This window comes from Saimiri boliviensis, chromosome 15 (assembly GCF_048565385.1).
Source record: "Saimiri boliviensis isolate mSaiBol1 chromosome 15, mSaiBol1.pri, whole genome shotgun sequence".
In the NCBI taxonomy this organism is placed as follows: Eukaryota; Metazoa; Chordata; class Mammalia; order Primates; family Cebidae; genus Saimiri; species Saimiri boliviensis.
The window spans coordinates 44,283,964-44,428,142 of NC_133463.1; the positions used below are offsets into that span (position 1 = coordinate 44,283,964).

General features: G+C 38.2%; 2 long non-coding RNA genes and 1 pseudogene across 3 annotated transcripts; 2 read left to right on the top strand and 1 right to left on the bottom strand.

The window, feature by feature from the left end:
* The first annotated feature begins 447 nt into the window (after window positions 1–447).
* LOC101052435 (large ribosomal subunit protein uL18-like) lies at window positions 448–1,331 on the top strand (annotated as a pseudogene).
* Window positions 1,332–11,232: 9,901 nt separating this feature from the next.
* LOC141581460 (uncharacterized) lies at window positions 11,233–78,127 on the bottom strand. Of its 2 annotated transcripts, XR_012514104.1 has the most exons (4): window positions 77,893–78,127; window positions 74,340–74,424; window positions 73,005–73,143; window positions 11,233–16,696 (listed from the first exon to the last, which is right to left on the bottom strand). It is a non-coding gene; the product is annotated as an uncharacterized LOC141581460 (long non-coding RNA). The 2 variants fall into 2 exon arrangements; XR_012514103.1 differs by lacking the exon at window positions 11,233–16,696 and having other exon boundaries at window positions 57,078–73,143.
* LOC141581461 (uncharacterized) lies at window positions 56,447–71,833 on the top strand. Its single transcript, XR_012514105.1, has 4 exons — window positions 56,447–56,926; window positions 65,968–66,126; window positions 66,399–66,460; window positions 71,731–71,833. It is a non-coding gene; the product is annotated as an uncharacterized LOC141581461 (long non-coding RNA).
* Window positions 78,128–144,179: the final 66,052 nt, after the last annotated feature.

Below are 144,179 nucleotides of genomic sequence, written 5' to 3' on the forward strand. Positions count from 1 at the left end.
AGGACAAGACACGGTTAATTGAGCCTTGGCTCTGAGCTCCTCATCTGGACTAGAATCACAGTATTTTGTGGAATGTAAGTGTAAGTATGTTCACTCTCCTCCGGAAAGAAGTAAGGGGAAAATAGCTTTTGTTTTTCGTGGAAGAAGAATATTAGAAAAAGAAATATTAGAAAAAGAAAATTCTACTTGTCCCCCCAAAAAGGAGTAGAGGATGGAAATTATTCCATGATGAACATGAAGATTAACTGCTTATTTCTTCCTTGGGGGATGCTTTTGAAAAGCATGTTCATTTTTTACCTTTGGGGGCATGACCTTTTAAAATTAATTTACAGTAATATGCTAGCATCTTCATACATTTTTTCTTACAATGGGAAAAATATGCTTATAAGTGATGTGGGGACCTGCATGTCTCTGTCGGGCTGTGGATGTAGGCCTCTGTTCCACAGAATGGGGTTTGTTAAAGTTGTTAAGAATAAGGCCTACTTTAAGAGATACCAAGTGAAATTTAGAAGATGACAAGAGGGTAAAACTGATTACTATCCTTGGAGACACTTGGTGATAAAATAAATACAATACACTCAAATACAGGATGATAGTTCATGTAACAGACATATCATTTGTCAGACTGCTTACACCCGTACAGAGGGAAATATGATAGTCTGCACAACATATGCACACAAACTGCCAAAACATGGTGTGAAGGTTGGTTTGACAAATTATGCTGCAGTGTGTTGTACTGGCCTGCTGCTGGCCCGCAGACTTCTCAATAGGTTTGGCGTGGACAAGATCTACGAAGGCCAAGTGGAGGTGACTGGCGATGAATACAATGTGGAAAGCACTGATGGTCAGCCAGGGGCCTTTACCTGCTATTTGGATGTAGCCCTTGCCAGAACTACCACTGGCAATAAACTTTTCAGTGTCCTGAAAGGGAGCTGTGGGTGGAGGCTTGTCTATCCCTCACAGTACCAAACAATTCCCTGGTTATGATTCTGAAAGCAAGGAATTTAATGCAGAAGTACGCTGGAAGCAGACCATGGGCCAGAATGTTGCAGATTACATGTGCTACTTAATGGAAGAAGATGAAGATGCTTACAAAAGACAGTTCTCTCAATGCATAAGGAACAGTGTAACTCCAGACATGACGGAGGAGATGTGTAAGAAAGCTTATACTGCTATATAAGAGAATCTGGTATATAAAAGGAAGCCCAAGAAAGAAGTTGGAAACAAGAGGTGGAACCATCCCCAAGTTGTCCCTTGCTCAGAAGAAAGATCTGGCAGCTCAAAAGAAGGCAAGCTTCCTCAGAGCTCAGGAGTGGGCTGCTGAAAGCTAAACCAAACAATTTTCTGTGAGGATTTTTCAGATAAAGACAATAAACTTAAGGACAGAAAAAAGAAAAAAGGGGCCATGGTGGGGAAAATCTGAGAAGTACGGGAAAGGCGTGAAGTCACCTGAAAACCTACTTATTTCACTTCATGGTTTTGCTGAAAATCAGCTAGGCTTGCATGCTGTTACTTCTGTTCTATTTTTAAAAATTTCTAAATCATCAACACATTAATATAAGCAAAGCTACATTCTTATTTATTTAAACAAAATTCTCAAAAGTTATTTTTCAGAACTGATTAAGATTTAACTTAGGCTTATACTTTTAAGAAACCAGCATATTGGCAGTGAGTTTCAAAGAAAGCTTAGAAATCTTCTTGGTATTTGTAAATCTCACTGAGATTATCACAGTAGGAGCCAAACCATATCTTGGAACTTTGCATGTCATTTTCTACTCAGCTAATAACGTGCAACAGTTAAGAACTAATCATCTCAGCACGGCTGTACCTGCTGTTCGAGGCTTGGTGGCAGATAATTGCAGCTCAAAGTATCAGAGGAGAGAAGGAAAGACAATGTAATAGTATTTCCTTTGTAGAGAACAGGGACAGTTATAGGAAAGAATTATATAATTGTGATTTCCGAATTACTTATCTTGTGCCCCAGAGGGCACAGGGCTTGAAGTGTAGAGTTTCATTATTTAACATGAGTAAGATGTAGGATCTAAAGGTTCTCCTAATAAAATTTAAGTCATTGACTCTCTTTTCAAGGATGGAAGATAAGAAAATTGTGATTCCAATCATGCTTGATTCCACAGAACTGAGAAGTACAGCCAGGCAGAGAACCCAAAGAAGAAAAAAATTAAGCTTTTCAAAAAAGTGGGGGCTAAGTTCCATATGGCTCGCCTGGTGAGGACCAGATGGCCGGGGCCCTGTGCTGGAAGAGCTGATGCCGGCCAGCAGGCAGCTAGTGATTGTGCCCGCTGGAGCCTTCCATGAATAAAGGGTTCTAATCAGTTAGGGCAAGGAAAAGTCATGATTTTTATGTTCATGATTCCTTGATTTACGCATTTCTAGCAGTGAAATAAAATGGCATGAGGACAGATGTGAAAAAAAGGTGGAACAGTCTCATGATAGGCTTACTGGTGCCAGAAGCCTAAGAGAACAGCTCTAGTTGCTAAACTAGAAACCCAACATCCCCAGAATAAAAGCTAATGTCTGTGTAGCGCTTTCTATCCCAGATTTTTGAACTGTCACCACCTTATTAGGTAGGTCCTAATTTTGTTCTTATTTTGTAAATGAAGAAATAAGGCCCCAAAAGAGTGACTCGGTGATATTATCCTAAGATTAGTCATGGAGCCATTTCAGATTTCCGAATTCAAGAGTTCACTCGTGGCCATTCCTTTAGACCACCTGTCTGGAAGACATGAACTTATTTAAAAGCAGGTCTTTCTTCATCATACACAGAGAGTGAAAGATAGAGTCATTCATTTACTCAACAAATCTTTACTGAGCATCTGCAACGTGCCAGGACCCACCGCCTAGGCTGTGTGGATGTCTAAGGTGTGAGGATCGAGAATGATGTGCAAACCAGTGATTCTCAATTTTAAAAAATTCTCCTCCTTCTAGAAAATTCACTTTCACACTGTTTGTAAGTTACTGTTCCAGAAAGAACAGTAATGCCCTCTTGTAATTTTTGACCGTGCCCTAGCCTCCTGCTCCTCATGACACACCTCCTGCTCCCACCAAACTGGATTATAGCTAATCAGAGGCTGAGGCAGGAGGATGGCTTAAGCCCAGGAGTTCAAGGTTGCAGTGAGCCATGATTCCACCACTGCACTCTGGCCTGAGCCACCGAGGGAGACCTTGTCTCAAAAAACAAAACAAAAAATCTGGATCATACCCTGCTCTCCCCCATATACCCAACACTTGTCATCCTTGTCTTCCTTGATGATGCTCGTCTTTCTACCTGTAATTCATCACTGTCTCACCTCAAAATCCTTCTTGTCCAACTTAAATCCAAACTTTTGCCACAAAACCATCTCTGAATTTTGCCCATATGCCACAGCTGGAAGCACTCTCCCCTGCCTCTTTTGGGATTTCTAGGATGCTTTGTCCTTGCCTCTCAGGGCATCTTGCACAATTTGAGTGTTGTGATTATTTTGTACTGGTATTATTGATCCTTCTTGATTGAGAACATTTTAAGAGAGGGTTTTTAGTCTTATCCATCTCTGTGTACTCCAGGATCTAGCAATGTATTAAATAGATGGTTGAATAATAATTTTCCTCAAACACAATTTTCATAAATTAAAGACAACCCTGTGAGTCAAAGCTAAATTATGCAGATTTTAAGAATGTCATTATCCAAGAACAATCAAAGATAGGTAACTTTCCTCAAGAACATTATGAAAGACAGTCCCCATAGGCAGGTACCACAAACGAGGATATTTTTTGTTTATTTAGTAAAATTTACCTATGTTTTCCAGAATTGCTGTGATTTTTATTTGTTTATTCATCAGAGCCCTATACCTATAGCTGATACTTCTCTCTCCTCTCAGCCTCCATTATCCCCTCCTTGGTATGGCCCTCATTATCTCTGTCCTGGACTCTTAAAATAAATTCCAAAGTTCATCTCTAACTTCTGACTCTCTCTCTCTCTACTATAAACTATCTACAGTCTCCAGAATGGTCTTTCTAAAATATGCTCCAAAGTGGCAACAGACCCAAGTGGTTAAGAGGCTGGGCTTAACAATCGCCAGTGCCCAGGATGGCATCTTTGTTAGGCCACTTACTGTCTCTGTGACCTTAGAAAAATTACTTAACTTCCGCAATCCTCAATTTCTTCTTCCATATTATTCAAGAAAATTAGTCCTTTCTCTTATAGTAATACAGTTTTGTTCTGTGTCCGGACCCAAATTTCATCTCGCATTGTAATCCCCAGGTGTCGAGGGAGAAACATGGTTGGAGCATGGGGATGGTTTCGTGCTATGCTCATGAAAATGAAGGACTTCTTACGAGAGCTGATGGTTTTAAGTATGACCCTTCCTGGCTCTTCCTCTTTCTCTCTCCTGCCACCATGAGAAGATGTGCCTTGCTTCTGCTTCATCTTCCACCTTAATTATAAGTTTCCTGAGGCCTCCCCAGTCATGCAGAACTGTGGGTCAATTAAACCTCTTTCCTTTATAAATTGCCCAGTCTCGGGCAGTTTTTTATAGCAGTGTGAAAATGGACTCGTACACATAGTATTGTTGTGAAAACTTGTCACGTAAAATGCTTAAGTAACATGCCTAGCATCAGTCTCAGTTACTGAACAGGGCTATCATGTTAGTCTCATTCTTTTGCTAAAAACAAACTATAAATAGTTTTTAATAGGTTTCCATTTAAAATATACATTTCTTAGCCTGAAATATAAAATATGAAGCCCTTGATAATCTAGCATCGTTCTATTTTTCCCATCATGAGCTCCTGTTCTTTCCCTTGTGTAAGCCCTCCCTTCGGCCACAGAGGGTTTTTCTATTTTCCCACCTCATGTTCACACCTGTGAATATGTTGATCACTCTTACTGGAATTCTCCAGTAGTCCATCTGTTAAACTCCTACCATCATACACAACTTAAATATAAGCTCCTCTGTGCCTTGGTTACCCGAGACAAAATTAATTCTCCCGTTTTGTTCCCAAAGCTGCATTGTTCCTAATTCTACTAAAGTAGGTTTCTTACAGTGTTGTCATTGCTTGTTTATTAGTTCCTCTCAGTAAGCTCTAAAATCCTTTTAAGAATGTGTTTTACCAGTCTCTGGGTAGCTAATACATATTAGAAGTGAGTGGCACAAACACCCACAAATATCTGTAAAATAAGTGAATAAATGTATAAATGAATAAATTCACGAACCAAATAACTCATTATTTGCGGAAGAAAAATACAAAGTCAGGTAACGTGTATTGGGCCTAAGTATTTCACTTTTAATATGAAATGACAAAACACACACACACATGCCAACACAAAGAAAAATCAAGGAAACAATGTAATGTCAGAGAATGGTTTTGGAAAACCGTATTCCCTGCATGCCTATTTTAACCTAATCTTCTAAAGCCTTTCTTCACATCTACAATAACTTCTGGGCAGTCACAGTTCATAATGGTGACCTGAAGCCACCACAAGTCAAAAACCATTTTCTGGTTACTTTTCAACTGACAGGATATTCCATTTATTACAATAATTTAATTCCTGGTCCATCAGGGCTTACTATAATAAGAAAGGCAGTCAGGATTATACTTCTGGGATTCATGAAAGCAAATAATTCTAGACAAAGAAAAACCTTTATGCCCGAAGATTTGCTCTGTGGCATTATATACAATAGCTGAAAAATTACAAACAAGCTAAATGCCTAAAATATAATCATGTTAAGAGCACTATGGTACATTTACTCAGTGCAATTCTGCTTTTTAGAATTATGTTCTTAATGTGCGTATAGTATAATGGGAAAATTAAGTGTTTGAAATTTAAAATCAGTGTACATAGCTGCAAATAGACAATTATTACAATCACGTAATAAAAACAATTATAGAAAAAAAATGCTGAAAAAAACACATAAACTATTAACAATGTTTGGGTAGTGAAGCCATGATTTTTTTTTCCTTTTTAGTAATTTCTAAGTATTCTTTAATGAAATAGAGTATTACTGTTATAAAATATTACCTAATTGTTTTATTTTATTTATTTCTTTAGAGACAGAGTCTCGTTCTATTGCCCAGGCTGGAGTGAAGTGGTATGATCTTGGCTCACTGCAAGCTCCGCCTCCTGGGCGCAAGCAATTCTCAGGCCTAAGCCTCCTGAGTAGCTGGGATTGCAGGCACACACCACGATCCCTGGCTATTTCTTGTATTTTTAGTAGAGATGGGTTTCTCCTTGTTGGCCAGGCTGGTCTCAAACTCCTGGCTGCAAGTGATCCACCCAGTTCAGCCTCCCAAAGTACTGAGATTAAAGGCATGAGTCACCAGACTCAAACTAGTTATTTAATTTAAAAGACTATTTTGATGGGCCCAACCTGCCCACTCAAACCACTGGGCTAATTTAGTCCAATGCATGTTAGAAGCCTCTGTGAGTCAGCCTTCCTAAAAAGTCACTGTCAGATATTTGCTAAGCTCTTATCTCAGTTCAACAAGGTTTACTGAAGCACCTATTGTGTGAGGTTTTTGTATTAGGCATCAAGGTGAGAGAGAGAGAAAAGATGCAAAGATAATACACAACATATCATGGAAGGGATTTCAGCCTCAACTTACGTGGCTGGGCTGCATGTACCCTACTTGGTCCACTTGTGTGCAGCCTGTCTGTTTCAGATGCTATAACAGAGATGTGAATAAAGGGCCACACAGGATTGAACTCCACTTGACAGCAAAGAAAGCTGACATTTGAGTTAGGAGTTAAAGATTGTGAAGTGTAAAAATGTGAGGGAGAAACTCCAGATAGATGAAGAAAGGCATTAAAATGCGCACAGAGTAATGAGTTGTCTGCTGCGATGGGAACATTCGGTATGAGGTGGGGAAAGGCTTGGAAGGAGGAAAGTATAATTGCAATAATGCATTTGTTGGCAGTGACAAGAAAAGCCTAAATAAACTTGTTCCTCTTCCAAGCTTTAAATATTATATACTTAATTTATTCTGGAATACTCATATCCATAACTTGATTTCCCATAACTTAGTCTACCTTTTTTAAGTTCTAGATCTGCATAATTATAGTTATAATTATAAATATAACAATATCAAATCTTTTTCCAGGATTTACCTGTGCCAGGCACTCTGCTAAGTGTTTTCTGTACATTATTTCAGATGAGCCTTATGAAGCCATGGGTCCTTATCCCCATTCTACAGATGAATGAACTGAGTCACAGAAATGTTAAATATTTGTCCTCAAATCACACAGGTGGTAAATAGCAGTGGAAGGATGTAAAGGCCAAAGCTAATCACATGGCATTAAATTAAAATTAATTCTCAGGGTTTGAGTCGACCAAACTAGGTAATGCCCTACCAAGGTAGTTCAATAAGAAAGCCACTAGATGGCAGAACCAGCCTAGCCTGCGTAGAGTTGTGACTGGGTGTGGTCAAATCTTGGAAGATATGAGGCTTAGCAATGGTTACAAATAGCTTCAAACACAGCAGATTGAAATAGGAATAATAGTAGTTGAGATTTAAAGGGAACCTTTTTTCTTTTTTCAAGTCGAGAATCAAATACAACTAATCAAAATAATTTCCCATATATTTAAAATGTATAATCGGCAAAATAAACAGAATATGTCTTTTCAATCCTTCCTTTACAAAGGTGAGAGGGTAGAAGGCTATAATCCTGGACTTTTAAATTGTAGCTATTTCTGGTTTCAGATACACATACGTCTATCTGCTGCAGTAAATCTAGAGCATAGACCTTGTTTTATTTGATACGTAGCAAAGTAAGAGTGTTACTTAACCTAGGAAAGGTCTGGCAATCCAAGTCTGTCTACGTGGATTGACTTACACATTTTCCTTCATTCTGCTAAATTTTCAATGATTGAACTTGGTTGAATAGGTACAAATTGTAAGCACAAATATTTATCACGTAGAAACAGTCCAAAAAAGACTAATTTTCCCGTCATCAGTCCAAAAAAGACCTAATTTTCCCATCATCTGTAATTTAGTTCAGATGAGTTGAAGCCAAAACTCAAGGAAACTTTGCTCTAAGACCTAAAATAATCATTTCTGCTAATAGCACTGACAAAATTCACAATCAGGATTTCCCTCACAACTTAAAGGTATGAATAGGTCAAAGGGGCACTCTAACAAGTCTTGGTTTAAAACACAGGCCCTACCCAAAATCAAAGTAGTGAGGATCTTTGTGTAATTGAGGGCTTCATGATGGGAGAACTCTAAATATTTAAGGGATGCATCAGGCTGAGTCACAGCAAGTTTAGGTCATAATTTAGTCACATAAACCATGGGAATCCTTCAGTATCCATTTCCTGTTTCTTAGCTGGCGCATAACCCAGAGCCCCTCACTCCCCTCTCATGCTCCTTGCCCATCTCCCAGCCCTATTTAAAAGGGAAAAAAATCCTAGCCAGAAAACATGTCATTAAAGAACACAAAGAAGAATTTGTAATTCCAAAATGTGAAATAAGAAGAACCATTCAGACCCATATTGAGTGAAACAGAAAGTATGTCACCCATTGTGATTTTGTTAGAACGTGCCCCAGAGGCTGTTCCTTTAAATGGGAACAAAAAGCCTCTCTTCTTCCTCCATCTTCCCCTGTTCTTCAAAAGGAGAAGTGCTAAATCTTTGAATAGGATCCCAGAGTATTCATAGAAGATATATGTATTTATATATGTGGACATATACATATATAATCAGCTTTCTTGATAAATACAATTAATATAAAATAAAATCCACTAGTTTTATTTTAAATCTGTGATGAGCCTGGCCAAATGTATACTGCTGTGTATACACCACTGCTATCATGAACATTTGTCATGACTTCAAAAATTGCACATTCCTCTGTGCAAACAATCTTCTAACTTTTCCCTCTCCCGGCTCCTGACAACAAATACTCTGCTTTCTGTCACTAAAGTTTGTTTTTGTGGGTTTTTTTCCCCCCTGGAATGTTTTATAAATGAAATCACACTGTAAGTAGTCTTTTTTACCTGGCTTCTTTCACTCAATATAATGCTTTTAAAGATTCATCCATGATACCGTATATTTCAATGGAGTTTTTAATTACTGAATAATATTCCATTGTATGGATATACTACAATTTACTTATCACTTCACCAGCACTATTTTTTTTTTATTTTAGTTTTTAGCTATTATGAGTAAAGCTGCTAGGAACATTCAAATACAAGTCTTCGTGAACATATGTTTTCACTTACCTTGGGTAAATTCCTACGAGTGGGTGTGTTAGGTCATCCAGTAAGTATATGTTTAACTTCTTGAGAGTCCACCCCATAGTTTATATAGAGATACACTTACTGGGTGTGATTCTTCTTTCTAAATCCCCACGTCTGGAATAGTAAAAGACCCAGGAGCCTCACCCGTATGAAAGGTCCTTGAGCCAATGCCCTATCGCTCTTCGTTTCATGCATTTACTATAATTTGTATCATGTTGTTAGCTGAAGAATAATAAGATTCCAAGATTTTACCTGAGCCTGAGAAGAGAAAGTTGCCAGATAGTGCCACCTCTCCCACACACATCTCAGGCCAGGGGCCTCGTCTTACTCTGGTGTGTTTTATCGGGAAACTTCCCTTGTGATCTCAGGTGCCATCAATGCTAATAATAAAGCTGTCCTTGGCTCTTCTTTGTCAGGATTTCTCTCCCTCTGGAATGCCAAAGTGAAAGAGATGCTGGTAGCAAGACAACATTCATTTTAATGAATCTCCTCACCAAACTGGCCAACAGCTGTGTGCAGTGTTACGGGTAGTAGTATTCCCTCACTAAATGTTACATGCTAATGTTGTGCGTTATTCTGCAGTTCCAGAAGTCAGAATTTGGAGTACCTCTGACTGAATTTGGAATCTGGAAGTCAGAATTTGTACTATTTAGGACTGAGAAGAGAAATTATCAATAAAATTAACATATAGGAAGTTTTTGCCTTGATTATATTTAGTATGTATTTCTTGAGCATTTACTAGGTATTAAGAAGTATTTTAAACAGTGGGTATACAGCTGGGAACACAACAGACAGGGTTTTCTTTTTATGGATCTTATTTTTTAATAGGGTGGGGATATACCCAATTCAGCCATGAATGGGCAAACACGTGCATATACGTGCATACATGCAAACATGCACACATACACACATACACATATACACACACACACATACACACACACACACACACACACACACACACACACACACCAAGAACAATATTAATGCTGGGCAAAGAATGAAACCAAGATTATATGTGAGCTGGAATTTAAGGAAGCCTCTCTGAAGAAGTCAGCTAAATAAAAATCTGGGGCCAGGTGCCATGGCTTATGCCTGTAATCCCAGCAGAGGGGAGGAGGAGGCTGAGGCAGGAGCATTGCTTGAGCCCAGAAGTTTGAGGCCATCCTGGACAACAGCAAGACCTGATCTCTACTAAAAATAAAAAAAAAATTAAAAATTAGTCAAATATGGTTGCATATGCCTGAACCATAGCTACTGGGGAGGCTGAGAAGGGAGGATCACTTGAGCCCAGGAGGTCAAAGCCGCAGTGAGCCATGATCACATAACTGCACTCCAGCCTGGATGACAGAACAAGACTCTATTGCAAAAAAAAAGATCTTGGAAAATGCATCCTGACGCCAAGGAAACAGCGGAGTCTCTGTGTTAAACTAACTCTGAAAAACAGCAAGGAAGCTGCTAAGACAGAGCTTGGGGCTGGAGAGTACTCTTAAGATTTCCTTGGCCAGAGCCAGGCCTTCAGATTAAGTGCCAAATATTCTGTCTCCAAACCCAAGGATTATATAACCTTGTCCTTGAGAAATGTAGGACCTTAGAAGAGAATTAAAGAGACTGAGTGATGCTGAGAGTGAATTAACGAAAATCTAATAAATATTTTTATGTTCAGGGAACAAAATAATGAAAGTGATCAAGACCATTTGGAAGGCAAGACCATCTTGCCTTCTAAAGACACTACCTTCCTCACTCCCTGTTTAGCAACACTTCAAAGTTTTATCCAGCCACCTCTTCATATTTGTAAAGATCTTCTTTCAGGTTTATTTATATATCTATGTATTTGCTGTAGTGATGTGGTGGCTTATGAATTTTTGTTTGTTGTGCCAATTCTATGCTAATATATGCAAATTAGTGATTATGTTTTGGAAAAGTTGTCTCTCTGAGTGGCATACAATATCAATATGTGATATTTAAGCATGAAATCACAACATAAACAGCAAAAACATCATTTATTTTCATGAGATAGCAAAAATTGTGACAGATCATGTTGAGCACAACAAACCCAAAGGCAGACAAGCAAGAGACAGAGGGCAAGGCAGGCTGCTCAGGTTGAGCTGATTTCATTTTACAACTTGGAATTCCCAACAGTGTGCCCATATTTAGTACGACATTGTCATGGCTCATATGGGCTACGTAGAAGTAATTCTGCAATCCTAAAATACTACAGTAGGGTATTTTGTGGATAGAAAGGGCTTACTTCATCGAAATTCTTAGTAAAGAAATGTTAAAATCAATGAATGTTATTTTAAAGGAATTCAAAATGAAAGAATAATTGAGTGGGTAAAATTAGGCATTCCCTATAAATTCTAAGTAATTATCATTATCATTATAGTAATTTACTATGAATTTACATGGTCAAGCAGTAAACAATGAGTGGACTGTATATCTACTATCTCGTTTAATCTTCCCACCAATATTATGCAAATGGCCTATTTTAACAAATATAGAAATTGAGGCTTAGGAGTATTAATTAACTTGTCCAATACCACACTTGTCAGTGATTCCATAGCTGGAGTTTTACTCCAAGTCTGTCTAAGTTCAGAGTCTCAGCTCTTAAGCACCACACGCACTGTCTCAGAAGGAGGATAAACCAGAAAAAGAATGGTCCTCTGGGGCAGGCAATTCCATAATGGCTATAAAAACTATTTTTAAAAATTACATCTTCAGAGTAGGCTGGAGATTCATTTTCCTATTTCCACTCACTCAGTCATTCAACAAGTATTTACATGCCAGGCAGTGTTATCTGCACTGAAACTACAATAATAAATGAAACAAAATCTCTACCCTCCAGAAGCTTAAATTATAGTAGGGGAGGTGTATTAGTTTTGTAGAGCTGATGTAACAAATTACTACACCCTGGGTGGTTTACAACAATAGAAATTTATTCTCTCACAATTCTGGAGGCCAGAAGTTCAAAATGAAGGTGTAGCTTGTAGGGCTGCAATCCCTCTAAAGGGCAGAGTCCTTCCTTCCTTCCTCCAGCTCCTGATGGCTGCAGGAGTTCCTTGGCTGTGGCTGCAGGACTCTAAGCTCCGCCTCCTGCATGTGGCCTTTCCCACTGTGTCTTCTTCCCTCCAGTCTCCTATAAGGACTTGTTCTGGATATAGGGTCCACCTTGGTAATACAAGATGATCTCATCTCAAGATCCTTAACTTAATTACCTCGGCAAAAAATATTTTTTTCTGAATAAAATTACAACCTCAGGCTCTGGGATTAGGACATGGACATATCTTTTAGGCAGCCACATTTCAACCTGCTACAGGAGAGAAACAATTTTTTAAAATAAAGAACAAATATGTAGTAGCAATAAGGGCTATGGAAAAAATTAAATAGGGGAAAGGAACAGTGAGTACAGGCATGGGGCGCTGTGGTTGCATAGTAACTGGAAGCTCTCACTCAGGTGATATTTAAGAACCAACCTAAAGAAAGTGATGGACAAATCCATGTGGTTACTACAATGCAGAGGGGGCTAGCTGCTCTCTAGAATCTTTCTACTTTCCTGGTCACACTGAGCTACACGTCCCAGCTCCCTTCCTGGGAAGTTTGGCCTTGAGACTGAGTTCTAGTTGGTTTAACATGAGTGGAGATAATGGCTACAGGACTTTTTATTTGAAGACTTTTTTTTTTTTTTGGTACGTCAAAATGGTGATGTGATCAGTTATCAAACAATGCTTAAATTCCTAATTCATTGCATTCCAACTCATGCTGGAAGCTGATGACACTTTCAGCCTGTCCAACAAAAAGCTTCCCCTCTGTACTCTTTCCGCGCCTTGTTGTAAAGGGGGACACTCCCTTTAACCTGAGTAACCACAGAAACTGAGTAACCACAGAAACCTCATGCTGAAGATGACACAATTTCCTTTAGCCTGGGTGGCTGTACGACAACATGGGGAAGGACTCCCCTTGGAGCTGTCCACCCACCCAACACTATTCATGAGAAAGATGTCCACTGTATTTGAGGCATCCTAGAATTCTGGACCTACTCACTATAGCAGTTGTCATTTCCTAAGGAATACACAGCGGGGAGAGCATTAAGGCAGCAGGTGCAAAACCCTGAGAAAGGGCATGCTGTATATGTTTACAGAGAAGCAGGAAAGACAGCCAGTATGGCTGGAATGAAGTGGACAATGAGGAGAATGCCAGAAGATGGAGTCGCAGCGGTCCAGGGGCCCATCATGTACTGCTGCAGATCACAGCAGACTAACTTGGGAAGTCACTGTAGAATTTAACCGAGGAGTGACATAATTTGAGAGGATTACTATGGCTTCCACAGGGAAAAAAGAATGTAGAAGGGCAAGTGCTTGAAGCAGGGAGATCAGTTAGGAAGCTACTGCAATCCTCAAAGCAAGACCTGAGATGTTTAGCCTAGGCTTGCAGCAGTCAAGGTGGGAGATAGTGTAGGTAAGAGAAATGTTTTAAAGGTATATACAACAAGATTTCTTGACAGATTGAGTACAAATGTGAGAGGATGACAGAACATGAGGATGACTCTGAGGTTTGGGGGCTGATCCTGAAGGATGGAGCTGCCATTTACACTGTTCCATAAAGGCAACCATGTCAGTAACCCATGAACACCTATAGTGACCATGATGCAGCCTTCACAGAGCCAAAAAAGCCTCTGGGTGAAGAATTCTTAAAGAGAAGTAGCAGGGCTAAAAAATATGTCTTGCCTCTGTTCTTTGGGATACTCTCTCAGCATGGTTTCATCCTCCCACACAAAAGACTTTTTTCTTTGCGAGTGCTGCTATCTACTCTAAATTTGACACCTGTGTGGTTTTATTGTTTTTTAAAAAAGTCTATGTTAGTAGTATTTGTCTGTCTGCAGAACAGGTTTACAAAAAGCAGGAACTATCACTATTTGAGTATCAATGCACTGTCTACTCAGATACCTTATGCAATGAATTAAGAATTTAAGCATTGTTTGATAACTGATCACATCAACATTTTGATGTAGCAAAAAAAAAAAAAAAAAAAAAAAGTCTTCAAATGAAAAGTCCTTCTGTAGGTAGCCTACCTAGTCCAGAGTGTGAGCTCTCAAGAAAGAGGATTCCACATATTATCAGGACCTCTTTAGTATGAAGAGAAGATTCTTGAAGCCATCGTAGAAGATAATTTCCCCTCTATTCTCAGAAAGTGCAAATTTCTTGGAGAAAAAAACTAAGCCCAATGTATGTTTTAGCATAGAGAGAATCCTTTTCTCCTGCTTCCTAGCCATTAAACAGATGCCATTCCAAAATAAGTGGAATAAGTGATTGCTGTGGTTTGAATGTTTGCCCCCTCCAAAACTCATATTGAAATGTAATTGTCAGTGTAATAGTATTAAGAGACAGGATTTTAAAGAGGTGATTAGGCCATAAGGGCTTTACCCTCATGGATGGGAGTAGTGCCTTAGGAAAGGGTGAATCCCTACCCACTTTTGGTCTCCTTTGGCTCTTCTGCCACAAAGAGAACAATGTTTCTTCCCTCGAGAGGATGCAGCATTTAAGGCACCATCTTGGAAGCAGAGACTAGGCACTTACTAGACAACAAACCTGCTGGCACCTTCATGTTAGACTTCCAGCTTCCAGAAATGACATAAATCAATCTCTGTTCTTTGTAAATCACCTAGTCTCAGGTATTCTGTTATAGCAACACAAAATGGACTGAGACAGTGATGACAGCCTTTTCTTGCTGCTAAATAAAAATGTCTTTTAGATTGCAACAGAAAATGTCACTCAAGCAAAATATTAACACCAAATTCATTCAGACCCCTAATCTGCAACGTTCCTTAACAATAGGTATAGACAAATGCATGACAATTTTTAAAAATATGAAACAGTTCTATTTCTTTTGGGATAAAGTTCTGAGCAGGAGACAGGTTCTTAGCTTGTCATCCTTTGGGCTGACTCAGGATGAGGAGTAGGACCTGGATAGCAGCACCAAATTCACTTATCTTCAGCAAAGGTTTATAAACCTCCTAATAAAACAAGGCATCCAATATTCAAATATGAAAACTTGGTCCTGCTCCCCAATGAAGGGTAGGCATCAAAACTAGATTGCTTTCCTACTTTCCACCTGTGCTGCATAAAGTAGGCTTACTGCATTACAAACAAATCCAAAATGTGTATTCAGTTTTCTCTAACATTGCAGTCCAATGTTGAGTTTCCTTTTGGAGGCTTTCTGCCACATGGACTGAGGCTTCTTCCATTGTGGTTCCTCCCTTCTCCTGATCTTCTTGTCCTCTCCAGTCACAAGAGGAAAAAGGGCACGTGTAGACTTGTGAGCAAGTTTTTTATGAGACAGTCTTAGAAAAGGAACACATTTCTTCCCACATTCCATGAGCTAACTCAGTCACATGACCACAGTGAACAGAATGGAGGGTGGAAAAAGTCAACAGTTGAGTGCCTAGGAAGAAAAGGAAATGAGTCATAGAGAACACATCACAGATTGGACACTGATTTGTTATGTTAAGACATGGAAATCTGCCAGGCACAGTTGCTCACACCTGTAATCCCAGCACTTTGGGAAGCCGAGGCAGGAGACTTGCTTGAGCCCAGGAATTTGTGACTACCCTAGGCAACACTGTCAGCCCCTGACTCTACAAAAAATAACAATAAAAATATTAGTCCAGTGTAGTAGTGTGTACCGGTAGTCACAGCTACTTGGGAGGCTGCGCCCAGGAGGTCAAGGCTGCAGTGAACCATGATCATGCCACTGCACTCTAGCTGGAGTGATAGAGTGAGACCGTCTCAAAATAAAAAATCAGAAAACATGTAAATCTGTTGGTGGCAGAATCTTCATGGACTTGCCAAGATGTTACATATTACTGTTGCCTTTGTTTTAATATTTATAGGAAAACATCACCCAGCCAAAGAAAATAAATAGAAGCAGAAAACTGTCTTGAGGCATTCACAAGAATCTTTGAAATAGAATCTTCTAATTCCTTTTTTTTTTTTTTTTTTTTTTTTTTTGAGACAGAGTCTTGCTCCATTGTCAGGTGCCAGGCTGGAATGCAGCAGCAGGATCTCGGCTCACTGCAACCTCTGCCTCCCAGGTTCAAGCAATTCTCCTGCCTCAGCCTCCCGAGTAGCTGGGACTACAGGTGCGCACCAGCATGCCCAGCTAATTTTTGTATTTTTAGTAGAGACGGGGTTTCACCATGTTGGCCAGGATGGTCTCGATCTCTTGACCTCATGATCTGACTGCCTCAGCCTCCCAAAGTGCTGGGATTACAGGTGTGAGCCACCGTGCCTGGCCAGAATCTTCTAATTCTTTTGTCAGTTCCTCATCATTTATTATGTTAAGGAAAAAACAACCATTCCTTATTTCTTATTTTTAAAATATTAATTTTCTGGAGCCTTTCATTTCTGGATTCTGTTTAAGTCCGTTATCTTCAGTTTTTCCTGGCTCTCTACTCTTCACAGGGAGTCAGTCATCCTGGAAGACAAAAACAGAAGTACCTATACATGTTGTGTGTTGAAGGAGGAGATTCATCAGCCAGATGATCTTAAGTGGCTCAAGGCAAGAAAGGAAGACGGTACATAGGAGATAAGGCTAATGTGCACCTCCCACTCGTATGGACAGAACAGCATGTAGAGACTCACACCGTGAACTTTTGCTCAAAGAACCACCATAGGAATGTACCAGAAAATGCAAACAACTTCACAGATCCTTTGAAAGAAGTGGTATGCCGCAGCAAATTCCATGAGACAGGCAAAAACTATGAGTTCCCAAAGTGTGAGAAGGGAAAATCTGCCTCTGAACACACATCCTTACTGGGGAACCTGAAAATCCAGATCGCAGGTGGAAGAGTTAACCTTATCTAGAGCTAAAGAGGATTTAGGGAGCCACATGAAACATAAAAGAAGCAGCAGCAGAAAGAGCCTTGTAGGCAGTCAAGCCCAGAGAAGCCATCCCTGACTATATCTCACAGGGGCCCTTGGAGAAGGCCAACAGAATTGTGGAGGAGTCACAGGGCAAAAGAAGCTCCCAACTGAGCTTTGTAACAATTTTCAAATGGGCACAGATTTTCTTGAGCAGGGTATGAACAAGAACTGCTACAGATACAAGCACAGGAGCTCCCACTGACATCATGGGCAGACAAGGAGGGGCAAGGCCCAAAAGCCATGCTTGCTTCCTCAGCAAGGAAGCATATAGCCTGGAGCAAGGTCTGAGTCCCATGTGCAGGCTGTCTGGATCTAAACTTCTTGCTGTTAGTGGGACACTTAGGAAGTGAGACCGGCTTCATCAGCTGTGTGGGAGCTGGGTGAGGTCTATTGCTATCAGCTTTCCCCCACTTCCCTTGTGAACTATATGGCCCAGCAGAGACAGCCATAAACCCTTCTGGAGCATAAACCTATTGGCCTGAAAACCACCTTCCCATCCTCCACAATGGTTGCAGCAAGCCCTGCACAAAGACAGTCTAAGCTCAGACCCACCTACTCCTGCCCCTAACTGATGATATTTCCCTATCCACCTGGTAGCCAAACACAAAATACATAAACTCTTAGGAGCATTATGACCCTGCCCATTGCCTAAGAAACCTGAATATTTACCCTGCCCAACTTAGGGCAAGCTTACATTCCCCTTCTACTACCACAGCTGGTGCTTGAAAGTGCTACCTCCAGGCTGGAGGCCAACCAAATCAGGGCATTATATCAACTAATGACAGAATAACCCTGCTCCCAGAAAGGAGAAAACAACAGCTAATTCTACTGCCTGCAGCATCCTGGCTCACCAGAGGTCCTGAGTCTGTCCACATGACAACTTCGCTGCTGGCATAATCAGCATTTAGGAGATCCAGCACACTAAACATATCTACAACCAAAGACTCACACAGAGTTTACTTCACTTCCCTGCCACCTCCTCCAGAGCAAGTGCTGGTATCCAGGGCTGGTAGACCTGAAGGCAGATCACATTACAAGACTCTTTGCAGACATTGTCCAGCACTAGCCCAGAGCCTGGTAACCCTGTTAGGTGGCTACACCCAGAAGAGCAATAATAATCACTGCAGCCCGGCTCTCAGGAAGCCCCATTCCTAGGGGAAGTGGGAGAGCAACACATCAAAGGATCAACCCATGGGACGTAGAAATCTGAACAGCAGCCCTTGAATTCCAGATCTTTCCACTGAAATAGTCTACCCAAAAGAGAAGAAACCAGAAAAGTAATTCTGGTAATGTGACAAAACAAGGTTCTATAACATCCCCCAAAAGATCACACCAGCTCCCAAGCAATGAATCCAAACCAAAAAGAAATCTCTGAGTTGCCAGATAAAGAATTCAGAGGTTGATTATTAAACTACTCAAGAAGATACCAGAGAAAAGTGAAAAACAACTTAAAGATATTTTAAAACAATACAGTATATGGATGAAAAATTCTCCAGAGAATGAAATATCACAAGGAAAAAATAATCACAACTTCTGGAAATGAAAAACACATTTAGAGATATATGAAATGCACTGAAAAGTTTCAGCAATAGTCTAAAACAAATGGAAGAAAGAACTTCAGAGCTTGAAGACAAGGCTTTCAAACTAACCTCATCCAACAAAGAAAGAAAATAAAGAATTTTTTAAAAATGAACAAAGCTTCCAAGAAACTTGGGGTTACATTAAATGACTAAACCTAAAAATATTTGGTGTTCCTGAGGAAAAAGAGAAATCTAAAAATTTGAAAAACTGATTTGAGGATATAATTGAGGAAAACTTCCTGGCCTTGTTAGAGACCTAGACATCCAAATAAAAGAAGCTCAAAGAACACCTGGGAAATTCATCACAAAAAGACCGTCACCTAGCCAGAGTCATCAGGTTAACTAAAGTCAAGTCAAATGAAAGAATATGAAAAGCTATGAGGCAAAAGCATTCAGACAATCTATAAAGGAAAACCTATCAGATTAGCAGCAGACTTCTTAGTAGAAACCACATAAGCCAGAAGGGATTGGGGTCCTATCTTTGCCTACTCAAACAAGATAATCATTAGCCAAGAATTTGGCATCCAGCAAAACTAAGCTTCATAAATGAAGGAGAAAAAAAGTCTTTTTCAGACAAACAAATGTTGAGAGAATTCACCACTATCAAGCCATGCTAAAAAAGAATTCTAAATCTTGAGGAAAACAAACAAACAAACAAACAAACAAACCTTGAAACACACCAAAATAGCTTGGTTTTGTTTTTTGGTTTTTGGGTTTTTTTAGTTTTTTTTTTTTTTTTTTTTTTTTTTTTTTTTTTTTTGAGAGTCTTGCTCTATCACCCCGGCTGGAGTGCAGTGGTGTGATCTCAGCTCACTGCAACCTCTACCTCCTGGGATCAAGCAATTCTCATGCCTCAGCCTCCTGAGTAGCTGGAACTATAGGAGCTTGCCATAACACCCAGCTGATTTTTTGTGTTTCTAGTAGAGACAGGGTTTCACCATGTTCACCAAGCTGGTCTCAAACTCCTGACCTCAATTGATCTGCCTGCCTTGGTCTCCCAGAGTGCTGGAATTACAGGCATGAGATACTGTACCTGGCCTAGAATCTTCTTAAAGCATAAATCTCACAGGGTCTATAAAACAATAACACAGTGAAGAAAGTTATTCAGCATAACAACTAGCATGATAAATAGAATAGCATCTCACATCTCAATACTAACATTAAATATAAATGGCCTAAATCCTCCACTTAAAAGATACAGAATGGATTAAAATCCACAAACCAAGTATCTGCTATCTTTAAGAGACTCAAGTAACACAAAAGGGCTCACATAAACTTAAGGTAAAGAGGTGGAAAAAGATATTCCATGCAAATGGATACCAAAAGCCAGCAAGAGTAGCTACTCTTATATCAAACAAAATAGACTTTAAAGCAACAGCAGTTTAAAATGACAAAGAGGGACATTACATAATAATAAAAGGACCAGTCTAACAGGAAAATATCACAATCTTAAATATATATGCACCTAAAACTGGAGCTCCCAAATTTATTAAAAGAATTACTACTGGACCTAAGATATGACATAGATGTCAACACAATAATGGGGACTTCAATTGTCCACAGACAGCACTAGACAGATCATAAAGACAGAAAGTCAACAAAGAAACAATAAAGTTAAATTATATCCTATAACAAATGGACTTAACAGATAATTACAGAATATTCTGCTCAATAACTGCAGAGTATACATATTTTTCATCAGCACATGAAACATTCTTCAAGACAGACCATATGACAGACCACAAAACAAGTCTCAATAAGTTTAAGAAAATCAAAATATATTAAGTACCCTCTCTGACCACAGTGGATTAAAACTGAAAATTAACTCCAAAAGGAATCTTCAAAGTATACAAATACATGGAAATTAAATAATCTGCTCTTGAAATATCTTCAGGTCAACAATGAAATCAAGACAAAAATTTAAAAATTCTTTGAACTGAATGATAGTAGTAACATAACTTTTCAAAACCTCTGGGATACAGCAAAAGTGATGTTAAGAGGAAAGTTCATTACATTAAATGAATACATCAAAAAATCTAATAAAGCACAAATAGACAATCTAAGGTCACACCTTAGTTCTCAATACTCAGGAGGCTGAGGAGGGAGAATCATTTGAGCCTGGGAGGCCGAGGCTGCAGTGAGCTGAGATCGTGCCACTGCACTCCAGCCTGGGCGACAGAGTGAAACCGGGTCTCCAAAAAAAAAAAAAAAAAAAAAAAGCAGGTCCTCATATTCAAGAATATTGCAAATGACAGCTTCATTCCATGGTCTAGAGAAAAAATAAAAGTGAAAAGTCCATTGCAGTGCAATTTCACCTAAGGATGGAAGCCACACATAAGCACACACCAGCACACACACAGATATGAGCAAAGTCTGGCACCACCTCCACACCCGTGTTCCCCCAAGTAAGTCACTCTTTGTGACTATGTCCATAGTATGTTTAGGCCCATACTTTCCACTTGTCACTATCACCCAATGGTCTATTTCAGAATAAAATCAATACCAGCCATCCTGCCTAAAGTGAATAGCTGTAGTTCACGACAGTTCTATTAGATTGGTGTGAAAGTAGCAGCAAGGGACAAAGATGAGAGAAGCCAAACCAGTGTATTTGAATCCAGAAGTTACATTTTGAAACCCAGTGCATTGCTACAGGTATTTCTTCCTTTACAACAAAAAGATGCAACTCATCCTTGAGTGGTGCCGCAGAACTGTGCACTGGCCAATAGCACTGTTACAAACAGTAAACTGTGATACAACAATGGTCTGTGAACTTGCTATATGAAACATGGTTCCTCTCTCCAAACAGCTTCAGCTTTACCCGAGGGCTCGTTAGAAACGAAGAATCAATCTCAGGCCCACTGCAGAATGACTGAATTGAAATTCCAGTTTTAACAGGATCTCCGGGTGATTTTTAAGTTCATCAAATCTGGGAAGCACTGTTCTATAGGGTTCTGGGTCTTTGATGTTACCATCTCATTTCCTATTGATTTCTTAACACAATCATCATGTGAAACTCTATTGGATTTTGTTGCTATCTCTTTATTAGTCTCTCTAGGAGGAAGAAGTCAGCAGTCATGAAATACAATTTAATTAAATAGGCCTGTTAATTAGGACACAAATGCTTAATCTTGGATTAATCCAGTTGATTACTTGAGTGGAGAAAATTTACTGAGTTTACAGAGGATAATATGATGAAGTGGAGGAACAGAGCCACTAATCCTGATTTTCTTCAAAATCTACTTATACCAAATGCATACAAGTTTCTCTGTTAATTTCAATAAATAAATTTGAAAAAAAATCTATTTATAAATATTTTTAAATCTTTTACAATAATCATAGCAAAATGAAATTGTATCTTGTTGCTCAAAATTCAGTAATTAAAGTTATGAAAGCAAAATTATAAACAATTACAGCATGCGTATTTATTTATTTAATTGCCAAATCCTACAGCATGCATAGGAAATACCATTTTTAAAAGGAATTAATAGAAACTTTACCAAGTCCATATGCAATTATTCAAGCCCATTTATTAATGTCAAAGATTATCAAAATACATTTGCAATGGTTTTATTTTTTATTCTGCCATTTTATAGAGAGCATCATTCAAAAATTATTGACATACTTTAACTGGCAAAGGGTACAACTGAAACTCTTATCTTGAGAGTTCTTTCATACTCTAGAAATACAAGCTTAAGGCAATACTACAATTAATATAAGTGGACTGTGCTCTTTAAAAAATGTGAGACCAATTATTCTCATGACTGATGAAATCCCACATGACCTTAAGTATTCCCACAATATATCAAGGACATTTTTTCTGTGCAAAGTGCCAAGAACTCATTCAAGAATGCCTTATGAAAAAGAGAATTTTCCCACAGTGGAACAGAGGAAATGCATGTTGAAAGGCAAGCACTAATATGTAATAGGAAGCATGTGACATACTTAATTATGTGCCCTTGGGACATGCAATGTGTTTGCAAAGCAACGAAGGCCTTAAAGGTCATATTTGAGGAGCACAAATCAGATATAAGAAGGAAGACGAAGGAATCCTGGCTGCATGGTATCTTAATGAGATGAAGCATCCTGTCACATATTCACAGTTTATGGCTATTGATAGCGATCACGAACCCCCAAGAGAAGCAGCAGCAGAAATGCTTATTAAAAAGGTGGGAAGCATACTGCATTTACAAATGAAATATGCTGCAATTGAAGGATATTAACGAAGAATTGGATTGGGCTTTTTTTTCCTATAGATTATAAAATTTGTAAGTAAAATAAAATTACATTTTTCAAATCTAATGGTTTTCCTATTACAGTCTTCAGGCCTCTTTATAGAATCAGAGACAACGAGGATAGTTCCTTGCCAAATTATATCTTCAAAAGAGCTGTCCGCAAAGTGAAATTCTCAAAAATATCTCTCATGTAAATAATTCATAGAGAGCTGCTGAGACCCTATTTTGAAACAGAAGACATTATGCCAAGAGCTCTGGTTGGGACTAGTCCTCTCTATGCTCTCAGATGGCACTGAGTAATTTAGGCAAAGTAGCTGCCTTCTCACAACTTCAATGCCCATATCTCTGAGAGGGCATTTCCCAAAATGAGTGTGTGCTTTTAATAAATTACAAATGCACATACAAAAGATGCACTTCATGGAAGCCATCCCAGCATATTATAAATGGAACAACTATAATGACTGTCAAAGTAAGCCCAAAGCTCATGAAATAATAATAATACCCTGTACTTAGCATTTTTCTCTGAGGAGCTTAGAGCACTTTAGAGGCTTGAAAATGTTTCTCTTTCTGGTAAAAAAGTCCTTTAAAAGTCTATTCCTGAATGTTGAGTGAGATAAATTATACTCATTTCAGCACACTATTGTGTAATTCTCAATATAGTATTCACTGTGCATCAAACTGTTTATCCGAGTGCTTTTTTCCCAAGAGGATGATGTGAGAACATTTCCTGCTTTTCTTTCAGGTTGTCTTATTTCATCTCTGGGTTCTTATATTTAATTAAAATATTCTTTCTTAACTTTTACATTTATTCCACAGACCAGACAAGAAAATGTTCACTACAGCTGAATTTTAATGCATGAGCAGTAATTGTAAAGCTTTGAATGTGTATGAGTTTTCTGCCCTTAATGTATTTAAGAAGCTGTAGTTTCTTGAGAGGGATTACGTATGGAAAGTTGTTCAGTTCTTTGTTTAAACCATGTGCTCTGTTTTCTCTGTTTTCTTTTCTTTTCTTTCTTTCTTTCTTTTTTTTTTTTTCTTTGCTTGTTTTGTTTGAGATGGAGTTTCACTCTTGTCACCCAAGCTGGAGTGCAATGGTGCAATCTCAGCACACTGCAACCTCCGCCTCCCAGGTTCAAAAGATTCTCCTGCCTCAGCCTCCTGAATAGCTGGGATTACAAGCTTGTGCCGTCATGCCCAGCTGATTTTTGTATTTTTAGTAGAGATGGGGTTTCACCACGTTGGCCAGGATGGTTTCAAACTCCTGACCTCAGGTGATCCACCTGCCTCAGCCTCCCAAAGAGCTTGGATTACAGGTATGAGCCACAATGCCCAGCCCACATGGGGAGGAAGGAGTTTAAATCAAGTTTACTAAAGTGTAATTTACATACAAAAAATTTCTTCCTTTAAGTATATAGATGAATGAATATGTATAAATATATATAGTTATGTAACCACCACCACAAACAAGATATGTAATATTTTTATCCTCCCCCAAAGTTCCCTCAAGCTCCTAGCCCCAGCCCCTGTAAACCACTGGTCTACACTCCATCCCTACAGTTTGCCCTTCCTAGGATGCCTTATGGACTCATACAATAGGTGGTCATTTGTATTTAGGTTCTTTCACTTAGCAGAGTGTCTGTAAGACTCATTCATATTGTTGTGCATGCTCATAGTTTATTTCTTTTTATTTGTGAGTGATATTCCACTCTGTGTGTACCCACAGCTTGTTATCCATTTACCAGTTGATGGATTGTTTCCAGTTTGGTTGATTATGAATAAAATCGCTGTAAACATTCACATCTGGATCTCAGTTTGGACATGTATATTTATATCTCTTGAATAAATACTAAGAGGTGGATTGTTGGGCCTGTGGTAAGTGTGTCTTTAACTTGTGAGAAATTTCCAAACCGTGTCTAGAGTGTTTATACCATTTTGTGTTCCCATCAGCAACATAAGAGAATCACAGTTGCTCCACATCCTCATCTACATTTCACATTACTAATCTTTTCATTTTAGCCATTCTATGTATATAGTTTTATCTCATTGTGGTTTTATTTTGCATTTCCCTAATAACAAACGATGTTAAAAGGACATGATATTTTCATGTCCTTATTGGCCATTGGTGTCTTTTCTCTGGTGAAGTGTCTCTTCAAATATTTTCCCATTTTTAAATTATAAGAGCACATTTTCTTGTCTTTTCCTGTTTCTAGAAGCACCCCACATGCATTGGCTTATGGCCACTTCCTCCATCTTCAAAGCCATTACTGGCCTGTCCAGTTTTTCTCACATCACATCATACTGATTTTCTCATTTGCCTCCCTCTTCTACTTTTAAGGATTCTTGTGATTACATTGGACCTATCTGGATAATCCAGTAAAATCTCCCTATCTGAAAGTCAGTTGATTAATGACATTAATTCCATCTGCATCCTTAATTTTCTTTTTTCATGTGAAATAATCTATTCACAGGTTCTGGGGGTAGAACAAAAACATCTTTGGAGGTCATTTTCTGCCTACTGCAGACGAATGGTAAGAAATCAGACTAAAAGCATCTGTGCTACTATGATCTCTACCCTATCTTGTTTTTGTTTTTGTTTTGAGACAAGGTCTTGCTCTGTTGCCCAGATTTGAGTACAGGGGTGGGATCTGTATGCTCACTGTAACCTTGAACTCCTGGGCTCAAGCGATCCTCCTGCCTCAGCCTCCAGAATAGCTGAGGTGTGCACTCCACGTCACTAATTTGTTGTTGTTGTTGTAGAGTTGGAGATCTTACTCCGTTGCCCAGGCTGGTCTTGGGGGAGGAGAGTGAGACTCCCCAGATACACACTACCATACCCTGCTAATTGTTGTAGGGTTTTTTTAGTAGAGACAGGTGTCTCATTCTGTTGCCCAGCCTGGTCTTAAACTCCTGGCCTTAAGTGATCCTCCCACCTCAGCTTCTCAAGGTGCTAGGATTACAGGCGTGAACCACCACACTATGCTCAGCCTATCTCTTTATAGTATTTAAGAGATGTACTGTACTGATTCATTTGCTTGTCTGCCCCTAGCCCTTAAATTGTGAACTTTTTGAAGAAAGGGGCTGGATTTTTTCTCTCTAGCCTTTACAGCAATAGGCTTGCCATATAAAAGGTAGTCATAAATATTTGGGAGATGAATGAATGGAGATAAAATTAATGAACAAAATGTCTTCAAATCAACCTGCTTGTCTTGCTCTCGTCTATTTTCATCACAATACTCTATGCTGAGTGGGATATTTCTTGGATCCACTGCTACTTACTCCATAACTTTGAGCTTCTATATGAGTTTTCTGTTGCTGACATAACAGAATACCCCAAATTTAGCAACTTAACAGAACACTCATTTGTTATCTCACAAGTCTGTAGTTTAGAAGTCTGTTATGGTTTAACTGGGTCCTCTGCTTAGGTTCTCCCAAGCCCAAAATTCAGATATCAGCCAAGAATTCACTTTCTTATGATTGTAAGACCAAGACTCCCATTTACTCTCTGGCTATCTGCTAGGGTCCACACTCTGCTTCTAGACGCTGCCCACACTCCTGTAGTCCCTCCCTTTTCAAAGTAGCAAAAGGAAGCTTCTCACACTTTGACTCTCTCTTGATTCCTGCATCTGCCTTTCAAAGCGCTAGTGTGATTAGATCGGGCCCATTTGGATAATCTCCATGTTTTAAGGTCAACTGACTTGGGATTTTAATTACAACTGCAAACCCCCTCCCCACCAACGCTACCTAGATAAATGTCTAATTAAATAACCAGAGGAATGGAATGGGGGAAAAGTGATGAGAATCTTGAGAATTCTGCCTACCCTCACTTCTAACTTAACCTAGCTGTATCTGCCCTTAATAAAAAGTGAAAGTGGGAATTATCCAACCTCCTTATAAATTACTAAATGATAATTAAATGTCATAATTCATATAATATGCCTAGAAGAGCTCCCAGGCCTTAGGTGAAATTTAAAATATATTTTCTTTCTTACAAAAGTATAATCATTTTTAAAAAGTCTATATTCTTTTCCTATTATTCTTGGCTGCAACTTACTGCAAACTGTGTGCAAAAATAGTTGTCACTTTTTAATAAAGTTGAGTTTGCTTTCTGAAAAATTTGTATTTTATGTGAAAAAATGAAGAATTTTCCAATGTAAATATATATGTGGTGTTTTAAATATCATTTTTGACATATTTTTAATCTTTGGATAAAATGTCCTAGGTATAATTAAAAAATCAAATAATCTTATATGCTTCACCATCGGTAACAGATTTTCTAGGAAGCTTTACTGCTCCAATTAATTGTTTATACTTCCTGTTTTCATTATAGGGAAACTATAACTACTTTTGTGGTATGAACTTTCTTTATATTAGGAACTGATTTCATCTCCTTAGTACCTCCCTAATTTACAGAATCTCCCGAGTCTTTGATGTGGAAAGACAAATGACCAACAGCTGTTCTCACCAGAGAGTTCCTAACCTCTGACATGGGTTGAGTGAGTTAATCCATAAAACAGTTGACCTTCTGATGACTAGGTTGGGGGTTTCAATGGGTAAAACACTTACAAAAGAATGAATTGGATATTTCTGTCTCCAAAAATTACCTAATTTTCTCATCAGGCCTTTGATTCACTAATTACTCTATTTTTCATGTAAAAGGAAAAGACAGATCTCTAACAAGGTAACTGTGCTTTCCTGTTATTCTCAATCTTCCTCACATCCCCTTTTATGAAATAAGTTTGTAGGTCATGAGCAATTCATTTATTTATCTATTAAATCGTGACAAATTTATTTGTTAACTCTATAATTATATAAAATATTCAAGTTAATTTAAAACAAAAATACTAATAATTCACCTGGATTTTTTTTTTTGAAAAAGGACACTTAGTATGCTTACATTAGTACAGTTTTAAATAAATTTTCCATTATTTCATTTGGTCCGCACCACAACCCCTGTGAGAGGTCAGATGAATATTATTATCCACTTTTACCAGTGAGGAAACCGGCTTAGAGAGGATAATTAATGTGGTTATCTTCATGTTAGCTGGTAAAGGGCTGCCCTAGGCCCTCTAATTTCATCTTGTGTTCTTCATCCTATGCAATGCTGCAATTATGTTTCAGAGCATCTCCAAGTTGACAGGTTCCCCTTTAACTGTACATTATTTAGTCATATAATTTTAAAATTTGTTTTAATTTATTTTATGCTTTAAAATGTAGAAACCTAAAAAGAATGCACACTGCAGAAAAACTATGGCATTATGTATAAATGTAAATTTTTCAAATTCTCTTTGTGATATACACTACTATTAAAATATGTTCATTATTATCTTTTCATGGTAAGTTGCAATAGCTGTTCTTTGAATTCCCCACTATATTCTAATTCTAATTTTGACAGCCTGATTTTTCTCTCCAAGTCCAGAAGAATAGGTTCACCTTAGCTACTCTAAGCATTATCATGTTGTCATGGAGGTTAATAAGAACTAAAGTGTACATATAATTCATCATCTAAACAAGGGCACATTTGAGAGAAAAAGAAATGTTATTAATAATTGTGCTGAAAGAGCAGGCATCATCATATTATCTCTTCCCCTTTTATCTTGAGGCTGTTGGGCATTGCTGAAGAAAGTCACAAAACCAAGCTTTTGTGTTTTGTGGTTTGTTTTTCAGATTCATCCCACCCATTAGCAACTGGATCCTCCCCTCTGTTTAGCAATCTTTTCATTCATCATTAATTAATGTCCTTTCTTTCACACTCTTCAGAAATCAATCAAACATTATTTCTGCCTTCAAGAGGAATACGACCAGTAGAACAGATAGATCTGGGTACAAAAAGTATAATTAAGAATTATAGCTATAAAGATAGTGATATCTTGGGGCATGGTGGGGCCATAAATAAAGATAAAGCATCGGATGACTTGAGAAGGATAAAAGCAGCCAGAGAAGATTGCATGATGGTTCCTACTTGAAGTCTTGAATGAATAGGCATTTGTTAAGTGGCAAGGCAGTGGGATAAAAGAATATTCCAGGCAGAAGGAGCATCATGATCAAAGGCATAGAGATGTGGAGTAGCCTGATGAGGACCGCAAGCATTTATGAGTGGCTGGATTGTGGGTTTCACATAAGGCAAATTCAGATAAGGCTTGTGCAAATTTTTAGTCTGCTTTTCAGGGAACTCAACCTACAGCAGTTATTTAGGTTGACAGAGTTGGAAATGTGCTGCAGCCTTTAAGCCCCAAATAGATGACTGAGTTGGGGTGAAGATGTTAACTGAGACCATTGGACTGAATGAGCTCCCTTACAGAGGGCGTATGAAGTGAAAAACAGAAGTTAGAGAACCTTTGGGCATTATTGACATTTAAATGACTTGTCAGGAGAAGACTAATAAAGAAGACTAAGGAACAACGTTCAGAGGGGTAATATAATCAAGAGAGGGCGCTATTTTAGAGGTCAAGGGACCAAGGAAGTGACCAACAGTTTGAGGGTGGGCACAGTGGCTCATGCCTGTAATCCCAGCACTTTGGGAGACTGAGCTGGGAGGATTGCTTGAGGCCAGGAGTTTAAGATCAGCCTGGGCAACATAACATAACATAAAGCCCATCTCTATGGTATTCACATGGTAGGTGCTCTATTCACACTTGTAAGGAAAGATTCAAAATGACTCAGTGGGGTATGTTGAGTCACTGAGGTACCCACCACTGTCATTAAGATGTTATTTTGGGGGGAAAGTTGAAAAAATAGAAAAAGGACTGTCATCTGCAGACAAAATAAGCTTATAGAACCAAAAGCCTGTCATTGAGAGCTGGGCAGACTTGACAAGAGAGCTTCTAAACTAAACTAGCCTTTTTGGTCAGGAATAAGACAGCTAATTACAGATGTCAATTAGTCTCCTTAAGGAACCAATGGATGCAACCATTTGGCATATACTGAAGTATTTCATAGTATATGCCAAATGGTATCCAACAGTATTCAGGGTTTTGAAAAAGTTTCTTTGATTAATAAATATAGTTCCTAATAAACAAACATCTGATAATTAATCTTAGTGCATACAATTTATTTGTTAAAATTTTCCTAAACCATACCAATTTTCTAGCTGAGATTTTAGTTAAAAAAAAAATTGTAGGGTGAAACTCAGAAAATAATTGTAACTTTAGCATTCACCACAGTCTTTTAATATTTCCTTTCAAAAGTAAGTTCCAAATAATTGAGAGAACATAGGAGAAAACCTATTCAGTGTCTGGAATCTTTTAAATATAAAACAAGAGTTAAGGCTGAATTAGCAGTTCCTTCGTTGCTTTACTAAAGTGTCTTTTTAATTGCTTCATCTCCAAAAAAAAAAAAAAAAAAAAAAAAAAAAAAAAAAACTCACTCTCTAGGGAAATTAAAATTGTCCATAGGTGGGTTTTCTTATTCATTTTCCTGTTAATGAGAATAAATTTAGAATAATCTTGCAAAATTTGGAGTATTTCACACTGAGTTAATTTATTAGTGGTTAAATTCCCTTCTAGACTTGATCTGTCTGAGGGAACCCAAAACTTATGAACCTTAATTAAGTGTACATTTCTCCCAGCCAAAGCGGAAAAAATTCATTTTTTCATTTTGTGATTCTCTTGTTTATATCTCTCCCTAAAGAGGGTAGCTGACATAAGAATCAAAGCAAGCATTTCCAATTGGTGAAACTAAAGAGTGATATTTGAAGTAATCAGTTGTGACAGGCCACGATGACAAATTAGGCAGTTAGGCCGTAAAAAAAATCAGTTAGATAAAACAGAATAATTAGAGATACATAATTGGTGATGCAATTTGCAGATGAAATGAACTGTTTTTCCAAATCTTTTCAGGAAATTTTAAAAGTTTCTCAAATATAAACTAGAGCCATTTTAGGAAATAACAACCTAAACCAAGATTTATAATCTTAATTTTGTTTATGATATTTAGAGAACACTAATAAAATAAAAAATGATTAATGTTTACATTTTCAGTCTTGGGGGAAATGTAACACTTTGAAATTTACTTATTTGAATTAAAATATTTATGAAGAGTATAAAACTTGGTATGCATTAAATTTAGCTGTAAGATATAGCTGCATGAAATATGTAAAAGAATTTAGTAAATTCCAGAGAGAAGATAAATTTGGGTGCTATTGCTTTACTTATGAGAAGACTCTACTAGAATAATTTAGAGGAACAACAGTTGTAATAAAGACATGTTATCAGCTTATCTCTCAAGTTATCCATTTATATGAGTTAGGTCTAAATTTAGGCTGAAGAAAGGCACCCATCACCTCTCCCTTTCCTCTCCCTAAATGTGGAGAATATCTTATGCTAGAGTCACATGGCCATCAGGAACCAGCAACCCCTGCCTTTCTGTAGAGTTCTTCAAGAGCTCAAGACCTAGCTGATTTGAGAACCAATGTCTGTCCTTATTGTTGTACTGAATCATATGGGCAACAAATGAAAACACATGACCTATTAACAAGGTGAGAGAATACGCCTTACAACTAACTGCAAAGCACAGCCTGACTTCTATGGTATTATGTGTGGGCACTCTGGATTCTTCCAAGAGGGCAGTCTCACGGTGGACTTCCTCTGAGCCCAAAAATTTCTATGCTACCTTACAGAATGAGAATCCAGAAGGAGATACTGCTCCAAAAAGTTTGAATGACAACAACTAATCCCTGGGAGTGCCAATGGGGTATATTTCTACCTCAACATGGAGAATTTTGTTTCTACTCTGGCTTTTATCCATGTTCTAGACATGATCCCATTACCACTGAAAGGGAGACCTCAGTTGTCTTCCTCTAAAACAGAAAAAGAAGCAGAGATGTAAATGAGCAGAGAAACAATAGCATTATCTGAGATTTCCATGAAGCCTTCAGAGAGCTGTTTTCCTTTTTCTCTTGACTCTGCCTTGTCTTTAATTCCCTGTCAGCTGAGATAACCCAAAATCTGAAGAAGCTCAACCAGCACAAGCATATTAGAATCAACACACTGTAACAATTTTCCCTTCCTTTTTGTTATTTCAAAGTTTTCTTGGCTTTTTCCAGTGATTTTTTTCCCTTTCTTTATGCAGAAAAATCAGTACCTATTTTAAAATAAGAGTGCCCGGGAGATCAACATTTTAACCCATTCGTGTTACCTTCATGTAAATATTTAGTTTTTATACTGTGAACCAAAATCTAGAGTGTATTATATTCCCTAAATCATATTTATTTTTTCAGTGATTCTTTAGAAATTCTACTTCTTATCCTCCCTCTTTTTATTTCCTTATAACTTGAGCATTACTGCTGGAAGCCTATAAACACCCTTCCTCTTCTGTCTCCATTCTCATTCAGTTATTTGCAAATAATCTATATACGCACACTCTCATACATGGGGTTTTTTAAATCAATTTTTGTTCCACAAAACTGGATTCTTCCATAATTCCATAAACATTGTGCTGCATCTTAACTTTATGACTGAATGATGGAAATTTAGCTTGTTGGATATGACTTTAACTTATTTCTTCTTATGGTTACATATAATCCAATGGATGGATATAACACAATATATTCAGTTATTTTTCTGTTGAAGAACAACTTGCTGACTTTCTTCTTCTACAAGCAATTCTACAGGAGGAGAGTTTCTGAGTATATATTCTAAGGCATGAAAACTTTTATTTTTACATCATAACCTCACAGGAAGAGAATTTCTGAGTTGAAGACTAGTATCTGGTAATAGATATTACCAGATTGCTTTACACTTATGCCAGAAGTCTATGAGAATACTGTTTCACTGAACTCCGTACATGCACTGGATGCTATCACCTTTAAAATTTTACTAATATGATGCATAAGAATTAGTATTTCATAGCTAAAATTGATTGTCTTTACACATATGTATTTTTGAAGTCACTTGGATTTTGGATTTCCTTTTCCATGAATTGTCCATTTATAACTTTTACCTATTTATATAATAGTTTTGTTATTATACATGCATATAAGCCCTTTGCTTGCTTATATCAGTGTTTTTTGCAAATATATCTCCATAGCTTTTATTTTTGTTTTTAATATATAATTTTCAAAACAACATTTAAAAATTTTGTGGAGTCAAAATATTTTATTCTTTTACAGCTTTGTTAGACTGCCTACTTTATTTAAATGACCTCTCCTAATTTTCCCCAAATTTTGATTGTTTTATTTTAAATATTTAACTCATACAGAATTTACTCTTCCAGATGTATCTAAAAATTCTCTATATTTCAATTGAATTAGCATGAAATATATACCAATTATTTGTTGTAATTGACAAGCTATAACATTTTGAGTCTTCTCATCCAAAATTAAACATTTTCATTTATTCAATTTAGTCGTGTTTAAGGAGAGAAATATATAGTTTTATTCATATAAGCCCTTCTTTCTGCTTTCTGGGTAGATTTTTACCAAAATGATTTCTAATTTTGTTTGTATTGCAATTGAGATTTTTTTCAATTTTTTTTTTTTTTTTTTTTTTTTTTTTTTTTTTTGTCCAACTTACCATTGCAGGTAAATAGAAAAATGGATGGCTTGGTATATTTATTTTACAATCAATTACCTTAATGAACTCTTTTACTATATCTAATAATTTTTTGTTATTGCTTTCTTGGGTTATCAAAGTAAACAGCCATAGTCTTATAAAATGACAATCTTGCCTTCTTGGATTTCATAATTGTATTTCTTACTTATTTTTCTTGCCTTGTTATATTGGCAGACTTATTAAAATGCAAATAATAATAGCTATCATTGTTTTATTGTTTACTTTACTAGCAATGATCATTGTTTAGGCATTAAGCAACCTCCATTGAGAATTTGGTTGACTATTGCTTGAGCACAGCCAGATAATTAGTTATCAAGGTTTTAAGTATAAAATTATGATGCTGCCATCCAAGATGCCATCCCAAACAGAAATAATATTACACTGTAAAATATTGTCAAGAAATGCAACAATTCTGATTTCCCAAGATGACTCTTTCAGTTAGTATTCTGCAAATACCAAATATCAAACTCTTTTGTTTTCTGTGTACATATTTAGTTGGCTTATTGGAATATCCTGCACTGAACTTGAGATAATATTCTTTGTCATATTAATAAAGAATCTTCCTATTTTAAAATAACTAAATGCCTTTGGTCAGAAATTGATGTTGAATCTTTTCAAATGACTCTCCAGCATCTATCAAGCTTATCCTTTTTTGTCTCTGATCATTGAGGTAATTAATTATGTTAATATATTTCACCAATGCTTTTATAAGCATTATTGCTTCCTCAGTAAACAATGTGTAAGCATTTAAATGAAATACTTAAATGAAGATGTAAATTTAAAATATATCTTTATATATGTTCACTTCAAAGATTCTGTTTATCAGTAACTTATTTAGGAATTTTAAATTTATATTGTTATAATAAATGACTGTTGGTTTTTGGGAAGCCCTATTTTCTGCAATCTTGCCTTAGCTTTGGTATAAATATTGCAGGAGATATTTTAAATGAACTACGTAACAAGCTTTTCATTATGTTCTATTTTCTGGAAACGTTTATATAATAAGTGAATTATCTGTTGATGTTTTGAAATAACTAATTATACATAATTTATGACCTTTCATTAAAGGTGAATTTTTTTCTAATTCTATTGCAGTAGTAATCTTTTTGACTTTTTATGTTCTTTTAAAGCAGTTTATAGTTTACTCAAAAACCAACTGTTTCATTGATATTTCTGTTGTGTTATTATCAAATACTTTTAGTATTTTTCTGTATTAGGGCTAAATAAGTACTAGCCTTATTTTATTTTTAGGAAGCCATATCATAAATGTATTAATTTTAACAATTTGTGGTCTACATTTATTAACTTTTATTTTTATTTTTTATTTTTATTTTTATTTTTATTTTGAGGAAGAGGAGGAGTTTCTCTCTTGCTACCCAGGCTGGAGTGCAATGGCACGATCTCGGCTCACCGCAACCTCCGCCTCCCGGGTTCAGGCAATTCTCCTGCCTCAGCCTCCTGAGTAGCTGGGATTACAGGCACACGCCAACATGCCCAGCTAGTTTTTGCATTTTTAGTAGAGACGGGGTTTCACCATGTTGACCAGGATGATCTCGATCTCTTGACCTCATGATCCACCCTCCTCGGCCTCCCAAAGTGCTGGGATTACAGGCTTGAGCCACCGCGCCCGGCCTATTTGAATACTCTTCTTAAGTGTCTAACTTAAGAAGCACCTTTAGAAACTTAAGAAGCATCTTAAGTTCAGTTTAGAAACTATTTGGAACAACATTGCTCTAAGATGTTTATATATATGTACTATTAAAAATAATTTTATCTGATCAAATAGTTTAGGAAATACTGAGTATCATATTCCCTCTTACATCTTCACAATGCTCATTATCATGTTACAGATATTGAGTAGTTCTCAATGTCTTAGCTTTTTTAACACAGCATGTTCAAATAATTTTTTCCCCAGGAACATTTTCTATGGTATAATAATAACATCTTGTGAGCATGGAGTCATACAGGACACCAGTTTAGAAAATTCTGGCCTCAAGTCATTTGCATTCCTTTTTGTTTCTTTATTAATGATTTCAACAAAAAGAGTCAAACTCTAAAATATTTTAAGATATTAATTCTAGGACAAATATGAGTGACCGTGGCCTGTGACACAGCCCTCGGAAGGTCCTGAGAACATATGCCCAAGGTGGTTGGGGCGCAGCTTGATTTTATACATTTTAGGAAGACATGAGATATCAATCAAATACATTTAAGAAATACATTGGTTTGGACCAGAAGGGTAGGACTATTCCAAAAAAGGAGGTAGGGGGAGTCCAGGCTATAGGTAAATTTAAACATTTTCTGGTTGACAGTTGGTTGAGTTTGTCTAAAGACCTGGGATCCACAGAAAGGAAATGTCTAGGTTAAGATAAGAGATTGTGGAGAACAAAATTTTATCATACAGATGAAGCTTCCAGTTAGCACGCTTCAGAGAGAATCAGCTGTAAAATGTTTCTTATTGGACTTAAAAGTCTGTGTTGATGTTAAGTTAATGCCAGAAAAATATAATGAGGCATGTTCAACCCCTACTTCCCATCATGGCCTAAAACAGTCTCTCAGGTTAAATACTAAGAGCCCTGGCTGAGGAGGAAGAGCATTCAGATGATTGTGTTATAGGAAAAGGGTCCCCATCCAGACCCCAAGGGAGGGTTCTTGGATCTCACACAAGAAAGAATTCAGGGCAAGTCCACAGTACAAAGTGAAAGCAAGTTTATTAAGAAAGTAAATATACTTACTTCCATGCCTTCCTTTTTAGATCATATAGGGTAACTGCCTGACATTGCCATGGTATTTGTAAACTGTCATGGCACTGGTGTGAGTGTAGCAGGGAAGATGACCAGAAGTCACTCTCTTCACCATTTTGGTTTTGGTGATTTTGGCTGGCTCCTTTACTGCAAACTGTTTTATCAGCAAGGTCTTCACAACTTGTATTTTGTGCTAACCTCCTATCTCATCCTGTGACTTAGAATGCCTTAACCATCTGGGAATGCAGCCCAGTAGGTTTCAGTCTCATTTTACCCAGCTCCTATTCAAGATGGAGTTGCTCTGGTGCACATGCCTCTGACAGTTGCAGGGGCCTCAGAATTTTATTTTTGGTTTACAATCAAGGCATTTAATGGTACGAATTTGTCTCTGTGTACTTCTATGACTGCAGTTTGATATGTTTTAATATGCAATGCTTTCCATTGCCAGCTTCTTGAACTCTTTCATTAAAGAATTATATAAGAGAATTTTTAATGTTCATACAGTTAGCTCTTACTTTATACTTTTGTTATAATAAATAGTTTTATTGCATATATAGTCTATATAACTTTTGCTTTAGAGAACTTACTGTGTTGTTTTGTGTGTGTGACCTAATAGGTGATCAGTTTTTTTAATATTCACGGATTCTGGGAAAAATGTATTTATGAAGAGAAAATACACAGCCTGATTTGGTGCAAGCTTCTTGGCATAATATACACAGATTGTATACATTATACACATGTGCATCAATAAGTTAACATTATTAATTGCAAATTATTAAAATTCTCTTTATTACTTTTTAGATTCGCCTGTTTGAATTGTCAAAGAATTAGTGAAATGTATTAAAAATATAATAGAATTGTATTTCTGATTATTTCTCCTTATATTTCTATCAGTGCCTTTTAAAATATGTTTAAATACGTTACATTTTAGGCAAAGTAATTATTTAATCTTATTAAGTTTGCTTTATGACCTGATAATAATTTGTGATAAAGCCTAAAAAACCTAACCCAGACCTGGCATACAGAAAGCACTCTTCAAGAGATAGTATTGCCTGACTTTCTAGAATCTTTGAAAGGCTAGAGAATTAATGGTTAAAATTTTGTGTCAATCTTACCTTTTGTGAAACTGAGTTTTCCCTGAAATTTATGATCTAGCAAAACTCCAGTCTTGCTCCACAGAAGTATGATTACCCATCAGGCTTTATTAGAAGCTTGCACCAAATCAGGCTATTAGAGCCAAATGGAGCCTTGATGAGGCATTTCCATACCCCCTGCCACTCTCCTCTTGACATCATGTCAATACAAATCTTCCTGTATTCTTTCCTTAACTCAGTTAGGCCCTGGGTTGACATTAGCATAATTGACCTGAAAATTACAGATAATAGCAACAAGAAGAAGTTTTAACAGGCTGGACAGCATTATTTAGTCTTTTACCAGAAAGTCCTTTTTATTACCATTATGTCACTCTCCTTATTCTATTTACCACCCATTGTCAAAGCACTGAGGCATGTAAGATGCTATGAAGCTTTCTTTCCCCCAAAAGACAAGACTTCATGTCTTGTCAATGTCATCACCGCTTACGATAACCTTCAAGGCCAGTGACTTAATGACCTTATGTTCCAGGGGGAAATGAAGACTCTGCATAAGCGCCCTTCCCAGGACAAATCAGATACACAGCTAGAATCAGAATCCTGCACTTTTGGCTTCTGGTTTATTGGACTGGAAAATAGTGCATCATCCTGCTTTTAATTGTGGCCAGGACCATGCAGAAGGTAAAATGTAGTGCTGTGGTTATGGGCCTGAATTTCAACTTTAATAAATAGGCATGCTTATCATATATAGGTGGCCCCTCATTGGCCTTTGATCTTTCAACTTAGCTACTCACTGAAGCTTACATCTGGAGAGAGTCCAGGGCACTGCATGGGATTACAATAATTATAGACTTTTTGTCTGGAAGCTTTAAAATTCAGCAATAATGGGGAAAATGCAAAAAGTACACTTCTTGCCATATGTAGAGCAGAATAACCTGGTTAATGAACATGGAGCCTGTCCAGTGGCACGTAAGCACCTTGGGCTATAGTCCAAACACATCTTAGTGACTATCCAAGGTCAAGTTTTGTCAACACTTGGGTGGAAATCATCCAGAGATAACCCCAGGTGTGGCAAGAGGTATGTTGGTGATTCATTAGTTGGCTTTCTCCCTTCTGAGTCAATGATTAATCCCAGCATGCTATTATTGGCATTCTGGCATTCTGAAGACTCTGTACTTTGTATGGCTTTTAAACTAAACTTAATCTAAAGTATTGGTCATAAAAGTAGTAAAGAGAAACAATGAATCTGGTTGGAATAAAATTCAGAATTAATTGGCTACATAACTTCCATTAAATTTTTTAGGACTCTCTATAGAAAACTTGTTTTCCTTAATTTCTCTATAAAATTACAATTTCCTTGAAAAATTAGTGCAGACATTACAGCTGTGAAGTAGCATCCTGACAGTGTTGTGAGAACATGCTGGAGAATTACATGAGTTTACCCCAAGAAAGAAAGCCACAAGTGAGTTGTTTGCAACAGGGCAGTAAGATTCCCACACCTCAGACTCTTGAATAGATACATAGATGCTTCTCCATAGTGAAAGGCATATTTCTGAAGAAATAGTAGCTGCCAATATGTATACCTTTTACAACAACATTTTTAGTATATATTCAGTATATTGATGCTTACGTTTCTTAATTATACCTTCCTTTTATTGAACCATGAATTCCTGAAGTTTAGGACAATGTTCTCACCACTCTGCCTCTACAGAGGTTGAACGGGACAGCCATAGTGAGTAGCAGCAGAAGCACAGCCTGGTTTTCTTCCTGATTCAGCATCCAGATGATATCTGCTTGGTTAACATGGTCATGATAGTATAATTCCAAGCAACTGATGAAAGTCACTTTCAATGAAGTTTTGTGAGGAAAAGAGACCATTAAACTAATCTGAAGGAAGGATGAGATGGGTGTAACAGATCCAGATCATTCTGGCCTTTTAAGTTATACATTTTGATGGAAGGCCACTATGATTTGGCAGAGCTGAGAAACTGCTAAATTAAAAGACCACTCAAAAGCCAAAATGGCAAATACATAAACTACTCTTATAAACTCAATAATTAAGCCATCAAAAACGATGAGTTCACGTCCTTTGTAGGGACATGGATGAACCTGGAAACCATCATTCTCAGCAAACTGACACAAGAGCAGAAAACCAAACACCGTATATTCTCACTCATAGGCGGGTGTTGAACACATGGACACAGGGAGGGGAGCACTACACACTGGGGTCCGTTGAGGGGAAATGGGGGAGGGGTGGGGGGTGGGGAGGTGGGAAGAGATAGCATGGGGAGAAATGACAGATACAGGTGAGGGGACGGAAGGCAGCAAACCACACTGCCATGTGTGTACCTATGCAACAATCTTGCATGTTCATCACATGTACCCCAAAACCTAAAAAGCAATTTAAAAAAAAAGAGAAAAAATATATATATTAACTTAAGAGCTAGAAGGGGCTTTAGAAATTACCAAGTTCAGACAACTGGGAGCTAAGCTCTGAGAATGTAAAAACATGTAGAGTGATATAATAACACTGGGACTTGCTGGAAGGCTGGGAGAGGGATGAAGGATAAAAGACTATATATTAGATACAGTGTACACTGCTTAAGTGACAGGTGCACTAAAATCTCAGAATTAACCACTATGTAACCATCCATGTAACCAAAAACCACCTGTTTCCCAAAAACTATTGAAATAAAAAAGGAAAAACATAAATATATGAAGCAAAAGTTGAACTATGAATAAGCAAATACAAGAAATTGTCAAGTTCATACTCGAAGTTTAAGGTAGGCCTATTGAAGGTTTATCTGATTGCTCTTTCCTCAAAGATACTCCCTGGGAAACCGTGAAGAGGAAATGAGGAGGGTGTATATTCCTGAGTACTCTTAAGAACAATAGCAGTGAAAAGAGATTTGCTCAGAGATCATAACCAGCTATGTGGTAGTCAGACCCTCCTACTGTGATGTCCTTCCTAGATCAAGTTTACCTGGATATTTCATGACCTACATCCCTTGAAATATGCCTACTCCATCTCCTCTCTCCATCAGTACTGAATAATAAACTAACTAATAGATTCTCTTTGGGAAATTATTTTAATCGTTAATAATAACCTAGTATGTTATTTCCTTAATGAAATAACATTAAGCTTTTTAAATTAACTTCTTTAAATGAAAACAAATAAAAATTTAAAAAGATGTTTACCTGACTCACATCCCCTTTCCTTCAGCACTAGGTGTTAGACAAGAAAAAGTTTGAACACAGAGCTACAATTTACATTTTTAAAAATTCCTGGTTGCTGATTTTCTATCTTAACTGGAATCGTTTTTTATGATTCTCTAAATAATAGTCACCTTTTCTTAAATGATGCACGTGATGCTCTCTTGCTTTTCTAATTCTTCTAGGTTATCTGTGATTTCATTTGATTTCTTATTTGTAATGCTATTTCCTTGTGTTGACTGTCCATTTTTTCTTGATTTGACTTACCAAGGGTTTATGCTTCTATTCACTTCATTCCATAAATATTTTGGAACCTATTTTACTATAAGTGGTTGATGCTACACTTTTGTCCGTTTTCTAATTTAATGTCTACCTTTACCTTTATTAGTTTTACTTGCTGTTTTCCTTGAACTTGGTATTTTATTGATGAATTTTGGTTTATATATCATTTCATTTGACTGTCAATCTTTTTGCCTCTCTAACGAAAATGTTCAGTTCATATATTTCCTCTTTTTTAAACAATAACAGGATTTAACTTTATAAATTGATTTCTGACTCCAGCTCCATACTATACGTTCAGATAGGTAATTGACATATTAGCCACTTGTCTCATCCTGCACATTCTCCTTTTCTGCTGGTGTGCTTGCACAGCCTCTAAGAAGGAGAGACTTGTACACTATAGTCCCATGATTGGTCACATGAGATCTAATTAGTCTTAACTGCTTAGACCAGTCTGGGCGTCTGATTCAACTGGACAAATCAGATTTTTCTCTACTTGAAGACAAGACTTAGAAAACAGTGACTTCAGTCAGTGTCTGATGAACTCCAAATGAGATATAAGAAAAAGTCGGGGCCGGGCACGGTGCCTCATGCCTGTAATCCCAGCACTTTGGGAGGCCGAGGCAGGTAAATCACAAGGTCAGAAGTTCAAGTTCAAGACCAACCTGGCCAAGATGGTGAAACCCAACCTCTACTAAAAATACAAAAAAAAAAAAAAAAAAAAGCCTGATTTGATGGTGTGTGCTGTAATCTCAGCTACTTGGGAGGCTGAGGCAGAGAATCACTTGAATCCAGGATGCGGAGCTTACAGTGAGCCAAGATCACGCCACTGCACTCCAGCCTGGGCGACATAGTGGGACTCCATCTCAAAAACAAAATGAAACAAAACTCAGAATTTGAGCAGCCATGCTCAACCCAAGACAAACGGAAATGAAAAAAGCTAGGCTACAGAGAAACTTGTGTATGAAAAGAGGAAAAACCAAGAGACTATGCAAAAAGAGAAGACAGAAAAGGTAGTCACCTTGATTTTTGCAAAGTTTCCTGTTTTTTTCCCTGCAGTTTTGCTTTCTCTAACCTCTAGTTTCTATTTTACTTAAGCCAGCCAAATTTAGTTGTCTCACAACAAAATGATCTCTGACACAGTTATTTTATTCCACTAAAAATTATTATTATTATTATTATTTGAGACAGAGTCTCACTCTGTCACCCAAGCTGGAGTGTGGTGGCATAATCTCGGCTCACTGCAACCTCCACCTCCTGGGTTCTTGTAATTCTCCTGTCTCAGCCTCCCGAGAAGCTGGGACTACAGGCACATGCCGCCACACCCAGCTAATTTTTTTTGTAATTTAATAGAAATGGGGTTTCATTATGTTGCTCAGGCTGGTCTCGAACTCCTGAGCTCATGCAACCCATCTGCCTCAGCCTCCCAAAGTGCATGAGCCACTGTGCCCGGCCTCATTTAAACATTTTTAAATAGCATTTTTGACATTATTTTAAACTTAGTGGGTTTTCAAAGCTTTTAAAAAGTGAGTTTAGTACATATGCTATCCTGTGAGAGAACTAGCCAGTGGGTTCATAAACTTATATCACAGTTTATCTGTAACAGCAACTTGACTTTTCAGTATAGTTCCTGGATTTCTCTGCTGCTTTCAATAACTTTCGTGATTCTTTTCAAGAAAGGAAGTAAGCTTGTAAACGGAGATGGCATGTATTAGTTTCCTATTGCTGCTATAACAAATTAGCATGAACCTGGTAGCTGAAAATAACACAAATGTATTAACTTATGTTTCTAGTAGTCAGAAACCCAAAATAAGATTTATGGACTAAAATCAGTGTTGGCAGGGTGTTGTTCCTTCTGGAGGATTCTCAGAAGAGAATCTGCTTCTTGGCCTTTTCCAGCTTCTCAAGGCTACCTGTATTCCTTGGCTGTGGTCCGTTCCTCATCCTTGAAACACATCGCTGAGCTCTGTTTCCATCATCACATCTTCTCTCTGTTCTGATCCTTCTGTCTTTCTCTTATCAAGATCATTTTAATTATACTGGGCCCCAGATAAACCATCTTGAACTGAATTACACATGCAAAATCCCTTTTACCAGTTAAGGTAACATATTCACACATATTCACATTTAGGCATGACAATGTAGACATCTTTGAGTGGGCATTGTTCAGCCTGCCATAAGCATTAGAGTAGGGGCTATTTATTCACATGCTAGTTCTGTAATCAATAGCTCATTTAAAAAAAAAATTCTCCATACCTCAGTTTCTAAAACTGTGAAATGAGGGACTGATACTAAATGAACTTTTTAAAAAATCTCTCTTCCAAGGCCAAAATTCTGTTTCTAGGTTACCATAAATCACGCATAAAATAACACCAAATTGTCAGCATAATTTTGGAAGTGGTTATTTTTTTCTGAAGAATACTTTACTAATTTTAACTACTAGGTCTCTTAGTTTCATGCAAGTATTTAAATGTTCCCTCTCATTTGACAAGAACAGCATTCTGCTTCCCACTACATATAATTATTTTGTTCTTTCTTAATGGCATTGTTCCTCCTTCCTATTCAATGTTTTCTTTCCTTTCTAATGCTTCTCCACACTCCTTCCTGCTCATACGAACTGACTTCCTAAATCTCTTGCTTAAAAAAAAGAAATTGTAAGACTCACTAATATGCTGTGACTTTTAAGAAAGCTTATTTTAAGTGAATACGCATTTTTTCCATTCATTTTTCAAAAAATGTAAAAGTAAAATATGAGGCTTTTTATCTATTCCCTCTTCACCCACTCCCATCCCACAAAATAAAAAAACTCTACTTAGTCAATAATTTAAGCCTTTTAATAAAATGCTGTTTCATAAAACAACTGTCGGAAATGTTAGGATTCACATCTACATTTCTGCTTTCCTTGAAGTTATTGCTCATCTGAAATCAGATGAGGTCCTCTGGTATCTCAATAACATTGAAAATTGGACTGGATAGAAACCCTTGATCAAACAGAAGGAAGCTGAAGGAAGGCTGGGCACAGTGGCTCATGCCTGTAATCCCAACACTTTGGGAGGTTGAGGCAGACAGGTCACTTGAGGTCAGAACTTGGAGACTAGCCTGGTCAACATGGTGAAGCCCCGTCTCTACTAAAAATACAAAAAATTAGCTGGGCATGATGGTGTGTGCCTGTAATCTCAGCTACTCAGGAGGCTGAGGCAGGAGAATTGTTTGAACCTGGGAGATGGAGGTTGCAGTGAGCCAAGATCATTTTACTGCACTACAGCCTGAGCAACAGAGCTAGACTCCATCTCAAAAAGACAAAAAAAGAAAGAAAGAAGGAAAGAAAGAAAGAAAGAAAGAAAAGAAAGAAAGAAAGAAAGAAAGAAAGAAAGAAAGAAAGAAAGAAAGAAAGAGAAAGAAAGAAAGAGAAAGAAAGAAAGAGAAAAAAAAGCTTAAAGAAATTCATCTGATTACAAGATTAACCTTTGCAAAGTCAGTAAGAAAGGCAAGCACCCAGTGCCTGAAGGAACTCGTGATCTCAGATGTGACATGCACATCACATTGAGTGGGTCCCCTGGGTGAAGCCTGCTATCCAGCTGCTAGAGAGCAGGCAGAAGATGAGGTCAGGCATAAAGCACGCACTGTCCTCACATGTCATGTATGGCGAAAAGTATAGAAGCGGGGAATGCTATCCAGGGGTAGATTACAGCCAAGGCACAAGGTCGCTATTGCCCTGTGCTGTCCATTCCTAGCAATAATCACATCTGTGTGTCGAGTAGAAGAAATAAGGTCTAGCTCTTTTGTCCTTTCCTCACATTGACCCTCACATTGAAACTATTTATGTATTTCCCACTTTTCAGGATTGATTTGGGAAGAGAAAGGAAACAACAGGAAAGCAAAGACGAACTTTCAGGACTAGCCGTTCTTTTCAGAAAGTGAGCTCCTACCCTCTCAGATATTCCTTTTAATTCCAAACCCCACTCACATCACAGTATCCGGAGAAACCAAGAGTACTTAGAGGAATTGTCAGAGATTAAATAAAGGATATAAGTGGCAATCTCATGCAGGAAAGAGAATACGCTTAAGTGAATATTTTTACAATTCAGTTTATTGTTTTAGCCCTGTTGTCAATTCCATTCCCGTCAACAGAAATTAATACAACTGTGTATTTCAAAATTTGCAAGAGCCAAAATGAGCAACTTCATCTTTTGCAACCTATTTTCAATACTTTCATTATCCTAGCTCTGAATTTGCCCTGAAAATGCATTCCAATTAATGTCTAACACCAGGCAACTTACGACGTGGTTATAGACTCCTTAGGGAACAGAATTAAACCATTAAATCCATTTTCTAAGTCGAGGTTGAAAGGTTAATGGATTGACTAAAATGCTAAACAAATTCAAAGTAGTATCCCTCGGAGGAAGAGAAGAGGAAAAACATCAAGTGCTTGTCTTGCCAAGTTTTTTCTCTATTCTTAAATGTTCTAAATAATATCAAAAGAACTGCAGAAAAACTATGGAGGCTAAAAAATTAAATAATGATGAGTCCTTTGTAACTGGCTTCCACCGAGAAATTTTTAGCAAATTTGAGTTTTTACCTTGTTTCCTTGAAGACATAGAATAGTAAGTCAACAGGAAATGTTATTTACATTTAGCAGTTGGCAGAGAGGAGAGCGCAAGAAAAATTGATTTATGCAGCTTCTCACATCAATGACAAAAAAGAATAATATTCAGAACCTAAGAATCCAGCTACATTACTTATTACCTGTCCTATCCCTTCTTTCTGAGAATTAAAAACATGATATCAAAGTTGAATACATAAAAATTATTTTCCGTCTGAAAATCTCAACTACATATGATGTGACAGATTATATGATTGCTTAAAATTATTCTTTCTTTCTACCTACCTCTGTAGAAAGAGTGGTCTACTCTGTCTTTAAACTTTGGGCTTGCCACTGCAACTTGCTTTGACCAATGGCCCGTTGACAGATATGACATCAGCAAGAGCTTGAAATGTGCTTGCACAGTCGTCTTCTTGTGCCTCTGCCATTGCCATGAAAAAAGATTCCTTTGCATACCTGTTTGCCCCAGGATGAAGACCACAGCCAAACCTGTAGCTCAAAGTTAAGTTACTTCTCTGAGACTAGCCCAGATGAGCTAACTCCTACCAACCAGCAAGCTCATGAGAAATAAGCACTGATTGTTGTTATGGCACTGAGATGTTACGGTTGTGCAGTAATAACCGACCAAACGATGAGAATTGTGTGGTCTACCGTCTAGGGTCTGAAGATAGTAGATTTCCTTTTAGCTCTGTCTCTGAGCTGCTTTTCCTATTTTCAACTCCTGAGCCCTAATTCTCCCAGGTTAAGGTGATTTGCCCCAGATCCCAGCCATTATTACAATTTTGCAACTGCATTTTGTTTAGTTTTCCTTGCTACAGCTGCAATATTTACAACTTAAATTACCATAACCTTTGTGTACCATGTTGCTTGGTTTTTATGTTGAAGGAGTTCAGGAAATGCCATCCTGAAATATGCCACTTTGGACCTCAAACTGAGGCCACTTGGGGAACAGCAAATGTGAAGCAGGGCTTTCTCTGAACATCCGTTATCTACCTAAAGACAAATCCTCCATATGAAATGCAAATGTCGTGAATCCCCTGCCCAGAAATCTCATCAACCAGAGAAGCTCAAACCTGAGTTGCAGGTGAGTAAACTGGGTATCAATCCCATGCCCAGACAGATTTTGTCACCTTTTCTTCTGAGGGCCGATTTATCTTGTCCTCAAATCATTTACTGTTTCCTATGTTGTCTACATCCCTCTTCCCCTTTCCCCAATGAAGAGAGTATATGAGCTTCTATATAGGGGATTTCAGGGTATTTACTTTTCCTTCGTGTGTTACCCCCATGCACGTAATAAATTTGAATACCTCTTCTCCTGCTAAGCTGGCTACTGTCAGTTTATTTTATAGACTCAATTATCAAACCCTCAGAGAGTAAAGGGAAAGTCTTTCCTCTCCCACACTGCTATTGCCCAGGGCAATCTGTGGAATCCCTGAGAATGTAAATGGGCTTAAGGTATTTACAGATTTCGTTTCTGCATATTTTTGCTCTTTTGCTGTATTTGGAGGAGGACAGCACTGAGTATAGGTTTTATCACTGTAAAAATCTTACTTGCATGTAACATTCGGAGAGCAACATTTCCTATCATTAGCTTAGAAATGTAATGTGTACCATTGTGAACATAAAATTGTCACTCCTATTTCACGGAATTGTTTCCTAGGGTGGCCACGGAACCTTGGTCTAACAGTGTCAAATCAGATGAATGTCTGCCAGACTCTGACATTTGAATAGGGATATTGTACATGGAAATGTTAGAACTGCAGGGGTCGGAATTTTATCCACTTTCATGTAGACAGTAAAGATAAAGAGAATCTAAACATCATCAGCTATCTTCATTCAAGGAAGAGACAACTTCCTCAGCCTGCAGTAGAATGATCCAAGTGAACTGATTTAATGAACACCCTCTCCTGGAAAGGCAATAAAAAAAAAAAAAAAAAAAAAAAAAACCTTAGGTGCATTTTTAAGTTGTCATAAAAATAAGGGAAATCTTCATTGTTCAAAAGAATAAAAGCAGTAATCCAAAGAGATTAAAAAAAAGGTGGTCGGTGTTTTCAAAATTTAACCTACCTTAAGTTTCATTTCTTTACTTTGTTAGCTATTTCTTCTTTCAATATTTAAAGAAATTTTAAAATTTTAACTGATACATTATATTTGTACATATTTATGTGGTACATGTGATATTTTCTTAAATGAATAGAATGTGCAATGATCAAGTCAGTGTATTTAGGACAATCATCACCATGAGCATTTATCATTTCAGTTCTTTTTTCTCTCTCTTTTTTGAGATGGAGTCTTTCTCTGGAGTGCAATGGCATGATCTCGGATCACTGCAACCTCTGCCTCCCAGGTTCAAGCAATTCCCCTGCCTCAGCCTCTCGAGTAGCTGGCTCTTTCAAACGTACAATACATTGTTGATAACTTTAGTCACCCTAATCTACTACTGAATATTAGAACTTATTTCTTCTAGTTGTATGCCGTTAACCAGTCTCTCTTCATCTCCCCCTCTACACTCATATCCTTCCCTGCCTCTGGTAACTATAATTCTACTCTGTCTCCATGAGATCAAGTTTTTAGCTCCCACAATGAGTGGGAATGCATCTTTACAATGATAGAATTTGGGTAGAATTCCATAAGAAATAAAGCTGATGGGATCTATATAACAATTGCTCTATTACAATTGAAGTTTCATAGATATCTATTGATAAAATGCACATAATGGGATGTAGTTCAGACTCTCGAGTTGCAGGGTTCTCAGGCTTGGCACTATTGACATTTTTTCTTTCTTTCTTTCTTTTTTGAGAAAGAGTCTTGCTCTATCACCCAGGCTGGTGTTCAATAGCATGATCTCGCTGCAACATTCCCAGGTTCAAGCAATCCTCCTGCCTCAGCCTCCCAAGTAGCTGGGAGTACAGGCACTGGCCACCACGCCCAGCTAATTTTTGTATTTTTAGTAGAGACAGGGTTTTACCATGTTGGCCAGGCTGGTCTCTAACTCCTGACCTCAGGTGATCCGCCCACCCTTGGCCTCCCAAAGTACTGGGATTACAAGCATGAGCCACCATGCCCGACCAAAACAATTCTTTTTGTGGGGACTGTCCTGTGCGTTGTAGGATGTCTGGCAGCATCCCCTGCCTCTACTCAACAGATGTCAGTAGCACCATAGTTGTGACAAGTAAAAATATCTCTAGGTATTTCCAAATGCTTGAGACAAAAGTAGTCCAGTTGACAGCCACTGAGTTAGAGGAGGTTGTACTTCTAATTTATCAACTAAAGATACCAATTTTCCCTTCTTCTTCTCCATGATTTTGCCAATCCACTTGATCTTCCTTCTCTCTCTCCTCTCCCTACAAAGGTATGATTCTTTATGCAAACCTCTCATGTTTTATAGAAATGTCCCATTACATTAAAGTCCAGGTATAATACAATGGTAAATGTCACAGCAACATTTATGGAGACAAACCCTTAAATAGACAGGGACTGGTGAATATAGCATCAGTTACACTAACTTTTTGGTTCCAATATTGTACATTGATACCAGTCTGTATCTGCACTCGTTTATTACATAATTCTAGACATCATAACCATATTCATTAAAGAGATATTTTACCTGTATCTCATTATTCTCAATTGCATAGTCAAGAGTAGAACATTTTTCTACTGATTTGAAGAAACTTTGTATGCAACAGTGACAACTAGTCTAGTTCTTATAATTAGACAGTATAAGATTTCTTGCATGCAAACACCATAATCATATTTTGTTTTCAACAAAGGACCATCTGTTTGCTAAAGGATGTGCTCCCAGGCATGCAATATTTCATTTAGATATTACAGCGCTGCTGTATTATCCTTGCTTTGTGAGTCATGTTGCAGTAAGGTTATCTCCTTCTCTAATTTTAGTTTTGAGGCAACACGTCAATAGTTTATGCATACAGTGACACAGAAAACCTGGGGAGTAAATAAAAGAGTTCATGGTAGAGGCAGATGGTGAATGCCCTTTGACAGTGTTCAAGCACAGGCTACATAGTAAGGCTGTTTGCTTGGAGTGGGCAATAGGCCTATTTAATGTCCGTGTTCCCTCCAAGTCGACTATTTTTTATTCTTATTTTTTAAACTTCAACTTCAATCAATTAATTAACACTTAAACTATTTTTAGCAAGTAAATGCTGTGAGAAGTAATGCCTAAATCCTATAAAATGGGTATTGTCATCTCCATTTCACAGATTGGAAAAATAAGGTGTAAAAAGACAAAAGCAACCCCTTCTAACTCTATGTCAAGCAGAGATTCAAGCCCAGATCCAGCTGACTACAGTGACTACCCTAAAGTAGGGGACTAGGAGTCAGAGCATATAATGGGTTTTTGGCCAAGTCATAATTTACAAGCCAGAGATTTTCACCACACACAAAAAAATTCTTCATCTTTCTTAAAATTCTGCATCTTGTATCACTTATGATGAGATCCTATATTAAACAAAAAACTAATTAAGCAATGAAAAAACTCTATTAATAAAAGTGTTCTGCTACAAGTGATGCTTTGTTCTCCAGTTAAGTAATTGTATTGGTTCAAAATATAATTAAGTTTTCTACACACACAAAAATTCCATTAGAAAGGAACCATAAAGCCATATCACCTTAATTCTGTTATTTTACAACTGCATATACCAATTCAGTGAAACGATTTATGTGTGTATGCCTGTGTGCATAGAATTTTTAAGAAGTAAGCTTTAAGTCCTAGGTTTCATATTTGCAACATTTTCCCCTAGACCATCAAAAATATTTGTAGAGAAACACAATTGAAAATAGGTTAAGAATTTTGTTTATGGTACAACTATTTTCCTGATAGAAATCAGAAAATTATAAAACAAGATGAGGAAACAAAATGCTAAAAACATACACCAGAAATGCTATTTCTGTATAAAAATAATGAAATGTCAGGATCAAGAGGAATCCCATAAATCAGTGTTATTAGCTTCTGTTTTAGTTTATTACATGCAGCTATGGATCTGAGACCTTTTCCCCTATTAAATCTTCAATTGACTAAATTGACACAATTTCACTCTCATAAAAAAGGAGAATCCTATCTAAATTACATGATTTAGTTTTACCCATTATTTGACCTTTCCTTTGCTCATATTTCCTATTTACGGTTTCAAGCTTTTGAAAGCTGGCTTGACATACAAAGTATTTTTCTGTGGCAAACAAAATAAACCAATCCCTTCAGAACACTTTATTGTATTTATATTCCATCTCGTTCAAAAAGATAGAGAGGATTTACAAAATCAGGTATAATAATATGACAATATTTAAGGAGATAAAAGGTTAGAAATGAAGAAAACAATGAGGGGAAGCTTTATAATGTTATTTACTTTAAAAGAAAAGTTGATTAACCACTTGGTTGCTACTGCTCAAGATTGTAAACAAAATAACCAATACCAGATGAACATGCTCTACTAGTTTTACTTTGCTGGGCCATTTCTCTTCCCTCTCACTTGTTTCATGTGAGGTCTTTCTGGAAGAACACCAAGTTAGTATAGTATTAAAGTGACAGTGGATACCATTTATTGAGCGTCTCCTCTGTACCACCCAAATCATCACTCATTAAATTTGGTCATATTCTAAGCTAAATTCAACTCCACCATTAGACATCTGTGTTCTGTTATTTCATGTTTTCCCACACATGTATTTTTTATGTGCCCTCTGTGTATAAGCCCCTCAAGGGCAAGAACACGATATTTCACCCCTTTATATTGCTCACAATCCCAATTTGACCATACTCCCTCAACATAAAAAAGTTTTATTATGATAGAGTTCTATGGGAAGAGCGATCTTTGCCCATCTTGCCTCCGTGTGTGTGTGTGTGTGTGTGTCTTATATTCTAAACTACTTATTGCAGGTTCTGAATCCCAATCCCAAAGTCTATAAATAAAATGTGACTTTGCAAAGAGAGTTGAAAGAGGTTCTTACGAGTTGGAGCATGTTTCTCCCCAAATTCACATGTTGAAGTCCTAATCCCTGTTACTTCAGACCTTATTTAGGGGTAGGATATTTACAGAGGTAATCCAGTTAAAATTGAAGTCATTAGGGTGCACTCTAAGCTAATATGACCAGAGTCCTTATAAGAAGAGGATATTAGAATTCAAACAGGAATAGAGGGAAGACAATGTGAGGCTAGAAGGAGAAGACGGTCTTTAGCAAGCCAAAGGGAGACCTAGAACAGGGGTCTCCTTCATGGCTTTCAGAAAGAACATAGCCTGCTGACACCTTGATCTCAAATTTCTAGCCTCCCGAATTGTGAGAAAATTAAATTCTGTTGCGTATGCAACTCTGTTTGTAGGTACTTTGTGACAGCAGCACCAGGAAACTAACACAGAAGGTTTCTGGGGGGTTTTGTTTGTTTGTTTGTGCTTTTTAACTTGCAGCAGCTAGGTATTATTTGACACTGTCTGAACTCATTGAGATAAGAATCATATACATTTTAGTCCTTGTTTTTATATATAGCAAACGACTAAGACTATATACACAGTGGGATCAGATATCAATATTTAGTTCTATTCATTAATTGACTATGGTAAACTTTCACCAGTTTTTCAAACGAATAGTATGTGTTCTGGTCCAGTCTAAATGGTATAATTTACAGTATCCTCATAATCAACAACCTCATATTAAGCTTATACCCTGTGCCTATTACAGCCATGTTAAATCTCTTAACCCTCACAAGAGGAAGGAAATGCTATTATTATCTCTGTACCTTACTGTTTTGTATACTACCTCTTCTTTCTTAAGGTCTTTACTGCTAACCACAGAAAGTTTAGCCTTAGCTTATTTACCTTAAATTCTTTTAGTAACTAATGTTTGATAACTCCTTTTCTCAGAAGCCTTTCATTCTATCAATTTATTCTGCAAGATGTTGGTTATGAACAGTACAAGTTAATGAAAATTTTGCATAATAACCCAGCTCCCTGTCATCCTGTAGCTCACCTACTTCAGAATCATCTTGACTACTTGTTTAAAATTCTCATTCTAAGGTCCAATTTCAGACCTAATGAATTAGTTTCTGAAGGTGGGGTCTGACAATTATATTTGTAAATAAAGTTTTTGGACGATTTCTCTACACATTCAAATTTGAGAACCAAGGCCTATTTTGAACGCCTTGGCCAGGTGCAGTGGCTCACACCTCTAATCCCAACACTTCAGGGAGACCGGGGTGGGCAAATCATGAGATCAGGAGTTCAAGACCAGCCTGGCCAACACGGTGAAACCTCGTCTCTACTAAAAATATAAAAAATTAGCTGGGCATAGTGGTGAGCACCTGTAATCCCAGCTACTCTGGAGGCTGAGGCAAGAGAATCACTTGAACCTGGTAGGCAGAGGTTGCAGTGAGCACTGCACTCTAGCCAGGGTGAGAGTGAGACTGCATCTCATAAAAAAAAAAAAGAGGAAGAAGAAAAGACAATGCCACCTGTGTTTTCACTAAATATTAGTTCAAGTATTTCATTAACTCATTAATGGAGACCTTATCTACTAATCATATGGGAAGAAACTTTAAAAATTATGAAAGGTTAAATATAAAATTATAATAAAATTTTAAAAATCAATGCAAATTTAAAGCAGATTACATGCATACTGTTAGGAAGAAAAGGAAAGCTAGCCTTAATACCCAACAAATGAGCCTGAAAACATCACTAATCCATCTGCTTTACATTCAATGTCTAATTAAGAAGGACAATTTCAGCATATGGTTACTGACTCTGTGGATTTCACCAATTATTCATAATACTGTAATCCAAGTTACAAGTTCCAGCATATGTATTGACAATGAAATCTAAAGGACTGGAAAAAAGAAAAGAATTCTTTATAAAATATATATTATTCTCATTATTTTCAGAAATCTTCCATCAATTTGATTTGCTAAAAGTCAATAGCTTTATAGAAAAGTCTAAATATTTCTAAGTTCCTGATTGGTAGCAGAAAGAGGCATATTATTGCATAGCCAGCCTCCAAGACGGCACCCGTTAAGCCTGACCTCCTGGTTTTCATATCCTTGTGTAGTCCCCTCCCATACTGAATAGGCCTGACTAAACTCATTGAGATAAGAATCATATATGTTTTACTCTTTGTTTTTATACATAGCAAACTACTAAGACTATATATGCAGTGGGGTCAGATATCAACATCTAGTTCTACTCCTTAATTAATGATGGCAACCTTTTACCAGTTTTCCAAGAGAGTAATATGTGTTCTGGTCCAGTCTCAATGATAAAATTTATATTATCCTCATAATCAACAACATTTTATTGAGGTTATACCCTGTGCCTATCTATCCAGTAGGATATTGCAAACATGATTGAGTGGGATTTCTGAGGCTAGATCATAAAAGATACTGTTGGTTTTCTCCTGTTTTCTGTCTCCTATTACTCTGAAAGACTCCTACTGTCATGCTGCAGGGACACTTAAGTAGCCTATGGAAAGACACCTATGAAGAGAAACTGCCTTCTGCCAATGGCTGGCACGAACTTTCTACTCATGTGAGTGAGCCATATCAGAAGCAAAACCTCCAGTCTTGGACAATCCTTCAAATAACTGCAGCTTCAGCCACCATCTTGGTTGCAAACTCGTAAGATACCCTAAACCAAAACCACGCAGCTAAGCCACTCCTGAATTACTAATCCACAGAAACTGTAATACAGCAAATGTTTATTTTTGCTTTTAAATATTTTGTTATGTAGCAATAAATATAAATTAACACAGATGTAAATATAATAATTCCAAAAATGCTTAAATGCTGTAATAGCATTTGATATTATTAATCTACCTCTCTTCAGCCCTTCAGGTCCAGGTTTTATTTTCACTCTTCCACTATCTTTTCAGATAGGTCTTTCTCAATCTCTTCTGCTTTTTTCTCCTTTTATCTCTTATGCTTGGTCATTTCCAAAAGATCTAGTTTTTATCCTCTTGTTTCACTCATCCCATATCAAAAAATTCTTCTCTACAAGGATGGTTTTCAAATCTTTTTTGTTTTCCAGCCCTGAATGTCTCTCCTAAGCTACAATATACAAATGGAAATGTCACTTGAACGTTTTCACATGGATGCTCAGTCAACACAGCTGCAACTGGATTTGTCTTCTTGTCTTTAAAATTGATTGTCCTCTTCTGATTTCATATCTGTTAGTGGAACCATTCTTCTCCCCACTGATAAACCATCAAACTAGTTCTTCAACTCTTCACTCATTTTCCCTTGGCTTCCACATCCTATCATTAAATTCTGTGAATTTATGCTTCACAATGTCTTTAAAATTCTCTGCTTCCTTTCATTTCTGTTACCTCACTCAAAACCACTTCCTTGTGATGTGATCATTACAATAACCCCAGGAGGTGATAATTATAGTAACCACTGGATCTATTCTTCTTGACCTCCAGCACATCTTTTCTTCCATCTGTCATGCACACAACTGTCAAATTTGTCCTTCTAGACATTACATTTTTCTTTCATTGAGAAACTTTCAATGGCAATTCTTTATTCTTAATTTTACCTTTCCCAACCCCTTCTCCACCACTAAATTATTTTAATCCTTCTTAACTGAGCTGGAATTTTACTGCCATCCTAACATGTCAAACATAGTTCCACCTCCATACTCCTTGTCCAGTTCATTCTCCACTAGTCTCTCTACATATTCATAATATTTAAATCCTTGCCATGCTTTAAACGCAACTCAAGTCTCACCTCTCTAATAGATTTTCTTTGTTCTCTCTGGTTCACAAAATATTGTCAGTATATGTATTCACAAGTATAATAAATATAAAAGAAATATTAATATGAAATTAAGATACTATCTATACAAGCTCTCTAATCACTATGATACTTGCTTCTTCTTGTATTCATTTAGCAGTAAACAGTGTATACCTTTGTACTTTCAACAAATGAAGACCTACCTCAACAAGAATCAGCTGAAATAGAATGGCATTTCTGAAAATCTCTAGAACTCCCATAATTTCATTTGGAATTATGAATGCATGCTGGTCATTAATAAGCCAGTTCTACCTAAATAGTGCTATAATTTCATCTGGAATTATGAATGCATGCTGGTCATTAATAAGCCAATTCTACTCAAATAGTGCTATAATTTCATCTGGAATTACGAATGCATGCTGGTCATTAATAAGCCAGTTCTACCCAAACAGTGCTATAATTTCATCTGGAATTATGAATGCATGCTGGTCATTAATAAGCCAGTTCTACCCAAATAGTGCTATAATTTCAACTGGAATTATGAATGCATGCTGGTCGTTAATAAGGCAGTTCTACCTAAATAGTGCCTACATGATTACATCAGCATAAATCTGTAGTGATTTAGAATAGAAAGCGGCACAACCTGCATTATTTTCCTTGCCACTGTTCCACATTGTGATAATGCTTAACTGATTAAATTATACTTTCTATACAGCATTTTATTAGTAAGAGTGGGAATTGCTGTATTTCTCTTAAAACTGAACTTATTTTATATGTCCCAGAAATATCTTAAATGCTGTTCCTAAGGGCCAAGTACACAATGGTGCTTCTCTAACAGCACCAACATAGCATGTCTGTCCAAAGAGCACTACATTTAGCCATTATGATTTATCTGACTCTAAAATACTGACAATATTACGAATTTTTTTTATTTTTATGAGTGTCTCCTCCCTCCATAAGTTGCTCACCACTGGAAGTCAGAAAGCAAGCTCAATGCTTCATTCAAAAATGTTTTCTGAATATCAGTTCATGAAGGATCTGTTAAAAATTTTGAAGCAAGAATGCATGGGGCAGAGTTCTGAGTTGCAAACAGCAGAAATGCTCTCTGGTCAAATTAAAAAGGAAAGGAAAACAATATATTGAAAAGCTATTGGGTGGCACACAGATTTATCTGCAAGTCAGAGATCCAGGCTCAGAAAATAGCCAGGAACAAAGGGCAGCTGGATCATGATATAAAACTGGTTGGGCAAGAGACTGAAGCTCTACATCTGACCTCTGGACACTGGAACTACCACCACGGCTACCTCCAGCACAGTGCTCTGGAGGCCACTCCTGACACTATTACCTTGGAGACTGGATATTGCTGCCACTTTTTGCTTTGGATTCTAATTCTGTAGCAGGCATATCTGATTGGGCTATCACAGGTTGTGCACCTCAGCTGCAAGAGGCTGAGAAAACAGTGGCAATTCTTTTTTACCTTCAAAAACAAGAGGCAAAATAGGTCAATCAGGGAATGAAGTTGAGATGCTAGACAACAAAAATAGTTTTCTAAAAATATATATATATTCACTACAATGTATTATGATCATTTTGCAGGTTAGAAAGATCACTATAACACCAATATTGAGAATAATTAGAGAAAAAATTGGAGTTTCAGTTTGAAGTGGCATGCAAGACATTATGAAGCAAAGGGGATGGAGAGGAAACAATGGATTCGAGAGTGCATGTAATGACAGAATTGACAGAATCCGGAGACCATTTGCCGTTGGTAAGTAAAGGAGGGCTGTCAATAATTGCTGTTAGATTTCTGGCCTGGGAGACCATGTGAATTTAAACAGAAAATTCCGCAAAAAAAGTTAGCGTCATGTCGAGTATAAAGTGTCTGCGGCTGTTTAAATGTAGCCATAAAATCTTTGCAGTTTTTCAAAGAAAAACTGCAAAAAAAAAAAAAAAAAAAAAAAAAAAAAAAAAAAAAGGCCGGGCGCGGTGGCTCAAGCCTGTAATCCCAGCACTTTGGGAGGCCGAGGCGGGTGGATCACGAGGTCAAGAGATCGAGACCATCCTGGTCAACATGGTGAAACCCCGTCTCTACTAAAAATACAAAAAATTAGCTAGGCGTGGTGGCGCGTGCCTGTAATCCCAGCTACGCAGGAGGCTGAGGCAGGAGAATTGCTTGAACCCAGGAGGCGGAGGTTGCGGTGAGCAGAGATCGCGCCATTGCACTCCAGCCTGGGTAACAAGAGCGAAACTCCGTCTCAAAAAAAAAAAAAAAAAAAGATTCTTGATATAATTTGGATATTTATCCCTGCTCAAATCCAGTGTTGGAGGTGGGACCTAGTGGGAAGTGTTTAAGTCTTAGGGGATGATGCCTCATGACTTGGTGCTGTCCTCACAATATTGAGTGAGTTCTTATAAGACTTGGTTGTTTAAAAGTGTCACCTCCCACCCCATCTCACTCCTGCTTTGGTCATGTGATGTACCTGCTTCCACTTTACACTCCGCCATGAGTAAAATCTCCCTGAGGCCTTCCCAGAAGCTGAGCAGATGCTGGCACCATGCTTGTATAGCCTGAAAAACCACAAACCAAGAAAACCTCTTTCCTTTATAAATTACCTAGCCTCAGGAATTCCTTTATAGCAATGAAATAATGGCCTAAAACAGAAAATTTGTACTGAGGAGTGGGCCATTACTATAAAGATGCCTGAAAATGTGGAAGCAACTTTGTAACTGGGTAACAGGGAAAGGTTGAAAGAGTTTAGAAGACTCCGAAGAAGACAAGAGGTGAGAGAAAGTTTAGAATTTCTTAGAGACTGGCTAAATGGTTATGACCAAAATTCTGATAGTGACAAAGACAATAAAGGCCAGGCTACCAAGGTCTCAGATGAAAAAGAGGAATTTATTGGGAACAGGAGCAAAGATCACCCATGCTATATGTTAGTAAAGAGCGTGGCTGTATTCTGCCCATGTGCATGAGAGCTGTGGAAGTTGAAACTTAAGAGTGATGATTTAGGGTACCTGATGGAAAAAATGTCTAAGTGAAAGTGTTCAAGATTTAGCCTGGCTGCTTCCAACAACCTATGCTCACATATGGAAGAAAAGAAATGACTTAAAGTTGGCATTTATATTTAAACAGGAAACAGAGCATAAAAGTTTGGAAAATTTGTAGCCTTATAGGATCTGGTTGCTTTAAAGTGTATCACCTCCCCACCACCTTGCTCCTGCTCTGGCCATGTGAGATGCCTGCATCCCTCCTTCTGCTTCACCTTCTGCCATGAGTAAAAGCTCTCTGAGTCATCCCCAGAAGCTGAGCAGATGCCAGCATCATACTTGTAAAGCCTACAAAACCATGACCAATTAAACCTCTTTCCTTTATAAATTACACAGCCTCAGATATCCCTTTATAGCAAAGCAAGAATGGCCCAAAACTAATCTGCTTCCCCACTCCATGAAATGTAGCAGGTCTCATGGTAGAAGTGATCTGTGTTTGGCAAGTCTCAGCCACAAGTGGTCTTGCAGGTTCCACTCTTATCCTCTTTGAACATTGTGATCACCAAATGAAGAATTTCAAAATAGCCTGGACAAGGACCACATAGACAGAAAGAGGTTCAGCCATTCCAACCTTCAGAGCTGAGGACTAAGATATGAAACCTACTAACTTCCTATAGCCTCCTGAGTGAACCAAGGTGAAGCAAGCAGAAGAACCACCCAACTGAGCCCCACCAAATTGCAGAGCAAATAAATAATTGAAATTATTTATTTCAAATTCAAGAGCAAAGAAATAATTGTTTAAAATATTGCATTTTGAAATTGCTTATTGTACGGCAATAGAGAAATTATATATTGCTGATAGAATGTCCTGGAGGAGATGTCCATTTGAGAGTTAGAAATGAGTCTGGAGCAAATGAGAGATAATATGACCATCACAATGTCATGCACTGCATGAGAGTATCCCACATAAGGTCATATTGTTTCAGTCATAGGCAAAGGTGATAATTTAAACCAGCACCTAAGACATGAAAAAGAAATTAGTGAAGGAAATTGCAAAGGAGCTTCCATTGATGAATTAAGCAAGTCTATTAAATAACTAGGAAGTCATGGATGACCATGGTCAAAATTATTAGTGTTTTTTAAAGAACTGGTGTAAATGCCAGATAATATGAATGGAGATGGGTTTAGAAAGTAAAGAAAAATAAACAGTAAGTCATTATATCTGTTTGAAAATAGTTTTATATGACAAAAAGCAAAATATAGGGTAGAAGTTGGGATTTTTTTCAAAAGATGAAAAACATATCAGCATGTTGACAAAGTGACATGAAACTTAAAAGAGATGATGTAATGTCCCTGAAAAAAACAGTAGGGGAAGAAATTAGGCATCCTCATGTAAAAGGATCAGCATTTTTCAGGAGGAAGAGCTGTACCTTTACGGACCCTGGAATAATGAATAGAAGGACAAGTACCAGAAAAGTTGATTTGCCGAAGATGGGCCAATATTTGGGAATGGGAAGGTTCAATCTACAGTAAACTCATTGCCAGGTAGGAGCAGGAGAGGGAAGTAATTTTTGCCTAAGCTCATCCATTTTCTCTGAAAAGTTAGAGATCGTTTACCTTCCAACCATAGGAATATATGAAAAGCTAGGAGATCCGAGGAGAGTGGCAAATATTGAAAAAAATAGGACAGAGTGTCTGTAATACAATATGGCCACAAATTCTGTCAGTCCTTCTTAGCAAACAGACTTCTGAAGTTATTTCCCCAACTCTTGAAATCAAGTTTGTTTTATGTGTGCTTTGACCAATAGCACGTGGCAGATATAAATGTGACTGGCTAGCCAAATGTTCTGGATTCAGAGTCTTCCTCTGACATTTTATTAGTTTTATGACCTTTTAAAAGTACGTGTGTTCCTCCACTCATTCAGCATCCACTTGTTGAATAGCAAACTCTCCTTTGAGCCAGGGAGCATGCAAAGTATTAGATACATACAGTAAAAGGAAAAACATAGCAATACGATCACCACTTTTATGAAGTTTATAGTCCTTAGAAATCACATATGCAGTGTCTCAATTGTCATGTTTGAAAAATATGACTAAAAATTGTAACAATTATACTGACAATAGCTAACACTTGCTGAGTATAAACTATATGTGTGACACCATTCTTAGCCCTTACCTGTATTATGTCATTCCATTTTCCAAACAGCAGTAAGAGGTAGGTACTATTATTTTTCCAATTTTAGAGATGGGAAAACTAATATCAAGAGGTTAAGAGGCTAGAAATAAATACCTTAGTCTGGCTTTTTGGAAAGCAGAGTCTTCTCTAAAGGCTTTTGTGCAAATATTAATACTTTATTGGAAAGTGTGACATAGAGAAGGAGGATGAGGGATAGAAAAAAGAAAACAGAGGAGAGAGAGTCAACACAAAATGCCTTATCAAGTTATACATGGCTACAGGCACCACCAATTGACACATAATTGTTCAATGAAAATGATACTGTCACCCTACGGATTTGAGGTGACATCTTTCTTCTATGCTAAATTCCCTTTTTAATGTTAGACCTATTTATGACCTATTTAATCCCATTGATGTCTTTTTATTCAGGTATCACATTATTTTTATTTATCCTTTTTATTTATTTTTTTATTTATTATAGTTTAAGTTCTGGGATACATGTGCAGAACATGCAGGTTTGTTATGAAAGTATGTATGTGCCATGGTGATTTGCTGCACCCATCAACCCGTCATCTACATCAGATATTTCTCCTAACTCTAAAGCTACCCTAGCCTCTATCCCCTGACAGGAACTGGTGTGTGATGTTCCCCTCCCTGTGTCCATGTGTTCTCATTGTTCAACCCCTACTTATGAGTGAGAACATGTGGTGAGAACATTGGTTTTCTGTTCCTGTGTTAGTTTGCTGAGAATGATGATTTCCAGCTCCATCCATATCCCTGCAAAGGACATGAACTAATTCTTTTTATGGCTGCATAGTATTCCATGTTGTATATGTGCCACATTTTTTTGTACCTAGTCTATCATTGATGGGCATTTGGGTTGGTTCCAAGTCTATTGCTATTGTGAATAGTGCGGCAGTAAACATACATGTACATGTGTCTTTATTGTAGAGTGATTTATACTTCTTTAGATATATACCCAGTAATGGGATTGCTGGGTCAAATGGTATCTCTGGCTCTAGATCCTTGAGGAATCACCACACTGTCTTTTACAATGGTTGACTAATTTAGACTCCCACCAACAGTGCAAAAGCATTCCTATTTCCCAATATCCTCACCAGTATCTGTTGTTTCCTGACATTTTCATGATTGCCATTCTAACTGGCATGAGATGGTATCTCACTGTAGTTTTGATTTGCATTTCTCCAATGACCAGTGATGATGAGCTTTTTTCATGTTTTTGTTGGCCACATAAATGTCTTCTTTTAAGAAGTGTCTGTTCATATCCTTTGCTCACTTTTTTATCGAGTTTTTTTTTTCTTGTAAATTTGTTCAAATTCCCTATAGATTCTGGATATTAGCCCTTTGTCAGATGGATAGATTGCAAAAATTTTCTCCCATTCTGTTGGTTGCCTGTTCACTCCGATGACAGGTTTTTTTGTTTGTTTGTTTGCTTTCTAGATGCTCTTTAGTTTAATTAGTTCCACTTGTCAATTTGAGCTTTTGTTGCCATTGTTTTTGGTGTTTTAGTCATTATGTCTTTGCCCATGCCTACGTCCTGAATGGTATTGCCAATGTTTTCATCTAGGATTTTTATGAGTTTTGGTCTTGCATTTAAGACTTTAATCCATTTTGAGTTAATTTTTGTATAGGGTGTGAGGAAGGGGTCCAGTTTCAGTTTTCTGCTTATAGCTAGCCAGTTTTCCCAACACCACTTATTAAATAGGGAATTCTTTCCCAATTGCTTGTTTTCTTCAAGTCTGTCAAAGATTAGATGATTGTAGATGTGTGGTGTTATTTCTGAGGCCTCTGTTCGGTTCCATTGGTCCATACATCTGTTTTTGTATCAGTATCATGCTGTTTTAGTTACTATGGCCTTGTAGTATAGTTTGAAGTCAGGTAGCGTGATGCCTTCAGCTTTGTTCTTTTTGCTTAGGATTGTCTTGGCTATGCTGGCTTTTTCTGATTCCAAATGAAATTTAAAGTAGCTTATTCTAATTCTGTGAAGAAAGTCAATGGTAGCTTGACGGGAATAGCCTTGAATCTACAAATTACTTTGGGCAATATGGCCATTTTCACAATATTGATTCTTCCTATCCATGATCATGGAATGTTTTTCCATTTGTTTGTGTCTTATTTCCTTATTGGTAGTTTGTAGTTCTCTTTGAAGAGGTCCTCCATATCCCTTGTAAGTTGTATTTCTAAGTATTTTAGTCTTTTTGTAGCAATTGTTAATAAGAGTTCACACATGATTTGGCTCTCTGTCTTTTTTTGATGTATAGGAATGCTTGTGATTTTTGCATATTGATTTCGTATCCTGAGACTTTGCTGAAATTGCTTATCAACTTAAGGAGTTTTTGGGCTGAGACGATGGGGTTTTCTAAATATACAATTATGTCATCTGCAAACAGAGACAATTTGACTTCCTCTCCTCCTATTTGAATACCTTTTATTTCTTTCTCTTGCCGGATTGCCCTGGCCAGAACTTCCAATACTATGTTGAATAGGAGTGGTGAGAGAGGGCATCCTTGTCTTGTGCCTGTTTTCAAATGGAATACTTCCCGCTTTTGCCCATTCACTTTGATACTGGCTGTGGGTTTGTCATAAATAGCTCTTATTATTTTGAGATATGCTTGATTAATACCTAGTTTATTGAGTGTTTTTAGCATAAAGGGTGTTGAATTTTATCAAAGGCCTTTTCTGCATCTATTGAGATAATCATGTGATTTTGTCATTGGTTTTGTTTATGTAATGAATTACATTTATTGATTTGCATATGTTGAACCAGACTTGCATCCCAGAGATAAAGCCAACTTGATCATGGTGGATAAGCTTTTCGATGTGCTGCTGGATTCAGTTTGCCAGTATTTTATTGAGGATTTTCACATCGATATTTATTAAGGATATTGGCCTGAAATTTCCTTTTTTTTGTTGTGTCTCTGTCAGGTTTTGGTATCAGGATGATGCTGGCCTAATAAAATAAGTTGGAGAGGAGTCCCTCTTTTTCTATTGTTTGGAATAGTTTCAGAAAGGATAGTACTAGATTCTCTTTGTACCTCTGGTAGAATTTGGCTGTGAATGTGTCTGGGCCTGAGCTTTTTTGGTTGTTAGGCTATTAATTACTGCCTCAATTTCAAAACTTATTGGTCTATTCAGAACTCTTCCTGGTTTAGTCTTGGGAGGGTGTATGTGTCCAGGAATTTATCCATTTCTTCTAGATTTTCTGTTTTATTTATAGTATTGTCTGATGGCAGTTTGTATTTCTGTGGGATCAGTGGTGATCACCCCTTTATCATTTTTTTATTGTCTTCTGATTCTTCTCTTTTTTCTTCTTTAATAGTCTGGCCAGCAATCTATCTATTTTGTTAATCTTTTCAAAAAACCAGCTTCTGGATTCATTGATCTTTTTTGAAGGGTTTTTTTTTTTTTTAATGTCTCTATTGCCTTCAGTTCTGTTCCGATCTTAGTTATTTCTTGTCTTCTGCTAGCTTTTGAATTTGTTTGCTCTTGCTTCTCTAGTTCCTCTAATTTTGATGTTAGGGTGTTAATTTTAGATCTTTCCCACTTTCTTATGTGAGTATTCAGTGCCATAAATTTCCCTCTAAACTGCTTTGGCTGCTTCCCAGAGATTCTGGTACACTGTGTCTTTGTCCTCATTGGAGTTAAAGAACATCATTATTTCTGCCTTAATTTTGTTATTTACCCAGTAGTCATTCAAGAGCAGGTTGTTCAGTTTCCATGTAGCTGTGTGGTTTTGAGTGAGTTTCTTAATCCTGAGTTCTAATTTGATTGCACTGTGGTCTGAGAGACCATTATGATTTCTGTTCTTTTGCATCTGCTGAGGAGTACATTACTTCCAATTATGTGGTCAATTTTATAATAAGCGCTATACAGTGCTGAGAAAAATATATATTCTGTTGATTTGGGGTGGAGAGTCCTGTAGATGTGTGTTAGGTACGCTTGGTCCAGAGCTGAGTCCAAGTCCTGAATATCCTTGTTAATTTTCTGTCTCATTGATCTAAGATTAACAGTGGGGTGTTAAAGTCTCCCACTATTATTGTGTGGGAGTCTCTCGCTGTACGTCCCTAAGAACTTGCTTGATGAATCTGGGTGCTATATTAGGTGCATATATATCTAGGATGGTTAGCTCTTTAAAGTCTGTTTTATCAGAGACTAGGATTGCAACCCTCCACCCCTTCTTTTTTTTTTTTTTCTTTCCATTTGCTTGGTAAATTTTCCTCCATCTTTTTATTTTGAGCATATATTTGTCTTTGTATGTGAGATGGGCCTCCTGGATACAGCACACTGATGGATCTTGACTCTTCATCCAACTTGACAGTCTGTGTCTTTTAATTGGAGCATTTAGCCCATTCACATTTAAGGTTAATGTTGTTATGTGTAGATTTTATCCTGTTATTATGATGATAGCTGATTATTTTGCACATTAGTTGATGAAGTTTCTTCATAGTGTCAATAATCTTTACATTTTGGTATGTTTTTGCAGTGGCTGGTACCAGTTTTTCCTTTCCATATTTAGTGCTTCCTTTAGGAGCTCTTGTAAGGCAGGCCTGGTGGTGACAAAATCCCTCAACATTTGCTGGTATGGAAAGGATGTTATTTCTCCTTTGCTTATGAAGTTTAGTTTTGCTATATATGAAAATCTGGGTTGAAAATTCTTTTCTTTAAGAATGTTGAATATTGGCCCCCACTCTCTTCTGGCTTGCAGGGTTTCTGCAGAGAGATCCACCGTTAGCTGATGGTCTTCCCTTTGGGGATTACCTTACCTTTCTCTCTGACTGCCCTTAACATTTTTTACTTTATTTCAACCTTGGTGAATCTGATGATTATGTGTCTTGGGGTTATTCTTCTCAAGGAGTATCTTAATTTTGTTCTCTGTATTTCCTGAATTTGAATGTTGGCCTGTCTTGCTATGTTGGGGAAGTTCTCCTGGATAATATTCTGAAGTGTGTTCTCCAATTTGGTTCCATTCTCTTCATCACTTTCAGAAAAAAAAAATCAAATGTAAGGTTTTTTTCTTTTCACATAGTCTCATATTTCTTGGTGGCTTTGCTCATTTCTTTTCACTCTTTACTCTTTTTCTCTAATCTTGGCTTCTTGCATTATTTCATTGAGTTGATCTTCAATCTCTGATATCCTCTCTTCTGTTTGACTGATTCACATATTGATAGTTGTGTGTGCCTCATGAAGTTCTCGTGCTGTGTTTTTCAGCTCCATAGATCATTTATGTTCTTCTCTAAACTGGCTATTCTACTTAGTAGTTCCTGGAACCTTTTATCAAGTTTCTTAGCTTCTTTGCATTGAGTTAGAACATACTCCTTTAGCTCAGAGGAGTTCATTATTACCCACCTTCTGAAGTCTACTTTTGTCAATTTGTAAAACTCATTCTTTGTCCAGTATTGTTCCCTTGCTGGCAAGGAGTTGTGATCCTTTGGAGGAGAAGCAGCATTCTTGTTTTTGGAATTTTCAGCATTTTTGCACTGGTATTTCCTCATGTTCTACCTTTGATCGTTGAGACTGATGACCTTTGGATGGGGTTTTTGTGTGGGCGGCCTTTTTGTTGATGTTGATGTTATTGCTTTCTGCTTGTTAGTTTTCCTTCTAACAGTCAGGCCTCTCTTCCGCAGGTCTGCTGGAGTTTGCTGGAGTTCCATTCTGGAAAGTTTTTGCCTGGGTATCACCAGTGGAGGCTGCAGAACAGCAAAGATTGGTGCCTACTCATTCCTCTGGAAGCTTCGTCCCAGAGAGGCACCCACCAGATGCTAGCCAGAGCTCTACTGTATGAGGTGTCTGTCAACCCCTGCTGGGAGATATCTCAGTTCTGTTTCAATCTTAGTTATTTCTTGTCTTTTGCTAGTTTTTGAATTTGTTCCATCTGAGGAAGCAGTCTGTCCCTTACCTCAAGTGCTGTGCTGGGAGATCCACTGGTCTCTTCAGAGCCCATGGGCAGGAATGTTTAAGTTTGCAGTAGCTGTACCCACAGCCGTCCCTTCCCCAAGGTGCTCTCTCCCAGGGAGATGGGAGTTTGATCTATGAGCCCATAATGTCTTTCTTTCAGAGATGCCCTGCCCAGAGAGGAGGAATCTAGAGAGGAAGTCTGACTACAGCTGCTTCGCTGAGGTGGGTTCTACCCTGCACGAACTTCCCTGAAACTTTTTTTATACTGTAAGGGGAAAATTGCCTACGCAAGCCTCAGTAATGACAGGTGCCCCTCCTCCCACCAAGCTTGAGCACCCCAGGTCAACTTCAGACTGCTGTGCTGGCAGTGAGAATTTGAAGCCAGTGAATCTTAGCTTGCTAGGCTCTGTGGTGGTGCCCACTTTGCTCCCTGACTTCAGTCTTCTTTCCAGGGGAGTGAATGGTTCTGTCTTGCTGGCCTTCCAGGCACCAGTGGGATATGAAAAAAACCTCCTGCAGCTAGCTCAGTGTCTGCCCAAACAGCTGCTCAGTTTTGTGCTTGAAACCCAGGACCCTGGAGGTATAGGCATGCAGGGGAATCTCCTGATCTGTGGGTTGCAAAGACCATGGGAAAAGCATAGTATCTAGGCCAGATAGCACCATCCCTCATGGCACAGTCCTTCACGGCTTTCCTTGGCTAGGGGAGGGAGCTCCCCAACCCTTTGCCCTTCCCAGGTGAGGTGACACCCCATCCTGCTTCTGTTTGCCCTTTGTGGACTGCATCCACTGTCTAACCAGTCCCTGTGAGATGATGAGCCAGATACCTCAGTTGTAAATGCAGAAATCACCCACCTTCCGCGTTGGTCTCACTGGGAGCTGCAGACCAGAGCTGAGATTTAAATTGTGTTTAAATGTGTAAAGAAAATACTTCTCTTTATGACTGCTTTTCCGGACTTTTCTTGGCTATGTTTTCTTTTTCTTTTTTCATTTGAACTTTAGTATTAGATTGTCTTTGATTACAAAATAAAAATGCTGTTGCTGTTTTTATTGAATCAAATCTTTATGATGTTGACTTTTCTTATTTAAGATATGATATACCTTCCTATTTATTTATCTTATTTTGTGTTTTTTGGTAGCATCTTAAAATGTTCTTTATATAAATCATGCCCATCTCTGACACTTATTCCTAAGCACTTTATCTTCCTTCTTGAATTGTTAATAGTCTTTTCTTCTCTTTTGTCATATATATGTATATAATTGACTTCTGTAGATTGCAAACCCACAAACTTACTAAGTTCTCTGATTTTGGTTGGTTTCTTTGATTTTTTATCATGAAATCTGACCTACATCTATATTGAATCAGAGCTTTGCTAGATTTAATATGCCTTGAAGTAAAGAGCTACAAAAATCCTTTGCATTTGATAAATGATGCTTTTTGAACACAGGTCACATCTTCTATAAAAGCATTATTTCATCTTGGTTTTGGGATATGAAGCAATGTTATGGTTGATGTTGATCTGTTTGCTTTTCTTCAATGTTTAAAACAATATCCAGCTGTTAGTCTTTTATTATTATCAAGTAATCCATGAAAGTCTTGTGAGAGTATTTGCTGTAATTTTGTACTTTATCAAAAGAGGAAATATGTGGTTTTTATTGCTAAAAGAAATAAGTTTCAATTATTCTGGAATATGTCTTCTCTCTTACCATGAATCATTCAATTGATTACCCACATGGGCCTCACACTAGACCAAGTACTTCTTTAGCAGCATAGTATCATAAGTACCAGCTATTGGGAGCTAAGGATATGAACACTGAAGAAAAGCTGGAAAGATCAAGGACTATCAATGATCCAAGCTAAGGCAGGTAGGCAAATTGATGTTAGCATGCATCTATATGTCATAATAGTCAGAAGCCAAGCAAGTAGACAATAACTGGTAGGTGAAGTTGGTGGTGGGGGGTGATATTTAGTAGAGCATGAAAAAAATTAATGGTAAAATACTAAATGGAAATATTATATGTAACTCATGAAAGACCAAACACAAATTGTCCAACAATAAAAGAAAAAGCTACAGTAAATATGCTAGGCTATATACAGCTATTAAAATTATGTCTGATTATTAAGTAGAAACATTGAAAAGTATTTACAAAATGATTCTAAGTGAATAAAAAATCATAATAACTACATATTCAGTATTTATTATTTCTAATTTAGAAATCAACTGTAAAGGCAAAACAATGGAGACGGCAAAAATATCAGTTGCTGCCACAGAGATCAGAAGGGAGTGAAACACAGAGAATTTTAAGAGCAGAGGCACTACTCTGTATGAGGTACCCATGCATCACTTAACAACAGAGATACATTCTGAGCAATGTGCCATTAGGCAATTTCATTGTTGTGCAAACATCACAGAATGTACTTCCACCAATCTCGATGCTGTAGCCTACACATACAGCCTATTGTTCCTCCTTTACAAACCTAGGCAGCATATTACTACTCTGAATATTATAGGCAATTGTAATACAATGGTAAATACATGTGTATCTGAACATATCTAAACATTGAAAAGATACAGTAAAGTTACAGTATTATAATCTTATGGGACCATTCTTGTATATGCAGTCTATGGTTGGCTGAGATGTTGTTTATGCAACAAATATGATTGTACCATAATGTTGGATGTATGTCAATATACATTTATCGAAACCCATAAAATGTACAGCACCAAGGGTGAACCCTAATGTAAACTATTGACTTAGGATGATAGTGATGTATCGATGAAGTTTCATTAATTGTAATGGATTGTAGCATTCTAGAAGGCAATGTTGATCATGGAGGAGGCTATACATATCTCAGGGCAGGAGGTATATGGGAAGTCTATACCTTCCACTCAATTCTTCTATGATCTTAAATCTGCTCTAAAGAATACAGATTTTATTTTTAAAAGCTTAACTACATGTGGATAAATTTTTTAAAATAATATGAAGAAATAACAGAGAGATGGCATTATGTTGTGATTTAGAAAATAGACTTTTTGTTGATTTACCAAAAAAAAAAAAATTTATTCTATTATCAAGATATGAGCTTAAGAGAATGGGAAAAGTGATGACAACAAGAATACCTGATAACTAAGGCTGGCATTTGCTTTAATCAAGCAATGGTATATACCTCCCATTGTTATCATTATAAGAGGTAATATTTGCATATTATTTCCTGTATGCCAAGTCCTTAAAACAAAAATTAGTCCTCACCTATGATTAAAATCCACTTGTATATATCTTTTTTTTCATTCCTGTCTGAAGTGAATAAAATGAAAGTATGCCACTGCATATGGAGAAAACAAGAGAATAGCAAAATAAAGGCATTTTTCTGCTGCTCACTATATAAGGATACAAGAGAAATATATGAGGTGACTCCTGCCCTCAAGGCCTTAGAACTTAGCTGAGGGAAATTGTACCTGAAATAATTGGCAATAAAGGATATTGTTTTCTGTTGCATCGAAGTGCAATACAATATTTTAAAAAGAGAACAAATACATAAAAACAACTCCACCAGTGTTCCTCAACAGAAATGTTGTTAGACTTTGTGACATTTTTTCAATTGTGCAGAACTGTCTCATGCATTGCAAGACTGCTTACATTCCTGGCCCCTATCCTTTAAATGCCAGGTGTTCCCAGCCACTGTGTCAAATAAAAATGAATTTAATTTCAAATGCCCCTCACATTTATTTACAAATTAAGACTCTTTAGACCAAGCATTTTTAAACTGTAATATTCCAAAAAACCTTAGGTGTTTGGTGCATTTTGTTCAACTTATCGATATTAAAAACCATAGTAAAAATAATAGTGATAACATATGTATCCAAAACCCTTAGACATCTTTGACTTTTCTCTTCTCTCATCTTCCACATCAGATCAATCAACACTGTCCTGAGTACGTTTAAAACCACACTCATAGTCCAACCACTTCTGTCTACCATACCACATTGTGCATACCCACATCATCTCTTACCTGGATTATTGCAGTAGCTTCTTGTTGTGGACTGAATGTCTATGTCTACCCAAAATTTATACATGAAGCCCTAACCCTCAATGTGCTGGTATTTGGAGATGAAGCCTTTGGGAGGGGATTAGAGTTAGATGAGGTCATGAGGGTAGAGCCCTGGTACCATGGATTAATGTCCTTATTACAAGACTCACAAGACAGCACTCTCTCCCAACCCCCCCTCCTCTTTCCTCCCCCCACCCATGCACACCCATCAAGGGAAGGCCATATGAACACATGGCAAGATGGTGGCTACCCACAAGCTAAGAGACGAGGCCTCCCAATGAAGCTTACCTCACTGGTACTTTCATCTTGTACTTCACAGCCTCCAAAACCATAAGAAACAAATGTCTGTTGTTCGAGACAGCCAGCCTGTAATATTTTGTTTTGGCAGCCAGAGCTAACTAGTACCCCTCCCAACTAGTTGCTAGATGTCCCCTAACCTTGTTCAGCCCACTCTCATGGGCTGATGTAATCTGATTTGCATTTTCACCAGGATCACTTTCAGCCCGGTGAGAGTGATCCTGGTGAAAATGCAAATCAGATTGCATCATTTTCTCCTCAGAACACATCCATGACTTCTTCTTTCTTCATGAGCATTACAAAAAAGGGTTTTACATAACCCTTATGACTTGAGACTTGGGCCCTGTGAACTTTTTGGCATGGCCTTTTAGCACCTTCCCCACCCACCTCATCCACGGGCTTGCTTGTCTTCCAGTGTGCCAGGTCCACTCTCTCTGCAGGGCCTTTGCACAGTCTGTTCAATCTCTGGAGAGCTCCTCCTCCCTCACTCCCTTGATCATGAAATTTTTTACTCAGATGTCCATGGTCACCTTAGCTACTACTGCCAATGCCCTTTCATGCCACACATCCACTTCCTACCTCCTTCCTTTAATTTACTTTTCCCCTTGTCTTGTGCTGCTTTTTTTTCTTTCCATAGCACATTATATATCTTACTGATTTATCTTGTTTGTTGCTAGCTCATGCCCCCATGAGAATATCACCTCCATCAGGACAGGGGTTTTCTTTTCCATGTTGTTCATTGCTGTTTTCCAGTATCTGAAAAAGTGTTCCTCACTATTTTTTTTATTATTGCTCCCCTAAGACTTTTTCAGACATCTTCTTTCCTAATCACCCCCCATGAAATTTTAATGCCACAGATAGGCTGTATATATGTTTACATTTGGAGGGCCACATACCATTTCAATATATAACATTTTTCACCCTCAATAACTAATATTTTCTCCCTTGGCATATTGAAGGTACATGATTTAGAATAAGGCCTTGGATGTAGCACATAGTAAATAACTATATGTTGAATAAATGAATGATTTAAATAATATATGTACATCAAATTTATCACTAAATACCATTGACATATTAAATTATGCACTATAAAATAATTTTATGCAAATTTCAGAAAGTTTTTCCTATTGTTTCTGTTTCACAGAAAATTCCGAGATTGAGAATGGGCATGGTGGCTCACACACGTAATCCCAACATTTTGGGAGACCGAGGCAGGAGGATCACCTGAGGTCAGGAGTTCAAGACCAGCTTGGTCGACATGGTGAAACCCCATCTCTGCAAAAAAATAAAAGTTAGCTGGATGGGCATGGTTGCCCATGTCTGTAATCCCAGCTACTCAGGAGGCTGAAGCAGAAGAATCACTTGAACCCAGGAGGTGGAGGTTGCAGTGAGCCAAGATCCAGCCTGGGCGACAGAGTGAAACTCCGTCTCAAAAAAAGAAAATTCTGAGATTAAAAGGGGAGCTGCTAAAAATTGTTAATATTTATAACTTTTTGACTCTATGAATCATAGTTTTTTTTAAATACTAAGTAACCATAATAAAATATGACATAAATTGCATGTTAAGGCTAAATATAAGACTACTATACTTATCCATACACCTTGATTTCCAACTTTTTCTTAATTGAAACATTAAGTCTCACTAGCTTGGTAGTTAAACTCTGTAAATTCAAATTTATATTTATAAGATTTTTCATGAGCACATTACTTAAAACTTTAAAAAGCATTGTATTCAATTGCCTGCTCCCAGAGACAAGAGGGACTATGATTATCTGTTTTTATAGTTCCCCTGCCTTGTTGAGTACCTGACACGTAGTGTGCACGTAATAAAGACTGTTTGAATTGACATAGGCTGACTCTATTCAGGAGAAGTTTATGAAGAAGCTAGAACTTGAATAAAAGCTAAAAACATATACTGAATTTACACAGAGGAAACATTTCTTATTTGAAAGAGCATCAAGAGGAAAGACTGTCAGTTGTACATTTGGGAACACAGAGAAGTCAACTTGGGTATATACAAGAAATTCAATTATGAAAAGCCTTGAAAACATGTCCGAGGAGTTTGGACTAAAAGCAAAAAGAAATCATTATAGGAATTTATGAAGTAGAGTTAAATCACAAAAGTTGTCTTTTAGGAAAAGTCACCCGGCAACAGTATGAAAGGTGAATAAGGAGGAGGAGAGAATGAGAGGATGTAGATCAGTTAGGAGGTCACCAGTGACTGGATATGAATTAAAGAGATGAGCCTTGTCATAGGGAAGAGTGCAGAGACTGAGGCTACTTTCAGAGGACAAGGTAGACCCTTTTTCTCATTAAGAGCCTTGGGCTGAAAGTAACGCAAATGAGATTAAACAAGAAAAAATATTGGGTCCTACTGCTGGATATCCAAAGGCAGTGTCCTTTCAGAGACAGGTTTACCCCAGTTTTCTTCCAGCTCCATTTCTCCAATATTCATTTGACTCAGTGCTTCTCCATTTGTCAGCCATTGTCAGCCTCATGCTCCAGGTAGCATGAACCTGGTGACCTCAGTTCCATCGCATCCACACATGAACATATCCTGAGAAAAAGCAAGAGAAAAGAGACGAGAGAGAATTACTCCTGAAAGCTCTTTCAGAACAGCAAGGAATAACTTCCCTAGAATCACTAACAAATCTTTTCTTGAATCTCAGGGACATTAGCTGGTTTGCATGCCAATTGCTAAACCAATGTGGCATGAGGAAAGGAGATTCTCCTTGGACCATCCAAATGCCTTCTAGGGCTTGGGAGACAGTTTGATTTCTGAGCCACATGGGCTGCCTAGGGGAGGATTTGGATATAGTACCAAAACTGGACTTTCTTTAAGAGAAGAGGAAACAGGTAAGGGATGCTGGATGTACAACCAACAATGCCATGAAAAAGAGAACAGAGTTTAAGATGAGTCCTGGTTTCTAGCTATTCGGTAGTATGACAGGTAAGAAAGACCAGTTTGAGAGTCAGAGATAAATTTAACTCCATTTTTAGAGAAAGCATATTAAACTGCAAAATGCTACTCAAAGATACTGTTGCTTCCTTGTTAGTAATTGGATAGTCAGTGGAGAATGGCCCTGAGCCCTTAGGGATATCTTCAGAGCTGGAAACAGAAATTTAGATGTTATCCATATAGAAGTGAATGAGCTCCCCAGAGAGTGGTTATAGGAAAAGGACCCATGATGAGTCTTATCCTCAGATTGGAGGAAGGAGGAAAAACAGATGTTAGGAGTTTAAGGAAAACAAAGAGCTGTCAGAGAGAGATCGAAGGAATTGTATATGTGATGTAATCATGTAAATTGAAAGGAAAAAATAATTCATGATGAAGATATCAAATGTTACCTAAATATTATAAAGAAAGAGAGCTGACAAAGCCAAGTTTGGGCTTTAAGGGAACAAGATGTATGTAAGAAAGTCATTAAAAGGTTCATGAAAGATTTCCAAACAGCAGCAGACTGAAATGAAATTCCTAGCATAAATCTGCAATAGGCCAGGTGAATTGAGTCCTTTTCACAATCCAATATGCCTCCTGCATAGAAAAAAAAAAAAAGAATGATCTGATCATTAAAGATATATAGTGGGTTTGGAAAAAGATAAAGAGAATTTAAAGTCATGATAAAGCAATATTAAATCATTGAGTATGGAATTTACACTGTAGAGGGAATCTCAGCCAAAAGATGAGAATGGACAAAAACTCAGCCTTTGGTTCTGTTTCGTTGGATTCGCAATAAAATGTAGCGGACTTACTAGCTTTGTGTCTTGGTTTGAGCTCCCTTGAAAGCACAGCTTGAACTAAGAGCTTGGGTACTGGTAGTTTATTAGAGAGGCAAGCCTAGGAAAAAGAATATGAGGAGTAAGACAGGGAAGTGATAAAAACTGATAAAGTGGCCGGGCACGGTGACTAAGACCTATAATCCCAGCACTTTGGGAGGCTGAGGCAGGTGGATCACGAGGTCAAGTGATCGAGACCATCCTAGTCAACATGGTGAAACCCCGTCTCTACTAAAAATACAAAAATTAGCTGGGCATGGTGGCGTGTGCCTGTAGTCACGGCTACTCGAGAGGCTGAGGCAGGAGAATTGCTTGAACCCAGGAGACAGAGGTTGCGGTGAGCCGAGATCGTGCCATTGTACTCCAGCCTGGGTAACAAGAGCAAAACTCCGTCTCAAAAAAAAAAAAAGAAAGAAAAAAAAAAACCGATAAAGTGTGTTACTGATTTCAGCCAACTATTGCAGACAGTTGAAAGTCTGCAATGTAGTTGCTGGAATCCCACCTCAAGCTCATGTGATGATGTCTCTGCTTCTCTGCCACAAAGCTTGCTTTAAAGCTCAGTAACAACACAGACTGAAATTGCTGAGGTGTTAACAACTCTAGGCAACCCTCAACCAGTGGGAGAAGGCATGGTGAATAAGGGTCTGCTGTACCAGCCAGTTACCACTACAGGCAACTGAGACTCAGTCCCTCTGGAGACACACAGAGCAATTGTGGAAAATGCCTACAGAGTGGTCCCATCAAATAACAGGGAGGTTGAACCTTGGTTGAAGTTTCCCCCAGCACAATCCCACGTTGCACATACACAGGTGTTTCAGAGAAAGCCCTAAGGCAGAAAAGCAAAGAGCAACTACCACATGGGCTTGAAGTGAGACACTAGTAATTGCATGTGACTGTCACCACAGCTGTCCATCACAGCTGTCCACCACAGCTGCTCAGAAATCAGTAGCCCAAGAAGTTGTGACATGGACATCACACACAGCTGCTACACCAAGGTTTCTCCACCACAACACTATCGACATTTAGGCTCAGTAATTCTTTGTTGTGGGGGCTGGCATGTGCATTGCAGGATGTTAAGCAGCACCCCTGGACTTTTCCTATTACATGCCAGCTGCCCCTTGCCCAGTTGTGGCAATGAAAAATGTTTCTAGACATTGTCCAGCGTCCCTAGGGAGGCAAAAATCATACCCAGTTCAGAACCACTGGGCAACACCGTGTAACCTCGTGCAAGTTGCTTCACTTCTCTAAATCTGTTTCTTTTTTCTTTCTTCTTCTTTTTTTTTTTTTTTTTTTTTTTTTTTTTTTTTTTTTTGACAGGGAGACTCACTCTGTTGTCCCGGCTGGAGTATGGTGGCACCATCTCAGCTCACTGTAAACTCTGCCTCCTGGGTTCAAGTGATTCTTCTGCCTCAGCTTCCTGCATATCTGGGATTACAGACTTGCACCACCACACCCAGCTAATTTTTGTATTTTTAGTAGAGACAAGATTTTGTCATGTTGGTCAGGCTGTTCTCAAACTCCTGACGTCACGTGATCTGCTCTCCTTGTCCTCCCCAAATGCTGGGATTACAGGTGCGAGCCACCGTGCCCAGTCCTCTCCATTTGTTTCTTATGATAAAATGAGGATGATAATACTACTGACCTCAAAGGTTTTGGAAGGTGATTCAATGAAGTGGTGAAGATTAAGCAGTTATCGGAGCAAATGGACACTTAGCACATAGTATGTGTTTAATAATAAGATAATAGTAATGGCAGTACTATAAAAAACAGTGATATATTTTTATGGCTAGAATGAATTCAAGGTTTAATTTCCTCTTATTTGATTAAAATAATAAAATAAGGTACTCATTAAAAATAAAAATAAGGTACTTATTCCTAATATCTATTTCAGCAAATGAATCAAAGGCAGAATCTCAATGTGGATAAATCAAAGTGAAAAAGTTTGACATCAGTCACTTTTCATCTTCTTTCATTACCAACACCAATTAATGCTCTTAAGTTAAACATGACCACGTATCATTTTGTTGTAGCTAAGTGAACTCAAAGTGTGAAGGAGATAAAAAGAACTCTACTTAAAAAGTGAATAGAAAATTTGAATGCTATGTATTTCAGAATAATATTGCAGAGTTTACACCTGAGTATTTTATAAAATACAGATTTAAAACATACTTCGGTAAAACTTTTTTTTGCATAGTCTGCAATCTCAGACTTAAAGACATGAATATTTTAGGTTTATTAGCATAAATTGAATACCAGCATGCAAACACTGAAATGAATTTAAGGAAATTGTTAATGATTCATTGCATAGAGTAATTAGATTTTTGTATGATTGGAATAAATGCATTAGCAAAAACAATTATGCACTGATATAGTGAAAAACCACTCAGGAAAAAAGTCAGTGGTGTAATAAAAAGGACATTTTTGCAGGGCTCCTCCTGTACTTTCTTGACTGAATCATGAACAGCTGTTGCCATCTGCCAGGGTGAGCCCTTGGCAGAAAGGCATGACAAACCTCTGCCAAACCCTGGTCTGTTGAGAGTGTCTAACCCAGAGCTCTCAGAGACCTAGTATTCTTAAGAGACAGTGAGTGAATCTCCAGTGAAACTGGCTTATGTCATTCTTAAGGGACTGTAGGGGAAAAGCAAACAAGATAAGCAGAAAAAGCACATTTGTGAAGAATTGCCTTTGTGGCTCTGCTTCTGTTACTTTAAATCTTTTAGCGGGTATACACTTTTGCTCACAATGGAATCACTGTTCAAACTTACTACATGGTGTTGTAACTACTGCTTAATGTGCGTTAAACTGCTAATGCAAGTGCCAAGACATTGTCATCTCTGTATCCCCAAGACCCAGCACAGAGCAGGCACTCAGTGAGTAAAGGAATGAATAAAAGAATTGGTCCAGGCTGGGTTTGGTGGCTCATGCCTGTAATCCCAGCACTTTGGGAGGCCGAGGCAGGTGGATCACCTGGGGTCAGGAGTTCAAGACCAGCCTGACCAACATGGTGAAATCCCTGTCTCTACTAAAAATACAAAAATTAGCCAGGTTCAGTGGCTCACACCTGTGTTCCCAGCTACTTGTGAGGTTGAACCAGGCAGGCGGAGGTTGCAGTGAGCCAAGACCTTGCCACTGCACTCCAGCCTGAGCGATGGAAGCAGACTCTGTCTCAAAAAATAATAAAAATAACAAAATATATATATATACATACACATACATATACATATATACACGGTATATATGTGTATTTTATATATGCGTACATATACACAAATATTTTATATATATGTTTATGTATGTGCATGTATACATGTATTAAATATACACATGTATGTGTATATGTATATATGTGTGTGTGTATATGTGTGTATATATATACATACATATATATGTCCGTATATGTATGTGTATATATATACACACACACACATACATATACGGACATATATATACATATACACACAAATACACACACACACACACACACACACACACACACACACACACACATATATATATAGGTCCAGCTCACCATGATTGCTGTACCAGGCTCCAAGATCAGTTGCAAATTTCAAATATCAATCTCAGCCTTCGCAGGGGTATCTTAAGTACTGTACTTCAGAACCACTGAAACTTCTTATCATATCTCAGCCTTCCTAGAATAGACACAGTCTGAAGTGGCAGGAAATGGGGCAATGAGAGCCATGTGACATAGGCCACATCTACATCCTTGAAGAAAATAAGTTAGGCAATCTTCTAGATCATTGAGACAGAAAAGATGTTTGCCAGGAAATGCCAGACAACTCAGGCAAAGTGCCTTTTTTTTCCTGCTTGAATTAATAGTATAATTGCCTCAGTTCTCCATTTTTCTATTTTTGTTCAGACATAGCTTCAGATCAAATAATTTGCAGCAAGAAGTCCCAGGGGAATAAAAGAAAAGGAGCCCAGAGACAAAGAAGGAACCTTCCAAACTAGTTCAACTGTGTCACAGAACAGCCTGAATGCATCCAGGTGGCAGTGTGGAAATTAGGAAGCGAAACTGGATCTACACAAATGATGAGGAAATGTTTATTTGAATTTCACAAATAAGAGCATTAGTATTTTCACAATGCAAAGCATTTGATTTTACCTTAATGTATCGTATTTCAAATGCAGGTCCTTGTAGATCAATTGCTTCTATTTTTTTTCTGTGGATGTTGACTGCAAAGAGGCTTTTCTGTAAGAATTCAATCTAGAAAAGCTTAAAAGAAATAGTGGTGAAGAAGAAATGGTTTTAAAAACTAAACTTAATAATAATACTGTCTCCTATGGAGTGATTTTTGAATAATAATTTAAAAAATCAAATTAAGCACAGTAGAGTCTCACATGGATCTCTGAAGCCCTGGCTCTGAGATCATGCTAGAGGTGGAATCATATAGGAATAAGCATGTTTTGGGGCTCTCATTATCGTGCGCTGTTATATTTCACTCAAGACAATTTATCTGCTCTTGCCCTAGCCATCTTTGTAGCTTCAAGTTTCAGACTATGAGTGATCACAACAGAGTTCTTAAGTCTAACAGAAAAGTAAGGAGGGACCTTATAAATTAAAATGCAATTAGATGTAAGAACACTTTGTAAACTGCTAAACACCATGCAAATCTGTTGTTATGGTACAGAAGGCTCATTGGAGCCTTTTGTTTTTCCTTGTAACAAAATAATGTGACTAATTGGGAAGATAAACCTCATTAAATCTTTTAACCTGATTTTCCTTTCTAATTATTAGAAGCTTATATGTTGTCTGAGAGTAAATTTCTTTTCTGAAACTAGAAAGTAGCCTCTCCCTGCTTTGACTGGATTTCACAGGGCCCACTGTGATACATCACCTCTGGAACTGTTTGATTCAAAGGAAGATAGGATTAGTCTACCTGCATTACAGGAATTCACCATGGAAACCACAGAAGAGGAAAAAATGAGGAAGAGAAAAGCAAATCAAAATCACCACGACTATTGAACACAGGTAGTTGAAATTACAGTAAGGGTTCCCCTGCTTACTTGGAATTCCATTCCTGAGCCTTGAAAAGAACTCACAGACTTTGAGTAAGACTTGGGGCATACAATGAAATTACTTTTATCTTAAGCTAAATGACCCGCCCGATAATTTTATTTCCCTTCAGAATTAATTTTTTGCAGGTATAACAGTTTAAAGGCAATTAGTAAAATTGATATAAACTTAAACATAAAATGGTAAATTCTCACACATTAAAAATATTAGCTCCAGAAGTCGTATCAATAAGACGGTTGTGAATGACTTTGTACATCTAATTGTTGATGATATTCTTTGTTTGAAGTTTCTTTTTCATTCTTTAAATTTTTTTTTCCTTCAACGTTTGCTGATTTGGGAGAGGCAAAGGTGTGCTTTTAGACATCATCAGGTTAAATAACTTTAACCTTAAACTTTTTGAACAACTGATCTCCAAACTTTTAATTGTGTCTCCCCTTAATTTAAAGAGAGATCCCCAATAGCTCTATATAAAAACATTGTAAAACAAAGATATTTTAAAGATGTTTTTGTAAATGTATTTCATCCTAAGAAGGGATAATCAACCCCATGTCTAAGATATTTTTCATCATTACCTTTGATGGACTTAACAATAACACGTGCTATGTGGCCATTGCTTTGTTATTTGTTTTCTTTTCCTTCACCGTGCCCTTGGGCTTTAATCACTTCTTAAATTGCTTCTAGATGCCTGTGTTGTCATCCTGAGTCCCACATGGGATATTCTCATACTTTGAACACATAATGATGCAGTTTGCAGCAATCTGGTCTCAGTAGAGGTCAGTTTTCCTAAGCAGGATCTAGTAAAATTCAATTTGAACAAAACTCAGTGGATTAATCAAATTCTCTTGACTACAATTTTGTAGAATTAAGTATTATATAAAATAAGTGGTCTATTATTACATACTTAAATTTCTTTATTCAGAAATTCAATATTGCTCTAGTAATGTGTACTTGATAATATCATATCATTCTTACCAGTTCCATTAAAAAAAATAAATAAGCAAAAAGATCAAAGAACCCACCATTATATTGATACTGGTGCTACAGATCTAGAGAAAGAAAATATTCTTAAATATTTTTAAAGAATATATTTTTAAGATGGATAATAAGGAGGAACAGAATTATTGTCTTTGCTATTGTTGTTGCTTTTAGACACTTTAAACCATACCTAATAAAATAAATTCACTGGAAACCATTTATACAATGTTACGTGCCATTACAATAGGAAATAGTATGGGAAAATAACATTTCAAAATGATTCTCTCTCTCTCTCTCTCTCTCTCTCTCTCTTTCTCTCTCTCTCTCTCAAACACACACACACACACACACACACAGTGTTCATGACGTTTTTCCAGATCCAAACTAAGAGGCTGTAGTAGGCTAGTGGTCCTACAATTAAGTAATCTTGGTAAGTTCAAAGGACTTGAATGAAATCTTTCATTCACATATGATTCAACCTCTAATATCTGCTGTGACAATGTATATAACATTTTTTTAATCCAGTAAAAATTATTTTTAAAGTCATGCAAACATTACAATGTTAGCTACATCTCACCTCCCTTTCCTTTCTGTGGATAACCAAGAGTTGACCATATTTCTGATAAGTTTAGTTGGTCATATTAGCCAACAGTTCAACAGAAGCTTTTCAATACTTAGCCATTTTAATTTAATAAATTGCTTTCCCTTTAAAGTTTTGGTCACAGCTGAATGAGGAGGGTGTACCAGGGGGGCTTAGGTGTCACTCTTGTAATGAGAGTGAGATCATTCTTTCAAATGTTCAAACGTGCCTATTCTTAGGTTTTATTCTAACTAATTTAATCACATTAAAAATTAATCTTCTCTACTCTTTAGAAAAGTGAAAATTTTAGACAAGTGATTGGAGAAAAGATGTATATGCATATTTAATTATTTATGTTGGTCACTGCCACTAAAGCTGCAAATCAGAGAAGATGAGGTTTGGTGCCTTGTGACGGTGGTGAGGCATTTGCATATCTGTAATGGGTGCTGTAAAACACCGGTATTACCCAACATCTTTATCATAAGCAATTTCCTAGGGCAAAGGAAAGCCATCTTGGTAAGGGTGCATGTGTATTTCACAGGCCTTTTGCCACAGCGGGTTTCATAATTTATTACACCAGCTTTGTTCATAACATGCCAAATAATCCCTCCCTCCTTGCTAACCAACCTCTGCTGACTTCCGAAGAAATAATCAAGGGAGATATCTCATTTCTTTAATTTCATCTGCTCCTCACCTTCCTTCTCCTCCAGCTCACCACCTCTTACAAGATCCTGCTGATACCTAACTACTGGCCTCCTTAGCCTAACTCAGAAAGCTGTTCTTGAGGTACAGGAAATTGTTCCCTTAGGCAGCCTACCCAAGTTCAAAAACATCCTCATCTACACAGTGGTCAGACCTGAAATTCCACAATGATCTTTGGTAGCATTTTCTCCCTCCAAAAATCTCTTGGGGACTTTAGTAAATTTCTCAGAGGGAAGAAGTCTAGATTGGAGTAACCAACCAGAGATTAAAAAGCAGAAGTAGAAAATCTGAATTAGAAAGATTACAGCTGCTCACCATCATATGACTGAATTCTCAACTGTTGCTGAGTAAATGGTGATAAGAAAGGTCATAAAGATTAATCATTTCTGACCATGAAGTAGGTGCTTTCTTTATTGGGAGCCAGATCCTTGTATCATTCTTTTCCTCCTCCCTTCCTCCACATTCCTATTTAAAAAAGAAGACATCCGAAGGGATGGACTGGGGCAGGGGCAGAGATGGGACTAGCTATAAAAAAGCTGTAAATTTAATGTTCTCATTCCCGCTGTCAGTTTTCTGTGTTTCTGTTGTCTTGCCCCAAATACTTCTCTATTTTAATGTAAGGTCGAATGAACTGGAACATCCTCTGGAGGATCTTACCTACCTCATAGGACCTCTCTATAAACAGAAAACACTTACTTCATCATCATACAAAATAAGTATCAGTAAGATGATCAGGCTGTATACCTTTAACTTAAACTTTGTGACTTTTAGGGGCTTTGTAACATCTCCTCCAGTTGCCTGCTAGATTTCGTCTGATTGTTGTAGTAGCAGCTGTTCATCAAAACAGAAGAATATCATACCTCACATTCATTATTCATAGAAAACAATCATGGGGTGCTCTATTTATAGCTCAAAATTGTTGCTCTGTAGAAGAAAAGGGAAGAGGGATCATATCATGCCAAGACCTTGAATCCAAGCAAGAGATGATTCTGTGCCCAATAATTCCAAGGATGGCATGATCGGCTGCATGGCTCCCTCTCTAATTATCTCGATTCATTTTGGCTGTCAATTCTGTCAGGAATTTTTGACAGAAAACCAACACATCAGAGATAAGACTAAATGAATTAATTCTGGTCCTTTAAGTCTGAAATATTAACATAGCAACCAATCTGATGGAGAGGACCCAGTGGAGGGGGAGGGGATGATATCACAGCTGCACAATTGCATGTTGTAATCACTGCTGTTATCTTCTGTGCTTTATATTCAATAGTTCTCTGATAGTTCTCTGTGCTGAGCACTGCATATTGATTTGGAGAAAAGTAAATGAGTTTCTGAATACATAAAGCCTTTCTGATATACTTAGAACAATTCATTTCCCTTTTTATTCTTCTCTGATTTATTTTCTAACTTCAAAGATCATATGACTCTCTTATTTTTAACTATTTTTTTACATAATTTGTTAGGCAGGATAATTGTTTGATGGAGTAAACATGCCAAAAAAATTAATTTAAATTAGAAATGAATTTCTTCCTAACAAGAATTCAGTTTAAACAGATTTAAAAGTTCTAACACGGTGTGAGAAATATTTATGAAGATCTTGCTAAGTAGACATCTGGAAGGTACAGGAAGGAAGTGATTATGTTAAAAAGACAGTGCTCTGATTCCAACACAAGACTCTTCAGTTGTGGGGAAACCTCAGTGTTCTCTGACAAGAGATTTCAGGTGTGGACATGCCTCGAGACAGTGAGGGCTCCTGCCGGCTGCTACTCACGCCCCTGACAGTTCTGCTCTGGTGCCAGACAAGAGGCTGGGTGGTGGGAAGCATTTGTCTTAATAAGGTATTGGGTGCACTGGCTCTCCATAAAGAGGGATAGAGAGCAGGGAGCACCTGTCTTGGGGAGCTCTTGTACCCAACCCTTCCAATCTGGGAGGATATGATGGATGAGTGTGTGAATATGCCCAAGCTTAAAAAGAGCAATTTAAGAGCTAAGTGCTCTCCTCTGAGATGGTAGGTAGCTCCCATATATTGAGTGCCAAATATGCCAGGCATGACATAAGAGGCCATTCAATGCTTTAACAACTCTTTGAGGCCTGTTTTATTATTATTCTCATTTTAAAGGTCAGAAGACTGAGGCTTGGGAAGGTGAAGTTACCAGCCCAAGGATGCGTTGTGCTGAGAAGGCAAACACTATCAAATGGGATGACCCCAACATTTGTAGTCAAAGGCCTTCCTTGGCCACTTTCAAGTATGTGATCAGCGTGTCAAACTGTTCCTTCACCCTCTGCTGGTAAAATGGGGAAAAGTAGACTTATTGGAAAGGATCAATATAAGAAATAAATCTGTTTTCCAAGCAGAATACTTGGTACATAATCAGTGCTCAATTAATGTTTGTTGCATCTGATTCTTGTATAATAAATATATGTATATTTGATAATAAAAATATATGTATGTTTTATATAGCTTCACATTAAATAGCAACTTGATAACATCTCATTTCATCTGTAATAGAAACTTGATAAAATCCAGGGTTGAATTTGAGAGTTTAATTCTTCACTTTGTCTTATCTTGTACATAGAAACCCATGCATTTGCTTCCAAATTTAGAGCTCAGGTTCTCAGCTGCATATGCACGCATACGTTGAGGAAGATGTGAGCACCTGGCCCGGAGACCCCAGAACAGGAAACTGATGAACAGGTGGTTGAACTGAATCTCAGGCTTGGCAGAGAACTATGCTACACCCATTTCCTGCTACAACCTCTTGTCCACACAGGGTTCCTGCTCTTGGCTGTTGGGGGTTCCTCCCACTTACAGCCCACAGCATTTTACCATACTCACCTTAAGAAGGAGAAAGTGCTGCTGGCTGTGTAGCTGCGCGGGAAGATAAGTTGTATAAGTCCACAGGGGGAAAAAAAAAAAAAAGAAGCAAGAATCGAGGAGAGAGAAGAGTTACAGTGTGGACCAGGGAAAACCTTGGCTTCCCGGATATGGTGGGTCCCTTTGGATGCAATAGGCTGAGGTATGCTTGAGTGATGCAAGACAGGAAACCCTGAGAACATCGCCAGCCTGAAAAATCTGCACACAACAGCAGGTCTCAAGACCTCTGCACATGCTCTTGCTCGGAGCTACCCAGCTGGTGTCTCCTCCTTGAGAGTCTTCTCTGACTTTTCTACTTAAAATAGTCACCATCATTCCCATGATATTGTAGCATCTTCATAGTACCTATTATGATCTGAAAGTAAATTATGTATTGAGTAACTTCTTTTCTGATTTATCTTCCTCTTCTAAAATGTGAGCTCCTGACTACTACTCCTACAATGCCCAGAATAATGACAGACTGAATGCATATTTATCAAAAGAATGAATATTACCAGTGACATTTTACCCCTTTAGGCTATTAATTTCCTCCTATTCTAGATCTCCACTCAGATATCTCATTTTTATTCAAAACCAAGCCTCAAAAAGTGGGCTAAAGGTCCTCTATTCGGTTCCCCAACAAGCCAAAATATTTTCTGTCTTGTGCTTTCGCATGCTGTGTTCTCTGCCTGGAACATCAACTACCTCCGCACTCTCTGAGCCTCCTCAAATCCTAAGAGCAGAGGCTCTTAGAATGTTCAGTTGCTTCTCATCCAAATTCAATGTCATTCTCCAGAAAGGATGTCCCTTACTGGTCAGTCATCTCTACAATTTTTTTTTTTTTTTTTAATTTTGAGATGGAGTCGCACTCTGTCACCCAGGCTGGAGTGCAGTGACACAATCTCGGCTCACTGCAACCTCTGCCTCCCAGGTTCAAGTGATTCTCCTGCCTCAGCCTCCTGAGTAGTTGGGATTATAGGTCTGTGCCATCACACCCAGCTAATTTTTTGAATTTTTAGTAGAGATGGGGTTTCACTGTGTTGGCCAGGCTGGTCTCAAACTCCTGACCTCAGGTGATCCACTTAACTCAGCCTCCAAAAGTGCTGGAATTACAGGTGTGAGCCACTGCACCCAGCCTCTGCAATATTTTACATTAGAGCAAACTAGGTTTCTTTTTTTATTTTGGTTTTGGTTTTCAATTCAGTCACCTACCTATTTACTTGTTTCTAGTCTGGCTTCCCCACTAGACTATAAGCTTCACAAGGGCAGAGACTGTGTATATTTTATTGCACAATCCATGCTCAGGGTGTAGCACAATGCCTAGAACACACTGGGTACTAAATAAATTGTCAAATAAATAAATTAATCAATTGTTTAAAGTCATTCTGTCTACATTTAGATTAGGAGGCAAATCTAACTTACAAATTTTTTAATAGTTGTAACTCTTTCCCTCTTTTAGTTTTCATTTAGATTATCTCTCTGTTAAAAGACAAGTTAAAATTTCACTTTGTCCATGAGGCTTCTCTAAACATTGCAGTCACAGTCACCTTTCCCTTCACTAGACCCTCATTCATTTCATTTACAAATGTGTCCCTAGCACTTTCTAATGCTAAAATACGTTGATATGGTCCCTGACCTCAAGGAGGTCTGAATATCTATCACACACTTTTAGATTTGACTATAATTTAAATGTGTCAAGTGAATAAATGAATGAGTTTAACTACAGCTTTGTTGACATCTCAACTCCTTCTCCTTATTGTTCATGACATTAAACACAAACGTGTAGCTTCTTCCCATAATCTTCCTGGGAAGACTCAAGAAAGGCCATTCTTCCAGAAGAATCAAAAGAGAATGATGTATTCCTGGTACAGACTGAATGCTGAGAACTAAGTCAATTCTCAGCATCTCTAAGTCTGAGTTACACTCTACTAACTCATTATAGTTAAATGGGTTTTCCAAAAAGACACATCCTCTTGTATTGCAATGGAAACATGGAAACATTTCCTAAGTCACAGGTACAAGGATTTTAATTAGCCGTCTTAAGATGTGACTTTCTCTCATTGGCTCAGATAACTCTACAGTCGATATCCATGGGGGATTGATTGCAGGACCCTCCTCAGATACCATTCTGGGATGCTGAAGTCCTTTATGTAAAGTGACATAGAAGTTGCATATAACCTGCACACATCCTCCTATATAATTTAAATCATCTCTAGATTACTTATAATACCTAATGCAATGTAAATGCCATGTAAATAGTTATTATCCTGTATTGTTTTTACTTGTATTATTTGTATTGTTGGATTGTTATTTTTGTTCTTTGGGGGGTTTTCCAGATGGTTTTTATCCAAGGTTGGTTGAATCCAGGAAAGTGGAATCCAAAGATATGGAGGGTCGCCCGTATTCATCTCTTTTCCTTTTTCTCTTCCTGGTTTCCCAGGATCATATCTGGCAGTATTGTAATGAGGCCTCACCAATTTGAAAACAAACTTGAAATCAAATTCAGGTTTTTTCACTTTGCTTCATCCATTACATCCAATCCTTTTTTTAAAAAAAGTTTTGTGTATGTAGTATAAAAGCAAGTAGTTGAAATGTGGGAAATTGTGGGAAAATGTTGGCTGCGGTATTTGCACAATGCTCCACTTAGTTTTAATGATTTTTCTCTGCGTTTGATAAATGGAACTGGTTTTTTTGGCAGTATCTTGGCACAATCTGTATGCTACCAATTTCCTTTAACATTTCTAAGCATTATTCTTTTGAAAGCTACTTTTTTCACTCTCAACTACTGGCTACTAGAACTGTTTCTCCTCCATTCTGCCCTGCTTGCCTCAGCCACAGTGATCAAATTCCAATACCCTTTTTACTGGTAACCTCTTCATCAGTCCTCTTCACTGTCGCATTGACTCAGATTTCTGAAGAACAGACTGTGGGAAGCTCATCATCCTTCCTCATGTATTATAACATTCTAGTTATTTTTCTACTTAACTAATGCAAATCTGTTCATATTTTCTATTCAACTAAAGCAAATCACCTTCTGCCATTGACTCACCAACTCAGTTATTCAATTCCCTCATTAAATCTATCATCAAGACCTATAAGTTCTACCTCCCTAATATATCTGAACTCCATGCACTTCTTGCCATGCTCATTGCTACAATCTTATTCTCATATAAGACTGTATATTTTCTATACTTTTATAACAGACTCCTTGAAGAGGCCTCTCTGACTCTTTTCTTTGAACACCTTCTGCATATTAACTGCCAGTGTGCAAAGCGCCTTCTAAAACATAATCAGATGATGGCACTTCTCTGCTTGAAATACTTTAGTGGCTTTTCTTAGAGACCACAGTAAAATCCAAGCTTTCCACCTTGTCCTGCAAGGCCTTGTGTGATGTGACACCTCCACCCTTTTCACTTCTTGCTCTGTCCATTCATTCAAGGCGCATAGACCTCTTTGGCAAAACACCAAGCTCTGAGGGCCTGTGTTTCAGTTCATTTGAATAACTATAATAAAATACCTGAGACTGTGCTATTAATAAAAAACAAAAATTTATGTCTTACAGTTCTGGAAGCTGGTTGGTCCAAGACTAAGGTGCCGGCTGGTTTGGTGTCTGATGAGGGCTGCTCTCTGCTTCCAACATGGTGCCTTGTTGCTGTATCCTCCAGAGGATGAGGAACACTGGGTCTTCACATGGTGAATGGGGGAAGGACAAGAGAGCCAAATCCTTCATAAAGCCCCTTTTATAAAGGCTTTGATCTCATTTACAGGGAGAGGAGCCCTCATGACCTAATCACTTCTGAAAGACTCCACCTCTTAATATTATCACACTGGCCATTAAGTTTCCATGCTTGAATTTTGGAGGAGCTACATTTGAACCATAACAATCTATGACTTGCTCTTTCTTTCTCTGTCTCTTCACAGGGCTTCCTCCTTCTCATGACCTGGGTTTCAGTTCCACTGTCATTTTCTCAGAGAAGCCTTTCCTGGCTCCCTTGTTAAGCAACATCCCTCTTCTCCCTATATGACCTATCCACAGTGGTTATGTTCTTCACACTCATCAGTGTGTGAAGCCATCACATTTACTTGTATATTGAATATTGTCTATCTCTCCCCTTAGAACATATGCACTGATGAGTGTGAAGGTCACTGATATGCTGCTTAAGGTCAGGTTTACTGTGGGTATTATTCGCCATTGTAGCTCCAGCACCTCATACAGTCTAACATGCATTCCTTTCATTCATTTCACAAATACTTATTTAGCAACTACTCTATGTCAACCATTGTCTTGGGCACTAGGATATAAGCTGTGAATAGAATTGAAAAGCTGCCTGTAATCCCAGCACTTTGGGAGGCTAAGACAGGAGGATTGTTTGACCCCAGGAGTTCAAGGCCTGCCTGGGTGACACAGTGAGATCCTGTCTCTACAAAGAATAAAGAAATCACAATTAGCTAGGTGTGGTGACACATGCCTACAGTTCCAGTTACTCAGGAGGCTGAGGCAGGAGGATCACTGGAGCCTGGGAGGTTGAGGCTGCAGTGAGCCTGGATTACCACACTGTACTTTAGCCTGGAGCAACAGAGCAAGACTTTTTCCAAGACAAAAAGAAAGAAAGAGAAAGAAAGAAAGAGAGAGAGAAAGAGAGAAAGAAAAGAAAGAAAGAAAGAAAGAAAGAAAGAAAGAAAGAAAGAAAGAGAGAGAAAGAAAGAAAGAAAGAAAGAAAGAAAAAGGAAGGAAGGAAGGAAGAAAAAACAGGAGGGAGGGAGGGAAGGAGGGAAGGAAAGAGGGAAAGTTTCTGTTTTTATAGGGTCCATGTTATATTTGGGTGGGGTTGTGCACACTTCGAACAAAGCAAACTTGCCAATAAATAACAAAATATATACGATATCAAGTGATAATAGGCGCTCTATAAAGTAAAGCAGGAAAGAGGAATAGGGGATGCCAGCAGCCACGTTCCCCGCCCTCCAAATAATAAACATGGTGAATTACTTTCCTTTGTTTCCATAGCACTTTAGATACATTTTTAAAATATCACATTTATCACATTTTATCATAGCAACTTGAAGAAAGTGAATTCATTTGGCTCTGAGTTCTAACTCAGTGATGGTGTTATATGTATCGGTCTTTGCATCAGGCACAGTAAGTGCAATTAAATGAAAGAATATGTGATTTAACAAATGTTTATATTTCTATTTCTATTCTTACCCTCTTGAATGTCTTCCTTGTAAAACTTCCTGAAAGAGCATTCATAGGAGACCCGCAGAAATGTTTGATCATTTAACCCTTCCTGTACACAATCAGGGCTGCATTTGGTGTCTCTGAGCATCAGTAAATAGAAGGACCAACCCATAACTGTTGTGTGTTTTTAATTTGTGAAGTGATTATCTGAACCTGGTCAGACTAAGATCTGCCCTTCTTTCCTTCAGCCCACAGCAGAGGGCTTGTGCTCAGTGGCCTTTCATGTGTCATGCACTATATTTATTCATATAAAGCAGATACATGATACACATTAATACTAATTTTGTTCCTTTGTTATGTAGAAAACAGTTACAGAGAAGATAGTGTGTATTTTGTATTTCTAACCTGGGTGCTTGGCGCCAAGCCACTCACCAAGGAAAAGTCCAATTTTTCTACAGAAATACTGTGATAAATTTGAAGTGCTTCTCTGCAATGACATTACACTACTTTCCTAGATAAGCAAACATCTTTTTTCAGTGTTTCTAGTATATTTCGATGTCAGAAGCAATAATGTACATAAGCTCATTTTTATTTGTAAAGAATTGGTTCCCAGTTTCCATCTATGATATGGGCTGAGGAAACAGTAGATAAAGAATTTAATGAAATCTGATACTATATCCATATGAGGAATATTAAAAGGAGAAGTGAGTTTTTCTCAGAGACTTTAAATGCTGGAAAAGTACACGAAGAGAGCAAATACTTGAGTATCAGCTAAGCAATTCATTTCCTGATAAAGGATACCTCATGTGCCCCTATAAGAAAGAGAAAAACAAAAGGCCTATTTCTCTACTAAAAGAATACACTGACTAGTCAGAGGATAAAGAAGAGATAATTGTGTTGCATATTATTCAGGATTACAGGATTTCAAAATGCATGTGGTTTCCTGCCAGAAACTAAATTTCCAGTCTTGCTTTCCAAACTATGTAGACTGGGCTCTCATTGACTTCCTGTGTCCCTCTCTGATAGTATACATGTAAAAATAGAAAGCAGGAAGAAAACACTTATCAGCCAAACTAAATCATTTGTGTTTCAAGTGTCAACTAGCAGGGGAAAAAAAATAATAATAAAAAAATAAAACCACTACATCATTGGTTAAATCTCTACAATGTGGTGGAAGTTTCAGTTTTTACATTCTGTCAGAGTGTGTCTCCAATCGTTCTTGGTGTAGGGTGCTGGAGGCCCTTTGGATTGAGCACCAGTTTGGGAAGTGTGATCCACATACCTGGAGAAGCTCTACCTGTTGCAAAACAGTCAGAGAAAAATCAATGCAAGCATGTCATCTACCTAGGAAGTGGTACAGAATCATTTTTGTTTAAGGCACTAAAAGGGCTACCATTTCATAAGGCCTGAAAATGTAGGTCTTTCATGCCAGTCTGACACTGGTGTGGGAACCACTGATGGATCCAATGAATCATGTTTTAGCTGGCTCATAAATGGGATTCTTTGGAATGCTTAGCAAATAAAGCTTCCATTATTTATCCATCTTTGGCCATTGTACACAGTCCACATTTGCTTGCTGTGCCTATGAAAAGAGATTCTTAATGATGAACACTATTGTCAGTAATTTTTCATGTATTTCAAGTTTTAATTAGTACAGGTGTTTGGAGAAAAAATTTCTCAGATGCAGGCAATTATTTTTCTGCTATTCTATAGGTTAGATAGGAATGCACACATGCAGAATGAAACTGCATCAAATCAGATTGGAATGTTTTGACAGCAAGCTACAGCAAATGATTAGGCTGGTATTATAAAGCAGGAGCGATTAACAAGTGATTTATGAATGGCAGCAGAGGCACAACCTTGAATTACAATGAACAGAGAGAGCTGAAATACAGTGGTTAGCAAAACTGCATTTGATCAGATGAAGATTTGGAGGATTATTTCTAATGAATCATAGATAATAGTTCTAACCCAAGTGATTTCTTAAATGTTGATTTATAATACCCACTCATTGACCGGTCCTACAGGCATCTGTATAGCAGCCCAACGGAATTCAAACAGATAAAATTGTCAAGAGAGCCCATGTCCATTTACATCAGGAAAATCCTGATTTAACAGATGTGCTTTATGTAATACCCTGAGGGACAACAGGTTTAGATTTTTCTGAATTGAAAGAAAAAACATTCCAGAGCTTTGTATTTCTTTATTAAACTCTCCTACTCTCAGTCCTTAACTAAAAAGACAATTTGAATAATACTCAATCTTAACTTAGAGTAAGACATCCTTCCTTAAGCCTTTAAGATGGTTGAATTGCAATCTGAGAAAATGGCAGGCGTGTGCTGTTTTCCCTGTGTTTAAAATGAGATGTTTTTAGAGGGACGAAAAAGAGTGCTGGTGGGTTTGATTATGTGTGAGATCAGATCCAAGAGGATGTCACTGGTAAAACAAAAGAAAATGAAAGTAATTATCATGATACGGAGTAATGATTTTTCAGAATATTTTCTTTTTTTTTTTCTTTTTAACGTTCAAGGTATTGTTCCAAAGAAAAGGAAGTTTTATTCCCACTTTACAAATTGAAAATCAGATATTTAGAGGTAAAAAGAAACTTTATAGTAAGTAAGTAGATCAAAGATTAGAAACAGTGCTTTCAGAAATGCTTTTGTTACCATTCAAGCATTGACATTTACTTCCAGTAACCTTGATCATGAAATATTTCTGGGTCAGCTATAGAAACAGTCAAAGTGCTGTCCCAATGTCCCATTCACTCTGTCCCAACCCTCCCTTCAACCGTATTCATTCTTTCCCTGCCACTCTCCATCCCTACTTCCCATATTAGGAATTATGCACATGTGTAAAATTACAGAAACACACAAAACAGTGTAATGGTTAAGGGAAAAATACATTTACGTTAATATATTTAAGAAACATTTATGGTAAAGTCAATAAAACGTGAAAAAATCTTCAATAATAACTTGAAAATGCAAAACAAATGAGATACCATTTCCCCACTATCAGACTAACCAAAAATTTGAAAATTAAAAACTAGTTTCTGCAAAGATATGAGTAAAAAGGAGCCCTCATATCATACCCTGGCATAAGTATAAATTGGTGCAACCTCTTATTGTCAAAATTTTGCCTCTCTCTCTCTCTCTCTCTCTCTCTCTCTCTCTCTATGTATATATGTGTGTGTGTGTGTGTGTGTATGTATGTATATATACACACATATATTTAAATATATATTTTTGTAGCATTATTTTCTATGGAAGAAAAATGCACAAAAATGAAAAGATCATTTTTTAAAAGATATTTATATTTTTTAATATAAAAAGTTGCAGAAAACAAACTGCTACATATATATGTAGTTGAGTACACACACTATACGTATTATATATATGTATACACATACTAAAGTGGTAATAGCAGTTATCTTTGGGGAGAGGGTTGTTGAAGGATTCCATAATATTTATTTTTTCATGGTAGAATGAAAGTTAACTTTAACTTCTGTGTGTGTGTTCATATTTTTTAAATTAACAACACAAGGACACGAACCATATTATGTCTTCAAAAAGTACATATGTCATAAATTTGGGGATCAGACAGGCATAATTTGGGTACTGGCTTTACCACTTAATCATCTTAGATTCCCTCAACTTTTGTTTTCTCCAAAATTAAAATAAGATAAAAACCTAAAATAAGTTTTTATCTTATAAAGGTGTAAGGATTAAGGAACTAATGCAGGATAATTTATGAAAATGATTACCATAGTAATGGGTGCATTAAAAGTTTCATAAATATTAAACATTATTGTTATTATTGCATTCAAATTCCGAATTCATCTGGCCTATCGGATAAATGTTAATCCCTGCCTGTTCCTAAACCAGGTAAGGTCCTTGTCTCCCTGTTCTTTTACAAGTTTGCATTGGTTCTTACATTCCATCTAGCTCTCCCCACCAGAAAGCCGCACTTTCCTTAGCTTTGCCTCTCCGCTGGAAAGCTCTTGCCTGGGTCCCTATTTTCCTAAATGTTTTCAGGTAGAGCCGCCCCCTATCAGCCTCTATTCACCCACTTTAGCTGATCTCACTGGAATTTTATCTAGGCCAGAACTCAACACCATTCCGCCCCTACTGCCTCTCTGTCCTTTGCCTCCTAACTGAATTCCAAGTCTTGCTTATTTTTTATTTTAATTTCTTGGGTCCATGTGCAGGATGTGCAGGTTTGCCGCAAAACCAAATGTGTGCCATGGTGGTTTGCTGCACCTATCAACCCATCACCTAGGTATTAAGCCCAGCATGCATTAGCTATTTTTCCTGATGCTCTCCCTCCCACCCACTGTGATCCTGTCCCCACCAACAGGCCACAGTGTGTGTTGTTCCCCTCCCTGTGTCCATGTGTTCTCATCATTCAGCTCCCACTTATAAGTGAGAACATGTGGTGTTTGGTTTTCTGTTCTGTGTTAGTCTGCTGAGGATAATGGCATCTAGCACCATCCATGTCCCTGCAAAGGACGTAATCTTTTTCATTGTTGTTGCTGCTGAAGTTTTGCTTTTTTAATGAAGAGATGGGCCCAGGCATCCCCATATTTCCAAAAAAACTTTTCCCTATGATAGCAAAAACATGGAAAAAAAATATTACTTTTCAAAAATTGCACAGAAAGCATCAAGTGACCATAGAAACATTATGCTCAGATCCCACGATGGACAAATCAGCTATTTTTGGAGGACAAAGGGAGAGATGGATTCTATTTTAGAAAATATTTGACTTTGAGTGTATTCTTTAAAATATTTAATAGGGCAGTTTCAGTGGTAACTAGAACATAAAACTAAAGTCTCCCAGTCTCTGCTGTCCGTGGCAACTTAGGTGATCACAGGAACTGCCGCTCTTCCTGACTCTGCGTGTAGACATTCTGTGCTCACGGGGAAAGAGTCAAGCGGGGATGTGAGGAAGAAGTGCTTTTTAAAATCAGCAGATTTTTATTACTTTTGTTCTTCTGGACAAAGAATATTCTCTACAACTAATAGTTTATCCAATAATTATCTCAGAAACATACGAGTTTGTTAATTTTCTTAGAGTTAGTAACTGGATGATGTACAGACAAACACGTTTGCCTCCTGACTGTAGCAAACAATAATCTCCTGATATGAAATAGTTCTTTTTGCAGCAACAAAAGGCAAGAAAAGCAGGGCAGTAAGATGATGCCGTTAGTAGTTTATGTCCTTTAAGACCTTTAAAGGTAATAATCGTTCTACCTTCCATTTCCATAGCGCCTGATGGTTTGCAAAGTACTTTCACATATATTATCTCGCTCAAGGAAAAGAAATGCATATTCTATAAGGGCCATTCCTGAGAGAAAATAAAATGTCAAGCAAATGGAAACTATTCCTAGACTGAATAATTCAGGGAGCTGCTCTATCAAAATGGTGAACCACTTCATGAGAAACAGAGGAGACAAAAAATAAAATAAAATCACCATCACTGGCATAAATATGAAATGTATGGGGTGGACTAACTTTTTTTCATTATGTTCATGATTCAGAGACTATAATTTGTTTCGTATTTGTCAAAATTGGAAATAAGATGATAAATAGGTATCCTAGCTCTTAGGCACCCTGTGGAATTTCAATGCCTTGCCACCTAAGGCAAAATACACACACACACACACACACACACACACACACACACACACACACAAATTTGGCAATGTAATAACTTTCTTTTACCCTCCGATTCCATACAAATTTCACTGCCTGACACGATACCTGCCCCACCATTCTTGTTGTGTACCTTCTGCTCCAGCCAGGCCAGGGTCTTCCTTTGACAAAAATGTGCACATTGCTGCCTCTAAGCCTCTGTTCCCCACACCATTCTTCACAGCTAAAATAATATTTCTTCCTCCAAGCACTTTGCCCAACTACTCTGAGTTCCAATCTCCATTCTTTGTCTCTAATAATTTCTGTTTTTTATTCATTCATTCAACAACTATTTGATAAGATCTGCCTATGCACAAGACATCGTGCTAGGAACTGGGAATAGAGCAACGAAAAAGACAAATGAGATCTCTTCTCTTAAGGAGCTGGGAACATTCTGGGATGGGGGACAGATAATAAACACATTTTACACATTTTAGATGCTGCTATGTGTTATGAAGCTCTAGAACAGGGTGATATAAAAAAAGGCTGGAGAGGGGACTGAGAGCTTAGGTTGGGGGGTAGTCAGGGAAAGCTTCACTGAGGAGGGACATCCGAGCTGGGGCCTGAATGACAAGAAGGAGTCAGCCCTGCAAAAATGAGGGAAACAGGAAGAAGAGTAATGTGGCAGGAGGAGAGTAAGCACAGGGAAGCACGCTGAGAGGTATGAAGAGAGGAGCTGAGAGGCAGGCAAGAGTTAGCTCCTGCATGGACCTTGCCTTTTGCTTTAAGTGCACCGTGCACCCAGAAGCATGGGAGGGTTTTTTTGCAGGAGAGTGGCGAAACAGAATTAGTGTTTTTTGAAAGATCTCTCTGGCTACTGGTCAGAGAATGGACTATGAGGGTAGAAAGTTAGAATGAGGCAGACGTGTTAAGAGTCTGTTACAGGTCCATGGGAGACAACAGAGGTGGAGACCTTGTGTGGGGAATATGGAGAAAAGCTGACAGATTTGGGGTCTCTTTTGTACATGAAGTCATTCAGACTCACGGGTAAGTTAAATGTAGCAGGGGAAAGAAACTTGATTTCATATTCTACTGTGTCATAATTAAACAATCCCATGTGTGTTTGTACATGTATTTCAACTAAATTATAATTATTTTACAATCAGAAATCAGTCATATTCTTTTTTTTTTACTCAGCTACAGAAATGTAGAAATGAACACACAATAAAGACTTGCTAACTTGAATCCAATGAATATTTCTACTTCTCTTGTGGGTCAAAAGTAGTCTAGTCCAACTGATCGTTGCAAAGCCAAGCATCTCCCTTCCATTTTCTTTTCTGCATCCTGCCATCTGTCCTTTCACCTTCTGCTACTTTTCAGTCACTGTAATTCTCCCTGCGATTCCTTGGCAATCACCCTCTGATCATCAGATTTCTGCTTCCTCGCTCACTGCACACCACAGTTCATTCTGTGCAGCTTGCTCCAGCCATTTACTCTGCACCCACTCCCTGCCAGGCCCTCAGCTGGGTCATGGGGACACAAAGGCAAACATCAGCAGACGTGAGAAACTTCACAGTATCATCTTTACACAAGAACTAGGAGGGAGAATCCTGGACCACACAGATGAGCGTAAGAAAGGGAAGACTTACGCAGGAAAACACAGATTTGATTCTCTCCTTTAGTGCTGGGCTCTCTAAGAGTTCCATAAAAGGAAAGACATCCTTGCTTCCCTGCCCCTTATCTCTCAAGCCTTCTGGCCACTCTGTGTTTCAAGTTCCAGGAAAGGGAATCTTCAGTCTCTCCTCGAGAAGCAGAGGCTTCAGTGATGATATGCACAGAAATGTCTCTGAGATTCCTTAGATGATTCCATCTTTCTTCTCGTAACTCACCTCCTCATAAACAAATGTCCTCTCCTGCATTTGAGTTATTTTCAGTAAATACTCATCAAATGGCCACCACTAAGCACAAGACTTGGCAGGCTCCTAAAAATACAGTTCTTGTCTTCTAGACCTTTGAAGGGAAGACATAAAGTAAAATGAAATTCACACCAAATAGACATCTGAACCACAGAGTGTTTGAACACAAAGGTGATGCATTGTGAATAGATGGCTCAAGAAAGACACCTACCTGGATATGGAAAGGAGGGTTGTATTTTGAGAGGCTCAGAAGAAGAATATGGAGCTACAGGAACAGAGTGGGAAAAAGCTCAGAGGCTTCACGCTGCATTGAAACTCCAGATTATGGTGGGAAGTTGTCTGTGGCTGGAAAATAGAGATTAAGGAGAAATATACTAAAAATCAAGGTGTAAGTGAAGCCAAGGTCAAGCTTTCAGAAACCTTCGATGCATGTTGGAGCACTATTCTCTGGCCAAAAAGGAGTTTCTGAAGGCTTTTGAATAGAGAAACAACATGATCTGATCCAGAAAAAGGAAGATAATGCTGATGTGGTGGCCACGGGAATGTCAGTCACGCTGGGGCCTCCTTCAGGGGAATCCTCCCTAAGAGGAGTAGAGCTGATGAACAGTCTCTCCAGTAGTTACTCCTTTGTGACCACAATGGTATTTATTTCAAAGCTATCCTTTCTGGCCAGCATAGAACTTCTTCAGTAGTAAACTTCAGTGTCTTAGGGACTTCCCATTGACTTGGCTAAGACTTTGAAAATTGCTGTGATCTGAGACTCTCTATATGCAATCCTTTCTCCTTCTCTTCTCGTAGATGTCAGATCTGTAGAGCAGTCTGAAGCCTCTCTGTGGACTCCTACTCCCTCCTTGCATTCTCTACCGACAATGCCCCAGGTATCCTCTTGCACGCTTGGCATCGGTTTCCCAGAGGGCCCAGACTGACACAGCTGGTAAAGCAGGAAGGATGGCAGCCCTGACCCTCTTTTGGAGTAATATGCAGGGCAGCACAGAGTGCTCAGTACCAGCAAGGCAGAAGTAAGGGGGACAGACAAGGGAAGGGAGAGGGAAAGGGACACTTTTAATTTAAAAAAAAAAAAAAAAAGCAGGTTTTGTTTGATCATCTCAAATATTCTTGTGAAAGAAGGGATTGTGCCAATTATTTTGAAATCATTCAGTCATCAATGGATTTTTCATATATGGTGAGGCAAGGTAATGGATAAATATTGGTGTTTTCTTCATTGCTGAGTCTTTGCCTATGATATTTTTTTCCCTTTTGTGTCCCTCTAGGTGTGATAGACCTAGTCACTCATGTCAATAAAGTTTTCTAATGGCAAGTTAGGAACATTTATGTTCTTTTTTTGCTATCAGTAACAATATTAAATAACATTTGATGTGATCAAAATGTTCTTATTAAAAAATACTAAAGCCATTTATTCATATGCTATGGGGCATAAACCTGAAGAGTAACCCAAGAATAAAGAATATAGTTCGACTCACAATCTTCCTACTAACAGTTCCACATAAGAAATTATGGCTTTACAATTGTGTTTAGTTTTTTTAAAAGAGCAAGTTTATTTATTAAAGTAGGCCTCCTCTATTATCTCGAAAGACTTTTAATGTTTAATAAGAGAATAATAATTATAAAGCCAGTTCATAATTTCCAAGCATTCTCTTGAGGTTTATGACAGGTCACTTTTGGTGTCTCACTTATATAGGCTTTACGGTAAACTTCCTATTCTGATTTTCTATGTTCCAATTTATCTCCCTGCTAAACATAAATATATCAACATATCAGAGTGAATAAATATGAATTTATAGATAAACGAAATATGGAGTATTTAGCAGTAGTTCAGAGCTACTCTGACTTAATGTGGACAAGAATTATTTTGTATTTAAGAAAAACTAGGCCAGGTATGGGGGCTCATGCCTGTAATCCCAGCACTTTGGGAGGCTGAGGCAGGCACTTGAGGTCAGGGGTTCAAGACTAACCTGACCAACATGGTGAAACCACATCTCTACTAAAAATACAAAAATTAGCCAGGCATGGTGGCACACACCTATAGTCCTAACTACTCAGGAGGCTGAGGCACGAGAATTGCTTGGGCCCGGGAGGTGGAAGTTGCAGTGAGCCCAGATCACGTCTGAAACTTTGGGTGACAAAGTGAGACTCTGTCTCAAAAAAAAGCCAAAACTGTATGCAACCATAAACATTATGGTCCATGGGAGCTGTATGATCATCTAATTAAAGATGTTTCAAAATGCAGCTTGATAGTAATTATACATGTTTCTGTGAACATGGAAATTTATTTTAACTAAAAAGGATTTGTTTTTTCATCTCTTATGATTTGTTCTGAACCATGGTATGTAAACTACTTTTATAACTTGTTTTCATCTCCACATCCTGTGAAATGATTTTGTTTATAAGATTCTTTTTGAAGTCAAGGAAAGCTTTACAGATGAAAGATAACAAATCTGGTCCTTTCATATTATAAGGGAAGTAAGGCGAGTCGTTCATTTGATCAGTAGCTGTCCCTCTGAAACAATCTTCCACCAAGTCCAGAATCTTGGAATTATCTGGGAAAGAATGGCCACTACTAACAACCCTTCTAAACCATAAAAAAAAACTTGTGTGTTTACCTTTGGTATACTAGAAAGTCCATATTCCTCAGCATGGTTTACAAGGCTCTTCCAAATGTAACTCACAAAGAGATAGCTGCAGCAGTCTCCTAGTATCTACACCCCTCTTCTTGCTTAGAAGAGCCTGGATTTTGTGTAGGAATCCGTGTGCCTACATCCCAGCAATGGTCATAGTCAGACTAAGCCAATTAGGCCATTCTGTTCTTTACACTTTTATCTTCTCTTGCAGCTAGTGGTAGCCAGTAAACAGCAACAGAAATCCATTGTTGGGGCTTCTGGGAAAGTTTTGCCTTCGTGACACAGGCGCAGATGTCCTGCCACCACTGTTTCTTCCTTCCTCTTGGCTCAAATGTAGATGTGACACCAGATACAAAGGCAGCCGTTTTGCCACCATGAGAAAAAAGCCAAGAGAACTGCAGAGACACTGGCCCTGACACATTGAGCCACTGAACCAGTCCTCAGCCTCCCACGTTTAGACCTTTCAGAAAAATAATCCCCTACTTGTTTAAGTCATCATTACCCACTTCTGTCACTTGCAGTAGAAAACATTCTTAACTGAAACAGAATGGTATCACTTGCTTTCATTTCCTGTACCCTATTTCTTAAACTACAAAAATCTATTTATCATTCTACTAATCTACTGGGCTACTTAATGACTGACACAAAAACACTCTTCCTCCAAAATCCTTTTCATCAAAATAATTCAGCTTAAATGAGAAACATCCCCCAACGAATACCCTCACCGTCACCCATGCTCCTTTAACCTCTGCACTAGCCTGCTGTTTACCAACATGGCTGAAGGAGCTTTGAGGCACTATTCCCAGTACCCAGTGCAGTACCAGAAACACCAGGACAAATATGTTATCTTTGTTAAATCTTACATTTTCTAAACTACTTGAAGAGATAGCCATGGTCTCATCTGTGACTTTTCACTAACAGGGTTTCCTTTGAGTCTAAGTGAAGCTGAATTCTCTCTCCACTGGGCACTCCCAGATAAGGTGAAACAAACATACTACAGAGGTTTTCTGAAGGACAATTTTGTAATAACAATTAAAATGTTAAAGGTGTATAATGTTTGATCTAGCAGTTCCAATATTAGAAAGTGATACCAGAGACTTATCACAAAAGTGGTCAGAGATATCTATACCTAGCTACTGCTTAGAACATTGTTTATAACAGCAAAAATTAAAAACAGGCCTTACAGCCACTAGTAAGAGACAGGTTAAATTAATTATGGCACATCCATTTAAAAATTGAATGCTATGCCACTGTTTAAAAGAACAAAAAAATCTACAAATGGTGACATACAAAGTCAGGGTACATCACTAAGGAAAATAATCCAGTTATAGAAGACTATATTTTATTCCTTTTCTGTAAAAAAAAAAAATTATATCTAATGAACAAATTAAGATAAACTCTACCTGAACATTAGTGGTTAATTCTGAGGCTGGGACTTTTATTCTCTTAGGTATCAGTTTTATAGTCTACAGATTTATGTTATCAATACATGTGCAATATTTATAATCAGAAACAAATTATGAAAAAAAAAACAGATTTTCCCTGATATTTGTTTTCAGTAATGGGAGGAGGCCAGGAGCACCTGCAGAGCTGCAGCTCCTATGCAGAAATAAAGAAATGCAGAGACAATTTGACATGCAGCATAGAAAGAGGCTAGAAGTGAGACAGTAAGACTGGAGGTTCAGGGAAGAGGAATACATGAATGGCTGAGCACCTAATTAATCCAACTGTGCAAGCAAGAGATCTAGGAGCCTTCCTTTATAGCTTTCTCTCTGTCATTTTCCTGAGATTCCTCTAACATATACACTTTTCTCCATCTCTACCAACACCATCCACATCCAGCTAACCAACCTTTCTGGCTTGAATTATCAGAATAACTTACTAATGGTATCTGCTTGAAGAATTTTGGACCCCAGACCTTTGCCCCTGATGTCACATCTGTAGATAGCTAAAGTTCTATGGAAAAAGGGACTTTGCAGATTTGGAAGAATACTAGTCAATTTAACACATTCTCAGTTCATCATTAGAATAGGGAAAGTAGCCTGGAACATCCAGGTGAGCCCAATGTAGTCAAATGAACCCTTAGAAGTGAGCTGTCTCCCAGCTGAAGGCAGAGGAGGAAGTAAGGAAGACACGACAGAAGGGGAAGTTAGAGAGATTGAAAGTGTGAGAAGGTCTTGACCTGGGTTTGCTGCCTTGAAGGTGGGAGGGGCTTCATGAAAAGCTGGAGAAGGAAATGAAGTAGGCCAACCACCAGTGAGCTCAGATGAGAACCGCAGCCCTGACTGACACCTTGATTTCTATCTTAATTAGCTCTAGACAGAGAACCCAGGTGACCTTGCTGTGATCAGATCCCTGACTTACAGAAACTGTGATGTTTTAAGCCACTGAGTTTGTCGTACTTTGTTTCAGCAGCAATAGAAAACTAACAATGCAACCCTGGCCCATCTCTCATCTAATCTTGCAACTATAATGAGAGCGATATATATTTTTTTTTTCCAAAAGACAGATCTGGTCATGATACCTGTGTTTACAGCTTCCTAATGCTCTTTGGAAACACTGCAAACTCCTTAACATAGACTTCAAATCTTGCTTTGTCTTCAGCTGCCATGAACCTCCCAGCCTCATTTTCCCCTACAGGTTCCTAACTCTGCAGTTCAGCCACTCTGACCTTCTTACATTTGCTCATACTGCTGTGCTTCCTCTTGCCTCAGAGCCTTTGCACAAGCTGTTCCCTCTGCCTAGGATGTCCTTCTCTTCCTTCTTCAGCTTCTGGACATTACCTTTCATCTTTCTATTTAAGTCCATGAACTTCCCTCTTGGAGACGTCTTTCCTGACCTCTCTGACTAAATTAAGCATGGAAATTATAGGCCTCTGTAGAATCATGTATCTTTCCTTCCAAGCAATTGTCAAGATTACAGTGGTTCATGTGATTACTTGACAATTATCTGTCTTAAGCTTCATAAAGACAAGATGATGTGTATGTCTTTCCTCACCATTATATCAACCATTTCTAGTAGAGAGTCTACAACATACTTAGTTCTCAAAAAATATTTGCTGTCTGAATAACTGAATGAATGAGTCACATTGAATTACTGAACCAATGAATTGGTACTCTAGGAAAGAGCAGATGAGAAAATACTTGTCACCAGTAGAAGGTTGAGTCAAGTGATCACAAGTTATCATACCAGTTCTCAGATTGCACGATGCTAAGTACTGTGTGCCCATGCAAAGTTTGATAACTGTATTACCCAGAGAACCCTGTTTATTCCAGTTAAAATAGCTGCCAAAACACCACTTCATCACCTATATATATGTATCTTGTCTCATGAAATAAATGTGATAAATATATATTTAATGAGTAATGACCAAGTGAAACACACTGTATTACCTATCCCAAGGGATTGAAACATTTCCTTAAATATTAATATATTTGATTTTTACATTAAACTTCATGCTTTATAAAATATACTTTTTCATGTATTTTCTACTCGAACCCTCACAGTAACTCTGTAAAGTATTTGTTTATTATTATAACTGTTCTCAATTCAGCCCAGATTAATTCAGAGATTTGTGGCTCAGAGGTTAACTGACTTGCTCAAATTCAAAACACTTGAAAGTGACAAAACTTCATCTCAGATTTTCACTCCATGTGCAGAGTGTTTTAACAGAATCCTAGGTTTTCTCTGTAGAACCAAGCCTCAAGATTCTCTTTGTACACCTCTTCTCTTCATCCCTACTCCCTGGGATGTAAGAATGACCAATCCTAGCACCTCAGTAGTGGTCTGGGCAAGTGTCCACAGCACCCTTAGGGGAATGTCTATCTAACCTGCCACTACGCTTCCCAAACATGAGAAGATGAAACAATTGGACAACCAATAAACGTTTCTTGAGTAGATAGTCTACTTTATCCTCACTCTTCACACATACACAAACCAACAATTATTCAAGTGTTAAGCTCCTCAAGTTTGAGAATATAAATCTCTGTGCGAGAAGTGTTCTATTAATTATTTATTATTATTTTATTGGCTTGAGAGTAGGCCTCTTTTTAAATAGTTGATAGCTGGAGGGGAAAGTACTGTGGAATTTCTGAGAGATGCACTTTTTTCTATGGATTTACGTCATGATGCCACAGATTAGTGTGAAGCGGGCCTTACCAAGAAGGACTGGAAATTGGTTCACACCCAGATCAGCTCAAAGATAAATGTCCACTTAATTGGAGTGGGCATAAGATTCCAACGATTTTGCTGAATACACTTGAAAATCCAGAGGAATTTCAAAAAACTATTAAATAGTCTTTACTGAAATAAGGGTATAGTCTCATCTTATAATTGCATTAAAAGAAATTAGTCTCATGTGCATCCTTTTAGTATGTTTGATTTTCAAAAAGAAACCTGAGTGAAATTAATAAATCAAAAACCACAAACAACTTCCTTACAAATTTAATTTTTTTCTGACTGTTAAATTAATCCACACTTATGTAGAAAATACATAAAAGTGTCCAGAGAGAGATATACAATTTAACCATAATGATCATTGTGCTACATTGAGGCAAATATTAACATCTTGACACTTTTATCTCCACCATTTACCTATTTATTTTTCTTAGTTGAGATGTAGTCTATTTTTTCTACTTAGCATTTTGCATTTTTTTTCACCAGTAAAGCATTTGTTTCAGTGCTTTTAGTTAAAAGTACTAGTTCTCTGTGTTACAATTCAAAAGCTGGCCCTGTTGACATAACCACTATACAAATTTGGTATAAACCTTCCTTACTTGTTCCCTATCTAAACAACCATATACAGTAGATACATAAATACCATTGCTGCTATTGTTGTTTTTACAAAAATGGAATCAGACACATAACTCATTTTTTTCCTAAAAAATCATTACATTTTCCCAAAACTTTTCTTGTAGACCTATCTCATTTTATTAAGTAACTGCATTAGTATTCCATAAAGTGAACCTACAATTATTTATTATACCATCTCCTAATAATGGACATTCAGATTTTTTCTCCTTATTTTTTCCTATTATAAGAAACACAGCAATAAAAACCATAATACATATATTTTTTAAATGGCACTTTTAGTTTTAGAAAAAAAAAATATATATATATATATATATATATATATATATATATTGCTATCGATTACTTATTTAACTGACAAATACAACTGGGTTCTTTCCCATATTCTCCGTGAAGGTAATATCTGTCTAGTGTATTGCTCTTTTACCCATATGACACAGACTGTGGCATATGGAAAGTTCAAGTCAAATTTATATTTGTTAAATTGAACTAGACAGACAGCATTTTTGTGGGAGCTCTGAATTTACAAGCAGTCAATGTGTGATTTATGTTGAGGGAAGGTATCAGCATCCGGGCTTAACTAGGACATTCACAAACCCATCATTTGCATTCAGCTTGGCTACTAATGGGTGGTGTAACTTTCATCTCTTTCCACTTCATTTTTTTTCTTATAAACTGGTTAAGTGTCATGCTCCTTATGTTGCATAGACATGTCCCATTTTAATATGCATTTTATTTTTGTCATGTGTCTGATAGTAATATAATGCAAAAAAGTTCATTTTAACATTAAAGTGATATATTAAAATTTCATGTTTGTAGTTGTGAGAGTATTTATTGACATGTTTTTATGGACTATTTCACAAACAAAGGATGAAATGATTATTAAATTAAATTCTCTCATTGACTCAGCTTTAAAATATTCAGAGTCAAAGTGGGAATTTGTTCTGTTAGCCCACAATCACCCTGAAAAATGCATGACACCATCAGGAGTAAGGAAAGAAGGCAATGCAGATGAATCAGTTTAATAAACCCATCTGTTTGGGCAGGGAAACCAGAGGCCCCTTGGGATAGTCAACAGCTTCTTGAATGTTGGAAATCAAGGATACTCAATAATTAACACCTTTTTTTCTCTCACTTGTATTACGAATAAATTAAGACAGGAGATGGAGTTAGGTAGGTAGAGGCCACAATATAACATTTATCACCAATAAAGATGTTATGGTAGAATGTGACAACACATCTATGGGCAAGCCAGCATGTCAGCACAGCACCATAGAGTTAGGCAGGCTCTTCTTCTCTGCTGCAGGGAGTGCTGCACCAAGCCATGTCTCTCTCTTCAGGAGCAGACTCAGCTCTGTAATGCAAACAGGAGAGAAGGAGCACTGTAGAAATGAGAAAAGGGGGCTGCAGGCTGTAGATGCCCTGTTTTTCCTTTCAAGCCAGCCTATTGGATTGAGTCACCCTCCCTGGGTAGGACTGAGTAGGCAGGAGAAGAGGCTCCATGCATTTTATGCTAGTCAGTACCATTTTACAAGGAAGAAGATATCAAGTATGGAAAAGAAAGGCTTCTTCTCTTTTTGCTTGCTACTGAAAAATATACTTTATTTATTTATTTTGCTCCACATGTTACTGCCTTTTACAGAAGTTTACATTTCAAGATAGCAGCCAGCTTGTAGTACAATCCTTGGACATCTTCACAAAAGACCCCACACAAACCATGCATGAGTACAAACACATCTTCCGCCAAAAGCACATGGCGAGGGCATTTCTGCAGATTGTGAGTTAAAAGGGGTCTTAATTAAAAGTTTTTGTTTGGCGTCTAGATTTTAAATCCTTAACCAGTTGACAATGCATATTGAAATCTAATATCCTTCTTAGTTATGTTGAAAATGGAGCAAGGAAATTTAGTCCATGATTCCGTATAGTTTTAAATTCTCATAGTGTTATATATTTTTCTTGCTGATATCCCTATATTCTTTCTTTTCAATCATGTATTTATTGAAAGCATTTGTTGAATACTTTTAGGAACATTTACGAGTGCCAGCAATGACCCAAATCTCATGAGGAAAGTATTATCAAGCCTATTTTACAAATGAGAAAATTAAGATTAAGATAATAATTTGTCTAAGGAGATACACAGTTAAGAAATAGAAAATGATATTTGAACCCAGGTCTTCCCAATTCACATAGGTTCCATCATGGTTACTTATCCAGTTGCCTGCCATCCTAGATAAAAATTCCTTGTGGCTGGGATCGTGGCTTCTATTTATTCATTTCTTTTTCTGTCCAGAGCAAAGAACACAATGCTCTGCACTTAGCAGGTATTCAGTAAATGTTTGTTAAGTTTAAGTAAATACACTATCCATTGTGCAACTCTAGATATGGAAAATGCACAGAAATATTCCAGTCTGAGTCTGGCATTTTATGTTAGGAAAGTAAGGCCCAAAGAAAATCTCGTTTACATAGCTAGGAGAGTACCAGAATCTAAGTAAAAATGTCACTCCATCTATGCAGACTTTTGGCCCTTCCTGACAAGTGGCTTGGCGTGAATCACAGTGGCTCACTAAGAGGAAGAGTCAGCTGCTGCTTTTCCTGGGACGAAAGACCTGAGGGAGCAGAGGTCATCGCTGTGTCACAGAGTTGAAAAAACTGACAGGAAGGAGAACAACAATAATACAATATTACGCTTACTTACTGGACAAGCAGTAGCAAATAGTGACTCAGTACATGACCTCGAGTCACATGGCCTGGTTAAAATGTGTAGAGGTAATCTACTTATTAGCTGTGTGATCTTGGACTGGCTACTTGCCTGTATGTGTCTCAGTTTCTTTATCTGTAAAATGAGAAAGGGTGCATCTCATTCTGTCTTTGTGAAAATTAAATGAGTTACAGCTATAAAGTGTACCAAAAGCACCTGGCACAGGCCAAGTACTATGTAGTGGTAGTGAATTGAGCATTTCACAGGTTCCAGAGACTATGCCAAGTGTTTAAAAACCATTAGGTCTATGATTAGCATATGTATTTCACATATTATTAAATCCTAAATAAGATAAGCCATTGATACATTTTAAAACAAGGACTCTTGAGATATAGAGAGGGTAAGCAACTTAATTAAGATACTAGCGCCTGTCAGAGGAGGCATATAAACCTAGGGCACCTTCCACCACAGCCCACATGTTGACCATTGTGCAAAGGGCTGAATTTCATTATTGGCTTGTTTTCTTAAGAAAAAAGAAAACTATGCTTTGGGGTTCTTATTGAAGCACATACGGAACTCCCTAACCAAAGCCTCCTTCAATTCTCCTGTGGCCCCAGGAGGGTGGTCCTAAAGTGGACCATACCATCCCTAATCCAGAAGAGTCCAGATTGGCTAACAAACTATTCTGGAAATCAGGAAGTTTATAATTACTATAGGTGGATCTCAAAAAAGAACTCCTCTGGACTTCACTGAAATTAAATGCCCTTGAAATAATCAAAGTCAGGCCAATCTCTGAGACCTTCTCTTGAAAAGTCAAGTCTGTCTCTCAATCAAAAGCATACATGTACCAGAACTTGTATGGAACAGTTGCATGTCAACATCTACCTGGTGAATTTTGGAGAAAAAAAGCCCCATCCAGAGATAGAAAAGAAGGACCATGACTATTTCACTTAACTGCAAAAAGGACACAAAAATCACCGCTTTGTCTCAGAGAATGCATCCTGAATATGCGTAAATTTAAGACTCTGGGAAATAATAATTTCTGTCAGTGTTTGCCATTTAGATAAAGCTTCTTGGGAAACGTGTTGCGAATCAGTCTATCAACACATATTTATATTGAACTTATTATATACTCAACACTGGGTTAAACAAACTTTGAAGTTTCCTATCACATGTTTGAGGGGGAATTTAAAGCTCTTAATGGACATGATGACATGTTGTCAAATAGAATGTTAGAGTAATGACTGTTCTCTAATACTAGTTGCTGTCATTTTTGGAGATTTGTTAGTAATAAAGTAAAAGTTTGGTATGTTAGAAAAGCAAGTAATTTCTTCCGAATGGTAAAGAGATTTCTCTGTTTTCTTGTCTGAAATAAATTGTTGGCTGTTATCCCCTATAGTCATTAAAAATGCCTCTGGTTGCAAAGTTACTATTTCAATTCTGATTTATGGAAGATTCAAAGAGTGAGTCCAGCTACAACTCAATAGGGCTAATTACATTTTAATCTGCTAGATAAGCAACATAATTATTTTTATACTCAAGATGTCGTCTTTAAATATGTTTCCTGTTGCTCTTTTTGTCAATGCTTTAAGTCTATTTTTTTGTCTTTTTAAGAGAGCATATCATAAATTAAGTAAAATTCCTAATCTTTTCTATCAGCACAAGTGATTCATTGGCTTAATTTGGCAAGAAGATACTGGGTTTAGCTGCTATTTGTGAAATAAAGAGAGAGAGAAAGAAAGATTACTAATGTCCAGAGAGTTAAGACTATTCAATAGGCATGCAATGCAAGTTGAGTATTACAATTAATAAGTAGTTATTTGCTATCGTCATATCAACCATAAAGCATTTCAGTAGTACTTAGGATTTTTGAAGACAATTGACAAGGCATATATTGAAGTAAAAAGATGTGGAATATATAGGCTTGTAGAAGCTTGTAGTTCAGTTGGAGAAAGAGGGTACATATTTTACAGTTTGTTGATTTCTACATTAACCATCAACTCACACGTGCAGATTGACTGGTATGAACATAATCACCTGATATAATTGCTCTCTTCTTCATCTAGAGATGGTGATGCTATTTCTGCTCTGTGTTAATCACACTGCAAATAGATGTCACAAAAACATGGTATATTTTTAAATGCACAAAAAATGAAATGTATTCCAACAGCAAGTCCCTCACACCAACTAGATGTCCTACAATTCAATTCTTCAACTCTGACAGTAACTACCCAGTGTGAGAGTCAGGTCCCACAAGTTAAAGGGCAAGGTTCCTGATGAGACTACTCTTAGTTCAGACACAAGTTACAAGCAGGGTCCCCAAACTACCTGCGCTTCTGTCTGACTTGGCTACAAATTTGGGGATTTTCCCACGACCCCTCTTCAGTTTCAATAATTCACTAGAAAAATTCACGGAACTCAGGAAAGCACTATACTTATGATTGCTGTTTTACTATAAATGATGCAAATTAGCAGCCAGGTGAAGTGATACAGATAGCAAGGTCTAGAAAGGTGCTGGGTGCAGGACCTTCTGTCTCTGTGGAGCCAGAAGGACACATCACCCCTCCAAGTACAGCAATATCTTCACCAGACAGGAAGCTTCCTAAATCTCCATGTCCTGAGTTTTTATCAGAATTTTATTATGTAGGTATAACTGATTAAATAATTGGCCCTGTGATTGAACTTAATCTCCAGTCTCATTCCCTTCCCAAAAGTTGGGGGCAGGGTCCAAAATTTCCAACCTTCCAATCACATGATTGGTTTTCCCCCATTTGTTAACATAAACTCAAGTACAGTACAAGGGGGTTAATTATGAATAAGAAAAGATACTCTTATCACTCTGGAAATTCTAGGAGTTTTTAAACTCTGCTAGGAACCAGAGACAAAAGCCAAATATGTTCTTTATTATATCACAAACGAATATGAATATTGCTTTATCAATCCTTAGTAATAGTCAAATTTCATTTCTAGTCATTTGTTCTATAAACATTAATTGAGCAGTATGTTAGATTTTTTTCATCTTACAAGGATCGGGCAATGAAAAGGAAAATTTACTTGAGGATATGAAGGGTCTGGAAAAGCATTACATTGGCTGGAATGTTCTGTCTCTCTTCCACTGGATCTCTGCCTCTCCCTGTGTATCTATTCCATTTCCTCCCTAGACTGTTCAATCCATTTCATATTCTCTAGTCTATATTTCAGAGGAAGCTAGTTCTATTGGTTCAGCTAATTTCCCCTACCCCCTAAGCCCTCTGCAGGTCACTCTTAGGATCAAGTGACAGCCCTGGTCCAATCAGTGGCCAATGTCAAGGCTCAGTGCAGCCTACCTTCACTTTCCTGAACAGGGAACTATAAACAGGTATAGGGGAAAAAGCGGCACAGAGATAGGCAAACACAATGACTGACAGTACACTTTTCATGTCAAGCAACCTGCTATGAAAGGCATTGTAGCAAGAAAAATGTCCTGCAAGACTTTCTGCTCTCCTATCATTTCTGTTTTCATATATGAGCACCTTTTCTCCAACAATAGACTCAGTTTTTCTCCAGGCCTTGGGTTCAAACCTGTCCCTTGTCAGTGGGAGGTGGATACTGAAGAATCCTTAGCCTGGAATTCAATATAAATTAAATCTTAATACAAATCTGGTTCACATCTCATGCTTCAATTGTAATAATTAGAATTCAGTTTTTGCTCTTCAGATCACTCCCTCACCCTATAACTCAAATGCAATAAATATTTAATATATAACTATATAAACTTTGACAATCTGCCCAATGCTGCAATCCAAATGGGATTAGGTGCTGAATCACCCTTCGGATATTAGTTATCTGTCTTCCTCCACAAATCTACACCTCTCTCTCCAGTCAACATGCTCACAATCAACATTATAAGCATGGACATGAATAGAAGTCTTATGGCCACATACAAAATAACTAGAGAGTTAAGGAGTGGGGGGAGGAGAGAAGACACAAAGAAGTGTAAAACCTAGTGCCTGCCTTCAGGAACTTGCTGTTTCATTGAACAGCAATACATATACTGATGTCCATAAGGCAAAGCAGTTTAGGAGAAGCGCCATGTGGATGCTCCAGACAGCAGGTGTTACAGATGTTCCCGGGAGGAGACGATCTTCCAGCTAGGAAGATTAAGAACAATTTCATGGATGTGGTGAGGTATAATTAGGCACTAGAATGGGTAGTATTCTGAAGGACGCACATGGGAGATGAGGACTTGAATAAAAAAACAGCAGTGAAACAAAAGCAAGAAAGGACAAAGGAAAATGAATCTTGGAATAGTAAAACAGTTTGACCAAAGAAGATTCAGGATGGTGTGTAGCGAAATATAAAAGTCGATGATAATCATTCCTATATGCCCAAAGGCTCTTTTAATCAAGAAGTCCAGTCATGTATTTTCGTAAAAAAAAATTCTAATTATTAATATGAACAAAGGAAACTGCTATGAGCTTGCCTATGATTGGGTTCGAAATGGAATAGTCTAGTATTTTCTGAAAAAAAAAATACTTTAGAATGTCACTGTGTTTGTTTGGATACTGAACATTCCTTGAATAAATTATTTGAACTAAGTGTGTCAAAGGAAAAGATAAAATATTTTAAATTGCTGTTTCTAGCTCTACAGCTCAAAATAATATCTCTTGGACTCTGTCCCCTTGTATATATAAACAAAACAACCCTTACACTTCGTTTCTTTTCTAGCCAAGAGACAGCAGGTTCCCATGGCTTCAGACAGCTGTCATGCATTTCCCTGACTGCCGCCACATGTGCGTTAGGCTCTGCAGATCATCGCCAACGCCAACATCTGGCTCTGCTTGCTTTTTTTCGAAAAAGAGTTTAATTTTCCTCTAAGTTTCCAGAAACAGGAAATACCATGTGCACTTCAGTGGAATTTGGGATTAAATATTTCTAAAAGCAACTGCTGTTTTTACAAGACCTTTTGGAGTGATAGCTTATTTTATAGCCTTTTACCTCTGCAAGTTCTTTTTTCTCTCCGAATTGCTATGAAATCTCCAAGGTCCCTTGACTTTCTATCAGGCTGCAATCGTGCTTTTATTCATCCCCCGAAGAATTTGTTTAAGTCTCTGCTGAGGGTCTGACCACCAGCCACACAAATAACATCTCAACACCAGTTTTTGTTACCTGTTCAGATCCATAGGTTTGACCACTGGCAAGTGTATGGAAACTTTAGGGAGCCTGCACACTCACTAGCCCTCACTGGTATTGACCATCGACCCACTCTAAAAGAAGGTATTCTCTTCTTTGGGAGTAGAGAACAAAAGAAGAGAGTTCAGCAGAAACTAAATGCTCTCCAGAGGGAAGCAGGAGTAGGTAAATGGCTGACTCTTTCACAAAATAATTGTATTATTTTCTGAATACTGATAGTATTTTCTGATACTACTATCCTCATTTTTCAGATAAGGAACCTTATGCAAACAGAAGAAGAAAGCCACGTAAACAATGAATAACCTTCCACTTCTCAATGGGCTCGTGGCTTAAAGAGAAAGCCACTTTCGGCTGAGTTTCCTCTTCCTGTCATCTGTTGTAGCTGTATAACAGGAGACAGCTTCCATTTTAGGGTGAGTAAAAGACTGAGAGCAGAAAAGTCTATTTGCTGAATAGGTGTTGAGAGGGTGGCACTGGTGGGTGATGTATAACGGCAAGAAATGACAGAAATTCTTCAGCCACTAGCAGTCTTTCACATCTTTCTGATGTCGGAGACGGCACAACTCACTTCTTTTGGAATTGAATTTCTCATTAACTTTATAAATCTTCCTTTCTTGATGCTGAAGTTTTGCTTGTTGGAAGGCAACTGGTTGCCTACTAAAGAAATGCACAGTTTTCTCTGATGCTTGCTTAAAATATGTTTATAAAAATTGTAGTATGTTGAAGTGATAAAGGCAGAAGAATTAAAAGTGAACTTAAGGAGTCTCTACCCAACATTCTGAGTATCTACATCAGTTTTACGGGCACAAATCTTGAGCATTAATGTCAGAATGGAACTTTAACGAATGTGCAAAGTCAGGTTAATAAAGAACAATGTCAATGTCCATTCTTTAGTCTGTAATATAAAGGCATGTCTTTATAAGACTCTGTTTTCACTTTTGTAGCTATTGTCTCTAGCCACCATAATTTCTTTCTCTCAGTAGAAAGATCTGAAAGTGGCAAGTCCTTAAGTCTTGCCTTTTCCTCCGCAGTATAGTGTGAGGCCACAGAGCTAACATTAGTAGGCTCTGCTTTGATCTCCCGTGAAAGCCTTTTCTACATGATTCTCTTGTCCTCAGAGGAGCCCTAAAGTCACTCTTATGTCTTCTTTTGGAGAAGGAAAGTACTCTTGAAAACTACAGTCCATCATGGTTTACATTAAAATGATAAAATAGACTTTAAGAGATGTCTAGTTTCAGATTTTAACTCTAGCAGAGATTTTTTTTTTTTTTGTAAAACCACCACTAATAGTTAATATATTCAGAAGCTAATATATGTTTGAAGCTTTGGTCACTGTGTTTTAGGTAATCAAAGATGGCAGCCACATGATTACAGCTGATGGATGGAGATGCTGGGAGCTGGGACCGGACAGCCTATGAGGTTCACACCGTGCAGCACGGCCTCTCCCTCAGCTGCTCTGTCCATTTGTTAGTGGGCAATTTGGTTGGGAGAGAGGAATAAGTAACTCTTAGACATTGAAATTGAGTGCATATTTTGTAGTAGTTCTTTAAAGCATCTATCATGGGTTTTAAGGAATGTATAATCTATTTCTTAACCTCTGGTCCCTCTTTCCTACAGACGAAGTCACACATGGAATCCTCAGCATTTTAAGTTCAGGTAAGCTGTGAGTTGCCAGTGGAGTCTTGACTGCTTGCTCTCTATTCTTGCTCACAGGCCATTGCCCAGCCTTCTCTCAGAAACTGCTGATACTCAGTCTCCACCAGCCTTTGCTCCTCAGCAACCAAAGGCCACTTCCTGCCTTCCCTCTTCCATCCCTAAATTCCATCCCGTCCCAGCCCCTGACCCCACGCCTACCTTAGCCCAGCATCCTTACCCATCACCTATTTCTTCTCAGGCTCAGGGTTATAAAATAACTTTTTTGTTAATAGAGGCTTAAAAAACATGGAGCTAGCCTGAAAAATCCAGATTATTTATTGTATTGACTGCTCTAAATTCTAAATGAGCTAACTTAGACATGAACATTTAAAATGCAGGCACTTCCTAAGTTTCCTGCATTAGGGCAAGAATTGGGCTTTCTAATACTTTTCCAAAGTTTCTCAGGAAAGAAGACAGGATGCTAATCTCCCCCAATGCCATCTACACCAGGAATTCAGTTATAGTTTCCAGTGAAGTTATCAGCTGCTGCATGTATTCAAACAAAGCAAACGTTGTAATAAACCATGTCCACAAGTCAAGCACAACTTATATTAATTTTTATGGCAAGCTTATTTTTCACCAAGTGGCATGTAATTCCTTTCTTCCAACTGTCTCAGTCTTGCTGGTCACCCTGGACACCCCACAGTTCTCTTATCTGGACTGTGTTTATGAAGTAAGCAAAGATTTTCATGTCAAGGAATCCCTCTGAGTGAAATGGATGAAGAAATGTAATTAATAAAGGTGAAGAATTTTTGAGCCTAAGCTTCCCAGCTCAGTGGTAAGCCTGTAATTTTTAGCAGAAAGGGTTTAATAAAAATCTATGCTAGGTACAGCTTCTGAATGAGAGAAGAATAGGTTCAGTGGAGTCATTAATATCTATATAATCGAACATTTCACCACTAGGACTTTTAGAGGCATTGAAGGAAAGAATTCTCAGCCAAAGAGTAGGCCTTGCTGACCCGTAAGGAATACAGAGCTCAGAGAAAAAGATGCAGCTGCAATTCCTCCCAGACAACAATAGCAGCTGATGTGAAACAAATTCTAAATACAGAAACAGTCAATATCAAGGCACAGTCAATAATAAGGCACAGTCAATAAAGTATCAGGGCAATATTATATATTTCATGTATTTAATGCCAATAACAATGGTTCAAAATTCAATAGCAGTAGGACACACTAGTTATTAATAACTTTTTATTTCATTAAATCTTGGATCTCTTGAAATCAATACACAAATGAATTATGTAAGTATTTTTATTGGCGTGTCAGGCACCTAAGAAAACAGTGACAATGTTGGGTTCTCCTAAAGGTCCCAACATTATTATTCTGCTACCTTCATATTTTAAAAGATATTTCTTACTAAAAAACTGAACTAAGTTTTACAACCTGTGATGTACCAGCTCCTTCAAAGAATTATCTTTTATTAGGAATTAACTTCATAATCACACCAAAGAATGGCTATAATGGAAGAGTTAGATAAGAAGTAAAGATAAAGGCAGGTAGAACATAGTTGGCAATATAGTATTCCCAGTCAAACCCCTGGATTTGAAGACTGCTTAATAGCACATACTTGCTTCCAAAATATTTCTCAGACCAGGAGGAGTATAGTCCATAGCATCTACCATAAGCACAAGAATTGATCCTGACATTTTTGCTTCTCTACCAAGGAGTGGCTTTGAAATACATTTGGGTTCCAGTTTACTGATGGCAAATCCTGGTATGAAAAACTTGAAAATGAAAAACAACCCTCAGCATGTTACTTGGTGAAAAAAGAGCAGAGGAAAAGCACAGAGGCCTGAGATCGGCTCCTGCCTGCATTAGTGAATTTGTCTAAATCACTTAGCTTCTGAGCCTGGGTAAAATGAGGATGGTAATTACACTTGTCACCAGAAAATGTGTCACCAACACACTCCTTGATGAAGCCTGAACTGTGTAACTGCAGTGTCCTAGGACTGGGTTACTCTTAGAACATTTTGCAATCCCAACTAGTGTAGCTGCAAAACTGCAATGAAGACACAAAACATATTTCCTTCTCACAAGAATGAAAGTCTTCCTAACTCCAGATTTAGGTACAGCCTCTAAAAGATGTAACTAGTCAGCACAGAAACCATTTGCTTTGTAAGATCTGAATTGTCCTCTTCTCCAGAGTTATAGAAGCCAAGTCCAGCATTGAGATCACTACTTTTACTCAGGTTCCACCATGAGTCAACTAATGTCCAGGGTGTCCTCTTTAATGTGTAAAATGGGCATACTTTTTAAATTCAACTTAAGAGACCACTGTGGAATTTCAGTGAGGTAGCGTCTGTAACATGTCATACTCCATAAGCTCTTAAACACCCGAGTTTCATACCATGCTCTGAAGCAGGAGGCCAAGTCTGGCTCCTGGGTCCTCTTCCTCAATGTGATTTTCAAGCTCTAGGCTGAGTTTAAACTTCGTTTCCTCCCACATACCCTTCCCTCTGTGACACACTAACATCCTTTACTCCATCCCTGTCTTCCTTACTCTGTCCGTGATGAGCCTTCTTCCCCAGCCAACTTTAAGCTCCCTTTAATGGTATGTGTAACAAGTGTTCAATAGAGTGTATGTATGTATATTTAACACCATATATATGTTTTTTCCTGCTAAGTAATGCATCATAATTGTAGAAATTTGGGACTAGTAAGATAAAGAACCCATTAGTTTAGAATCCCTGGCTTGAAGAATTCCTGAGTTCTAGACTTGGCTTGTCTCCTTGTAAGTGCAAACGTCTATCTATTCCCAATTCCAGCTTGCTAGTGTAAACTTCAAGCCTGGTCCAAAGAAAACCCCTATCAGATTTATTTTGAATGCTTATGCCAAATGGAATTCTAGAAGCCCACCTTTGCCCAGGGACTGAACCAGAACCACTACCACTGGGGGTACAGCCTGGCCATTTGCTCTGCACTTTTTTTAGCCCCTTGGGTGACTGTCAGACAGTCCAGCGTTTCAGAAGCTCTGCCCCAGGCTCTAGACCACACGTTGAGTAGCAAGGATGGGGGTCAGGACCTGCAGTATTGGCATCCTCTGAGAGCCTGTTAGAAAGATCTCCCCCTGAATATCCCAGGCCTATCGAACCTGAATCTTGCATCTCAACACAATCCTCAGGAGATTGTGTCACACACTGAGGGTGTGGGAAGCACTGCTGTACCTCGGTGTCTTTCGGTATCTACTGATACCTGGGCCCCACCCAGACATTGTCCTGTCATTGCTCTGGGATGCGGCTGGGGCAGAGGGCTCTTACAAGCTCCCCGCGTTATTTTAATGCACAGCCACAATAGAAGAGTCCCCCAAATCGCAGCTCTTTAGGGTTAAGCTGTAACCTGAGTTAAATTGGCTTTTGTGAGCTCCCCAGGGATCTTAAGGACCGCTTAAACAGTGCTGTGTAAGGGACAATGGACTCGGGAGACAAGTTCAACCTCAGAGCGTCGGGTTCCCAAAACCCGGGGAGGGTGACTTCCTGCATCTTCCCGCGAGCAAGCCGGGCGCCGCGCCGGTCCTCACCCGCGTACACCCGCAGCCCGGCCCCGCCCGGCTCGCCCCGTCCCGCGCCCACGGCCCGCCCCTCCTCCCGCGTGACGTGCGGCTGCGACCGCGATCATGCGCACTGGCGCCCCGCGCGCGGCGCCGCTGCTCCGCCTCGGCGCCTGTCATTCTCCGCGGCGCGGCGGCGGGTGCTGACTGCGGTACTCGGCCGCTTGCTCGTCCGTCTGCGCGCCCGCGATGTGACCGACCGACTGGGGGCGGGCTGGCGGCTCTGCCTGCGGCAGCGCAGCAGCTTTTCTCGCGCCGGGTCTCTCGTTGAGCCGTGATTCGCTTGGGGCCAGAGACACGCACCAGGGGCTCGGAGCGCCGCGCTCCGGGGCTGGAGGCAGCTGCAGCGCTCGGGTCCGCGCGGCCGGGTGCAGCAGCCTCAGTCGCCGCCGCGGCCTCAACGAGTCCTGTGCCCTGGCGAATGCCCGGCGCCCGGCACGGCTGAGCCGAGGCAGCTGGTGCAGAGCGGCGGCGCCTGCTCCTGCACTCGCCGCTGCCGCCGGGCTGTGCCGGGGCGGCGGTGCTGCGCGCCGGAGTTTGCAGAGGCTGCCTCCGAGCGCGGTCCCCCAAGAAGACTCCCTGCCTCCTGAGTCCCAGTAAGTTGACTGTAGTTTCTGAAGTTGGAGGGAATCGTGGAAAGGAGAGGTTCTTTTTTTATCTTCTTGTGGGAAGCCGAGAGTGGTACCTCTTGTTAGCAGAGTTCCAGCTTGAGGAGGGAGTGCCGGGTGCCAAGAAGGGAACAAGGCAGCGGGAGAGTCTGGAGTCCAGGGGCTGGCTGGCCACAGCGTCTTACGAATGTGCCAGTTGGAGATGTATTGGGAGACGACAGGTGTCCTAGGGCGTTTCGCCGGCCGCTTGCTAATTATTCAGTCTGAGCTCCTTGTCTCTGTGTGTACGTTGGGGTGAAGGGGCTGGGCAGGGTCTTGTCACCTCCATCCTAAGACCTCTGGGGAGTGTAGCCAGCACTGCGATGGATCTGTGGGCGAGCCATTCCTTTCAGGCCTGCAGGCTTCCCGCGCATCCCACTTTTCTCTTCCCCTAGGCAGAAGTTGCTAACCTTTTCATAATTGGAGCCCAGTCCTTTAGGGAATAAACAACCTATACGTCGACTCGGTGTTTTATGCCCTAAGGCAAATAAAACAAGCTCTGTGCGTGTGATTTCATAGACTTTAAGAATGTGGGCAAGTCTCTAGAAATAGGACTCAAATGATGACACTTGGTTTTCACCCTGATTGTCCTGCACCTCTTATGTAAGCCTCCAGGCTGGATAACTTTGTCTGCAGTGGCTGCAGCTGTGGCTCTCCATTCCATTTGTTTAAAGTCCAGCTTGAACAGTATTTAATGAAAATGCTGACATGATATAGCGGCCTGTGGTCTGAACAGAGTGCACTCTTCAAATTGGAGTGTCTTCTCCTGATAGGGAGCAGGGGAGGAACAACCCAGTATATTTTTCAAGGCAGCTCCAGGAATTAGACCCATAAATCATGTTTTAAAATAGCATGCATTGTGCGGAGAGCATGCAGAGGACCGCTTTTTGAACACATCCCCTTTGTTTTAGAAAAAGTGGAAATTGTTTATGCCAGACAATTGTTGAGTCTGAAAGTTAAGTGTACTGATGGTCCTAATTATCTTAATAAACAAAGAGCATGATTAGTAGGTATCTGCAGTGCCCTACTTTGAAGGATAGAAATCTTTAACCTTTCTTTCTCAGCTGTCCACAAGAGATTCCTTTAAAGCAGAGCAATGGATTATCATCATTGATGTTTAAAACCTGAGTTGATTAAACTTGTAAAAGGAATAGTACTTTGAAATACCATGCAGTACTGTTGTGTGCCTATTACACAGTGAATATTATAAATAAGAGGAATATTTAGAGTATTGGTTATAGATGTCATTAGTTTAACAAAATAGATTATATCAAGACTTCCCTGCTAAATATGTATACACATACATATATGTTTAATTTGGACTTGGAAGTTACTGTTTAAACCAAAGCTCAGGGGTGTGTTTTAATGTAAGATTTATTTACATAGTCTTTAGAGAGAGAAGTGCATTTATTTATGGTATTTCAGCATACAGAACAAGATGAACTAGTTATAGGCACCTTATTTAAAATGTAGAGAGTTTTTTTTTTTTAGGAATTCTAAGAAAATACATAAAATGTTATTTCAGAAGTTGAAAAGTTAGTCACATCAACGCATTGCAGTTTGTGAAAGCATCCAGTGCTTATCTCTAGAAGAGATTACATCCAAGCATGGAGTCTCAAACAGATAGACTCAGTAAGCATTATTGTATCCTGGTTAAGAGAACAGGCTGTGGAGCCGGGCTGCCAGCTCTGGTACCATCTGTTTGAATCTAGGCGCGTTACCCAAGGTCTGTGTCCCAGTGTCTGCATCTGTACAATGGGGATGACAGTAGTAGTACCTACCCCACTGAACTGTGATAAGGATTAAATGAGCTCATAGACGTAAAGCTGTTGGGACAGTATCTGGCATATTAAGCTTGTTCTGGGGAAAAATTTTCATTGTTACGAAAGGAAATGCATCTTTGGATACTATGGACATTGACTTGCTGCTGATGAATGTTAACAGAAGCAGTTCATGTGTCTAATAGGAGAGAGGGCATAAACATTTATTGGGCACTGCCTAGCGATAGAGATACCAACTGGTGTTTAACACTGTCTTGCTGAATTCCTCACCACAGTCCTTTGAGGTAGGTGGCTTCATCTGTACTTTAGAGATGAGAAAATGGAAGCTTAATGAGATGAAATAGAAATTAGAGCTGGCATTTTAACCCCTGTCTGTCTGTGCTGAAGCTGTGCTGTTTTTGACCCTGCTGCCTCGCCTTGGGAATGTAGTCGTGCATTATTATCCTCAATTTACACGTGAAGAAATCTAAGCTTAAAGATTAAAGTATGCAAGGTGCTTAACAGCACCCACAACAGAAATGATCCTTATTGTTAAATAACTTGCCCATGCTTCCATAACTCCTAGTGTGTGGTAGAGGTGCCAAGTCTTTCAATTAGATGTGGATTCTGTTGCTTGTTGTTTTTCTATTCATATATTCAGAGAGTCAAAAACAGAAAAATTGGTATGATGTTAGAGTTTACACTGGAGTGTAGTGTTCTCCATTTGGTTTCCTGCCCGCACGTGTAGCTGCAGCAATCTACATAGTCAAGGAAACCACCACAGCAGTGGTAATCAGTCCACGAAGAGCATCATCCCTGAATGAGTTCAGTCCCAGCTGGAGAACTCCCTTGGGCAGAGAGAGGCCTTGCACTTTGCCTCATATTAAACTGCGTGTTCAGAAATAGAAATCATTTATCCTTTTCATTAAATAAGCATGCTCCCTTCAAGCCTTAGTACTGCATATCCTGGGAAGCAGATTTTGGGATCCTGTGTGAGTAGTACTTCCTTTAAGGTTTCCGAAGCTTGTTAGACGTCTCACCTGGGTTTGGAGGTTGGGAATAATTGAGAGGCCATGGTATTTCTGTGGCTCTCTCAGGTTATCACCCAAATACTAGATAGTGCTCTGGCCTTTTGTAAGTCTTGTTTCTAGAGATTAAAATCTTAATTGCTGTATAGGGCAAATAGACCACAGACTGCTCACAGTCTGATTTAATTTAAATAACAGACTGATTTAATGTTTAATGAAAGCTCTTAGCTAATGTATGCTAAGACTGAAAGGTACTTCAATACAGATGCTCAAAGTTGGCTTGGGGAAAAAAAAAAAAAAAAAACAACAACAAAAAAAAAAAAAAACCTCTCCAAAAGTAAGCTTCCTGTAGGCTGCCCCCATGCATCTGGGGACACAATACCATAGTTGCAAAGTGCACAGAAGAGCCCCTGCTACCAACCAAGTCATCTCACATCTCTCTGAATACCTTCTGTCTCAACTTCAACCCTCCTTTTCAGAGAACAGATAATCCTCTTTGCTCAATTAATAGTTTATTTCAAGTGTTTCCCTACTCTGGGTTATTCTTTAGTAAAAGTCTCCCCTGATCACTTTTGCGACTTGAAAGAGGTCCATGATTTATTATTCACTAACTCCTCGGAATAATCCATATAGTTGTTTTATTTCCCATCTGTGTTACCTGTTATCTATTTAGTGGCTTATCTGTGTCACTTTTAAATCTCTGAATAATTTTCTTCTGATGTCCATCAGAAGATAAGTGTAAAAGAAATGTAAACTAATTTTAACATGGATAGTGAATGAAGATCATTGACAGTCTTATGTACTGTTTTGTGCTTTCTTCACTTTGGGCTTGGGGAGTTGAGAGCTGGTATTTCTAGAGCTCCTGCCTCATGTATCGTGAGAGATGTGTTGGGAGGTTGTACAAGTTATACATGCAAGCAGTTCATATGCAACCCTGCAGAGATAGCCCCTGAGGGCTCGGTCATTGCCGAGTTCAGGGGCAAGGGGTAAGTATGAGGGGAAGTATGCACAGCTCTGTGCATGACTTATGTGATCACATTTCTAGTCCTTATTGGTCCTCCTTCTGGATAAAAATTGGAATGAGTAGCTTACAGGGAGCATTACTGTGTGTCGGCTGCCATGCTAAGAACTTCCCTTCATCCACACAGTCACCTTGTTTGGTAGTACTTTATTCTCCTCTTTTGCAGAAGTGACAGCTGAGGCCTAGAAAGGTCAGGGCACTCGTCCAAGGTCACACTAGTGAGTTTCAGAGTGAAAAGTGGAGCCCAGAGCTGTGCAAGGAGTCTGGTGATACTTACAGAACATTCTGCTGCCTCTGCTTTTTGAGCCTTTGTGATAGCTAAACTCTATTGCATAATATAGGTAGACTACATTATGCTTTTCAAAAGAATCCTATACTATCTTGCTTGGTCCCCAGGTGAAGGAATGGTGGGAAGATACATGCCTACCTTCTTACCCACCGCCAGCAGCAGGAATTGACGGCACAGGAAGTATCATCTCTATTATCTTTGTAGAGGAAGAGCTTAAGCTTAGTTCATGCCATGAGCTCAAAAAAGAAAACCACACGTCCGCTTTGTGAAATAGGAAGCATAAAGCTTCCAACTGTTAGTGGAGCACGGTGAGGAGGCATGTTAACTTTATCTGTGTTTAATGGCACATACTTGCATCATTCTCATTAAAAAAGGAAGTGTGGAGACCTGAGATTTTCTTGGGTGATTTAAAAAAAACAAAACAAAACAAAACAAACAAACAAACAAAAAAAACTTTATCTAAATCTAAAAAAGTATCAGCAGTGAACTGTCATGGGAGAACCACATTACTAGAGCAGTGTCACCTGTCATCCCATGAGACTAAGGTTTTTTAAAGGAAATAAACACGTCTAACCAGTAATGCTTAAACGTGTTATCTTTTAGTAAGAACATTGCATCCAATCTTCCATGCCTGTATCATATAGCCTTTCTAACTCCAGTCAAAATGGAGTTCAAATGGAGTTTTAAAAGGACAGTTTTAAAACCATCTTGTAATATTTTCAAAGCCTTTCCCCTGAGCCCTACCTCTTCTATTTTTTCTCAATATCATACTGGAGCCAATACTTGTTCAATAAGTTATTCGTATCCCCTGGAGTCTGAATTATAAAGGAACTATTATGATTATAATATTTTGGCATATCCTGTTGATGTTTCATTCACCCCCATCCTTGACATTATAGGACTGTATGATTTTTTAACCTGAGAAATGATTTTAAATGTTTTAAAACTTTAGTTTTCTAAATGTAGACTATTTATTGCAGAGGACAGGGAAATTGGCCTGACTGGGACATTAGCTAAAAATACAGAACTCTTGAAATCCCGTGAATCTTACGGAGTAAGCAAGTAAAAAACAAACACACACACACACACACACACACACACACACACACACACAGAAGAAGATGTAGTTTTAAGATTGGTCACAAGTCAGGGTGCGGTGATTCATGCCTGTAATCTCAGCACTTTGGGAGGCCGAGGAGGGTGGATCACTTGAGGTCAGGAGTTTGAGACCAGTCTGGCCAACATGATGAAACCCCGTCTCTACTAAAAATACAAGTTAGTTGGGTATGGTGGCATGTGCCTGTAATCCAAGCTACTCAGGAGGCCGAGGCAAGAGAATCACTTGAACCTAGGAGACAGAAGTTGAAGTGGGCCAAGAAGATCATGCCACTGCATTCCAGCCTGGGCGACAGAGGGAGACTTTGTCTCAGAATAAACAAAACATAAATAAAATTGATCACTAGCAGCTTTGTACTTCCCTCTCCCATTTCATAGATGTCCAGCTGACCCAATCCCTAGGTATCGTATCATGTATTCATTTGCAAGTAATCAGGTCCTCTTGATTTTCTAAAAGTACCAAAAGGTGTGACTAAATCAGTATTACTGTCATCTGCCATCTTCGTGTTGAGAGAGCCCTAGGGTTGCATATGTAAGCTTTTATGTGAATTTATTCTTTGAGGAATGAAGGTTGATCAGATAAGGCCTCAGGCATTTCGTCTCACTGTGTTTGTGACTCCATCATTACTATTAAAGTTCCTTCTGCCCACTCCATCCTTTCATCCCAAACCACACCCGTTCCTTCATCACGCCCATTGTGGTGGAACATGGTGAAACTGCTGGGAAACTCAAGTGTTGAGGAAGCTCATGTTCGAAGTCAGAGGAAAAAACACATAACAATAATTTTTTCTTAGAAAAAAAAAAAAAGCCAATCCATAACATAGCTATACACAAGAACACCTCACCTTCTGCATTGAGCAGTTGAGAATCGCAACCAGAGTAGCCTTCTTTATTTTTCCCTGACATTTTCTAAGGAGGGCTGTGAGCCTCTAATTCACACATAATCAATCACTAGCAGCTTTGCTGTGTTTTGAGTCAAATTTAGTTGCGGTGATATTTATTCATTTATATACCAGATATATATTAATTAATATATAATAACAGGCACATTGTTAGATGTTAAGACCTCAAATATAAGAAAATCCCTCTCTCTGCCCTCAAGAATCTCAGATTCATGAGGGAAGGAGACACTGAGCAGCAGTTGGAACCTGTGCTTAAAGGATGCTGGACTCTGTCAGGGGTACCTGACTCCAAGGGGATGACTTTTCCTAAGGCAGCAGGGCTTGATTGAATCTGGAAGAGCCAGTGGGAGGGTACCAGGAGGCTGAGGGTGGGTGTGGGCAGGGATAAATTATTCTGAGAGAGGAAACAGGGAATATGGTGCAACAAAGGTACCGGAGAGGTGGGTTGTGGAACAGCTGGTCATTCCATGTGGCTCCTCACTGGTGCACAGTGAGGGTGGGAGATGAGGCAGGAGATGTAAAGCGGAGGCTGGAGCCACTTTTGGAAGGGTCTTGTGGGCCATATTTAGTCTTGTAGATGAATTTGAGGACTTTTTTAGAATGATCACTCTGGGTGTATTATGCAAAATGGATGGGATAGGGGACAGAATAGATAAGCAGTGCAAAAAAAGGCTTTTGAATCATGGTGTGGATTTAAGGTGTGAACTCCCACTGATAAGCACGGGGACATTAATGGGAGAAGCAAGGAGGGGATGATGACTTTAAGGATGACTCCCAGGTGTCTGGCTTGGATAACTGAATCAACAGGGGTGCATTGGAGATGATCGTGAATACAGAGGATGGAGCAGTTTGCAGGAGAAGATGATGACAAGTTGTGGATTTATGCACTGTGAGGCATCAGAGAGACATCCATGACCTGAGGTGCAATTGACAGTTGTTCAGCCTGCAGTTCCGGAATTGAAGATGGAGGCTGAACTGGAAATGTAGGTTTGCAAGTCCTCCGTGTATTTGAAGTTGTTGTTGAGATTGTGATCTGCTTGTGAGAATGTGTGGACTAGGAAAAAAAAAAAAAAAAAAGGAGGAAGCCCAGGGTGGCTCTCAGAAGAAAAAGAGATGGCATAGTCAGATTAAGCGAGAGAAGTTTTTGACAAGTGCTTGGACACAAAGTGGCAGAAGCCAGAGGCAAAGCAGAATGAGGTGCTTGGCTGAATGGGAACCAAGTGACAAAAGAAATGAAATTGAAATAGAAAGAGAGCAAAGGGACAGGTCTGATCGTTAACTTGCTTCTGTCTACACAGATAATGGTTGCTTTTTCTCCTGGAGTTTTCAGTCCTGGTCAATAAATATTAAGACCTACTATGTGGAAGGTGGGTGGGGAAGGGGAGGGGGAAAGGAATAAAATAACAAAGCATGATTCTGGATCTCAAGAAGCTTATACAATTGTCATTTCTTATTTTTCTTTTCCATTTGCTTTTTTCCTTCATTGACAGCAGGACACAGGCTTCTTGGGAGAATGGAAAGAGTGAAAGAATCACTTTGCTGGTGCTTGAAGTGCCTCAATTCCCCATAGCAGGCATATCTCATTGTATCCACAAAATAACACACTGAAAGACAAAGTGATAAAAGACTCATTATTTGACAGATTATAAGAACTAAGCTTTTATCATGGTTATAATGTTATTAGAGGGTTTGGACCTTTGAACCAATGCTTATATAATTATTAATGAGACTTTCAGCTCACTGGATTATTTGAGGTATGCTGAGTGCAATGTCCTGTAATTTTCACTCGTCTTATAAAAATAGGACACATTATATAAAAGACTAACTGGAGTATTTGAAGATGATGGAAATAATTACCATATGTTTTAGTTAAATATCATGCCTTTTAGTCCCCAAATGTTTGTCCTTTAATTTTGACCTGAAGGCAGAATCACTCAAGTTATACAGATGAGGAAACTGAGATACAGGGTTCAGATGGCTGGGTGGAGGTAACACAGCTAGTAAGCCGTAGAGTTTTTCAGATCCAAAATGAGGTGTCCTGGGTTCACATTACTCCATCATGTTGCTTGTATTTTTGTGAATAACTACTAAAGAAGAATTAGGGGGTGATATGTTTAAGAAATTTTCTTTATTAGTCTGCTCAAAGCACCAACAGTAGAAACTGTATCAGCTTCAATTTCTATATTTGATGTGCCACAGGTTATTTATGCAAATATGTGATTAAGTTAGACTGGGGAAAAATCTGATTTTGGGGGGGTTTTTTGCACAAAATGAACATCTTTCATTATCTCAGGAGTGCTAAAAAAGAATCTGAGTATAAATGCAAGAAATCAGTATTTTAACTTATAAAATTATTGTAGTTAAACCTATTTGTGATACAGTGAGAATTTTTTTTCAGCGATTGTAATGGCTGTTGTCCCTAAGAGGCATTCTGTGTGTGCACATATCTGTGTGTGCGTGTATGAAAAATAAAATTGAGCCTAATTAATTTTAAACTATTGGTTTTCCTTTTGTAATATTTTTGAATTCTCCAGATATGTAAATGATATCTTGCTTGGTTTATCTTGCCAAAGCAGCTATTATGTTATTCATTTAATGCCAAAGTGTTCAAGCATTTGTCTTCTGTAAGCAGTGTAAAATGATGCAGGATGAATCTAAGGGATTTATTTTAATGTTACAACTTGTACTTTGGCTCCTGATAGTCTAAAATTTTGATTTACCTAATTTTGCTACTATTAAAGCAGACATTAGCTATTAATACACAGTAATATTAGAATCATGAAAAGTACATAGAATGTTACGGCTGTTGGAAAAAGTTTATGATGCTGCATTTTTTTCTTTTACAAAAAATATCCAGGAGGCATACTAAATTGCAGTTTCCAGATGAAAGCAATTTCTAGCAAGTAGCAAAATGCTGGTGCTAATGCTTATCCCTAAATCTCAATTTCAAGCTTCATGGTGCCCATTTTACATTTTAGCTTCGGTAGGAAAAGTTGAATCCAAAGGGGCTTATGCCTTTGTGACATTTGGTGGATTGCTCTTTTGTTATTGGTGCTGATTTTTTTAAAATAACAATTCATTTGTAAATTTTAAAAAGTTTTAAAATACGTTAGGCCACTATCTTAGTTCTGAGTGATCACTACACATAGTGTTTTATAGTAGCCTTAGTCCAATGTAGTTGAAAAATTACAATATAGGCGTGTGAAAATTTAAATAACAATGTAAAGTAATACAGTATTTTATATTTGATTTTTATTGCACTTTGTAATAATATGTGAGGAAACTAAATGAGGTAAAATGAAGATTAATTTGGTCATTTCATGCCTCATGTGTCCCAATTTTATCCAAATGCAAATATGATAATCCAGGGCATAGAGTTAGTATTCTGTTTAGGTGTTTTGACACTACTGAATTTATCACTCACTACCAAGATGAACAAATAAACTACATTTCCTACTCATCTTTCTATGATTTTATATTTTAATATTATGTACTAGGAGTTCTCATTTTCTAAAAAGAGTAATTACATTTTCTTCACCTCATTTTTCTTATTCTAACTGAATTTTATTCATTTTTATGTTAGTATATAGTTGACATGATAGAACATGTCTAAATTAGTAATCTAATTTGAATACCATAATTATGTGTACAGTTAGAGCTTGATTGAATGGAGTGCTTTTGCACATCGTGTATGTTCTTTCTCTTAGTGGATTTAGGAATTATGTGCTTAATATTAAAGAGTCCTAAACCTGTTTATGTTTACCAGTAGGTGCACAGAGCAAAATGTAAATATTTTTATCGACAGAATTGGAAAGATATGCTTCCTTTTCAAGTGTTAGGAATTAACACGTAACTGCCTATAGTAGTTTCTTTCTTATGAACAGATTGCTAAGAAATATAGAAGTGGCTGAAAACTAGAATGGTGTCATTCGTATTGCCTAAATTATTGGTGTTGAGGTTAGACATGCACTCCTCTGTTTTGCTAAGTAAGAAATAAAGATGCTTTAAAATATTTCTCATAAATCCTGATAGATATTTGTTCATACTTAGATAGTGTTAAAAAAATTTATTTTGCTTTATTATGTAATGGTCACTTTGCTCAAAATGTACATCTTGAACTTTAGTATGAAATGCTCAGTATGTCCAAGGTAGAACTGAAACCAAAACATTTGGAGTCCTATTAAAAATACAATATGGATAACAGTTTTTTAGTCTTTGGGCTGAGATATTTGGAAGAGGATTGCTAAATACTGTGATCACTGAGAAAAATAAAATAAAGCACTGATGTACTAAACTTACACTTAATTTAATGGTTTCTGCTCCCACCGTCCTTCACCTTTACAATTGGCTGAGTTATTTGCTAATAGTGGCATGTCACGACCTGAATTATAGATCTTTCCTTTTAATACATATTCAATAGCATTTTCAAAATTGTTCTCCTAGATACAATTCATAATAAACAGCACAGTGCTGGCAACAAGCATGTTTCTTTCAGACTGTTTTATAGCCACAGGCTATTTGGCATTTGGACACTTCTCTTACGTATTTCTACAGCTCCACATTTTCTGAAAACTGTCAGCCTTATATTAGAATTAGCCTTTTGCATCTCCACAGTTACGTGGAGAATGAAAAGAATTTCTCTTCTTTTCTCTCCCTGTAATACTCCAAGGCCCGTGGTCAGAGAATCGTAATTTGCTAGTCATATGCTTTTTCTTTCTTGATGTTCTCATTAGCTTCAGAAGCCATAACATGAAAGGCATTGTTGAAATGCATTCACATCAGTTTGGTTTGATCCATCTTAAACTTTTTCTGTCTAAAGCTGTGGTTCTTAACCCCTCAGAGGACATTTGGCAATGTCTGAAGACATTTTTGGTTGGCACAGCTGGGGAGGGGGATGCTACTGGCATCTGGTGGGTAGAGGCCAAGGATGCTGCTATACATTCCACGATGCACAAAACAGCCCTCTCCGTGGAATAGTTTTCCACCCCAAAATGTCTCTAGTGCTAAGCTTGAGAAATCCTGATTTAGAAGGTAGGGAATGTCTGTTTAATTTGTATTATATTTTTGATGCAATTGAAAAGTGATAGATGGTTCTGGGGAAGAAATCATTGCATTTAATATAATCATTTATTCAATACCTACTAGGCTCTGAGAATACAGTGAAGACTGTAACATGGTTCTTGCCTCAGGAGTATACCCTCTCTTTGCCAAAATGATTAGTAAATAAAATCAAATTTTTCGACGTGATGCATGCTGTGATTAGAGGTATGCATGGCATGTTAAAATAAAAATAATTTAGATTTCACTGGGCAAATAGAATTTCTGGAAGGGATTGTTCTCTGACTAAATGTAGTATCAGTCATTTGTGGGTATAGAATTTCTCATTTTTCCTTGGTAATGAGGAATAAGTTTTATTTATTGTCTTTTAAAATTTCAACTAGTATTAATTTGCAGTGTCAGGAAAGAAGGGAAGGTGTTGACATAAAAAGTGTTACTTTTGGAATTTAGGAAATTAGTTTTTTACCATCTTCATTGGCTTTTACATGCCTTAAAATTCTCCAATTTCAACTGAACAATTTGCTGATTTTCCGTAAACTTAGAGAGCTAGGGAACTATGACCACAATTCAGTTTTAGGACTTTTCTATCACCCCAGAAGGCTCCCTTGTGCCGGTGTGCAGTTAATTCTCATTCCCCCTGCCGGCCCTGGGCAGCTCCCAATCTTTCTATCACTTTCTTTTCTGTCTCACTTTCTGTCTTTATACATTTGTCCTTTAGCAAATCTCTGGACATTTCATTTGGGATATTAATATTTACCAGGAAAAATGTAGTTTCTCTCTTCTTTTTCAAGATCAGCATCACCTTGTATTTTTCATATTGCCTGTACCATACGCAGGCTACAAGGCAGGTTCAGGAACTCTGAGTTATCAGAACTCTCAGACTAATAAAGTGAAATATGCAGCAAAGAAGAAGATAGGCATGCGTGTAAGAGTGGAAGGTGTGCCTGTTTTTCAGCTTTGTCCTGCTCTGTCCCTGGGTCAACGGTGATCACCCCTCTACTACTTTGGTAAATCTGTCTATAAAAATAATGCTATAGAAATAATTGCAAAGCTGAAGTCAGATAAATACCTGCAAGATGTGGGGAAACTATAAAAGGATTAAATCTGGAGAACATGCCTGTTTGGGAGCTGTATTCTGTTCAACCATTACTTAGCCAAACCCTTTGGGGCCAAATGTCTTTTCAGAATTCAGCCTTTAGAAAGGTAAGACAGTGCATACATTGTGTATTAATGTAATACTCCCATGGGATCCAGGCAACACACAGTAATTTTTGTAGCAAAGTGGATGAATATTCACATTTAATTAGATAGGGAAAAACTCACCTCATGTCAGTTCAGGTTGGTTCGGGGAGCAAATTCATTTTGTAGCAAAATAACAAAGAAATGATATTTTCAGAAATTTCTGCATTTCAGAATTGTGGGTAAAGGTTTGTGAGACTGTCTCAGTGTATCCCAGAATCTTGCATTTCAAACAATTGCATTTCATTCTCTTTCCAGCTCCCCACCTCGCAATCCCCTCTCCCATAATCACACTTCATTTAACTTAGCCATGGATGTATTTGTCTTTCTTTTTTATGTTAACTTCCGATCAGACTTGACAAAATGCCAAATTAACTGTTCACTTCTGATGGATGAAAGCAAGATACAAATCTGTTATGGCCAGCTAGGTTTGTGGTTTGTGGTTCACCTCTCTGCTAAAGACCTGGATTGTAGCCATGTTTATCTGCTCCAGCCCCTGGGTCAAAAAAGAATAACATAGTTTTGTTGGGTCAAAAAGACACCCATGGAGAAAAATTCAAAGGTAGCAATGGCAACTGCCATTCCAGGTAGCCCCAGGCTCATGCTCCATAGCCCTCTCATTTATCATGAAATCCTAGGCAATGAGACCAGACAGCTATAGGAGAGTCAAAGCAGGGAAGGGAATTCACTAGAGTAAATTTTCTTGAAGGAAAGGTATTTCGAGTTCAAGGAAGAAAAAAACATGACGAAAACTGTGTGGGGTTCTGTATTGGACCCACAGCTCAGAAGTAGAATGCCATTCCAAAGCAAAACATTGAAGACTTGTTGCAAACTATTGAATTTTGCATAATCATCTTATGTAATTTGCCTAATGGTCCTTAGCAAGCCCGTTAGTCTTTTAATCATAAATTTAACATCTGTGTTAATTTCCAGATTTCCAGTGGTGGTACTTAGAAAACTATAACTTCAGGCCAGTGGGTCTTAAGTGGTTTCCTGTGGCACTTCTGGGTTGCTATAGACCCATCGTGAATCTAAATGAATATTTTGATGGATGTGTAAAATTTGCTTTCTTACAAATGAAATGCATATTCTTATGGCAATATTAGTTAAGCAGAATATACTCCAGATTATAGAACTCATTATAAGCAAGGAGATCTAATTTCTGCAAATTATTAGAAAGAGCAGAGTGTAATGTTGCACCAGCATCAGATAAAACATTTATAGGAACATTGTCTTCTAAAGACTCAAAAGCATCATCAAGGCAGTACTAAGTTTTCAAAGAGCAACATGATGCTTAAGGTCTACATGGGAATGAGTTGGTAATTCTGGTTGCTTTTGTAGACACTCAGAAGCATGTACCAGGGAATACATTGCTACTGTTTATTACCTTTTTTTTTTTTTTAAGTTCTTAATTGATTCAACTGTGCCGCCAAAATCTCTGTCAGAAGGTGAATCATCAGTATGAAATTGAATCATTGCTGTTTGGTTGTGGAAGTATGCACCCCGCCTTTCCTACCTACAGACTTCTTTCGTAGGTGTCTTGGTGTACCCCTACCACCTCCTTCGCCCCCTGCCAATAATTTGTTTACAAGTCTTACAGGCTCTTTGCAGGTTCCATTTTTTCTTTTACCTCCCAGCTTTCAAGAGCTAAACTTGTCCTGCCTCAGTACTGCACCTGCCTCCTCTTACCAAGTGTCTTTTTGAGTTTGCACACATTCCTTCTTTTTACCACATTTCCTGTTCGTGAAAAGCTGACAGCCTCGCCTTGTTGCTGCTGCACCCCTTTCCACATTTAACAACATCCTGTACCCCTGCCCCTCCCCAGCTCTGGTGATGCTTTTTAGAGGGTGGTTCTCCCTACTGGCTGTGACTAGCATCATCTGGGGAAGTTTCACATTTACCGTAACTGATTACCAGGGCCCATCCCTAGTAATTCTGGTTAAAGTACCCTGGGGTTGGGGCCTCAACCTTGGTATTTTTTGAACGCTTTCCCTGGGGATGCAGCCAGCACTGAGAACCACTGGTGCATAGGATGTAACACCTGTCCATCGTAGGTAATGAGAGCAATTGTGGAAAGGTTAGCAGAGAGTTTTGGAAAAGGATGAGAGGAGATTAAAAAACAAACAACTCTTCCTCATCCCTCTGTTTGCTTTCAGTTTCAGCTCAAAGGAATGAGTTCTGGTAAGTGGCACCTATGCCCACCTAAGTGGTGTGACTTCTTCCCCTTGGGCCTGTGTTCTCATCAGTAAATTCCTGGCAGTTATGTGCCTCCAGCAGGCCAGAAACCATTTCAGGCAGGGCCTGTGCTTATCTCATCATGAGGCAGCCCACCAGGGGCCTGCTTTTCCTTTCTTAACTGGGCATCCTACCCTGCAACCTAGTATTTTCATTTTTCCTTTTTGTAAGGCTCTGTAAACCAAAGTCATGCACCCTCCCGGCTCATCTGCTGTCAGTTCACTTGAAACTCACTAGCCCGAAGGACACACACAACAGAACCTATTAAAGTTCTCAAGTGGAGATTTTTCACTTCACTTTTCACTTGCAGGAAAGATGGATGGCAGAGTCTTTGCTGGAAAACTATTGTGTAGAATATAATTTTGCTGAATTAGATAGGGGAGGCCACTACCAGAATTGAACTGTCATTGTTTTTGAAGTTTTCTTTTCTTCTTAATACATCTGTGGGCCTATAAAATCTCTTTTTATATATTATTAAATCCAGGAATTGGGCAGAGATTCATTTGGACAGCCTTCTTTATAAAGCGATCTTTGCGAAGTCTCTTCTCTAGGCTTTCTGGGGTTAGAATGCATGCTCCTTTTCCAGAGGGCAATACACAAGGGCCATTGGCTGTGCTCCTTGGCTACAGAGTTTCTAAAGGAGCTGAGAACACTTACAGCATGAGTGCTTTATAGTACTCTCTGGACCCCAATGCTTAATTATTATGGAATTATTTTTTTCCAAAGACAGTAATTTTATTTTTACTAGTAAGTAGGAAATTTTTAAGTGAGGTGATTTTGGTGCTAATAACAAGGATGCAGAGATGTTTTAAGGAAATTCAATACAAAATTTATGTGAATATCTAGTTGTACAAAAATTAAGACAAAAGTGCTTTACTTGACAAACTTCTCCATAAGAGTTATATAAATGCCAGCCATCTTTAAGGGAGTCTGTTTACAAAAATTGTTTATTCATTCATTTTTCCTGAGCACAGATATTGCACAAAGCAAACACTACCCTGCTGTTGTCCTGTTGCATGGTAAGAAATGCAGCTTTTGTATTTGTCAGCCTTACACATATAGTGTGAACCTTGCCAAGACTGGCAGTGGTGCAGGCCAATAATTAATTAAGGGGGCAGGCAGCATACATTTATTGAGTACCTACTGTGTACCAGGCACAGGGATAGGTAGTACATATAGAAGCAAGCTGGCTATCTACCCTTACTTCCTAGTGGAAGAAGACAATCACATAACCAAGGGATTATCAGTAGTAGGCGTTTGGTTTTAGCAGAGAGTAAAATATATATAGTCATTAGGAGTGACTGGGAGGCTAGGGAGGGTCTCCCTGAGGAAGTGACATTTAAGCCGAAATGTGACCCTAACAACCAGGACTGGCATGAATTGAGAGACCACCCTGGACAGAGTACATGCAGGCAATTGAAGGAGGCCAGAAGGGCAGCATGGCCAGGTTTGTATTTTAGGAAGATGACTCTGGTAGCAGCACAAAGGGTGAATTGGAACCCAAGACAGGGATGCTGGGAACTCAAAACCAGGGTATTTGCTGAGAATAGAACAGGCAGCGTGCTGACTTGATGCTGAAATGCTGGGCTCCTCTTTTGTCCTTTGTTCAAACCCAGATTGGGCCTCACAGCCCTGAGATTACACTAGCCTTAATTAACTTGTTAAAATGCTTTTTAAAAATGCCAGTTTCTGGACCTGGTCCTCACCTAATGATGTGAACTGGCCACCGAAGACTTCACTAAACCTTTGAGTGACCTGATGCAGGGAGTTCATGGACCAATTTTTGAGAAATATTGTGCTAAATACTGTACTTTTACTTTAATATTCCATTTAATTCTCAAAACAACCTTGTAAGAGAAGTGTATTTTTCCTAGCTTCCAGATTAAGAAACATGCTCAGTGTGATTAAGCATCTGGCTCAAGGTCACACAGCTGGTGTGTGTCGTGGCTGGCAAAGCAATCTGCTTCTTTTCATAGAGAATTCTGCCTGTGTGAAAATGGTAAGAAGAGCCCTGCAAAATTCAGAAAACCTTTGAGGGTTAATTGTTTCATGAGTGAACATGGTCCTTCTCTCAGATACAGGACTTCATATATCCCATCTTGGGATAGAGCCAGGGTGTTTATTTTTTCTAGCTTTTCTCTTTTCTGAAGAAGTTTAATTTTTTTTTCCTCAAAGCTAGAATTTTAAGTTCTAGGGGAAAATATATATATTGCACAGGAGAGTTTGGATCTTAATATTGGTCTAGGGGAAAATATATATATTGCAAAGGAGAGTTTGGATCTTAATATTGGTGTTTCTTTTCCCCATAAAAGAAGTTGAGAGGGTCAAGGAGTAGCATATTTTTATCACCCATAGATGAGAAACCCAACCATTAGGCCTCACAGAAAATTATCATGCTTTCAGTTGCCATGAATCATTTATTTCTTAAGTGGCTCTTGAACCAAGAGTTGCAAAAATGATGTTGAAGAGGTGGAAGAGGGTTGCTGAGTGAAAAGCACACTGATAATTAGAAATCTTGTTTAAAAGCTAGCTTGAAAATACATTTGCTTCAATAAATTACCTAGCTGCCCCCATTTGAATGTGTGAGAAAGGTTCTAGCTTAATTTGCACATGTGGACAAGGTATTGAACATATTTATCTGGAAGACTTAATTTCATAATGAATTTTAGCCTGGCCTGACTTTTAGGAAGGTGTCCCACCTGGGGTATAGGTAGAGAGGGATAAGGTGAAAAAACAAGACAAGAAAACGTTTTCTCAGGGTGGCCGCTGCTCCGCCACACACTCTCAGCTGGGGAGACCTGCAGTGAGCTCTATAGCAGCATCCTCTAGAATGTCAGCCCCCCACCCCCGCAGCAGACTCCAGGGTGTAAACTGCCTGTCTCTGGCATGAACCCAGTTTGAATGAGATGCCAGGAAGTGATAGAGGGACTGCACCTCCCCCTGAAGCCTGGCCATTATATCCTATAGAATTGGCTGGGTTGAGGCAGGCCTTTTTGTTTACAGACCACATCACAATTGTCACAGTGTAGATTGCTGCTTTGATTATTTCAGAATGTTGGATGAACACTCCTTCCTGAGGTTATTTTCATCAGCAACAATCAAATTCAGTTGCTATTGTGTGTGGCTGATCATCCAGAGAGGGTGATTTCTTGTGTACAGGTTTCCCTAGGGCGAGGTTGTGCTGCTTGGTCTTGGTGGTCAGTCTTACTTACCATCATTTATGGTGTAAGGTGGGCTCAGGGCCGCGTCTGGGGGTATGGCATACAAGACATGATCATGTTGTAAAAGCAATGTGTTCCCTCCTTGTCTGTGCCCACATTTGTGTCTAAGTAAAAGAGGAACCTCCGTGACAGTCTTGAAAGGAAGACAGTTAACTGCAATTTTAAGAATGATGGATTTGCATGAGGGAGAGACATTAGCTTTGTGACTGTAGTGAAAGCATTTATGTGTTGATTGCATTGATTGTTCATAAAGTCTGGAAACCTCTATGTTCTAGAACATATTATGTAAAGTAAAATGAACCTACCATGAATTATACATGGGTCTTCATTGATTTCTAGACCACCCTCAGACTTTTTAAAATTAATCATGTTAGATTATCTCCCCAATTCCAGCTGCATCCTGGATTCATGGCTCACCCACTGAAGGTAGATGCCTTTCCTGGGGCAGATTCAGGTAAGGCATGTAGTCATTCTGTTCTCCGTGCAGCTGATTGTGATGGTGCCAAGAAGGCTGTATGCTGTCAGCGTACCATTTTCCCTGTTTTATTGTTAACTGTTGTTTTTAGCATATATCTTCACTTACTAAACATTTATTAAGCAACAAGTATTTTTAAGCACAGTAATGTGTATCGTACATTAAGGACTCACAATTTCTACTTTGTAAGGGAGGAAATCTAGTTGAAGTGGTGGTGTGACTTGCTATGTCATGCAACTAAGAAGCTTTTGAGATTTAAAGAGAGAGCTGATGGAGGTTGTGTTTTATTCTTTCTCTCTCAATTTTTATATATTTTCCCCTTTCAAAGCTCACCACTACAAGAAATCAGCATTAATTTTCACATCAGTTAGGGATTAAAAATGAATTATTAAATCAGATCACATGTCCTTTTGACATAGGTAAATGGTATATACCATGAACTTGAGAAACAATTTTCATTATTTTTCCATATGATGTTGAGAAAAGCATACTGCTCAATGAAGAACTTAATTTTAAAAGTTGTAATGCTGTTTCATTTGTTGAGTCAGTTCCATAAAGAGGCATACAATTTTGGATCAAGCTAATAGTGCTGAATCTGTAGAAGACCATCGACATTTGATGGTTACTTCATTGACATTTAGAAACCCCTTCATTCTGAGATGTAAAGATTCTATGGATTTGTCATATTTGACAGAGATCAAATTATATTCAAAATAAATGTCTTTCTTCACTGCTTCATTATAGAAAATGATACTGTCATTTTAAAATTCACGAATGGATTTTTTTTTTTTTTTGAGGCAGAGTGTTGCTTTGTCACCCGCACTAGATTGCAGTGGATTGAACACAGCTCACTACAGCCTTGACCTCCCGCACTCAAGCAGTCCTGCCTCCTCAGCTCCTCAAGTACGGGTGCACACCACCCCTGGAACTACAGGTGCACACCACCTGCCCGGCTAATTTTTCCTTTCTTTGTAGAGATGAGGTTTCACCATGTTGCACAGGCTGGTCTTGAACTCCTGAGATCAAGGCATCCACCCTCCTCAGCCTCCCAAAGTGTTGGAGTTACAGGTGTGAGCCTTGCACCCAGCCTGGATTTACTTTTATTCAGACAGATGCCTAAACTAAGATTGTCCAAGTTTTGTTTCTTTCTTTCTTTCTTTTTTCTTTTTTGAGACAAGGCCTTGCTCTGTTACTGAGGCTGGAGTGATGCAGTCATAGCTTGCTACAGCATTGAACTCCTGGGCTCAAGCAGTTCTCCCACCTCATCCTTCCAAAATACTATAGGTGTGAGCCACTGTACCTGGGCAGGGTGTTTTTTGTTTTTTTCTTCTTTCTTCATTCTGTGACTTAGGATGTATTTATATATGTATATAATCATGCACCACATACCAACATTTTTATCAGTGATGGATCACATATAAAACAGTGGTTCCATAAAATTATAAAACCCTATATTTACCTTATCTTTTCTATGTTGTGTTACAATGGCCTTAAGTATTCAGTACAGTAACATGCTGTACAGGTTTGTAGCCTAGGAGCAATAGACTACCCCGTATAGCCTAGGTATGTAGTACACTATACCATCTAAGTTTGTGTAAGTGCGCTGCATGATGTTCACATGATGAAATTGCCCAATGATGCATTTCTCAGACTGTATCCCCGACATTAAGTGAAACATGACTGTATTCTCTACTAGATTGTAGGGGAAAAGAATTGTGTTTAGTGCATCTTTTGGAGAGTCCCTTAGGTGCCTGATAAAAAATGAATTTTTGCTATGTGATACTCTAACTCAGCATGTGCAAATAACCAGCTTGTCGGTATGCCCCAGTATGCTTCCCTCTACCACATCTTACATCTTTCTATAGCCTTTGCTTTACCATCTCCCATTCAATAGATGAGGCAAATAAAACAGGAAATCACTCTTGATGCCTCTTCATTCTTCAAGGTCTGTATGCTCTATCTGTAAAATACTGAATCTGTTTTTGATTTCAAGTCTTTCAGCGATTCTCTTAGTTTAAATCCTTATCATCTGGATGGCATATGTTCCTGTATTAGCTAGTCTCCATTCTACCAGATTTGGCCAGGACTATATTATTAATATTTTCCACCCTCCACCAGGGAGAATTTTCTATATGCCAGTTTGCTTAGGTCATTCTTTAAAATCCTTCATTGATTTTTCTGAACGTTGTCTCTAGGTGAGAGATCTATCTCCTTCATGTGGCATACAAAGTCTTTAGTGACCCGACCCCTGGTGGTCAGTCAGCCTCATTTCCTGCACTCTGCTGTGCGATCTGTGTTCTAGTTGTGTAACTCAAGAGTTCCTCACATGTGGCCCGAGGCTTTCATAAACCACTTCCTTGAGTTCCTCAGCTGACTTCCCTCTTCAGATATCCTATTACCTTGAGAAGCTGATCCTGATTGGCCAACCACCTCAATCTAATCTGGTTTAAGTGTCCCTCATTTGCATTCCCACGTGCTTTATTACATCCTCTTCAAAGAGCCTTTCACACTCTGGTTAGTGGTCTCTCTTTCTCCCAATGGAGTATGAGCTTCTTGAAGGCAGATGTCACATCTTTATATTTATTTCCTCAATGTCTAGCATTGAATCTAGTCTGTAGGAACCAATCACTTATTTGTAGTGTTGGGCAAGTTACATATCCTATCTTTTTAATTGTCCTCATCTAAATAACAGAATTTATCTTACAGAGTTTTGTGAGAAATAAAAAAGCTAATACATAGAAATACAGAGTCTGGCACAGAATAAGAGCTCCATAGATGTGTTCCTGTCTTATAGTCCATCCCAGGGACATAGAGTACTCATTGAATATTTGTAGAATGCTATCAATTGATAAAGCCAAGAAAAGAGTTACCCAAATCACCTGAGAGAGAGTTTAGAAAAATTGTGGGATATTTCATGGTTGCATTTCTATACACCAGGAAATTAGATAATTGTTTGAGATTGTTTTAATTATACAAAAATAACATTTACATTAGCAACAGAAACTACTCATGCCCCTTGGAGAATTATAGAACTATTGAAATGCATAAAAGAGCTAAGAGTAAATGGAAAGATATATGCAGAGTTTATAGATTGAGAGACTCAATATAGGATCATCCTTAATTTTTTAAAATTAACGTGTAACTCCAATGCAGTTTCAGTCAAAGTCTTCCCTCACAGGTTTTGTTTTTTTTTTTTTTTTTTAAATGAGTGGGCTGGGAAAGCATTCTTCATGGTCTCTAACGTTTCTGCCTGTTGTGTAAGCAGAGGCACTAACAACCCTTTTGTTCTGAACTGTCTTTTCAAGGATGTTTGCAATGTAGCTGTAGAAGATAAAGCTGTAGAAGCTAAAGATAGTGTTTCCCTCCAGAGCAAAGGGTAGGTTTGTTTACTGTCCAATCCAATAAAGATAATGTCTCCCAGCAGGGCAGGGCTTCATTATGAACAGTTCAAGTTCCCTAAACTTAGGATTCTTTAAGTATGATGCAAACCCATCACATGCATAGCATCTGCCTGTGCTCCTGGTATTTGGGCACCAAGCAGAAGTGACTGAACATGAAACTTAATGCTGTTAACTGTCATGTAAATAATTAAGTCCTTTGTCTCAGACCTAGGAGTTCTGTGTCTTCTTCTAGCATCTGTAAAAATGTGCAGGCCAACTTGTTAACTTGTAAGTTGGGTGAAATCTCCGATCTTTCACAGTTCTTGACAGAATTGTGATAAATCTCCACTTGTAAAAATCATTTAGCATATTGAATTACAGTGGTGAACACTAAGAATGTGGTACTATGCTTTCTCAAAAAGCTAAAAACAAATAAATCAGCTATTATTGACAGGAAAGAAAAGGTCATTTGCCGATTTACCTTTTTTTTCCTTAAGGATATTAAATGAACATCTTCAATTTGTCTAAAGCCTTTCACTTTGATATTTTCCATAATAACTTTCCTTTGCTTTTGTTAGAGTTTAGCATTTCTAGATCTTTCCACTGGCATGTTAAGCTAGCATCTTTTCTGAAGGTTTTGGCTTGCTTGTTTGTTCAAATATTTGTTTATATTAAATAGACAAGGCAGATTTATTTGGGATCTTTTTTGTGACCTAGTAATTTCCCACTATTTTATAGGTCTCCTTACCCAGCTCTCTCTGATTACACCAAAAGATATTATAGTTGTTTTGCTATTTGTCTATTTTGTATTATAGTCATTTTGCTATTTGTCCTAATCCTACTTCTAACCTTAACTCCTAACTATAACAAGGATAAACACATTATGGTGTTAAATGCAGTAGGGAAAAAAAAATAAGAGAAGTGAAAAAAATCCCCAGTTAATAATGATTATGGAATGCTTATTTTAGTGCAAGGAACAATTCTTTTGAAGGGTAATGGATTTTGGGGGGTTAAAGATCATATAAATAGTACTGATAACCAATTGTAAATCTAATGAACTACTGCTGAAACACAATGCTCCACTTGTGTCTGGTACGTCCTTTTCATAAACACGTAAATGACTCAGGTTGCTTCAGATCCTTTTAGGAAGGAGTTGAGATGTAAATAATACAGAATCAAAGCAGCACACCCCGACTGGAAGCTCTCTTGAGATAATAGATATTGAGGAGTTATTTTTGGAAAAAAAAATGAGGTAATTAGCACAAAAGTATTTTTAAATGAGAGTAAATTTTGGTTCTGAGAAATCTTAAGCTTTAATTCAGTATTTTTTTCCCCACTGATCTTTGGTATGTATTTGGGAGGCGCCCAGTGATGCCTCAAATGCCTTTCCTTTCCTAAAACTGTCAAAATTCTTAAAATCATAGTAGACAACATCCAGTGTGGCTTATTTGGGTCTCTGGCTGCAGCGTGTGGTGCCTGGCCAGCCCAGGTGACTGACAACAGTGTAGCCTTGCAGCTGAGGGTGTGTTCTCCTGCAGCCACAGAGCCCCCCACATGTACACTTATCCCCAAAACATGAGCTAGGTGTTCTGTCACTTTGTGCAGGTAGAGTCCTACTCAATGTGTCCTGTGACTTGCTTCTTTTACTCAATCATTGTTGAGATTACAATATGTTGCATCTAGCTGTGGTTTATTTTCATTGCTGAATAGGGTTCTGTTGTATGATTATTCCACAATTGACTTACCCACTCTCCTGTTGATGGACATTTGGGTTTTGTCATTCTGTTTTATTATTGACACAATGCAAAGAATATGCAAGAGTTTCTTTAAGATGGGTCAGCAAACTTTTTCTGTAAATGATCAGGTAGTAAATATTTTAGGCGTTACAAGGGCACATATAGTCACTGTTGCTGCTGCTGCTTCTACAACTCCTTAAAAATGTAAAAGCAATTATTAGCTGGTCGGCCGTGGAGCAGGGGTCAGCAAACTGACCCCTGCTCTCAGAAATATACCTTAGAGTAGGAATGCTTAACATCAGCCATGGACATGTATATTTTAAAGGGCAATGAGAAACTTTTTGCAATGTGGTTATATCAGTTTACTATCCAACAAGCAGTACATGAGAGTACTCCAATGTGCCTCCATACCATAACCTAACATTTTATTTTTCAACTTGCTAGTCTGGTAGATAAGAAATGGCATCTTATTATGGGCCCTAGTTTGCATTTCCCTGACTGCCAATGAGGTGGAACATCTTTTCCTATAATTATGAACGATGTGTGCTTTCTCTCATGAGAAATATTTGTTTGTATCTTTTGCCTATTTTTTGTTTGTGCTGTTTGTGTTTTTCTTATCAATATGTAGGTATTTTTATATATTCCAGGGAGTATTCCACTTCTGTATGTTTCATATATTTTCTCTTTTGTGTCCTGTTATTACATCCTTTTGTACATACACACACACACACACACACACACACTCACTCTTCTTTCCTTCTTCCCTAACAGTGAGAAGTAAGAACTACTCATGTTCGCCCGAACTACTTCAACATGCTCCTGTCTGAAGATGAAAAAAATGAACCAGATGACTTCTTTTTACAGTACTCTCAGCAATAAATTCTGATTTAGACTAAATATTCATTATTAAATAAGGCAAAATTCTATTACAAAATAGCCTGTAAAAACAAGCCAGAGTAAAAGTGTAACTACCTGCTAGAAGAATTAGAATTGTATATGAAAAAGAGTCTAAACCAAAAAAACATAATTGACCAAAATGCATGCTATAGCGTTAAGCATTCAAAGACTTCAAATATTGACTGTGTACTTAGGTTTACCTGACTGTATTAACAATTCAGTTTTGCGTATGAAAGACTTACTCTGACCAAATAAAACTCAGATTTATTCAGCATTATTTCTAGATCTCAGGCAGCTGGAGATAGTATAGCCTTTGCTATATACCTCATCTCTGTAAGGATGTGTCATGTGTCCTTTTCACATAAAGGGAAAATAGGTCCTCACAAAATCCTATATATTCTTCTCTTTTGGTAAATTTACTTCTGTGGAGATAGATAGGGTAATGTACTATTTTCTTTCCTAAGCAGATTTCACGGTGGGCCAGTGGGCTGTTTTGGGCTTGCATATTGAGTACAGAATGGACTCTTGTTATTCTAGTAATGGGCTTGGTTGATCATAGAGCACAATGCACCTTTTCATGATTTTAATGCCTGAGTTATTTAATTTTTTGTGCTACTTGTCACTTCAGTGTTTAGTTTTCTTTCTAGAGTGCTTTTTGCTGGATTGGCTGTGAGTCAAGCTGGTTGATGAAGCTTAATTTTGCTAAATCTCCAGAATGGCTTGTTAATCCTTATTTTACATTTCACTGAGTACTGTACCATGCAGTTTCCTTCTGTTCAACGAAAGAAGAGAAAATGGCTATATGAAGCAATAACGTGATGAATTTAGAGTCTAGCCGGAGGAATCACCATTTACTTCTAATTGGCACATGGAGCATAAAATCAGAGCCCTCATTTTTCTAAGAACTATTCCAAGTAAAGGCCCAGCAACCATCTTAATTCACAGCTACTCCTAGATTGTTTTAAAGTGCCTTCATCCATTTGAAGGGTATTTTTATTTAAACATTTCTTGCCATTTTTTGTACCTTATTTGACTCTGATACTTTCAGATTTCTTAACAGCAACTTTTCATGTTGAACTATAAAAAAAGCTTCATCTTAGTGTATTTCACACAGATTTCCATTTACTTTTTACTATGTTTTTGCTACTCTGTATGTTTTACTTATAACAAAGGATTGATTAAAGGAAAATAGGTGTGACTTTTGGAGCTTGTCTGCTCTGATACAGTGACTGACACTCATAATGTACATCCAGTTCTCTTAAATCCCGTAAAAAGCCATTGGGGAGAAAATTTTTGAGATAATATAAATATAATTGTACATAAGCCTGTATAACCACTTCTTATAGACAGCTTAGGAAAGAAAGAAGCCTTCAAATAATTA